At 39.0% G+C, this 144,179-nt stretch overlaps 3 protein-coding genes across 6 annotated transcripts in view; 1 reads left to right on the top strand and 2 right to left on the bottom strand.

Moving 5' to 3' along the window:
- Positions 1 to 27,679: 27,679 nt before the first annotated feature.
- On the bottom strand, positions 27,680 to 72,399 carry mfge8.L (milk fat globule-EGF factor 8 protein L homeolog). 2 transcript variants are annotated; one of them, NM_001096520.1, is given in 10 exon segments: positions 27,680 to 29,329; positions 31,134 to 31,289; positions 39,388 to 39,572; positions 40,167 to 40,311; positions 45,953 to 46,102; positions 46,372 to 46,553; positions 48,550 to 48,663; positions 58,886 to 59,017; positions 61,292 to 61,414; positions 72,003 to 72,147. In NM_001096520.1, coding segments are annotated over 10 exon segments (1,410 nt in total). In that variant the 5' UTR covers positions 72,082 to 72,147; the 3' UTR covers positions 27,680 to 29,185.
- A 17,522-nt stretch (positions 72,400 to 89,921) lies between these two features.
- abhd2.L (abhydrolase domain containing 2 L homeolog) lies at positions 89,922 to 126,628 on the top strand. 3 transcript variants are annotated; one of them, XM_041586847.1, is made up of 11 exons: positions 89,922 to 90,059; positions 102,930 to 103,004; positions 105,137 to 105,337; positions 106,116 to 106,291; positions 106,671 to 106,838; positions 113,754 to 113,937; positions 114,337 to 114,429; positions 117,349 to 117,459; positions 118,189 to 118,258; positions 119,268 to 119,352; positions 121,260 to 126,628. In XM_041586847.1, the coding sequence occupies exons 3-11, from the start codon at positions 105,144 to 105,146 to the stop codon at positions 121,457 to 121,459; spliced, it is 1,281 nt and encodes a 426-aa protein (XP_041442781.1). In that variant the 5' UTR covers positions 89,922 to 90,059; positions 102,930 to 103,004; positions 105,137 to 105,143; the 3' UTR covers positions 121,460 to 126,628. The 3 variants fall into 3 exon arrangements, with proteins under 3 accessions (XP_041442781.1, XP_041442780.1, XP_041442782.1); XM_041586846.1 differs by lacking the exon at positions 89,922 to 90,059 and adding an exon at positions 92,095 to 92,246; XM_041586848.1 differs by lacking the exon at positions 89,922 to 90,059 and adding an exon at positions 97,464 to 97,508.
- A 9,544-nt stretch (positions 126,629 to 136,172) lies between these two features.
- The window catches only part of rlbp1.L (retinaldehyde binding protein 1 L homeolog), a 15,080-nt gene continuing 7,073 nt past the window's right edge, over positions 136,173 to 144,179 (bottom strand). The window contains 4 exon segments of the mRNA NM_001086917.2: positions 136,173 to 136,493; positions 138,927 to 139,037; positions 141,800 to 141,958; positions 142,214 to 142,392. Coding sequence (NP_001080386.1) covers positions 136,335 to 136,493; positions 138,927 to 139,037; positions 141,800 to 141,958; positions 142,214 to 142,392 — 608 coding nt within the window. The 3' untranslated portion in view covers positions 136,173 to 136,334.

Here is a 144,179-nt window from a genome sequence, read left to right as displayed (position 1 = left end):
TTTGACCAGTAATCCTATTTGCCTATCATACCCAATTGGTCCTGCCAATTTTGATGAATTTATATGGAATGCTCTGCCAGATTATGCCTAGTTCTCTCTTAATGTACACCAAAATATTGGATGAAATTATATAGAAGCACTGGAAAGATTAATTTCTATGACCATCTGGCAACGACACTTCTACACTCCTAAACGATTCTCAACTAATGCCAAACCTGCAGTCACTCTGTCTGTGCAAGAAGCACATGCAATAAACTACAAATTGTAATAAGCTCCCAGCATCCTGTCTCCAGGGTGTCTTAGTTCACAGGTCAGACAACCAATCTATTGTCAGTAGCTGCCTGTAACCTTGTGCCTTGGGTGACTTTTAGGAATTTTAGCCATAAATAATAGCCAAGGTGTATCCTTAAAATCAGTTGCAGAATTACCATATTAAATTATAACACAATAACTCATGCAAATAGCATGTGATTTAATGCACAGATACATCTACACACATCATTCCATATTAAAACAATAAATTTGCTCGGCAGATTGTGATGGCTGCCTGGCAGGGGTCATAGCAGGACTTTTTAAGGTGAATTTACTGGTACCCACCTAATGTACCCCAGTTTTTGCCTGTAATCAACCTATAGCAAACTCTATGATTCATACAACTTTTCTCCCAAATTTTACATACTTGCATTTGACATTAGCATAATTTTTTGTGGCCCCATCTACTTTCCATATAAATGGAAATTTCAAGTTTCATCCTGGAAGCTAGGATAATAATAATATAAATCAGGGTTGGTCACCAATGGCTTTCATGTTGTTCAGTAGGATGCTGAAAGTTGTAGATCAACAACTGTTGGTAGTCCACAAGTTGCAATGAAACAAAGCGAAAGAGGAATCGGCACACAGGAACATATGCAATATGGGGTAAACCCCTATGTGTTTATTGCGTCAAATGATGCACAACGTTTCGGGGGCACGCCCCTTCGTCAGGTGACGAAATCGAGTGAGGAAGGCTAGTGTGTGTGCTCACACTGTTTCTACGAATAGTCCACAAGTTGTACATTCCTGATATATATATATACTGAAAATATCTAACAAATATTGCACACTTGTACATTTATCTATATTCCTCCCCAAAGGGTCCTCTCTGCTACTGGCCTTCCATGAAACCAGGCATGATTTCCTTACATGGTAGTGATGTGCAGGTTGACCCAAAACCCATGGTGACCTGGTAGTGTACTGCCGATTGGACGGGTTTGGGTTGAAATTTGGTCAACCATTGCGTGTTAGGGTTTGGTGCAAGTCAGACTGGGAAAGTACCGTCCTCTGCTCCTAAACAATCCCTGTGTTTTAACCAGAGGCACACACAGAAGATGTGGGAATGGGATGGGTGTGGGTCCCACAATGGCAACATTTTGCAAGTTAAGGTTGGGTGCATTTTCCTGAAAAGTACATCACTATTCATGGCACTTGTCAAGGAGCGCCCACTGCACTATTTTCCCCAGGCCAATACTAAATTTAGGGCTAATGGCACACAGCTTCAAATGACTGCACGGTTTTAGATTGAGAAATGCCTGTACAAATGGTTTAGGTGTCTTCTATTAAAGTAAATGGGAAGCAGCAGTCCAGCAGAGATGGATTTTGGTGTCATACACTGGCTGAATTACCCAGCCAAATGTGCCCAAAAGCTGTCTCTGTTTTCCACTGATGCAACTTGCTTTTTGATCCCATTTCTGATTTCTGATTGCATATGTGCGTGTCTAATTGTGTGTCTTTGCGTGTGATTGAATCACTGTTTTGCACTGATGTCATCGGTACCCAATGCATGAAAGTGGATTCTTTTATCAGATTAAAAAAAGCCGTAGAATAAAGAGCAGCAGTAAACACTTGGCTGACAAGACGGTAGTTCTATAAATCTTATGTTAAAAAACACATTCTTTGATATGCTGTTTATATGTATGTATGTATAACTTTATTTGTAAAGTGATGTTAAGGAGCCTCAGATCTGTTCAGTGCATAAAAGTAAAATATATATAAAAGTACACAAGGGAAGACAAATCACACAATAAATATACACAGAAATCTTATCAAGACAAACAGCTTAAGTGCTATGTGGTAAGAGACGTAGTGGGAAGGAGGTCCCTGCCCCATAGAGCTTACAGTCTAAGTGGATGGGAGGCTAATATACAGGCACAATTGGAGATGAAAAAGTGCACAAGGTAAGGCATAGTCAGTAGGCAACGGACTAGGCTAATGTTCTAGTGATCCAAAAGGTAGACTCTTTGTTTTTTCTTGAAGAGATTGAGAGAGGGTTCCTTACGAAGGAATTCAGGGATGGAATTCCAGAGGTAAGGAGCAGCAAGATAGAAGGGTTTGAGACAAGAGGTGGCAGTGGATGTGGATGGTGTGAAGAGAAGGTGGCTCTGAGAGGAGCAGAGAAGATGACCAGGAACGTTTGGGCAATAATGTGCACATTGATAGTCAGTTTTGCCCAGTCCACCTAAAGGTGCCCTGGAACATGATCCACATGCTGTGCTTACACAGCTCTTATTCTTCTTCCTCTCTCTGCTTTCCGTGGATGTGAATTCACTTCATATCTGTCTGGGCTCTGCCAGCAGGTTTTTTAATTTACTGCTGCCAAGAACAACACACATAAAGCTCGAATCTTTGTTTTTAGCAAATAATAACAAATAATATTTCAGGAAATCCTTTGAAAATAAAAATCCTGTGTTGCCATATGGTATTGGATCTTTGTGCAAGCTGGAAAGTTCCTCCTGCCATAGGTTATTCAATCTGTTGCTGCCTCATGTTTGTTTTGGAAGGATTAACATACACATAGATGTGTGTTTAGTTTGGGTAGGATACGAAGAATGTAAGGTACAGCCACAAGGGCATTGAAACCACTTCCGCTGTAGAATAGCAACGAAAAAAAGGAATTCTAATGAGGATCATTAGGATCGGATTTTGTTCCCTTTGGGTTTATAAACGAAGTTCATTTTGTGCTGTCAATTATTCCAGACTATAAATTTGATCTAGAGGATGGTCTAGAGCAGCACTAACTGGAAATTCCAAGGTTGAGATTGGCTGGAATGTAATGGATTGCTGAAGGCGAAGGCATTAACATACCAAAGACATTAAAACAAAGCAGTACAAAGTGAATGTGAAATTGGAAGATTATGCTTCAGAGCTTCCTTGTGTAATTGTCATTAGCTAAACCATGGTGGATGCTGCAACCGTAGAAAAGTAGAAGATTATGGAAATTTTAGTCACCTTAATTTCAATTAACGTGTTGCACCTGAAACATGTATAGTGCACTCTTTGACATTAGCGTGAAGGAGTCTGGGTATAATACATATCATACCGGAAGGTTTAGCAGCTCATTGGACTGCTTATTATATTCCTTATAGAAAAGGAACACTCAGCATTATTATTTGACCTGTTTCTGTGTATGTGGCCTTTGAAAGCACAAAGGTTTTTGAAACAAAATAGGAAGTAAAAAAAAAAAAACAAGAATTAGGCATCTCTTATTTTAAGTTAATCGCCCAGCAGCTCCAGGTAAAAAGAGTCTTTTTTTTTTTTCTAGGATATATAGTACAATATAATACTACAAGGTACTTTTTTTAATGGTTAAATTAAAGGCTTGCAGATTTTCCTCTTGTCTCTTTCTGCTGCTTCTATCTTTTTCTGTGTATTTTATCCCCATCATATGAACCAGGGCTGCCCCACTGCAGTCCAGATGTGGCCCTTCAAGAGATGGTTTTGGCCAACAACCTGCTCAATGGTTCCAAAACCTTGTTATATGATAGAAATGTATTATATTGAAGCCTTCTAATATGATGATTATAGATTCATAGGCACCATAAACAGCCCCTTGTCACTTACTAGAGTACAATAGCAAATTTGATGATTATTTATTGTACTCTAAGACTATGGGATTTGTGCTCCCACACTGGTGGCACACTTTGAACACATTGGATTTTTTGCAAACTTCTCCTGTGCCTTAATGAAATTTGCTGCCTGTTATCAATATATTAAGGACATTAAGACATTTTAATGGCAAACTATGTCAAAGGCCAGTAGAGTAGAGGCACTATTTTCTTGCATTCTACGACTATAACTTTTTACTTTTGCAGAACAAGCTTTATATTGATATAAAACATACAATAATGCAGATACATAAAGCCCTTTTTTAACAAAATAACCTTTCCTAGAATTATCTTTAACCTTTCTTCCCATTAGGGAAACTCTTTAACTGCCTACCAAGTAGAATCCATTCTGCTGGCAGTTGCCAGAGTTCCAAGAAGGAAGATTCTACTTTTCTGCATTCCATTTAAATGTGGTGCTAGGCGACAAATGGGGTCAGGAGACCACAGCAGCTGGCATTTACACTGAGTGCGTTTGCTCTTTAACATAAGAGAAATGGAGTAAAATTCTGAAATCATAGCACCAGCCCCCAATGCACTCTCTTACTCTTCCCTTCCCTGAAGATTTCTTGGAATCTGTTGTAATTGATGTACACTATGCAAGAATAACTTTTTGAAGAAAGAGGTTCGGTCTTATCATCTCCTTCTTGGTTAGAAGTTTACTGACTGCAATGAAGGGATCACTGATGAGTAGGACAATATGATTCCATGTGATGACCCTATATATCATTAGCATGTGTCTGAGAAGTGATGTTGAAGTTTGTTTGCTATAGTATAAAACAAAAACAAGCATTCACAATATACACAGCAGACTTCAGAATTCTCCCACTGAAGGAAACTGGAGGATTAACAAAGTTGGCGGGACAGAAACAAAACAAGATTAGATGACAAAATAAACAGATAAATATCAATTCAGCGGCGTCTCAAGGCTTATCAGTGACATATCTCTCATTGTAGCAGACATGTTGTCAGGCTTCTTCTAAAAACACCGCTCAGTTTTGCATTGCAACATCTGAAATGCTCTGTGACATTTCATTAGATACGCAGTGATAAAACTGTCAAAGAGCTTCTCTGTATCAGCCGAACAAATCATGGCAGGAAATGCACTTTCACATGGCAGACAAGTCTAGCGCCACTTTCTCATGTTGACTTTGGCCAGTGGCACAAGCTTTTCCAGTGTTATCTTGCTCGGCTCTATGGGAAAAAGGGACAAACATGATTTGGAAATGGCGCTTAAGCAAATAATTCAGAGGATCTAGGAAAATCCAGTTGTGGTGTGTTTGTTTTGCATGCTTAAGTGGCCCTAACACCATTCATTCATGAGATTTCACTCATAACAATGACAAGAGAATAAAAGTACATATTTTATCATTCTTTGTATGGGGAAAAGTGGAGACTGTCTTGAGCACTAAACGCAAAAGTGTGTGAAATGCAAGGTTACTGGTGGTAACAGTTAAAAGGACAGATTTACTATCAAAGAATGTTATGCAGTGCCAAAATGCATCTGCTGTGCTGTGTGTGGTGCATGTTGGAAAATACAGGGAGCACAGATGCAAGGGTGCCTTGAGGAGGTGTTATTTCCAAGGTCTTTTTTTATGTGTTACACTTACACAAACAACTGACTTGCACCTAATAATACCAGTAATGTGTCTGAACTGACACACTTTACTCTCGCATGGACACACCATCAAAACTCAGCCACAACTTGATCATGGTTTACAATGCCACCCAAGTTGGACCACACACTAATGATGTGCTGGTCAGGAAAAACTCAACCCGCACCCGCAAAACCTAAAACCGCACCCGACCCTAACCTGCAAAATGTTGCCATTGTAGGACCTGCTCCCAAACCGTACCCACATTTTCTAACGCTCTATGCTACTTCTGTACACGCCTCTGATTCCAAGACAAGGAATCTTCTGAGACAGTGGTGGAGTGTACTTCTCCAGTCTGACTTGCATCCAATCGTAACCACAATGGTTGGCCAAATTTCAACCCAAACTCACCCAACCGGTGGTTAACTGTGGGTTTCGGCCCAACCCGCACATCACTACCACATGCTACATGGCTGGCACCTGCAATTACCTTACAACTTGTGGCAACTAATGCTGCACTGTTGGTAAAAAAAAAAAACATGGTGGCATTTGTGCCTATTTTCTACCTTGAACACTGCAATGCTTTATAAATAATCCCTATAATAGTGTAATGCTAGTGACAGCCATATGGGATCCTGGAGAGAATCCCAATACCCTTCTGGAGCTACTTGGAGACAGCTTCATTGCTTAGTAAAGGGTCAAACTTGCAAGGTAATGGCAAAACTAGAAATAAATTGACTCAAGACAAAACGTTTTAGGACCCCTGTTCCTAAAACCTTCAGGGAAAACATTTGTTTTGTGCTATTGCAATAAGCCTTTTTTCCGTCTGAACTGTCATAGATGTTACTAGGTGAAAATTTGTTTTTGTCACTGCAACATTAGGCTGCATTGTAAGCAAACTGAGGCCGGATGATACCACGGTGCCAAGAATTTCTTATATAGTGTTGTGTTAAATGATGACCTATATAATATAAAAATAACCACCAATCTTAGATGCATGCCTCTGTTTTCCTGGCTGAGTTTCACTCTACATTTGACATTATGCTCTGGCAATATGTTTGGGAAGTACTTTTTATTTTTAACCATCCATTTTTTATATTTAAACAGATGTGTCATCCCATTGTTTCTCTATATAGGAAAAAGCTGCAGAATGCCCCCTGGTTTAAAAAATGTGACATTTCCCTTTTGGCCCGAGAACCTGAAATCTAATTACTGCTGATGGTTAAGTATTTGCTCTGTGTAGGTTTTTCATTCTTGTCATCACTTGTTACATCTCCTTTGTTCAGAGATCATTTTTAAAGAACGTGGTCAGCACGGCATGACAATAATGAATGGGTTTGAGTCTAGACGCTCGGTGGGAACATCTGACTGTCATGATCATATCATAGAACATAAAACAAAAACAATAACTCAGAGGTGAAGCTGTTTCCTGCTAAGGTTCCAGATATGTTTCCTGCATTTATCGTACAAACAGCAAAAGAAAAACAGATTTCACTTTCCAGGTGCCACATACATGGGATAGATGGAAGATTTGTGCAGAGGAAGTTTATGTGATAATTGGAAGGTCCAGGAAAGAGTCTTTGCTGCATGCGAGTGCTTTACACAGGCCATCTACTCAAACAAAACCTGTGTAGGATTCAAATGTCATAGTCAGAAACAACTGGACAGCAGAGCTCTTATTTACTGTTGTGGTTTATTATCCCAGTGAGTCAACCAGCGGTCTGTCCAGTTCACTCACACACCCTGCACCCCAATGTTTACACCACTGGTTGCCTTTATATTACCACCACCATTATTATCATCCCACATGACCCCGAGTGTATAATTGTGGATTGCACAGTTTCATTGTATATTTTCTTAAACCAATAATGGGAAAGAATGAGCTATCATTATTGTCTGTTATTTATATAGTACTGATGCATTTATGCAGCACTGTTATACATTATTTCTATCAGGCTCTGCCCCTGTGAATATTACAGTTATGGTCTATGTAACATTCACACAGAATGGTCAATTTTTACCAGGAGCCTGTAGGAATTTGGAATCCAACTCAGGATCCCAGCACTGCAAGGCAGAAGTGCTACCCACAAAGCTACAATGTTGCCCAATCTTTAAGCCCACTGCCCCCCTGAGGTTCCTAGGTCTCAGAGCAGTGGCAACCCCTGCACCCCCATGCAGCAAAGTTTGCTTGTTAGAATTGCTATTGACAGGGGGATGTTGGGAGGTAAAATACTAGCTACACTACTGCCACATAAATGGTACCAGCTCACCAAGGATTCATTTCCTCCAGGTTCTAATGAAATTACTGAGCATGTTGCCTGTGGTAGGTGTTCAGGCTTTAGTACTTTCCCCTTCATTTTCCTAAGGCAGATGTTGGTAAGCATGGACCTTCTAAATGTAGCTGAACTACAGCTCTCAGGATCTCACCAACTAACAAAGACAGCATTGGACTCCACTATCTGTAGCTATGTTGCAGCCAGATGGATGTCAAACTTAGGGGAATATTTATTTTAATTAAAGACAAACCTCACTGGCCCATAGCAACTTATCAGATCTTTTCTTTTGTTTTCAAACTTATTGGTGACGGTTCAAATCTAATTGGTGATTGGTTGCTAATAAATATGCCCCTTAGTGACAACCCCATGTCATAAGAGGGATAATGATCCAGTCCTGGATTATTTTTGTAACCTAACTCTTCTTCACACTAAATGGTAACATGAAATAAAGTCTAAAAATGCCCAGAGTGAAAATTATCATCCTCATTACATGGGTTTAGTTGATGTAGCTAGTACTGAATTGGCACAAACTACACTAAACAGTGCCGTGCCGGGCTACATCTTGTTACCAGTTGGGCCCTAGCCTAACTCCTACCTTCAAGAACATTGACAAACATGAGTAATTCTGCATGTCAGCTGGCAAAGAATTAAAAAGGGTGGAAAAAACACTAATGGTCAGGTTTATCAAAGCTTTAATTTGTTTTCCACACAAAACATTTTTTCTTCCTAAACAAGAAACTATATGTTCATATATGTAATATAATGCAGAAGAAACAGAGTTGCCTTTTGTGAAACCAGAGACCCTCCAAACCTGACCTCTCATCATTACACAGGTCATACGTTGTGGCCATTGGCAGACTTTTGAAATTCCTTATTTCGTGTCTGACATTCCAAGCTCTGTCCCCTGGTATGTCCCATTTATTGTACATTTCGAGGATGCATGGCAAGGTTCTGCAGTGGTGGTTGCACCCTAAGGAGGTGCATAAACAGCTGTTAGTAAGAAGCCCTGAACTAGAAAAGTACAGGTTTAAACATGATTTGCTTATAGGGGTTACATGACTGCATACACATATATCTTTTTTTAGTTTTTTTAGGTTAATGTTCTTTTTGGACACTTGAGAATGATTTGGCATGCTCAAATATTGTACATATTGACCAATTCATAGCTAGTGTGCAAGATTTATATCGCCATTTCTCAGGGCATATTGTCCCCCTTCATTTATCTCCTTGTACAGTACTAGTAAATAAAATTGAAGAGCTTGTCTCATAAACAGTATTTATCTAAAGGGAATTTGTGCTGCGTCAGCTATTGTCTTCAACTCCCACAACTACAGTAGATCAGACACAAAACTCTCCAGCTGTGTATTACATACTAAGGAGCCTTTAACATAAAAGGTATTGATTCTATAATATGTATTTTAAGACTATGGCTGATGGCACACAGTTGGTTTAACAGTGCCTAAAATCAGTGTCGGACTGGGAGGGCCCGGGCCCATCAGGGCTTCCATAATAGTGGCCACACACACCTCCCGGGGCCCCAACGCCCCCTTCACCAACTCCATGGGCCCAATTGCATCAGCTGCAACTGTTGAAAACCCCACCTCCCCCCACTCATATCATTCAGGACTGGGGGGAGGTCAGGGAGTGCAGGCGATTTCAGGAAGGCGGGAAGCAGGACTGGGTCGGCGGGGGCCCACGAGGGTCAGGGCCCTCTGGCCCAGTCTGACCCTGTCTAAAATCATCTCTTGCAGCTCCCGCTGAGTTGTTTAGAAATGGACGGTGCTAGTGCTTTCCACTTTTATTGAGCATTTTTAGCTTAAAAACAAGTACAGGTATGGGACCTGTTATTCAGAATTCTCTGGAGCTGGGGCTTTCCAGATAATGGATCTTCTATAATTTCGATCTTCATACATTAATGGGGTTATGTAATTAAAGGCACTAAGTTTGCCCAGGGGCAGTAACCTATAGCAACCAATCAGCAGGTAGAATTTCCTGGTCACGTGTTTAAACGCAAACATCTTATTGGTTGCTACTGGTTACTGCTCCTGGGCAAACTTAGTGCCTTTTTTTACATGTGGGGGTAGGTCTACTAGAAAATCATGCAAACATTAAATAAACCTAATAAGCTGCTTTTGCTTCCAATAAGGATTAATTCTATTTTAGTGTGGATCAAGTATAATGTACTGTTTTATTATAACAGGGAAGATGGCAAACACTTTTTAAATTTGGATTATTTGGGTAAAATGGAGTCTATGGGAAATGGGCTTTTTGTGTAATTCTGAGCTTTTCAGATAACAGGTTAATGTACTGGCTCTTTTAGTGGTTTCCCATTCACGTCAGTGTTTTGGGGCAATTTGTAGCTAGCCAAAAAGCAGCACATGTGCCATAACACTTATCTACTCCTAAGTTTTTCTCTGTAAAGAAAGCAGAAGGCAGTTCTATTCTTACACTCTAGCTCACTATCATTATGATGATAGCCTATTACTATTCTGCCATATTTCTGTCTATCAATCTATCTCTCTACAGAAATGGATATGGAACAACAACACACACTGATCATGTGAGTCCTGCTAATAACAAGGAGAGGGACAGACAAGATCACAAGGATAAAAAGACTAATCCTTGGTCAGTGTTAATTATCCTTTTGGCCACACAAAACATTTTCTCCACTAGTATAGATATGCCATCCTAGAAACAACTGATTTGCCCTGTCTACAATGGGTTGGTTTTGGCATGAAAATGCATTGTTTTGTTTTTTGCAACAAAATCTGACCTGTGTGTGTGTGCTGACTGTCCAATGCCTTGTCTGTCAGTGTGCACACAAGAAGGGACAGACATGAGCAGATCTGCCTTTTCTCTAAATTCCTAAAGCTTCCTCTTTAAACTTTCTTAGTAAGTTAGATAGTTGTCTGATGGTTTAATCATTTATATTCCCAACAGGAAATGTATAAAAGTACCTCTCAGTGCCAGGCCAAGATGTAGTAGTGCTCAAGACAACCCTGCCAGCATCCCAAACCCACCCATCCACCCAGGTCTTTGCTCCGGACTGCTCCAGTTTGCCCATTTCTGAATTCATTGTACATGTAAGTTAAGAGAGTACACAGAATTTTTTTTTAGACTTGTGCCCCCCCCAGCTGTGTCCTAGGCAGCTGTCAACTGAGCCTACCCCTAGTTCCAGGTCTTGCTTTTTTTTAAAAAAATGAATATATGAGTGTTGGTTTAAATATGCTATTGGATCCTATGCAGACAACCAGCCAGTCTGTCCCCTTATGCTTCTAATATTTCCTGATATATATATATATATATATATATATATATATATATATATATATATATATATATATATATATAATCTAAATGGCCACAGGGTAACACATTTTTAGAGCTACTACAGTCAAGTCCAAAAAAAGCTTCCTGTAACTAAACTCTGTCCTTTTCTGAAGATGTTATTAATTCAGGACACCCAATACAGTGGCAATGAAACCAGAAGCTTGATTGGGCCCTCTGAATCTTGGTGGGGATGGAAATACTGCATTCTAATGATAGCTAACCTGTGTCCCTCCAGTGATTGCATATCTAGAACTCCTAATGATCTCAAACAGCCAATGGCAGCTAGAGAATGAGACAGAGAGTCTTTTAAATGCACGACTTGTAATTAGCCAGGCGGTACCACCAACAACTTTAGGAAACCCTTCAAACTAAAGATAAAGAGGTCCAAATTAGACCCTCCAGAGCTGTGTCTGTTGTATAGTCGACCCGACTGCCCATACTCTTCTCATTGTGATACGATCATTGGGCCTTAGCATCCACGATCAGATCAGCCTGATAACGCCCACCTCTAGATGGGGATATCTGGAAGAGATCCACTTGTTTGGTGACATTACATAACGAGCGGATCTCCCTATGAATCGCCATCTTAACATTGTACTCTATTGTCAAGCAACTTTTATTTTAAATATAAATTGGTTTGTCAATGGCTTGCTGCATTAGCACATTGGGAGATTATGAGCTGGCTTGAAAGTGTACCCAGACTTTTTGTATGGTTCAAATGACACACAATGCAGTAATTTGGCCCACAGACCAATCAATCAGGTTGCATGAGAATATTTGGTGTTCTTGAGGTCAACTATGGGTAAACATCAGGTAACCCTCCACTGAACATTCTATTTTATAAAGAAATTTCCCTCTTTCTCTCTTTCTGGCAGGGAGCATAGCCTTGCACAAATAATCCATTTTAACCAGCTGCTAAAAAACAACTCTTGAGATCTCAGCTATTATAAAATCAGTAATTTTCACAATGTTTGCATATGTACAATGAAAAGCACACTGAATGTGGGAGCACCATGTATATACTACTTTACAGAATAAAATAGCAGCGATTAGAAGCAATACAGAATGCGAAAGTGAGAGCTTTTTTAAGGGACTTTTTCCCAATGTACCCAACTGGCAGAACTGTAGGCATTTGTTTTTGCCCCACATCTGTCACATTTGACATGAACTTAACAAGGGTCGGCTCTGGGCCACTCTCCATTTTCATTGCAATTAGTTTTACTGACAGGCTGCTTTCTATTAACACAGTGGACCCTGCAGTGAGAGTCAGCCCCACATATCCCAGGTCATATTGCACAGCCATTATGAATACAAGTCTATCGATGTGTCTCTTAGAAGTAAGAGATATGTTCTGTATCAGGCCATTGCCAAAGTCTAAGGGAAACCATTCTTAAAAAAATTAGTCTTGACTAAACAATTTGGAATATTGTTGTTTAACAAAAAAAAATCTGATATAATTATATTTGGACAAGTTTGACTTAATTAATATGAAAATGGCTACTTTTAGAGATTTTCTGTCAACCAATATAATCCCCATATATTTTATGTACTTTGTCTTTGCATATTGAAACAATAGTGTACCATGTCACTACTTTTGGCCTAATCCTCCCTTGTCTGTGACTCTTATTGCCCAGTTTTTTGGTCTCTCTTGGGAATGCTTTTTCTGATCAACTTCTAGACTTCCCAGACAGTTAGCCCAAAGGAAAAACAAAAAATGCCATGTTTTCCCAGCTGGCAGTGCCCAATAACTAGAGAGTAAAAAGTAAGGAATTTGGCAGTTACAGGCACAGAACCATGGAAAGCTGAACCAACAGGCATCTTGTTATAGAATGCAGACATAATTACAATACAATTTTATCATATACTACATGGGATTTATTATCCAGAATGCTTAGGATCTGTTTCTTTTTTAATTTGGCTCACCATACCTTTAATTTACCAAAAGACATTGAAACATTAAATAAATAAAAATAAACCAAATAGCAGTTTACTTAGGATCGAGTATAAGGTACTGTTTTATTAAAGAAAAAAATTAAATATCTTAAGAAAAATAGAATTCTTTGTTTTAAATGGTCTCTGTGGGATATGTCCTTCCTGCAATTCTTTCTGCATACTGGCTTTCTAAATTGAGAGATATCATGCCTGTACAATTCTTTACAATTTTCAGGCACAAAAATTCAAATTAATACATAGCAGCTATAGGCATACTATGAATAAGATTTGTCCAATAATTCAGACATTTTGGATAAATATGGCAGCAGCAGATACAGTTGATAAACTACTGTAGGTGTTTCAAATGCTAAAAGATCTAGAATTACTTTCTATCATATCATCAAGTAGTTTTCAGCTTCACAAATGTTCCAGCCTTCATAAACATTTTTATTGGTCTGTTTCTGTGTGGACCCTTAGGTTGTGTTACCCATATATTTTTCCTTTCTAATGATACCAACTTGAAACACAACTCATGTGACAGCTGCAGTTGTCATCTTGAGGTTTATGGCACACATAAAGGTTTTCGGAATTTGGTCTTTTTTTCCATAGTCGAAATGCAGAGGCAAATCTCCCTGTCAATGCTCCCCATTCATAAAAAGAGGGATTGTGTTAACCGAACATCTTCTGGAAAAAAATTCCCCATGCAGACATATTCATGTGATTACATTTGAGATCAGTTGGGGGCAAGCTGTGGTATGTTCTACAAAGTAAGTATAGGAAAAATATGGCAGCCAAAATCGTATGTGTCACCTTAGCTCTAAAGCATTTCCATAAGATGATAGCACTGGGCATTGCAGTAGGATATATGATCTATAGATGATATATGATAGTGCCAGTTTCTAGGGGGGCAGGTTTAGGGCTTTGTCCATAGGTGCTTATATGGAAAAATAGTTGCATATAATCCAAAAATAGAGGATAACTAAAACTCCATTAAAAACAACCTGTGCAATTGGTAGAACAAAATGTATGAATGACAGTGTAGGCTACATAGCGGTACATAAATCTGCATATATTTGATTAATACGACACAAATGACATCACTGAGCACCAATTAGAAATGATGACCAACCTGTATAAGGTTATTTATTCCACTGAAAAATTTGTCATATTTTACTCTCCTTTATTATACACCAAAAATATATTCAGCAGTCCATAATATATTCACCTACTTCCCATAGGTTCCTGCCCCAGCTGAAGGCAGGCAAACAAGGATTGGTTTTAACAGGATCCAGACTACCTACCTGACTTTTCATGGAGTGTAGGAGAACCCCACCCAAGAGTCAAGAGTGAGTTTATTGTCATTTCATCCATATACGTTTGTACAGTACACAGTGAAACGAAACAAAGTTATTCTAGGAGCATGGTGCTACACACAACATAGACGTACCGGACAACAGACAAAAAGTGCAAGTGCAAAAATATGCAACTCCTGCAAGACAGGACAGCATAGTGCAGGGACAGGACAAGACAGTGCACACTCAGCAGATGTAATATGTTAAGTAAATAATGCTAAATCTCAGACATGATGGGTGTATCATTGTGATATGATAGTAGTAAGAACATGATAAAGAACATGATAAAGTGCAGATGTTCTCATAGAGAACAATTGTATCCAGTGGCTATTTATTTATACAATGGCATACAGTGGCTGTGTAATGTTGTGGTATATAGTAAGGTCAGATGGATTGTGTATGTGTGTGTGTATGTGAGAGATCTGTCCGGTCCCTGAGTATTCAGGAGCCTTATGGCTTGGGGGAAGAAACAGTCTGGCAAAAGAATGAAAAATACAAGCTACACAGAGAATGTGCCATGGCCAGATAAGAGCCCACAAGACGGCTACTAAAAACAATATAGAGAAATGACAATAATAAGTTAATGTTAATACTTATGAGCCTAAATACCGTACAGTATATATGGAGCTGTGAGACTGTAGATGAGCATTGTTATGTAATGCATTTAAGGCTAAAAAGATTCTGGTGGAAGGCAGATTTGGAAAACCCAGGTCCCTTGTGTTCTGCCTTGTACTGCATGGTGCTTAACAATGAGCCTTTAGTAAAAGCAGAGGGTAAATAAGGCATTATATAGTCTATGTAGAGAGATATTCAGCAGATAGTCAGTGCACTACAGGACACAACAAGCTTGCTTCTGGGTATTTCCTGGCACAGCACGAAGGGACGGATACCACTCACTGAACCCTCTGCACAATCCCCACAAACACTATCAGCAGAAGCCGAGTGCTGACAGGACTGATTAGCATGGGGCCCCTGACAGTGACCAGTTGTGTTCTTTGACCCTCTAGGTGCCAGGTCTCTCAGACGCATTTCCTAATCCACTGTAAAACAAGACATTGTTATACAGGCTCCCTCTGCTTTTCATTAATGTATGCCTTTAAAGTAAACATAATGATTTGCTCTATCTGCTTTATCTGTGAAGCCACATGGTGCCCAGTCGTGTCTCCTAAAGCTCTTCCTCTAGAAGAGAACGGAAATAGAAAGGAGCAAACCAAATGAATGAAAAAAAAAATGGGATAATTTACCCTTGGGTGGAATAAATGCTTTCCAAGAACTTTATACATTCTAATTATGGATTTAAAAAACAACCCGTGCACTTGATGGTGTTCCTTCCTGAGTAAAACATGTGTTATCCTATGTATGCTCAACCAGTTCAGCAGAAAACAACTATAGGCGCTTTAAATAGTCTATGGGTAAGGTTACATTTCCAGGGCAAATTAGTATCATAAATATGGTGAAACATGAAGCTTCCAGAGCTGAATAATCTCTGCCCAGGTAAGTAGGTGTGTGTTTATCGGCCTATTATTTATTACATAGTCATGCCATTTTTCAGAAGATAAATGCAAAGGACAGAAGAGTTCGTATTTTGGAAGCTGAGGGACAGCACATCCTTTAAAAGTCCATTGTTTCCTATATTTTTAGTAGGGAGTATGCAGCAGGGATACAGAGGGAGTAAATTGCTTGCAGAAACAAGCAACATAACATAGCAACATAACATACCAAAACAGAGATAAATGAGAGCATAGAAGAGAGCACAGAGCTGGGGGCAGAGTACAATCCCTTGCTGTATCAGTGAAAAGGTCAGTGTAGAGAATGAGTGTTACAAGCCAAGCTATAATAATATACTGTATATTGACATATGTTCAGCATAAACACAGACTTATCCTGTGCTAAAAGCATTACTTACTGTTTTCATAATTTAACAGCTATTTTTGTTGATATTCTGTAAGGCACTTTCACTGAGATCTGAGCAACATTTGTATTTTATTTTCATCTATTTCTGTATTCTATTTTTATCTCTTTGTAAACACTTCTGAGCTAGCCACAACTGCAACCAATCTGCACCCAATCTCAGCATGATAATGGGACATATTTATCAATGGGTGAAACAGAGTTTACCATTTGCTAAATTTGCCTCTTTAAAAAAAAACACAAAGTGAAAAGAGAGCTAATGAGTTTCTCGTCAAATGATGCCAACTTTTTATTCACCCCTTGATAAATATGTCCCATAAGTCCACACTTAAAATGTCAGAGCCACCTGTTTGTATAATAGGCTCAACAGCAAAGTATGTGAAAGCCATTCTGTAACTGACTGATTATTGTACTACAAAGTCCCAGGGGGAAAATAATATCCTAAACAAAGAATCAGCAGGATGTGGCACTTAACTTATGATCTATCTATCTATCTATCTATCTATCTATCTATCTATCTATCTATATACACACACACACACACACACACATTAGGAGGGGGTGCAATGAGGCTGTGACCAAAAAATTGATACAGACAAAGGCAAGTGGCCCTCTGCACTCACCCATAATCAATTATCAGATTAAAGTTAATATTAGACTAACAAAACCAGGGATGACTTTGAAGCAGTTGACCATCATATTGTAATATATGGACAAACAATCCCTGTTTTGTTTTGTAGGGAGACCTCTTGATACTCCAAAAAACTACCTTGGGCTCCCATCATCCCCCAGGCACAGCTTTGAATCATATAGTTCCAGACAAGAGCAGGGCAGCTTGGGGTGATGGCTGGAGGGTTTCCAAAGGATGAGTGTGACGTACCTCTGACCCCATCACATATACATCTTTCAACCAAAAATAAATGGAATGTTGTACCAAACAATAAGCTAAGCAATTTGGACCCTAACAACCAGATTGCTGAAATTGAAAACTGGAATGCTGCTGAATAAAAAACAAAATAACTTGAAAACTGCAAATAATAAAACGTGAAAACCAATTGCAAATTTTCTCAGAAAATGAATTTCTAGATCATCCAAAAAGTTAACTTAAAGGTGGACAACCCCTTTAAAAACAGTAATGACTTTCTTGAGCTTACATTGCCCATTCTAATAATAAAAAATAGTATGCACACGTGAAATGTTTATTTGAAACAATCATAAATGTATCCAAAAATTTTTAAAAAAATCAACTATACCAAATAAACAGAGGTACCTCAGTGATCCATGGTTCCTGAGCTCCAACCTCCTAAAGCATTTAGCATAATTGGATGCATGTTTCACCTCCTCTGAATCCAATGATGGAGGGAGGAACTCAAGGACCATAGAGCACCTCCAACCTTTTGGTATGGTTGATTTTTTTGAATTTTAGATAAATCTATGATTTATAAAATGCCCTAATGAATTTAAAGTTTCATGTGTGATAATGCCTACTACTTGTATTACTAAGTACTTGTTATAACTGCTCATTTTACCCTAACACTCCATCTGTACAACAAGGTTACAATATGTATGTAGAGCAACTCCCAGAATGAGTACTCTCCTACAAATATACTTATTACAGAATGAAGAAAACACTTCATTGATTTATAACTATACTCATAAATAACGGTTTAACAGCTCAGTTCCTTCCCATGCTTATTTTGTACAGTGATTCCAAAATGGCCCCATTAATAAAAGTAAATACTGTATAACAGTAGTGCAGTTAATGAAAATGGGTAATCTGAATTACATGGGAATGCTACATTTGTGCAGTCCAGGAAGGCAAATTATTAGCGGCCAAAGTCACTAAAATTCTCACAATAAGATAAAGTATAATGTCTGTAAAAGAACTGAGAAACATTATATGCATGCAGTAAAACTTAGCAGAGCATGTAATTATGGCATATTTAATTACACAGTTAAACTACATTGCTAAAGAAGGATACATTGTGCGGCCAAACCACCAATCTGTCTTGTAGGTTTGTTTTAAAGTTACAGCTTTGATTAAAACAAATTGATATTATGTTAACTGTAGCCTCAGCATGAATGAAATACACCAAAATATATAACTGTGCCCATAAATAAATCAATCAATGTTTAACAGGCAACATTGTGCATCTTAATTACATGCTGAATCAGTTGTTCAGTGTGATTTATTATGTACCAGAGCTGTAATTTATCAATTGCAGTAAAGGGTGCAAGTAAAGACACTATCCTCCATGTTTTCTGCACTTTGCACCCTGCACCGCAATTGATAAATTTGCTGCTGGTCTCTGCACTCCAACATGTGGTCAGCAGTAATGTATTTATGATTGGCAGACAGAAGTAGGTAACTCTTATACCCACCCCTTTAGTTGAGTATCATTCAGATGTGCAAGTTAGGCAGCGCTAGTGCAAGGTGTGGAGAACAACTAGACCCTGGATGCAAGAGTTCTTTCAAAGCGATTTAGTATCAATTAGTTTAAATCTATTGTGAGAAGGCCCTATCTGAGTAATATGATAAGGATCCTTTCCTTATAAAAGTATTCTCATTATATTTGTATATTTTCTATTATTCTTGTTTTGGGCCATGTCCAAGCTGTGTTGTTGGCACTTTACAAGTACTCTGCACTCACATTCACCAAATCAGGTCCACGTGCAAAACAGCTCATTAAGTAAAATACAGAGTTAGTTTCCCCTTTTTGTTCTTAAATGTTCACATCATAATAACGCTTTGCTGAGCAAAAGCACAACCACATCAAGGTAAAAGTTAAGTTATGGTTTGCAAGGGCAAATTGCTACGTTGTACTTCTATTCTGAGGGCTGGGAAAGTGGCATCAAGTGCCCAGCAAACATATTACATTTTAAAGGGCTAGTCCACCTTTATGTATATGAATATGAGAGGGCCTGCATAGAGCATTGCTCTAGGCCCAAGATTGGATCCCCCTGCTATCTTCCATCTCCCCCTGACCACCCTCACCCCTTCCAGCCCTTGCTGCTCTTGCTTCTACATGATCACCTCCAGTGAGGACTCAACAGGTGGAAGATTCAAACAACCCATTTGAATCAATTTAAATCATCAAAATCTCCCATCCAGTCCCCAATGGAGATGCAGCCAGAAGGTGGCAACACCCCCCTAATCTATCTGTATGTTTTTTGAGTGTGTGAAACAACTGTAGGGGGGCTTATGAAAAGCCACACAGATAATATATAATCTATGTGTGATTAGTCACTAGTCAGAGTCAAACCCAAGCATTTGGCTTTAGAAGACTACTCACACAGTACGTTCATTTAAAAAATAAAAGGATATTGGTGTGTACAGTGCAGTGTTCTGCTTTGAACTGCTCAGACTTCTTGTACTTTAAGGTAACTTTTAGCATGTTATAGAATGCCCTATTCCAAGCAGCTGAAATTGGTTTTCGTCATTTCATAATAATTATTTCCTTCCTTTTCTGCAGGCCCGAATTTATGGGCAGGCCACTAAGGCCCAGAGGGGCAAAAACCTAGGCGCAACACTGATAAACCTGTGGTGTGATTGTTGTAAGAAACTTTTACTTTTTTACACACCCATGCAAGTTCTGCATTGGAGAGAAAGTTGAACTCCAAGATTCAAAAACAGTTCCTATGTAGCTGTTTGTTTGTTCCAACTTTATGGGCTCTCTCTGCAAACACAATATATAGGGGGTAAAGTCAGCATTGTATTCCGGTCGTCATGGTGTTGTCTGCATAACCATCATTACAGACCGTCAGTCAGAAGGTGGATTTATGTGATTTCAGGAGACACTTGTAACCTCTGCACCAACTGACAAATATCCTTCTCACTTTCTTTTTAACAGATAGTAGAAGATATTTCTCTCATCAATCAGAATTTGTTTTGGAAAAAAAAAAAAATAGGAACGTGCTGTTATTTTTAAGTTAATATTTTTTCTGCTTGCATGGGGCAATGTATCTACTGGAAGTCACGTGATGTTTATTTTTTGTGAAAAAAAAAAAAACCTGTAGACCCAATATGTGTTACAACTGGAATTCTAGACATCAGAGCATAAAGATGGCTGTACAGCTTTACATAAATACACTTATTTACTAAGGACAACAAAGGGGCTGATCTCTACTCTCGGTCGCCAAATCGGCTCACATAATTGACTAATGCAGAGCACCCGAGAAGAATTAGCCAGCATATTCCTTTTCCAAACTGATATTGGGCTCCTGATTGGATATCAACTGAGGAAGCCATTCTTTTGCCAACATACACGGATCAATAATCTGCCAACCTGGCAGACAATCTTGGCTAGTGTTTGACCAGCTTTACATGGTTAGGTCTCATGAAGTTATAAGCAGTGCACACATGTACCAATAACATTGTACAATATAAAGTTTCCCACAATCATTGATACAAGTATGACAATCCTGACCAATATATGTACTACCGATATTGGTTGGTATGGTTGTTTGCCAATGCATGATGAATGGGCAGATGAGGAAGTGAAGAGTAGCTGTCACTCTTCCTGCTGATCCTACGTTAGATATAAATAATCCTTATTGGTGGCAAAACAATCCTATTGGGGTCAATTATTGTTTAGCTGATTTTTTAGTAGACATAAAGCATGGGGATCCCAATTATAAAACATCCCTGGTCTGTGAAAACCCCAGCATTCTGGATAAAAGGTCCCATACCTGTAGAGTGTGTGCTGTTATGCAATAACAAGGATAGTTGGGCAGGGGATTAAGATGAAAGTACACACAAAATACACACGAAATCTTAAGGCATAATATCATCCTTTTTATCTTAAAGAATAGTTACTGTGGTTCTAGAACATCCAAAGAATATTCTGTGAAGCAAAAATGTCACAGGTATATTAACTCCTCTAGTCATCTGAATCAAATCATATTTAAACTACTCACATAACTCTGACTCCCAATGTAACTTTCAAAATATTCATTCACATTTAGAAGGTACTTCAAAAATAACCCAATTCTCCATGAAAAAAAATCATAATTTTATGATGAGAAAGTTGCAAATTTAATGTATACAATCAAACCTCGGATGTTTAGACAGATGGGGCAGAAATGGAAATCACTGTTCATCATTCAGGTGCGGAAAGGCTTCTATTGTGATATCCTTGAGAATAAGCCGGAACCCGTTTTAAATTTAAAGGACCCTTATAGTGATCACTTCTGAACTTTGAAAACAAAACATGTAACTCAGTGCTATCCAAGATTTTCCTTGAAGTAAGATTAGTTGATAAAGGAAGTCTATGGAGCTTTTGAACAGGCAGGCAGGCTCAGACTGGCAATCTGTGGGTTCTGGCAAATGCCAGAGGGGCTGCTCTAAGATGCCATAGAAAGTCAGTATTTAGTGGGCTGGTGGGGGCTGTTTGGGCCTCTGTGTGGGCTGATTGGGCCTCTGTGTACCTGAAATGCCAGGGCCTATTTTAATTTTCAGTCCAGCCCTGCAGGCAGGGGATATACTTATCCTTCAGAGGGCCACATTCAGCGTCTGAGCCTGGGCAGTCCTGATCTTATAAATACATATGCCTATGTCTGGTCATTAGCAGTTTTCAGTAAAGCCAAAGCTGGCCATACATCAGATATGACCACCTAAATGCTGTATCAAAATGGGCTGAAATAATTTTTTATCAGATCATACTCCAGGCCTACAGAGAACCTTCAGACTAGGATTGCATCAACACACTAATGGGATCCTTGTCTAACAGGATTTTCATGAGTGATTCATATGCCATTCCGCCGGTAATTCATAAGGCATTTGGGGAGATTAGTCGTCCACAGTAGAGAAGATTTTCCACTGGGCGACTAGTCTTCCCGTCTGTCACCACCCTAAAGCTGGTGTAACTCATTCTTTCCTATGCGAAAGAATGGATAAATGGATAAAGCATTGCTTTGGCTAGGGTTGGCTAGTGCTAAATGCTTTGGTACTGCATGGCCAGAAAGGAAGATCTCCCCAGAAACAGTGACCCTGCAGTCTCTACTGGTGCAATAAATAGAGTCAGTACCCCTGAGCACTGCATGTGTAGCTCAGTCTCTTGTATTCTTTGCTGGTTGAGTTCCCTCTATCTCAAATGACCTGCCACATGAGGTGAGTTGAGAAACAAGCTTTTTGCCTCCCCTGCCGAATTTCTAGCATCTCGGGAGCTGCTTCGGTTGGCAAGAGGCATCCACCCCTGGTCGCATCAACAATGATGCAGAAAATGAACATGAATAATTCCTAATGAATTTAATCTGCAACATCCTATCCCACCCCAGCAATAATGCAGTAATGGAATACATGTGCAGAGCGGTCATGATTTCAGCCATTTAATACTTTTTTGAAGAAAGAGAGCCAGGATTTCTACTGAAGGTGGTGGCTTGCAAAGGCCGAGTTCAGAACAGAGGGGTCCAAAGCACTGCTGGAAGGCAGTGGTTGGTGGGAAAAAATATAAATAAACAAAAGCACAACAATGTAAATCAGTCATCTGGCGGGTGGACTACAGATCCAGCAGTTGCAAGATCACAGGCTGAATATCCCTAATGTATAATGTAACAAATATTATACAAAGGTACATTATGACACTTTAGCAAATGCCATTTCCTGGCATAACTCTTGTCAATAAGGGCCCAGGGCATATACTCCCTGCCCAGCCCTTGGCTAAATTCACTGGCACACATGGCAGATGCAAGCAGGGCATCATTGTGCACCGGGCTTCTATTAATTTGAAGGCCAGGGTGTGCGGGTTTGGATACAATTTGTGAGCCCTTGGCTGATGCAGAGTTGGAAAGGCACAATGCAGATCAAAGCAATGACCGGCAATGGGCTGACATAGGCAGACAATTACAGAGTTAAACACAGATTCGTGTTTAAGGCAAGTCAAGGGATTATTTTTTGAGGCTAGAGAGCTAATTATCATGGTGCCCCCCTCCCATCTATAACCTACACATGTCAAAGCATTTTATAAACTAAACATAATCACTCAAATGTGACATTCCCCCTGGCAATAGCTCCACATTCACTAGGGTTAATTTGGGTTGAGACCTGCGTTCTGTGCTATGAAAGTGAACATATGAAAACGTGAGCCCCGATGATCTCTAAGGGATACTGTCGTTAAAATTTTTTTAGTGTTTTCCCATTATCCTCGTTAGCTTTTTAACACATTTATAAATGGCACTATTTAGGCGGTAATTAAGACTTGGAGTTTGCATAAAATGTATGTTTAAGAGCCAGGACACGCGGTGTTTTGTAGCTGTGTTTCTTCTCAGAAATAAAACGTGGCACAAACACAATATCAGCAATTGGCTTAAAATCCTTCCCATTACAGTAAATGGGAACCGACAGACATGGCACACATGAGCAATAATTGCATGAAATTCAGAGGTCCGTCCCATTTTTGTTTGCCAGAGGCACCACAATCCTAGTATCTATTAAGGCAACCAGTGTACTGGTATTCTGTAGGGCTCATTTATTTATGCCATGGACGCATCTGGGGCACACCTCATTGCAAGGTGCAGAGTGTAGTAGTGTTGGTCACAAGGCAACCCTGTATGTATTGGCAGCATAAGTGGACAGTAAGTACAGGGGACTGCCAGGGACATTTCTATATCCCTTGTTGCCCCAAGGCAGCCGTGCCTTTGGCTTTTTCCTGTTCCTTCTTACTTGCGAGGTTCTGCTGCCTGAGGCAAGTTTCTCAAGTCACCTCATGGCAGCAGCACCCCGGGGGACAGCTGTATCTTGCACCCACCAGCACTCCCTAACCATAAGTTACAGGGTGTATTTGGGACCCCCAGCCTGCCCTCTTCATTACTGCTCTGCCAAACTCTGCAAAAGAAAGTCAAGTTGTGCCCTAAAACTGCAATGGTTTTGTTTGCCTATGTATCTTTTATGCCAACCAAAGGCCCAGTGGCATTTAATCATGTTGTTAGCATTAAAGCACTGGGGTGCAGTGTCCAAAATTAGATTCAATATCATACAAATAAGGTCCGGACTCTCAGGTCTTAGGAAAAAATAAAAAAAAATGTATTCACATGGAAGACCTTGTAATATCTTTGCATTTTTATTTATAGTAAGGCATTGTATAAGAGTCCAAAGTTTCGGTCCTCATTACCTTGACCTTTCTCAAAGATGTGTGTGTGTGTGTATGTATATATATATATATATATATATATATATATATATATATATATATATATATATATATATATATATATATATATATATATATATATATATATATACACACACACACAAATACAAAAGTCCTCTGCACTCAACCCATTATCAATATATAAATATATTGCAATATATGGACAAACAATCCCTGTTTTGTTTAAAGGGTAAGGCATTTTTCAGTAGCAGTATGCACAAAATGTCTCTGTCTTAAATATATTGATAATGGGTTGAGTGCAGAGGACCTCTTGTATTTGTCTATATGTATTTTGTGGTCACAGCCTCATTGCACCCCCGCCTAATGGTTTTAAAAATTAGTGGTGAGCACAACTTTCCCTTGTTTGTTATAGTTATACAGGAGCAGTGACCAGCTCCATGTTGTAGCTCCCACCCTTCCCAGCTATAGTCAGGTGATCCCACTGGTGTCTAATAAAAGGGCAGCCAAGTTTGGGAGTTTTACTTTGAAAGCAGCTTGTAAGTTGCAGGTAAAACTTAGTCCCTTTGTAAAATGTATAATGAAGCAATAGAATTCTTAATGAATCAAATGAAAATTAAGCGTAGGACTGGCCAGATATGGGATGACTTTGACGTAGTTGGCCAGCTTAAATATATTGCAATATATGGACAAACAATCCCTGTTTTGTTTAAAGGGTAAGGCATTTTTCAGTAGCAGTATGCACAAAATGTCGCTGTCTTAAATATATTGATAATGGGTTGAGTGCAGAGGACTCTTGTATTTGACTATATGTATTTTGTGGTCACAGCCTCATTGCACCCCCGCCTAATGGTTTTAAAAATTAGTGGTGAGCACAACTTTCCCTTGTATGCAAATATATATATATATATATATATATATATATATATATATTTTTTTTTTTTTTTTTTGGATGGCACTCATCTGGAATCTACTAAACTCTTCCTTTTTTTATAATCAGGAAATGGTTTCAGATTGGTTTTGTAAAGCCAGGAAATGTTCCTGTTTTCAAACAAGCAATATCGCTTAAAGGGGAAAAAGAAAAAAAAGATAAGAAAACAAAATCTGATCCCTGTTTATCCTATCAGTGTCAATTTGTCCCATGCCTCATGTGGAGCTCTCTGGGGAGCAATGGCATCTGCTTATCTCATCATTATGCATTCCACTGATACTGACTGCAATTCCCACTGGGATGTGGGTTAATTACATTTAGGGCTCTTATTTTATTATTGGTTTCCCACCTTGATGTCCAAGTGTGTTCTCTTAGTTTCTTTATACACTTGCCAGGCCTAAATCATTCATATCGTGTTCACTGAATGATTCCCACATGTACTCCCCACCCATATAGATAACATTGTAAAATTGCTTGCAGGACATGTTATAGTTCCCCAGGATAGATATCTGGATACACTCACATATATTTACATTCAGATGGCTGTGGCCTTCATTAGATCTATTCCTTTATGTCATACTGAATGTCTGGAGCATGACACATTTACTTTTTCTCACACTGTGGCCAGTTACTGTACATTCTCATGTGAATTTTCTAAATTGAGTTTCCCCACTTAATGCAAAACAAGGGCTGATACGACCCAGTGGGGCACAAACTACATCAGATTCTCTGCACAAAGCAGTGGGCAATATTAGAGATCGCCTCCTACCTATCTGGTTCGGAATGTATTAAATCATTTATAGTAAAACTGAAGGTAACAGAAATAAACCAATATCTTTTTACCCAGATCTGATCCTCTGTAATTTGGATACTCAATGTATAAACCTTTCTATGGCAGGAGATTCTGGCATTTAATAAATACGTGCTATTAATAATACAGGTATGGGATCCATACTCTGAATTATGGGAAGGCCATCTCCCATAGGCTCCACTCTAATCAAATAATTCATTTTTTTTAATGATCTCCTTTTTCTCTATAATAATAAAACAGTAGCTTGTACTTGATCCAAACTAAGATATAATTAATCCTTATCTCCTATTTGGTTTATTTAATGTTTACATTTTTTTAGACGACTTAAGGTAAGAAAAATCCCTTATCCAGAAAACCCCAGGTCCCAAGCATTTTAGATAATAGATCCCATACATTAAAGCACTGCGTATCTTGACAGCGCTATATAAATAAATGATGACGATACCTGTGCTAATAATCTTTTGTGAGCAGGGCCCTCTTATCCTGTTTTTATTCTGCAGCCCTTGTTTGTTAAATTATTGTTAAGAGCCCGTTTGTTATAAATGAATGTAATGTGCTGCGTAACTTGCGGTCGCTATATAAATAAATGATGGTGATCATAACAATAATAAACACTCACTATTTTCTATGATGCCATTAAACTTGTTTATTTTGAAAGTTGTCTTGGGAAGTCTTTGACTTCCTTTTTCCTTCTCAGATCACATTAATATGCCTGTCAGAATTCTCTCTTCACAAGCAGCTACTACAACACGCTCTCATTCTAACTAGGCAATTGCAACCAGTTAATAACCAGCCTGCCAGACTCCTATCTCTGCTCTTTAGGTCTATTTTATTCTGCACTCTTAAGCTGGCCATAGACGTTGAGATTTTTAAAAGATCAGATCCTGATCGTGAGACCACGATCTTCTCAGAACGATCGTACGATCGTAGGAATTTACCATCAACTCAAAAGACCAATTTACCAGGAAAACAAAGGGGAGCTGCCTACTTGGCCCTGCAAACATAGATAGATTGCACTGGGACTGACAAAGATTTTTTGACCTGGCCGATCAATTTCCCGACAGATGTCGCCCGAAAAATCGCAAGATGTACGATCGTTCAAATACCACTAACCGCACGATAATTTCGAAGGATTGGTCGGGCTTCCCTAAAATCGGTCGTTCGGCAAGAAGAATCAATAAGCAAAACTTCTCTCGTTTAAACCCATTCATCCCTTGACAACTCATTATATCTCTTAATTTATTCCTCTATATGTTGCTAGGCGTCTACTCTGTTTCTCATAGACTTATTACACCAACCACCACCACCACCTCTCTTGCTTTTCCTTATCTATGGAATTCCATCTACAAATTCTGTAAGGTGCATTTCCAGGACCTGTTTGAAACTAAATGTAAATCCTATCTCTTGGTTCATGAACATAAACTTTAACTGCATCAAGTGAAGGTCACCATAGGTGATGAAAAGAAAATGGTAGGAGCGGCGCATTACCATCACAAATTATAAATAGATATATCTTTTGTTATATTGGGATATTTGGTTTATTACCTCTGAACGCACCCAACAAAAGGCATTTGATAGCCCCTGGTTGTCAACCTGCTGTAAAATATAACCTTCAGCATTCTTCCTCAGGCACACACACTGGTAGTCTAGTTCAACAGGAGCTGGAGTTTCACAGGTTGGTCATAATTTTATATTTTTAGCACAAAGAACATCATAAGCTAAAACAATTGTGCAAGTTCACAAAAATAACATTAAACCTGATTAAAAAAATACAAACAAAATTAGGAAAGCTTTATACCCAATGGTTACAATATTAATTGTCAATATTTCAAATACTGAATTGGTAAGCGAAAAAAACAAAACACAAATGTGCATAAAGGGATAGCATGGATCACACAGTACATGTGATTAAGGGCAATGACATAGAAGGTGCAAAGCTTGCTACAGATCTAGTTACTATCATCACATCCAAAATGATAATAGATAGACGGGAGCCTTTAACAACCACGGGTAGTGTTTGAATAAAAAAAAAAAGTCATGGTTTAGTTAAAGAGCTCTAGGATGATACCTGTTTATGTTTTTAAAGATACTTGGCAATAAAGACTTTTTTTATTCAAACACTACCCGTGATTGTTAAAGGATCCCGTCTATCTATTATCATTTTGGATGTTGTGATTTTGTCTGGAGCGGAGTCCAGTCGTCGGGAAGCCACCACGAGGGTAGCTGCAAACCAACCCACATGTAAGTAATCCAAATTCTTTGACTAGTTACCATCATCAACCTATCAGCAGGTAGCATTTACTGGTTACTATGGGTAACTAGACCAGAGCAAACTGTGCTCCATTTATTACATTACCCTCTTAGAATGGCCAGTAAGGTTGTTACATAGTTCTGATCAGCGGAGATTGGTAGTATAGGAAGTAGGGCAAGAGAAAAATGGGCCCTGAGCAGTAATTCAAGGTCGGGGGCCCCAACTTACACAAGAAAATTCCCAGAACAGTATGGAATTGGCTTCTGGATGGCCAGCAAATAAGAAAAAAATTGCAGTATTTCAGTGATGTGCAATATATGGCCCACCAGCTGTTGTTAAACTACAACCGGCACTGTTCGAAGGAAAGTGCTGTGGTAAATGCTAGATGTTGTAGTTCAAAAAACTGGTGGGTCATAAAATGACACTCCTGATGTAAACACACAAACAAATATATTATTTTGGTTACAGGGCACCTCTATAGCAAAGGGCCTGTGCCCTCATTGCTCTGATGGGAAGTGCCATTGACTCTGGTTTGGCATGCCTTTTCAGTTGAGACACTCCGTGTTATACCGAGGGCTGAATGACGACTCCACTATAGCTTATTTTTCTGGAGTGTCAACAGGACACAAAAGGGACACCCCACCCCTAAACCCAGATGATTTAGGTGACAATTAAGTGGCATTTTAGTAGTCAGCAGGTGTTTCAAATACAGGAGACAGTGATAAGAGAATTTGGATTCTGGGACACTGCAGTCGGCAACCTCTCGGCCTATTTTTAATCATCACAGCCCAGGAGTTCCATTCGTAGTGTGATTCGCTCGTGCCAAGACTGCGGGAGCACACGCACAAAACGTGCGGAGAATGGCATGTCAAAGAGGTTCTTTTTGTGAGAGTAGTTGTCAGTGTTTCCGAGGAAGATCTGCAAAAGAATAAGGCACATTATGTCATGTCCTTACAGTCCTCTGCACACATCTGCTCCTATATAGAGGTTAAACAGCTGGTATGAAGTGCATGACTCATACTACTTGGAGCTTGAATTAGTATGTCAAAATACAATTATTTTTTTAGGTTTGTATTCCTGTAATACAATGGAATAAAAGGGGCAGCAATGCTTAGATGTTACTGGGAGCACATTAGAGGGACAGGAATACATAGACATTACTGGAAGCAAATAAAGTAACAGCAACACCAAAAATTGTAAGTGTTTTACAGGAATGACAATATAATGTACTGTTGTCCTATACTGGTAAAACTGGTGTGTTTGGTTCAGAAACGCTACTATATTTTATATAAACAAGTTGCTATGTAGCCATTGGGAAAGCCATTCAAGCACAGGATACACAGTAGATAACCGATAACTTCTACGGAATCCCATTGTATACTACAGAGCTTTGAATGGCTGCCCCATGGCAACACAGCAGCTTGTTTATATAAACTATTGTAGAGTTTTTGAACAAACACACTAGTTGTATCAAGGCAGCATATTATATAGTCATTATTTTATAACACTTTCATTTTTTGGTGTTAATATTCCTTTAAAGGTGATCTCTGCCCTTTTTGAGATATAAATAGTTTTTTAGTATGCTCCCTCAACCTAACACTTCTTCCAGCTGCAAACAACTGCGCAATGCTGTTTGCCAGTAGTGCATTGCCAATTTCTAACTCATGCTGGAATAAGTCAGTTAGTTCAGGTGAAATCTGTCACTGAAATGTGACTCATAGCATGACTGCGCTGGTTGCAGCTGGAAAGAAAATATTTGCTTTGGGACCTCACATATTTTTCATTAACAACTGTGAATAAATCAATTTTTAATTGTGAACTATCCACTACAGCTCTCGTTTTATCAGCTGGCTTTTGCTATATTGTTTCAGGAATCAGAACCAGCAGTGTAGAGACTATAAAGCTCTGCACAGATATTCCTTTATTATTTACAAATAACTGTAAAACCACTAAACATTTCTAATCAATTTATATAGGAAAGTCGCTTAGAATTACATTTTAATTATGAAAATAAAAAATATTTTTGGTGGAATATATAATGCTTTGAAAGTAACAGGTTATTACTTCTCACTTTAAACTGTTTACAAGGGCCACATCAAAAATGGCAGCATTTTTAAAATAAAGAGATATGGTTACATCCATAACTGTTTTTTGCTCAGCCAGATCTGCTCTGGACATCAGAAGCAAGTACATCAGAAAGTACATTGTTTCCAATGGGACAAGTCAGTATACATATGCGTGCAAAGTCATCTGCTACTTGATTGTGTTTATGGAGCATGGCAGCAAGTGAAACGCAAGACTGCATGTTTAAATGGATAGAAAAGATTTATGCGGTCAACTGCAAAAGTCATTTATTGCCCCCAGCAGCCTTTTTAGAGGGAATAGAGATTGTGATCCCAGGAACTGGCTTTCTGGCAGCAGTTAAAGCTATGAAATTCACAAAGTAGAAGACCATTTTAGGTGATGAAAACTATTTTTGGCCAATGGGCTACATGAGCAGAACATGTGTCCCAGGTTATCTCCCTATACATACACAAAAAGGGAGCCAACAGCAGGCCAGATTTTCTGGTCACTTAGATTTACGGAGTTCCAATGGTACTGCGGCACAGTCTGATGAAACTGCCCCATTAGGGGCCAAAACATGCAAAGAGACTGAAATAGGTGAAACTGCCCCACTTTATCATTGCTTGTTTGTTCAAAACAGTATTAGTCACAATAATACCTTATCTGCTTTTGTCCTGCTGTCTTTGTAAATCTTCCAGGTGTTGCCATCATCACCGTAAGCCACTTTGAAGGACTCCACATACTGAATATTCCCAAAGTCCTTTGCTCCCTGTGTAATAATTCCGGAGATCTTCTTAGGAATGCGGAGGTCGATCTACAAAGGAAACGCACAGACACATTAATAAGGACTATCGAAGTGTGTTTCTCTAGTTTTCCAGAATGTTATACATTAATCCAGATGGCAAAAGAATTTTAGCTATGTTTTGTAAAGGTTTCATATATTTAAACATGGTGATAATTACACAGATTGGGCCGGGTTGCTTGGACATCCTTGGTCGTACTTGCACAACCATTTATACATGTGTGGCCACTCTAGAGTGTCATTTTGGCCAAACTTGCATGGGATTATAAGTATTATAATAAAAGATTAATATTGTATAACAATAACAGTTTAAGGGTCAGGGCACAAGCTCAGATTCTAGTAGATTAGTCGCTTGGCGACAAATCTCCTCTTCTTCGGGGTGACTAATCTCCCTGAACTGCCTCCCGCTGGCTAGAATGTAAATCGCTGGTGGGATGGCACTCGGATCGCTTTGTTTTCTGAAGTCGCCCGAAGTTTCATCAGTCGCCGGGAGACTAATCTCCCCAAATCCGAGTGTGTGCCCTGACCCTAAAGCAGCTTTAAACATTAGGTATGAGTGTAAAGCAAATGTGCCTGCAAAAGATAATATCTGCAATCTGAAGACCTCCCAGGGGCAGGAATTAAAGAAAGCAATAGAGACAACCTGGCAAAAGTAGCCATGGCAGACAAGAGCACTTTAGGTTATAACTCCAAGGAAAGAATAGTGGAACGCTAAAATAATGCAAAGGAGTCAGTAGAAAAATGGGCACAGTCTGGAATGGAATAACTCAACTGCCACATTGAAAACATCTGTTTTTAAGCTGAAACAGCATTCTGGACATCACAGGCTTCCCTTACTGACAAAGTGTTTGTTTTGGGAGAAAGAAAAGAATTTAAATGCAAAATAAACCATATTTCTAAGTAGAACTGTATGTAGATATAGGGTACAACATTTTGAAACATACTGTTCTGAATATGTACTGTATCAAATCTGAATGGGGGGGGGGGGTTACAAAGCTGTACTTCCTCACCCCAACCAGTTAAACCTCATCCAATATAGACTCCAATAAAACACTGACCTAAAGACCTCTGTATTAGACATATATGTCAATTACTGAGGAAGAAATTAAAATAAATAACTTCTATTTTCTAATGTGAAGGCTCTGGAGCCAGTTACATTGACATAAGTGAAGTGGTTCCTCGGGATCGGTGGTTCCCAACCTTTATTTACCCATGAGTCACATTTAAATATTAAAAGAGTGCATGAAAAAAAGTTCCTGGGGGTGCCAAATATGGGCTCTGCTTGGCTATCCCCTATTTGGATTGGCAGTCTACAGGAGGCTCTGTTTGGCAGTACAACTGTTTTTTATGCAACCATGACTTTCCTAAAGCCAGGAACAAAAATAAGCACCTGCTTTGAGGCCACTGAGAGCAAAATCCAATGGGTTGATGAGCAACATGTTGTTCGCAAGCCACTGGTTGAGGAACACTGCTCTAGATAAATTTCCCCCTCAACTGGATGTCCTATAAATAGCCAGGGGAGCAGCTCTTGGGCTGACACCCACTGTTATTCAGCAGGGTTTAGGTATGGAAGCACTTTATATTTACATGTACTAGAAACTACATAATATTATGACTGTTTTCCCATAACTCATCAGTATGGCATCTTATTTAAAGTTGGAAAAAAGTCAATGTACAAGGATTAGTTAACGAAAGATAATTGATATTGATGAATTGCTCCGTTAAATAAGCGCTGATTGAGCGCTGCTGAGGTGGTCCAGACCAAATGTGGAATTTATTCAGTCCGTTTTCAATGCTATAGAGAAGCAGTCAGGAGAGGATACAAGCTGTCAGGAAGCTGCAGGACTGTATGAGCAAGTATCAGGGAATGTAGGCACGGTCCAACAAAAATACACCGACTGCCAAAGAGACCAAAAACCCTGACACCATGATAATATGACTGTGAGACACGGAGTAGTTATGCACCATCAACTGCCAAAGAGACAGCTAGCAACCACACGCCATCAGCTGAGAAATGAGAAGTCAGCAGCCATCGTGCAACAGTAGCAGCAACCTACAAATTAGCTCAACCAGTCAGTCCTCAACCAATCCACAGCCTTTGGCTAAGTTTTCTTTAAGTTATTTTGGTATTTAAGCTTGAGATATTTCCCTTTAATACATGCACAGACTCTTCCTGTTTTCTGCAGATTCCCATTATATAGGAGTGAAAGGAGGCGTTGCTTTCCTTCAGTATGTGAAATCTTTAGTTGTCCATCTTACGGAGGGTTCCATGGTTGCTTGCCATCATAAATTTAATTTGATCCACCCCCCCAAAAGTGGTTAATTCTGGTTAATTTTGTGCCAAAATGTCCATGTGGTCATTTTGACTAAGGTTGACAATATGGCTGCCCAAATTCGTATATATATATATAAAATATATATTATATATAAACAAGATTTAGAATTTTATACAAGATATATATAGAAGTAGAAACAGTAGATAACCCCCAAAATGTCTATTTTAAGCAATATTTACTAATAAAACTCAATTTTCTATATTTTGGTGTTCTAAAGTTGTATTGGCACTGTTCCTACTCCCCAATTCTTCTACATACAGCTGTCTTTTTTCCTTAAGAGTTTAATTAATTTCACTAAAATTCACCTCAGAGGAACGCGTCAGTTCTGTATTTACTTGTATGGTATTTTAAGGGGGATATTTTGAAGAAAACTATTTTTGTACATTTTTCTAAATATGCTCTTAAGTAATTTAAACCAGTGACCAGGTAGCTGTGAAAAGCCACATCAATAAGCCCCTTAAGATGGCCATAGACACAAATATAAAGTCATACTAAATGAAGGTTCGTATGATTTTTGGACCATGTATCGTTTGTCCCAACACTTTTCATACCATGGCGATCGGTCGTTTAGTCGATCAGACAGGAGAGAAGATTTCTGTCAGTTAACGATAAGATCTCTGCATGTATTGCCTGACGATATCAGTGGGTAACTAGACAGGGTCACTACTATTTGTCAGACATAACTTTCGTATGATTGCTGTCTGTGAATTAAAGGCCAGAACATCGTCTGATTTGTTCATCTGAATGGTTAGTTGTAGGTTGGGAGACTGCAACACACATAAGAAATAAGGATATACCTGCACGTCTATGGCCAGCTTAAGTCTAAGGGGGGAATGTAATATAAGTCGCTAACTGAAAAACTATTCACAATGCAAAAAGTTATGCCTTTGCGCGAAAAAATGTATAGTTTTTCCGAATGCGGAAACTGTTTAGCGACCACTTCCGACAGTGGAAGGCCGTTTGCGAATTTTATAGTTTGCGACAATGCGCAGTCAATGTAATAAAACTTCTTACTGAAAAAGTCGCTATGTTTGCTCCAAAAGATTACGACACCTTCAAGCACTTCTTAAGAGTGTGCAATTAAAATTCACAATGCAATAACCGTTTAAGGAACAATATTACATTGCGAGATGTGGCTTTTGTCTTATCGGCAGAAATTTTTTGCGCTTTGCAACTTTACATTCCCCCATTAACAGTCTAAACAGCACAGAGCATCACTTATCTACCTGTTCTCTATAAATATTCTCCTTACGCCTGTATTTGCTTCTATAGAGCACTGGCATTTGCTTGTCACGGGCAGATTTTACCACTTGAGTGGAAGCTGCCCATGTGCACAGTGACAGGCAGATGCCAGTTGAGAGAGTGGCACAAGTTACAGGAGGTACTGGAGAAAACACCATGTTCGACATTAGCTCTGAGTATGTGATAGAGACATGATCCTCAACCAAGAACTCCCAAATCCCACCATACTCATATCTTTTATCAATTCAGCTAAAGGTAATAAAATATTCACAGGATTTGAAGAAGCAGCAGGGCTTATCGGATCCACAGGACCAGTGAAAATATATCTTTTATTTATACAAAGTTATCCCTGTATATTTGCATCTCCATCCGCTCTACGCATTTCACCCCCACCAAGGGTGCTTAATCATGGGCTCTCAGAGAGAGCCCATGATCTCGGAATCAGAGAGCCCATGATTAAGCACCCTAGGTGGGTGGGAAACGTGTAGGGCGGATGGAGATGCAAATATACATTTTTAACTTTGAGTACATAAAAGATATTTTTTAACTAATTTTCACTGGTCCTGTGGATCCGTTTGAGTGCCGGTCAGCCCTGGTTCTTCTTCAAATCCTGTGCCTTATCACTCCCAAAAGCTGGGGGTCTGGTGCACCCGGACCACATTTACTATTTGGTCCCAAACTACTGCAATACAATATTCACCCTATTTCGGATGCCTGATCTCCTACTGCTGACATGCAGCAATGCAAGGGGGGGGGACGACTGTAAATAAAGCATAGGAGCAGTGATATTTGGGGTTGTTATTCATTAAGGTTCGAGTTGTGTTTTCCAAAAAAATTCGAGTTTTCGAGTTGATTTTTTTGGTCAAAACTCACATTTTCAGGTTAAAAAAAACAACTCACTTTTATTTATACCCGACCCTGAATATAGCTCGAATCCATATAGGAGTCAATTGTAGAGATCCCTTCAACGATTTGAAGATGTTAATCGGTGTTTTACGCAAGGTTTTTTTTTTTTCCTTCGATTGATTCAAGTTTTTTCACTGCAGAAAACTCAATTAATTCGGGTTTTGCTATTCAGACTCGCAGATTCAAGTTTTTTCGCTGCAGAAAACTCAATTAATTCAGGTTTTGCAATTCAAACTCGCAGAATTCGAGTTGTGTTTTTTCGCCGCGGAAAACTCAATTAATTCGGGTTTTGCAATTCAAACTCGCAGAATCCGAGTTGTGTTTTTTCGCCGCGGAAAACTCAATTAATTCGGGTTTTGCAATTCAAACTCGCAGAATTTCGAGTTGTGAGTTCATTTGAGTTAATTTGAGGGTACAAAAAACTCTAACACTCGACCTTTGATAAATAATATATAATATTTTTTTGTGTGACTCATTGCGGTCAAAACAGCCCTGCCAATAATCCACCTAGGCGTATGACAGATTGCAATAATTTCCCTGCACAAACTGACACAAATGGTCTGTCTCCCCTTGGGCTGGCAGTATACACTGATATCACTGATATCATTTGGCAGGATGCTTTGGAATGTTGACCATAGATATAGTACACCTAAAAACCCTAAAAAAAAACCAAAATAACCATGCGCCATCATGTATGTACGAAAGGAAAAACACAACAACTGTCATTTAACAGCAGCACAACATATAACTGTAGTTACAACATTTTTCAAAATGACATAAAATACACCCAAACATTTAAATCTACGGTATTCATCCACGATTAGTAATGGCAGCACTTGTTGCTCTCAAAAGTCTTCTTTAGTCTAATAAAACAGTGCCCTCTACTGGCCATGTTAGGAAATCAGCCCAAGCATCTGTTCATAAATATACATCCATCCATAGATAGCCAGCATAATATACCTTTATATCAGACAACAAAGAAATTGTTCACATCATCATGTACTAAGAACTCCAACATAAATCACATAAAAACCCCACCGTAATCCATAGCAGAGAAACAGTCCATGGCACAGCGATCTACGCTTTTTTTTTTGTGGTCGGAGCATCTCTTTCCAATAAACACAGGCAAAATGATGAAGACAAGTGATTTCTTCCTGTGGGATTATTGGACTGGAACGAAGGAACAGTCTGCATCTATTACTTGTGGAACATATTGCCATAGACAAGCTTTTCTTTCACTGATGTAGCAACAATTATAAAAGAGGGTGGAAAGAATGAACTTGCCTTTATAGCATCCTGATTGGAGGCTGAATTCATTAAAGCAGGGCTGTCCAACTGGCGGCCCGCGGGCCATTTTATTGCTCCCAATCTTTACCTGTGTCAGCAGCAGCCAAAAATAAATCTGATCACATCATATTGCCCCCAAGTATTTATGTATCTGTGCCAGAGCCCAGCAGCAACAGCAAACATATGGCCCCGGCTCAGATCTGTACCTGGCTGTGCCAGCAGGAAGCTTCACACTCACAGTACTAGAAAGAATGTCTTGAGTTCAGTGCAACTGTGCAAGGCTGAGAGCAGCAAGCGTGAGCCACACTAAGCAGACCGCCAGCTCTCTGCCTCTCTTTGTCACCCAAACGCATCAGTGACGTTATTGACGCATATATGTACATCACGCCGCACTGCCACACTGCACAGAAGGAGCTATTACTTGCTGGCAAGAGGGAGAAGGTTAAGGAGGGGGATTCCAACTGACTGAGTGACCATGATTACTGAAACAAATTATTAAATAAACGCTTGAAAAAAATTGAAGTTATGAAAAAGAAACCCCATTAAAAGTGCGCCCCTCAATGATGGTGTCCTAGACAGCCGCCTACTCCTCCTACCCCTAGTTCCGGCCCTGATCCCTGCAGTGAACACCTACCATCTGGTTTTTTGGTGAGCTATTAATATGGACATGGTCTTGCGGTAACATGGGTGTGATTTAAAGTGGGTGTGGTCTAAAAACAGGGAGTGGCTAACACTGGCTTCCATTATCGGCCCTCCACCATGTAGATTAGAAAAATGCAGGCCCTATGTACCATATAAATTGAACAGCACTGTCAATTAAAGGAACAGTAACACCAAAAAAATTAAAGTGTTTTAAAGTAACAAAAATATCATGTCCTGTTGCCCTGCACTAGTGAAACTGATCTGTTTGCTTCAGAAACACTACTATGCCTCATATCAACAAGCTGCTGTGTAGCAATGGTGGAAATTTAAAGAAGTCTATATGCCACAGGTTAAATAGTGGATAACCAATAACACCATTAGGTTCTACACTGCTTATCTGCTATCTGCTGTGTAACCTTAGCCTTTTCTCCTTTGAATGGCTGCCCCCATTGATACACAGCAGCTTATTTATATAAACAATAGTAGTGGTTCTAAAACAAACACAGCAGTTTTACCAATTCAGGGTGACACCGCATTTTATTTTTTATTACTTTAAAACACTTTTATTTTTTGATGTTACTGTTCCTTTATTAAAGGGGGGCATCAGCAGACAGTATACATAGAATGGAGACCAGATTTGGAAGATGCCGAAGAAGAGGGAAAATAAATAGCCCTATTCTCTTGATTATAGCAGAGCAGAGACAACACTTATCCCAACCCGTTCAACATCATACGCATGTTTTACTGACATGTCTGAAGCAGAGTCCCGATACACACTAATGGATCATGTCAGTGTTTATAAAAAATGGCACCCATGTGGAGATCATCATGAGAAATCCACTGCAGGTAAAGTTCCTCTAATATTTGTTGGGGGGGGGTTGAACAGCAAGCAAATAACAGTATAAAATAGTATTCTGAAGCAGGACTGCAGAGAAACAAGATATAATTTACTGTAGAGTTTAAAATAATACTAATATCTTTAAAGGCAACACTGGGGTACCACCACAAAAAAGACTAGACTTTGGAGTGTGAAGTAACAAGGCCCAAGTTTGCCCTGGTCTAGTAAATGATAGCAAACAAAACAGATGTTTGCAACATTATTCACGAAAGATTTGGCCGAATACCGAACCCTAATTTGCATATGAAAATTAGGGGTGGGAAGGGGAAAACATTTTTAACTTCCTTGTTTTGTGACAAAAAGTCACGCAATTAGGATTCGGATTTGGTTCGGCCGGGCAGAGGGATTCGGCCGAATCCTGGATTCGGTGCATCACTAATTATTAAAATGATGTAGATTGGTTACTGGACCAGGCAAACAGACATGATTCTTGTGTCTGTACCTCTTAAAAGATTATTAAGGCATAACACTTTGAGTCTAATGGATATTGGCAAATGGTTCACGGTACTTTAATCTGGGGAATCAGGAATGTCTATGCAAAACCAAAATACATTTATATTTATTGTTTAAAAATATAGATATTATTAAAGCAATTGTAACTGAATGAGTCATGAAAAAAAGGAATATTTTCCCTTTAAGTGCATACACACAAGTTAAATTATGAGCAGCTATTTCCCATGCTAATAAAGTGCAAAAGCTATGCAAATGAAAAATGTAAATCTGTTTTTTGCTCAGTGGTAAAGAAGTATAACAAAAAGCACAAGGTAAATGAGTAAATAAACAATAAATATCCCCTTACCTGCAACCATTGTTCTTGGTTATTCTCAAGTGCAGTCCAAGCATTGGTCTTGCCGATCTTGTCCAAACGGGCATAGTGTGGGTACCATGTAAAGGCATCTACGCCCCAGGTCTTGAAAACACTGGATGCTTTTATTTGCTTATCGGAAATCATGTGTGTTTTCATTCCGAGCGGGTCAGAGCAACCTACCGTGTTGAAATACACTGTAACACAGCAGTTCATAGAAAGGTGGGAGAAAGGACAGAGCTCAGCATCACAAGGCCACAGCAAGCATGACATATGTAAAGCAATATCGAACACAAACAGTTAAGGGGACTATCAAACAAGCAGACTTTATCTGTATTTAAGATACTCTTTGTGGCAAATTAACAAGCCCCACTAATTGTAACAAATATAAAAGTCGCAACACCTAGGTCTTTTTTTCGTTGCCAGTGATTCCTTTACGACTTAAATGGCGGAACATTTGGACCAAAAAAAGTTTCCCAGACAGTATAACTGGGCTGTATATCACCAGCAGTTCTCTATAGCATCCTAACCATGTTTTTTTTTATCACAGGCATATCTGTGCATTACAGCATATGCTGCTCCGAAGAAAATTTGCAATTTTATTGTGCGCCATTAGATGGAGACACTGGGCAAAGCAATATAGAACAATGCTTTGAAATAAGCTTAAATTCATGGAGTAAATTAGCAAAGCCATACCAGGTGCAAAGCATTAGACTAGCAATGATAAAATGAAAAGCATGATTGCTCTGGAAAAAAAAAAAAGAACTTATTACCACTTGCTTCACAGCCATAGAGCTCAAAGCGAAGAGTACAGGCAACGCGGCATGTCACGGGATATATACGGACGAACTGCGCAGTGATTGGTGGGCTGAACAGGTTTGCCTTCCTTCCATCATTGTCTATGTTTCCAGGAAACAGCTAGAACAAAACCAAAAAATACAGACTATTAAAGGGGATATAAAGACTCTAGATCATTAAAGCAATTTAATTCTATACAAATAAAATAATATTTTTGTAATACAATCTTATTAGTACTTTCATAAATTTTCTTAATGATTGACAGTGAAAAGATTGACAGTGCAACCAACCAATCAGCAGATGGTGGGAGGATACTGCTGCTCCCCATGAGTCTGCAGCCCACTGCGTTCTTGGCAGCCCCTTGCACGGATAACTCCATTCTTGACATTTTATACCTTCAGCAAAGATTTACTATCACATCCCTAGCTTGCTGCTAGGAATAGGGTTGGGGTCTAATGGAGGGGGGAGGCAGGCTTTGGGGTATGATTTAAAGGGCAATAAAATAAAAAAGACATCCAAATTAAATAACATTTTAAAAATTCCCTTGTGACTGTAGTTTGCTCTAATCACATTCTGTGCTATACCTCTTGGTCCCTTAGTCCCAGAGGTGCCTGCATAAGAAATATTTTTTTTTCCATTTATGTACAACATATTATTCAAACATCCACAAATTGGTACAGCAGCTGTCATGACAAACCCCATTGCCAGCTGTGAAAGAGTTAAACTGTATAAACTTTCTTTAGATTGCATTCCCGATTTCTGGTTTGCACGCTTCGATTGCAAAGCTATACTGATGAGCATTCAGCTTGTACTCATGTTTACTTCTCAAGCCTCAAGGTCTCAACATAGATTTTGCCCACTACCAAATATCTGTGATAAGAAAACTAAAAGGGAATTCTTCTCTCTAACTACTAAGTGCCTGCTTCCTCATGGGTTGTTGAACAACTACAATTGGGCCATTGTATGCATTATCACTATTTAAATAAAGAATAGATACTTTGTTACAAACACATTAGAATATTTCCTGTGGTCGCAGGAGCCAAATAAAACTATTTTTAGGACAGAAATGAACAATAACACAAAGGGTAGCTATGGGAAAGGATATAGATGGTTGTGGATAGCTGGCCTGTCAGACAATGGCATTTTATGCAGTGCTGCACATTGTGTTTCGGTGCTTCAGCTGACCCTTATTTCTTTGTTATAATATATTATGACAAAACACAAGAACTGGAGAGGTTAGAGTGAGGTAGAAGGATCACCGGCACACAGGAGTTTAGTTAAGCAGGGCAAGCCCTTGCAATTTTATTAAATGCAGTGCACTGCATTTAATAAATTTGCAAGGGCTTGCCCTGCTTAACTAAACTCCTGTGTGCCGGTGATCCTTCTACGTACCTTGGCTGGTTGCCGATTCCCCCACCACTGAGCACCAGGAAACTCTGCTGGGGTTTGTGAGGTGTGCGGTTTCTCCAAATTGGCTTGAGGTTAGAGTGAGGGCCTGAAAAGTCCACAGCTGTATTTAAAATTTAGGGAAAGTGCCTTCTTTAACAGTATTCACATTCCTCATGCTGCACACATTGAGCTGTTTTAAAACCAATTATAAAATATTTTAACATTATGGGTGGAGACCAATGATGTGCGGGTCAGGAAAAACTCAACCAGCACCCGACCCTAACCTGAAAAATGTAGGACACGTACCCAACCCGTAACAGGGTCATATTGCTCTCTAAGCTACTTCTGTACACAACTCTGATTCTAAGACAGGGAATTTTCAAAAGCAGAGAAGGAATGTACTTCCCCAGGCTGACCCCCACCCAAACCTAAAGCTCTCTATACACGAGTAGATATAGGCTACAGACAGATTAAGTCGGCAGTTTATTGGTCATTGTATGGGGCCCTTCAACAGGCTTCCCCGATCGATATCTGGCCAAAAGTTGTCGATCGGTTTGTTGAAGAGGTCCTGAATCCTACCTCCCGTATGCTGAGCTGACCGCTGGGCTCTAGGGCCCATGATCGCATCAGCCCCATATTGCCCACCTCAAGGTGGTCATATCGGAGACAGATCCGCTCGTTTGGCAAGGTCACTACACGAGCGGATCTCTACATATACGGCTACCTCAACCTGCAGTAGTTGGCCAAATTTCAACTTGCACTCACCCAGCTGGTCGTCAACCACGGGACACATCGAGTTTCGGGTGAATCCACACATCACTAGAGGAGACATGAAAATTACACCTTTTTGCCCTCTATATGTGCTATTTTTTGTGGATGGAGAGTTGCCCTCATAGATGTAAATAAGTCATTTGCATTTCAGCACATAAATTATTTAAGGACAAGGAAAGCAAATTCATTGGGTACCATTATATTAGGCTCTCCTCAGTGAATTAAATTGCTAAGTTTATTCCTCAAGCTGTTGCTCCTGCGCCACCCAGTTATTTTTGGATGAACTTACATGCACAGTAGAGTGACATTTTTAAGATCATACTACACTGTGAATACACAAGTCTTAATCTGGCAATGGATACGAGAGAGAAAAAAAAAAGATGGCAACACCATGCTTCTTTTTCCCCCAGAAAAGTTTTAACTAAGAGAAGAACATAATAGGAAAAAAGTAGCGATTGCTAGGGGGGTCCTAACATTGGCACCTGCCAGTGATTTTGGCCTTTAGAGTTAAACGCAACAGAGCTATGTGTGTAGCATGTGTCGGTCAGCAATTATTGCAGTGTTGGCTGTGTAAGGTGGTTTTATCCCTGATTCTACTCTCCTGTGTACCTTGTCCAACAGAGCTTTATCCATGCACTGGATTACCCGGTATCTAGGAGGCAACGGAACAGAACAAACAGGCGAATACACAGAGGTGCTTTGTTTGTTATGTAAATCACACTTCTTAACTTCTTTACAAATTAATCCAGTGAATCTGTTTCCCAGCAATACTAGCTTAATGCAGGGATTTGTAGGTCTGGACATTAATCAAAACAAAATAACTAGACACAAATCAAGTTCACAAGTACCAGTCCCTTAAAATCATAAACATACAAGATACAATGTTATACAGTGTTAAGGAATACATCTACCCCAGAGATCCGAACCTTTTGAACCCGTGAGCAACATTCATAAGTAAAAGGGGTTGGGGAGCAACATGAAAAATGTTCTTGGGCTGCCAAATAAATGCTGTGATTGGCCATTTTGTAGGCCCTACGTGTACATCAACCTACATTGAGGCTCTGTTTGGCAGTACACCTGGTTTTATACAACCAAAACTTGCCTCCAAGCCTGGAATTCAAAAATAAGCTCCTGCTTTGAGGCCACTGGGAGCAACATCCAAGGGGTTGGAGAGCAACATGTTGCTCACAAGCTACTGGTTGGGGATCACTGATCTAGACAGAATATATAGAGACAACCTCAGCCATGTCCATAGCAGTGGCATCCCAGCAAACAAAGAGGAACCTAAAAGGCACATTGCACATGTTACTTAATGCTTTAATGAGCGATATGTTCTGCATGGACTTTTTGGCAGGGGAATGACTAGTTATTGGACCCCACTGCAGATCATTTGGCCCCTAAACTCTGGAAACAAGACAGGACATTTTCCATGAACATATATTGCAGCTGCCAGTCCCACTGGGCACTCTCTAGCTCAGGAGTGTCCATACTTTACTAATGCGGGGTCTACTTTAAGTGGTGTTGTCCCACCATGATCTACATCCATAAAAGCATTGTTAGCATTCTGTTCCATGGAAAATATTACTTAAATATTAATTTATAAGGAAATATATATTGCTGTATTTAATAAACTACTATTTTTGATGTAACCCTAACATAATAAATATCTGAATGAAAAGCATGAAACAGGACAAGCTGTTTGCTAAAGGTCTACAGGTAGATCCCAATCTACCTTTTGTGCACCCCTGCTCTAGCTCCTGGGCCACCAACAGTTGCAGGTTCTGCTTACTCTATAGTTACTCCCTGCTTTTCCTTTAAATGATTGGAGAGTTTGTATTACACCCCTAATATGTGCAAAATAGTCTCATCAGTGCAACTGATCAAATTAGAGGGTTTCACAATGCACAGATGATCTCAGTGTTGGGTTAAATTGCCTAATATTATGGAGAATGTGTGTGGCAAACTTAACACTCATTTTTGTCTTTAAGCTTTGCTGCTTGCTGCTAAATGCTCTCATTTTTGGGAGCTATTAGTAAGGTCCCAACTTAACACATATGAAGTCATTGTAGAAGTGATTCAAGAGAAACTTTTTTTAAAGGTATTTGTGCATACTAAAGCCAATTTTTCTTAAACAATGGACAGTTTTTCCCCAAGGCAGCATGAGAACAATCCCAGCATTGTTTGGAATATGTGTTTGGAATAAATATTGAATGAGGAATCTCCCAGAAGTGTTTTATTTATGATTTAAAATGGCTCACCCCCAATTTTTTTCCCTAAAAATGTAATGCAGACTATAACTCGTTTCACAGAATGAAAACAAAAACGGAGAGCGATATAAAAGTACAAGTATAGGCTACTACAGTGATGTGATCTGTTATTTGGGAAACTCTGGTATTGGAGCTTTCTGGAAAAGTGGCCCCTGGGTAACTTCCGGTATAAGTGGGCATTGTATGGCAATATTACTGCAGAAGATGCAGTTTTATCTCATTGACCAGCACTTCCTAAATTTCAAATTGCACATTGTCTATACAGGATGGGATTTGAACATTAGGGAGTTATTATACCTTGAAGATCTGGCCAGTCATTGGTAAGACCAGTCAGGACAAAAGGGAATAATTCACAACTTGCGGGTACTATATAAATAAATTATGATGTAATTCAAAGACTTGTGACAAACTGTACCCTGTAATAGTTACACCAGAAGAGGGCTATTGGGTGAGCTATAAGTAGCTAACAGAAGGGAGCTTTGCTGCCGAGTTAGTCTGCCAGGTTATGCCTCCTTTCAAAAGAGAATCTCATGGACAAGGATTTGTGACTGCAACACTTTAAAAGTAGAAAGAAGATGAGGACCTTTTACAGTACAAGAATGATCATGACATTTTACAATTTGAGGCGAATGGATTAATTATTACTATGATTATTTTTGTTCTACTGTAGAGCTGCTATTTATACACAGTGATGTATAGATGGAATTTTAAAGTTAGCACTTATCTTACAAAGCTTACAATCTATGTTCAGTGTCTGATGTACAAGGAGCAGTACAAAGCAGTCAAAATGTGCTCTTGTACTTATGGATGTGGTAAATAAGCCTTACAGTTCCCATTTAGGCACAATTTAGCAAGAACAACTTTGGTTGTACTGCCTTTCTCTGAATCACACATACTAAACAGAACAGAAGGCTGAACCTGTTTGGAAAACGTATATTAAAGGAACCATAACACCAAAAAATTAAAGTGTTTTAAAGTAATGAAAACATAATGAACTGTTGTCCTGCACTGGTACAACTAGTGTGTTTGCTTCAGAAACTCTACCATAGTTTATATAAACAAGCTGCTGTGTAGCCATGAGCCATTGAAAGCTGAAAAAGGCGAAAAAACACAGGATACACAGCAGATAGGGGATTAGCTCTGTAGTCTGTAGTATACAATAGGAGTTTAAGAATTTATCTGTTATCTACTGTGTATCCTGTAGTTGAATGGATGCACCAGTACATTATATTTTCATTACTTTAAAGCACTTTAATTTTTCTCTGTTACTGGTCCTTTAAAACTATGAAACTGCGTGTTCAGAAATAATACAGACGTATGCATAAGAAGTTTACCTTGTCCTTCCCTTCACTTTTATAGAAGGTGAAGACGTGCCCATCAACACTGTATGCCATCTTAAACTCTTTGACATATTCAGCAGTGCCCATTCTGCTGGCTCCTTGGGTGATGATACCCGACACTTTCATTTCTCTTAGCAGATTGACCTGTTAAAAAAAAAAACCATGTATATAACTACCCTAAGAATAAACTCAGAAGTAAGTGAAAGTTGGCCCTATAAAGGAAGAGGAAAGCCCTCTATAACTATCTCTGTGGCAGACTGTCTATTATTCTTTACACATCAATTTAGATCTCTGAACTTTGTACCTTTTCATTCAAGGGGTCTATATTTTAGCTAAATAATCGAACTTTTGCTTCTAATTTCAGTGCATGAAGAAATAAATATTGTTTGGCTAAGAAGACAAAACAACAGTACCTGAATCCATGGATGCTGGTCAAGGCCGTTTGCTGTCCAGGCATTTACCATGGCCTTATTGTTGAGTCTGGCCAGGTTCGGCCCCCAGCGCTGTAAACCAAGGAAGCCGTGGTACAGAGAGGAAGATATTATCTGGGCATCTACAATTGCCCTGCCTTCCATGCCCAATGCATTGGCACAACCTATAAATAATCCATAAATTAAATAAGGCTATAACTATCAAAACTTTCTTTCATGCAAGATAAATCCTGTAGAGCTACACATTAACAGATTGTGACTTCGCCTTGACAAAGCTCAACTGCGAAACGTGCGTCAGCGGAGATTTTTCTCTCCTCTATTTCACTATTTTTTAATTGCCTTATGCGGAAATAGATGGAATTTTACTAACTTTTAGATAACATTTAAGTTTGAAACCTTAAAGGGATACTGTCATGGGAAAGAGAAAGAGAAGTTCAATGTGAAGGAAGCAGTTACCTCCCCAACGCTACCCCACCCTTAAAAAGGGATCCTGTCATCAGAAAACATGTTTTTTTCAAAACGCATCAGTTAATAGTGCTACTCCAGCAGAATTCTGCACTGAAATCCATTTCTCAAAAGAGCAAACAGGTTTTTTTATATTCAATTTTGAAATCTGACATGGGGCTAGACATATTGTCAATTTCCCAGCTGCCCCAAGTGATGTGACTTGTGCTCTGATAAACTTCAATCACTCTTTACTGCTGTACTGCAAGTTGGAGTGATATCACCCCCTCGCTTTCCCCCCCAGCAGTCAAACAAAAGAACAATGGGAAGGTAACCAGATAGCAGCTCCTTAACACAAGATAACAGCTGCATGGTAGATCTAAGAACAACACTCAATAGTAAAAACCCATGTCCCACTGAGACACATTTAGTTACATTGAGAATGAAAAACAGCAGCCTGCCAGAAAGCATTCGTCTCCTAAAGTGCAGGCACAAGTCACATGACCAGGGGCAGTTGGGATATTGACAAAATGTCTAGCCCCATGTCAGATTTCAAAATTGAATATAAAAAAACCTGTTTGCTCTTTTGAGAAATGGATTTCAGTGCAGAATTCTGCTGGAGTAGCACTATTAACTGATGCGTTTTGAAAAAAACATGTTTTCTGATGACAGGATCCCTTTTTAAGGGTGGGGTAGCATTGGGGAGGTAACTGCTTCCTTCACATTGAACTTCTCTTTTCTTGCTACATTTCTAAGTGGCCGAAGATTTGTGTTTTTTAGGTTTAGCCAGCTTTCTTACAGAGTATAGGGCAGGTAAAAAACGAGACCACAGTCCCGGTTACCCTGTCATCTCCAAGCTTTGTGGTGTCCCAGGAAAAGAAATAAATTAGGTAATAGCTATTGAGACAACTCCACCTCTCTTTACTTCATTTTCTCATCTATTATTCATACAATGTGAGCAGTTGGTGGATACAATTGATTGTTAAAATGACTTACCGGCTTCAATATCAATTCTCATTTCCTTTTTAATAATTAAACTATCAACTGTGAATCTAATTAAGTGATTATTTATTGCACTGCACTTTAGATTAATACATGTTATCCAATTTTATTCATTTTATCACTTGTCACCAAGACAAACGAATTAATTGAATATTGGGGTTCATTGGAAGGGTGGGAATTTATGTCCTTCTCTTTATTAATTTATTTGCAATTGCACGGCACTTTAATTTCCATGATCAAATACGTCATTGAATTAGTAGTTAATTAATTGATAATTTTTAATTTATTGCGCTGCACTTTAATCACTATGAATGAATAAGCATTATGGACCATTGGTGAATAAATTAAATTTTTAATTAAGGATTCATGTTGCACAGTAAATTGAGATAATTTGAGAAATACGTATTTAACAAGTAACCGGTGATAATTGGTAATTTGATATAAGTGGGGTTCTTTCTTCTTAACAAAAGCCTCTTCAGATTGTGATTATGATCATTGTTATGAATAACAAAACATAGAAATTACATAATATGTTATAGCAGGTTGAATAATAATAGGAGCTTCAGCCTGGGTTACTACTGTATGAATTATGAAAGTTCAGTGGTTTGTTCTGAGTCACCATTATAGCTAGGTACCTGTGACAAAGAGCACTGTAGGGAACAGCACACAAGTTAGCAATCACTCAAATGCTATGCTATCTTAACATATACTTACGGATGTTGCATACTTTCCCTATGAATGGTGAAGCGCATTTGCATGAAAAGTCATTACCAAGGTGTTTGCAGATACCCCCATTTTTGCAGGGGTTTGTGTAGCACTGGTTCTTATCTGGAACAAATGAGGAGAATACCATGAGAAAGGAACAATATAATACAGGTCACATCATTTATCATGGTTCACTGTGGTATCAACTCAATGCTGTATTCCTCTGGAATGAGAAAGATTTTAAAATGCTTCAGTTTCCATTTGGATGAATGAATATGGCTTTAGAATAGCACTTGAACTTATTCTGTAGCTGTTCCTACTGGAAGTAAAAGCGAATATTAGATTTGTGCCTTTTTTAATGTCTTGATTGGCTACAGTTTAGGATACACAAGCAACCCAAATATTTTTTTTTTTTTTTACAGATTATAACCAATGGAATTTTTGAGTCATGTGTTCTGTACAATCGGCTTGTCCCACAGTGGCCTCCAGCACGTACCATAATCACTTCACATAATTAATCGGCTAGAAGGTCTAGAAATCTTGGGCTTATGTTTGAATTGATTTTTTTTTAATGAACCTATGTTAAACAACCCAAGACATCATAAAATTATTTATATGCATTAAAGCAAAACAAATCAAAAAACACTTTAAGGACACAATTTATAATTCCTGGGTAATAGGTAGTAAACAGACAGGATTTTAAATTATAATCAGCATTTGTTCAACGTTTTGCCTCTCTTCGACACTAACGTTAACAAAGGGTTGGTAGCAGAGTTGTAACAATATATATATATATATATATATATATATATATATATATATATATATATATATATATATATATATATATATATATATATATATATATATATATATATATATATATATATATATATATATATATATATATATATATATATATATAAAGCAAGAGAAGGATCCGCACTCTCAGGTCTTAAATACTGTCAAAAAAGTTTTATTAAAACATGCGAGTCTGACGTTTCGGCCTCCTCCGAGGCCTTTCTCAAAGTATCAAATTGTTTATGAGAATGCCTTAAATACAAGAATTGGCGGGAATCTAGACAAATAGAAACAGACGTATTGATTACATCACCAGAACATCACTGCCAATTTAAATATCACTACTAACATCTCAATAAATATATTAAAAAGTGCATAGCACAAATATAAATAGCATTATTGTTAATAATCTCTATATAAGAAAATATTACTTACTAACTGTTAAAATCATCATGTAATGTAACATTGTTTCAATATACTACTTTTACTCTCACTTGTCACTATATTTGTCACAGTGTTGAACAATGTTGCAAAAAGTTTACACAGAAAATAATGAGCACAGTTGACAGGCCTGCTCTGGAGCTCAGTCCATCCTATATGTTCAGTATAAAAGCTACCACTCGTTGTACCCCTAGGGAATAATAAAAAAATATAAAATAATAGAGACTTACTAATGTATAGAAAATCACGCTTGTATGCTTCCCTGCTATGTGACTTAGGACCTATTATCCGGTATGGAAGCATCCATAGTGGATCTCACACCCTTTCAGCTATCTAGAGACCCCCATTTAAGTCTATTCCTACTTATCATGAGATTAACGGGCCAAAAACGTGTAGCGTGCGTAAAGACAATTTGTGTGTAATAATTAACCCTACATGCCCAGTGATCAGTCCTCCATATTCACCTAAAAAGTTCCCAATGTCAATGTGTCATGACTACATCTGTGTAGGAGGAAATCCCAAATCACCAATTCACTTGTTTTAACCCTTGGTGCTTGTCTATGACATAACATATTAGCGTGATTCCAATATTGACATATTAGCGTAATACGGATATTCATCCAGTGTTCCTTAAGACCACCCTGTTGTCTAAATAAACCCAAAAAACAAACAAAAAAACAAAAAGTACATCGAAATTATGTATGCAAAAAAAGTCTATATATATGCAGGTGAAAATATTATTAAAGTTGTATAAAATATTATGAAAGTTATATAGAATATGACCAAGTCCCAGTGTCCTGCACAGTGCACAGTTCCAATCCGCATCTCAAGAAATTGTAATAGATTCTCTGTTTACATCAATAGTCAGTGTTACTGGGGGATGTTTAAAGGTATAAAGCCACCCATATCTATGCGTTAACTGTGCGGCCAGGGGTACAACGAGTGGTAGCTTTTATACTGAACATATAGGATGGACTGAGCTCCAGAGCAGGCCTGTCAACTGTGCTCATTATTTTCTGTGTAAACTTTTTGCAACATTGTTCAACACTGTGACAAATATAGTGACAAGTGAGAGTAAAAGTAGTATATTGAAACAATGTTACATTACATGATGATTTTAACAGTTAGTAAGTAATATTTTCTTATATAGAGATTATTAACAATAATGCTATTTATATTTGTGCTATGCACTTTTTAATATATTTATTGAGATGTTAGTAGTGATATTTAAATTGGCAGTGATGTTCTGGTGATGTAATCAATACGTCTGTTTCTATTTGTCTAGATTCCCGCCAATTCTTGTATTTAAGGCATTCTCATAAACAATTTGATACTTTGAGAAAGGCCTCGGAGGAGGCCGAAACGTCAGACTCGCATGTTTTAATAAAACTTTTTTGACAGTATTTAAGACCTGAGAGTGCGGATCCTTCTCTTGCTTGGTATATATCTATATTTTGATACTGCACCCAGGCGACACAAACCTTTTATCGAGAGTGCTGGCTACCTCGTGGACTGTTCATTAACAAATTTCTTAGCCGTGCACCCGTGTTTTTTGATATAACAAATTATGTAATTACAGAATGTTCGTTTCAAGATTGGCGCTGAAAACAGGTTGCAAGCTGACGTGTCGATACATCCCCCAGAGGCCTGTAATGGTCTGGAGTGGAGACTACCAATCCATCAGAATGATCACCGATGTGTGCGGATTTGGATTGGTGTCCATCTTTACGCTGCCCTCATGGAATAAGGAGAGATGGATGGAGTGACCCCAACATTTTTCACGAAGGTATATTTGATTCAAAACGACTAAAACATAAATGTATGGATGCCCGCTATGTCCCTAAACCGGTGCAGCAATCTCTCGACGATCTACTAAGAGGAAACTAATCTGTATTAACCGATGCAGCAATTTTTGAAGGCTTTTACTTACGATATACCTGTTGGTATTAGTTCAGTTTGCATACTCGCTATATGATTGCTTTGAAGACCTGGACGGCTTGTGAAGGGCGGACCCACTCGTTAACATCACCTGGGTCTGGATGCGCTGTGTGCTATACAACTTTGGCTGCTGTTTGATTCATATGGGCGCACATTCATCTGTATACCATTGCCTCGCTTATCTGGATGGTCTGGGTAAGATCAATGCACCTCCTTGTTACATCTGACTGTGTTTGGCATAAGTGGACATTGTTCCACGTTGGAGGCTGCCGGGTCGATGCAGGGTTTATCTGTATGCTACACATACTCATCGCTGGTGGGCCGCTACCTGATGGTTTCGCTGCCCGGCTCATACAAATCGTGGGGATATGAGCATGTTATTTTCCACTACCCCGCGGACTGGCCGCACAGTTAACGCATAGATATGGGTGGCTTTATACCTTTAAACATCCCCCAGTAACACTGACTATTGATGTAAACAGAGAATCTATTACAATTTCTTGAGATGCGGATTGGAACTGTGCACTGTGCAGGACACTGGGACTTGGTCATATTCTATATAACTTTCATAATATTTTATACAACTTTAATAATATTTTCACCTGCATATATATAGACTTTTTTTGCATACATAATTTCGATGTACTTTTTGTTTTTTTGTTTGTTTTTTGGGTTTATTTAGACAACAGGGTGGTCTTAAGGAACACTGGATGAATATCCGTATTACGCTAATATGTCAATATTGGAATCACGCTAATATGTTATGTCATAGACAAGCACCAAGGGTTAAAACAAGTGAATTGGTGATTTGGGATTTCCTCCTACACAGATGTAGTCATGACACATTGACATTGGGAACTTTTTAGGTGAATATGGAGGACTGATCACTGGGCATGTAGGGTTAATTATTACACACAAATTGTCTTTACGCACGCTACACGTTTTTGGCCCGTTAATCTCATGATAAGTAGGAATAGACTTAAATGGGGGTCTCTAGATAGCTGAAAGGGTGTGAGATCCACTATGGATGCTTCCATACCGGATAATAGGTCCTAAGTCACATAGCAGGGAAGCATACAAGCGTGATTTTCTATACATTAGTAAGTCTCTATTATTTTATATTTTTTTATTATTCCCTAGGGGTACAACGAGTGGTAGCTTTTATACTGAACATATAGGATGGACTGAGCTCCAGAGCAGGCCTGTCAACTGTGCTCATTATTTTCTGTGTAAACTTTTTGCAACATTGTTCAACACTGTGACAAATATAGTGACAAGTGAGAGTAAAAGTAGTATATTGAAACAATGTTACATTACATGATGATTTTAACAGTTAGTAAGTAATATTTTCTTATATAGAGATTATTAACAATAATGCTATTTATATTTGTGCTATGCACTTTTTAATATATTTATTGAGATGTTAGTAGTGATATTTAAATTGGCAGTGATGTTCTGGTGATGTAATCAATACGTCTGTTTCTATTTGTCTAGATTCCCGCCAATTCTTGTATTTAAGGCATTCTCATAAACAATTTGATACTTTGAGAAAGGCCTCGGAGGAGGCCGAAACGTCAGACTCGCATGTTTTAATAAAACTTTTTTGACAGTATTTAAGACCTGAGAGTGCGGATCCTTCTCTTGCTTGGTATATATCTATATTTTGATACTGCACCCAGGCGACACAAACCTTTTATCGAGAGTGCTGGCTACCTCGTGGACTGTTCATTAACAAATTTCTTAGCCGTGCACCCGTGTTTTTTGATATAACAAATTATGTAATTACAGAATGTTCGTTTCAAGATTGGCGCTGAAAACAGGTTGCAAGCTGACGTGTCGATACATCCCCCAGAGGCCTGTAATGGTCTGGAGTGGAGACTACCAATCCATCAGAATGATCACCGATGTGTGCGGATTTGGATTGGTGTCCATCTTTACGCTGCCCTCATGGAATAAGGAGAGATGGATGGAGTGACCCCAACATTTTTCACGAAGGTATATTTGATTCAAAACGACTAAAACATAAATGTATGGATGCCCGCTATGTCCCTAAACCGGTGCAGCAATCTCTCGACGATCTACTAAGAGGAAACTAATCTGTATTAACCGATGCAGCAATTTTTGAAGGCTTTTACTTACGATATACCTGTTGGTATTAGTTCAGTTTGCATACTCGCTATATGATTGCTTTGAAGACCTGGACGGCTTGTGAAGGGCGGACCCACTCGTTAACATCACCTGGGTCTGGATGCGCTGTGTGCTATACAACTTTGGCTGCTGTTTGATTCATATGGGCGCACATTCATCTGTATACCATTGCCTCGCTTATCTGGATGGTCTGGGTAAGATCAATGCACCTCCTTGTTACATCTGACTGTGTTTGGCATAAGTGGACATTGTTCCACGTTGGAGGCTGCCGGGTCGATGCAGGGTTTATCTGTATGCTACACATACTCATCGCTGGTGGGCCGCTACCTGATGGTTTCGCTGCCCGGCTCATACAAATCGTGGGGATATGAGCATGTTATTTTCCACTACCCCGCGGACTGGCCGCACAGTTAACGCATAGATATGGGTGGCTTTATACCTTTAAACATCCCCCAGTAACACTGACTATTGATGTAAACAGAGAATCTATTACAATTTCTTGAGATGCGGATTGGAACTGTGCACTGTGCAGGACACTGGGACTTGGTCATATTCTATATAACTTTCATAATATTTTATACAACTTTAATAATATTTTCACCTGCATATATATAGACTTTTTTTGCATACATAATTTCGATGTACTTTTTGTTTTTTTGTTTGTTTTTTGGGTTTATTTAGACAACAGGGTGGTCTTAAGGAACACTGGATGAATATCCGTATTACGCTAATATGTCAATATTGGAATCACGCTAATATGTTATGTCATAGACAAGCACCAAGGGTTAAAACAAGTGAATTGGTGATTTGGGATTTCCTCCTACACAGATGTAGTCATGACACATTGACATTGGGAACTTTTTAGGTGAATATGGAGGACTGATCACTGGGCATGTAGGGTTAATTATTACACACAAATTGTCTTTACGCACGCTACACGTTTTTGGCCCGTTAATCTCATGATAAGTAGGAATAGACTTAAATGGGGGTCTCTAGATAGCTGAAAGGGTGTGAGATCCACTATGGATGCTTCCATACCGGATAATAGGTCCTAAGTCACATAGCAGGGAAGCATACAAGCGTGATTTTCTATACATTAGTAAGTCTCTATTATTTTATATTTTTTTATTATTCCCTAGGGGTACAACGAGTGGTAGCTTTTATACTGAACATATAGGATGGACTGAGCTCCAGAGCAGGCCTGTCAACTGTGCTCATTATTTTCTGTGTAAACTTTTTGCAACATTGTTCAACACTGTGACAAATATAGTGACAAGTGAGAGTAAAAGTAGTATATTGAAACAATGTTACATTACATGATGATTTTAACAGTTAGTAAGTAATATTTTCTTATATAGAGATTATTAACAATAATGCTATTTATATTTGTGCTATGCACTTTTTAATATATTTATTGAGATGTTAGTAGTGATATTTAAATTGGCAGTGATGTTCTGGTGATGTAATCAATACGTCTGTTTCTATTTGTCTAGATTCCCGCCAATTCTTGTATTTAAGGCATTCTCATAAACAATTTGATACTTTGAGAAAGGCCTCGGAGGAGGCCGAAACGTCAGACTCGCATGTTTTAATAAAACTTTTTTGACAGTATTTAAGACCTGAGAGTGCGGATCCTTCTCTTGCTTGGTATATATCTATATTTTGATACTGCACCCAGGCGACACAAACCTTTTATCGAGAGTGCTGGCTACCTCGTGGACTGTTTATATATATATATATATATATAGAAGAATAATAATAGATGTATTTATAGTCTCACTTGACAGGAATTGAAAAATAAGATTTATTGATTACTGAAAAAACAGTTCCAAGGTTTTTTTTTGGTCATTAAGTGACCTTCACCCAGACAAGGTAACACTTGATGCACTGTTTGGAACATTGAAGATAGATAGATAGATAGATAGATAGATAGATAGATAGATAGATAAATGCTACATACAGTAACTATATAGTGACTATGGCAAAATGTATTTGTTTAGTTAGAACACACACAAGGACAGACAAACTACACTGATGACACAGAATTCTATTATGGTGCCTGGGCCACACATGGTTATTGCATTAGAGCAGTCAAACCACTCAATATAGTTTTCTATGCCTCTACAGGGAAAAAAGGCCTGCTTATTGCTGGCTTTTTTTAAATTCACAGGAACACAAATAGCCATAAGGGTACATTTGATTAGATTTTCTAGGTTCATTTCTTTTTTTATGTAAAGAGTTATTCCTTAGCATTTTCTGTGCAGCAGCACAGGTCTGGATGGAAACAGCCTACTACTGGTTTTGGCAGATTCGTTTGGCCAAATGAAAATTAAGGTACAAAGCTTTTATACTGCTGTTGCCTTTCCTAGTTACAGAAGTACCTATTGCAGCTGATTGTTGTGTCAAAAGCAGCAGCTTTCTTTATGGAGGCAGCAATACAGTGTTCAGGGGTCAGGGAGAATTTCTACAACCAATTGATAAATATTACTACAGGTGCCAGGGAGGGCTGCTCCCTGCTTTCATGGCCCCTTGTTGCTACTGACATTTCAGGCTGATCCTCAGCGCTATGAGAGGCAAAGATGATTAGAAATTTAAGGTGACACTGATACCTGCAGAATTTCCTAGTTTCTATCTTTGGTTACAATGCATCATTTATCTGCAAATTGACAAAAGCAATCGGGTCCCTCGTTAGGTTTTGGCTACTTTTCTACTGAGTGAATGACATTCATCTGTCTGGTCCCTGCCGTAGGATTACAGTTTAATTTAACTGAAAGGTCACTAATTCTGTAACTTCTGATCGGATGCATTAGTTGATACATTTCTCGTTTTTGGCCCTGCGTAGCATAATCCTTGCGTTTTATTAAAGGCAGCTGTTATACTTGATATTATAGTTGCTAGTATTACACAGTTGCTGCTGAGAAATGTATCAACTAATGTAGAAAATCTTAACAGTTCAGAATCTGTGTCTGGATTAATGAGCTGCCAGACTGAAGAGAGAGGAGGAATATTTAAAGGGGTGGTTCACAATTAAGTTAACCTTTAGTATATTATAGAACGGCTCATTCCAAACAACTTTTCAATTGGTTTTCATTTTCTCTTTATTGTTTTTTGAATAATTTGCCTTCTTCTTCTCACTCTTTCCAGCTTTCACTGACCCCATCTAGAAAAAATGCTCCATAACTCTACAAGTCTTTTATTCATACCAGTAAATGGTTGCTAGATTAATATGAGCCCTAGTTGCCATGTTGCTGAAATTGCAAACTAAAAATAAATAAATAGATTAAAAAATTGAAAAAAATTAAAATAAATAAATAAATAATTAAAGTCATTTGCAAATTGTCATTCTCTACATCATACTAAAAGTTAATTTTAAGGCGAACAACCCCTTTAAGTTTAAACTTCAATTTTAGAAAAACGATCAAAATAAAAAATCTAAAGCACTGAAACAGCCGTGCTTGGAAGGTGAACAACCTCTTTGAATTTGAAGTAGGAAAGCAACAGAACTGAAAGGCAAATAATAAAAAAATATAAGTAAAAAAAAAAAGGCCAATAAAAACATTTCTTTAACATTCTAAAAGTTGAAAGCATTTTCTTCTTTTTTAAAGTTTATAATTTTTTTCCATTTTCAATTAAACTACACACTATCCACGCACATTCAAATGTGATATTTTGATGACAGTATCACTTTAAATAAAGAAAATCTGCTCAGATAGCCAAAGAATGACACATTAGCACATAAGCATCCAATAACTCAGGAAATACTTCCAGATGAGGGTGTAACCCACAGAAAATGCCACAACACACTCACTTTATCAGCTACAAAATATATCCGGAAATTTCATTGTAGGAGTCATGCAGCTGAAACCAAGCTCCTCAGTTTATTGATGTCTGAAATCCAAATAACTAACATCTAGGACAATTTGTATTGAAATTGATTAAAAAATTCTGTTTATCTTTCACAGAAAAGCGAGAGAATTTTAAGATGCATGAACTGATTAAAGGGGATATATAGAGAAAGGGAAAGTTACATTAAGAAGATTGTGAATAGTATTAGAATATTTGGCAGTAATCATCAGCAGCTGGGTATCATTGTTATATATCTAACTATTTGATGTTTGTTAAATATGGCTCATTCACCATATTTTCACTTCTCAAAAACACACCTCAAGCCCTTGGTACCTGTAACTACAAGAATAAAGATCCTTCAATCATGAGGCTGGGTGAGAGTTCCCCCTCAAGTGGCACTTGAGGTAAACAGCCTCTTGTAGGACATTTTTACGGTTGATAGGTTTAACTCATTCTACCGTAGGGAACCCACCACTCAACCCCTCTATCAGAATCTGTAAGGGAAATGAGGGAGTCCTCAGAAAGGGAAAGGCTGAAGGATTGTGACGGAGTGAATGAAGGCACATGGACAGGCTGAGTATAACGGAGCGGGCGAAAGCAGGACAGGCTGGAGTGCGACTAAGTGGGCGGTGGCCAGAGGCAAAAGGACAGGCTGGAGTGCGTGAAGGCACAACCTAAATATGGATAGGATCAAGATGGTAAAGGCCAGATGAAAGATAGCAAGCAAGCCTGCTAGCTGCTCACCTGGCCCAGTGGAAAGGACCTAGAACCAAAATCCCAATGGTTCCTCACTCATTTCACGGCAGAACCATACACCCTCCCCAGAGCAGGTATAGCAGGCCGAGGGATGGAAAGGGTTCCAGAAAGCTCCTGAAAATTAATTTGAATCTTTAACTGATAGTGACATATTGCTAATTGTGACTATATTTACTAAAATAATGCATACACTTTTGAACATTTTCTATACTCTTCATCTTCGCCTCACAGCCTTACCTACCCCATAAGACTGGTGTCCAGTGTTCATTGGCTTGGCATTTGGCAAGATTGGATCTTGTTAGAGTGTCCAACCCCCACTGTCATTCTAGCAAACTGACTTGGCAAGACTGGGTCTTATTATATGTTGAACCACGCCAACAAACAGCTGCTTATTTATTTACTGAATGACACTTACTGATTTCACAGTTCTGTCCTTCATATCCAGGCAGGCACTTGCAGAAATACTGTACGAAGGTGTCTCCTCTCCCAGAATCAGACAGTACTTGGCATTCCCCATTGCTCTGGCAGGGATTAGGATCGCAAGGGCCTAACAAGTGAAAAGAACACTGGTAAGCTTTCTACTAATTGCAAATTGCTAAATATTATAAGTATCTAAATAAAAATTTTAATAAAAGCATAAATATATTTTGTTTATAAACCCCCACCGCTCAACTCCACATCAACTCTAATACTATACAGACGATCAGCAACATTTATGTTTTTTCCCATACATATATTGAACAGAAGCTTTTTATGCGTAGATTTTAAAAAATAATAATATTTCCTGGAAAGAGTAATTGCTGGGTAATAACAGTCACATACAAATACAGTATAAAGTACATGTAGTGAATGAAGATTTGGAATTGCAACTTCAGCGATTTTTATTTTTTATATTGCTGCACAGTCGATGATGTTTTTGAACTTGCACCCATCTATATAATCATCAGGTTATCAGACAGGGCTTAGGATTGCCAAAAGACAAATGACTGTGGGGTTCATTTGCAAAGTGCCGAGCAGAATGCACCCTCCTCTGCATTTTGAACAGTGGTCACAGATCTATATTTAAATTGTAGCACAAAGGCCTGCACCTCACTGTGAATCACTTCCACCCTTTGGAAGCAATTCATTTATGAGTAGTTGGTTGAGGGAAATACATTGCCATTCCTGCTCCCTACATGCCCTTTAACTCTATGGTATTCAGACATAAAGCACCAGCAGTCACAGAGGGGTAAGGAGCCCTCTCCTTTGGTTTTAAGGACATGGCTGCTTGGCACTTGCACCTCACATTACCCCACAGTACTGCTAACAGGTAATAAGCTGGTTGTAGCCAGACATCCTTAAAGGGATTGTTCACCTTCAAACAACTAGTTGTTTTCAGATAGATCACCAGAAATAACAACTTTTTCCAATGACTTTCTATTTTCTATGTGTCACGGTTTTTCTAATATTGAAGTATAAAGTGTAATTTCTCTCCTTCTGAAGCAGCTCTGGGAGGGGGCTCGCCGATCCTGTAAACTGTTCTAAATGGATACATTTAGTTGATACATTTCTTATCTTTGTCCCTGCTGAGCAGAATCTCTGGGTTTCATTACTGGCAGCTGTTAGAATTGATACAATTGTTGCTAATACTCCAGAGATGTTGCTGAGAAATGTATCAACTAAATGTTGCAAAATTGTAACAGTTTAGAGTCTGCACCTGAATTACTGAGCTGCCAGACTCAAACACCAGAGACAGGAACATTCAACTTTAAACTTAGACTTTGGAAAAAACGTAAAAAATAAATAATGGAAAGTAATTGGAAAAAGTCATTATTTCCAGGAAACAATCTAAAAACAACTAAATTTAAAAAAGGGTTTGGAAGGTGAACAACCCCTTTAATAGGAGCTTTAGCAGCAATAAAATTGCAAGCAGAGACACACTGACAACTTCTGCAAACAAAATATGATGCAAATATTTCCATATTCACCTTTAAATAATTTCATAATACAAACACTAGTAACCCCTAGCAATTTAAGTAGGTTTGATAGATAGCCCATAAATCTGTCTTCCAACTGACAGTCCACCTCCTGCAGGAGAACCTGCTTGCACCTACCTGCATCAAGGGATTTCTCCAATTAGGTTTTATTGATATAACATTTATGGTATCTACAATCAATGCAATTTCAATGCAAAAAAGGAGATACACTAAGTAGTGCAGTACTCACAAGAGATATATATCTAATGTAACAGAAATTTAAAACACTGCATGAATGCAATGGCAATGCATGGCATGGTCTATATATTTTAATAAACCATTTATAAACAATAAAAGAACCTACGGTACATAACATTTCTTGGTTGTATGGTAATACAGTCTCTGAGCAATTATTCTCTGTATTTATGTGTAGGCTAGTAATAGAGGGAGTGTCTGTTGAAGTACAAGGGGTAGATTTTGGGCCAGAAGCTTTTTAGTTTGACTTCTAATCCATTCCAAGCGAAGCCTCTAAAAATTGGTGAAGTTCCATTCAAGGAAAATGTATTTTAGAGAATGAGAAAGAGTGCACACAGGTTTTTGTACCAAAAGATTTCTAAAGCACAATGTAATAAAAATATAAAATGCTGCGGCTGTGACCGTGGGGTAACCCAAAACAAACACCAATTAACAGAATCATGTAGCCAGTGAATTCTGCCAGATGATCGGTTGCTATAAGCTATTTGTAACTACATTACCTACTTAGTATGTCATTTTGGGGCAAACAAGTTACCCTGTGATGCCTAAAGAGAGAAAAGAACAATCCCCCTACCCCCCACAGTGTCCTGTGCCTGTTTTATTGAACTTACCCTTTTCAGTTATGTTGCAATCTATTCCAGTAAAACCAACTGGGCAAAGGCAGAAAGGATTGTCCGGTGCATCTTTTAGACAGGTTCCTCCATTAAGGCATGGGGTTTTTCCACAAAGTTCCCCTTAATAAAAATAAAATAAAAAAATGTCACCAAGAATAAAGCAACAAAAAATATTCATAGGAATTCATCCTTCATTTACAGTCCTGCTTGAAAGTTTGTCAACCCTTTAAAATATATATAATTTCTATATTTTTATATGAACAAAACATCGTCTTATTTTCAAACGTCCTAAAATAGATGAAGAAAACCTAGTTAAACAAATAAAACAAAAATTGTTATATTTAGTCATTTATTTATTAAAAAAAAATCCAATAATATATCTGCGTGTGGCGAAAGTAATGAGTGAATCATGCTCTCAGACCCCCTTGTGCAGCAATAACTGCAACTAAACTTTTGCGGTAACTGTTGATCAGCCCTGGACATCGAATTTCAGTCCATTCCTCCATACAGAACAGCTTCAGCTCTTGGATGTTGGTGGGTTTCCTCACATGAACCACTCGCTTTAGGTCTTTCCACAACATTTCAATTGGATTATTTTGACTTGGCCATTCCAGAACATTCACTTTATTCTTCATCTTTATCCATTCTGTGGTAAATCGACTTGTGTGTTCAGGATTGCTGCCTCATCCACTGCCTCGAGATTCAGCTCACGGATAGATGTCTGGACATTTTCCTTTAGAATTCTCTGGTATAGTTCAGAATTCATTGTTCCATCAATGATGGCAAGTCATCCAGGCCCAGATACAGCAAAACAGGCCTAAACCAGAACACTCTCACTACCATGTTTCACAGCTGAGTTTTTTATGCTGGGATGCAGTGTTTTACTTTGTAACACAACTCATTTAAGGTACAAAGTTCTATTTTGGCATCTTCTGTCCCCAAAACATTCTTCCAGTATCCTTCTGGTTTGTTCACATGATATTTACAAAATATAGACGGTCAGCAATATTCTTTGGGAAGAGCAGTAGAGATGTGCGAGCCAGCCCGATACCCGGGGGACCCACAGGTTTAACCTTGGGATGTACGGGTTTGGGACGACCTCGGCACACCATTTGCGGGTCGAGGGCAGGTTCAAGTTGAGCTCTTCTGCCTTCTCTCACCGCCCGCAACCTTACACTGCCAGCTTCCTGCTTCCTTATATAGGCGCGTGCATGCCCTGGCCCTTTTGTGATGTCATTGATGGGGCAGCTCAAATCTATAAATGGAGGGGAGAAGGCCGGCGCAGACAGGTTCGGGTTGGTTGTGGGCGGGTGAGGATTGAGTTTTTCTTGACCAGCACATCACTAGAGAGCAGTGAAGAATCCTGCAGTGGGTCTGATACCCGTGGAATAAGCACAAATCCGTTGAGGCTCGGTCAGGATATCCTTTTGGTCTCAACTTCGTGGGTGACCCGCGGGCACCCGTTAAATACAGGTGGGTAGATTATATGCAGCCATCTGGGGGCAAAGAAAGTAAAACAATTCTTTGCTCTCATAGAAAACAGACTGTAGTGTGACATGACTTCCTGTTTCTTCCTGACTGGCACTGCTCTCTAGAGATAGTCTTGTAACCTTTTCCATCTTTATGGGCATCAACAATTCTTTTTCTGAGGTCCTCAGACACCCGCTTTGTTCGAGCCATGATCCACATCCACAAATGTGTTATATATGTGATCAAGCTTTGCTGGATCTCAGTTCTTTAAATAAAGCAGGGTCTCTCTTTCACACCTGATATCCATCCAATTGGCTGAAAACACCAGAATGATTTCCCCTTCAAATTATATGATAATTCTAATCCTAAGGATTCACTTTCTTTTGCCACAATCAGATATGTTATGTTATTGTTGGATCATTTTTTCCCCAATAAATACATGACCAAATATAAAACATTTTTGTTTCATTTCTTATACTAGGTTTTCTTCATCTTTTTTTATGATGTGTCTGAAAATGCGATGATCTTGTAGGTCACATGCTTATAAAAATATTACAGGGTTTACAAATAACTGTATATTGTGCCAACATGTTAACTGAAACTAATCAGAACAGTCTCCCATCGTGAGAGAACATATATTGTGAAAATTCACCAACACTGGGTTTAGTATACATCTACTAACAAGGTAAGGTTTAGAGCAGGTCCCTGATAACCACAGACAAGCTACAATAGCCAGGTAAGCACTGGGTCTTTAGCATCTGAGACAATGAGACAAACTGCCAGGAAAAATATTTCCACAGTTGATTCTAACCAAAAAGAATTATAGAATTATCTAGGGAGGATAACAGAGAACCACTCTAAACAGCATGGTGAACCATTTATTTCGAGCAAGACTTACACAATAAGAATCCCTGAACTATTTGATTTGCAGCTCCCTGGTCCCACAGAGCATTAAAGGGGTTGTTCACCTATAAACTAACTTTAAGTATGACATAGACATTGATAATTTGAGACAATTTGCATTTGTTATTTATTTTTAATTTTCTGTGGTTTTTCAATTATTTAGCTTTTTATTCAGAAGCTCTTCAGTTTGGAATTTCAGGAGCAATCTGGGTCTTGTTTACCATAGCAACCAAAAAGTGGTTTAAATGAAAGACTGGAATATGAGTAGGACAGAGACTAAACCGAAAGATAAGGCTAAAAATGAACAATGATAATACAATTGTAACCTCAGAGAGTAATTGTTTTTTGGCAGCTGGGCTCCCTGTTCCAAACCTGGAAAGATGTAGAAGGAAATTAAATTAAAAGTCTATAAAAAAGAGAAGACCAATTGCAAAGTGGCTAGGAATAGGACATTCTATAGCACAGAGGTCCCCAACCTTTTTCACCCATTAGCAACATTCAAATTTGGTAGCCCCTGTGTGAACTGGCAGTATACAAGAGGCTCTGTTTGGCAGTACATCTGTTTTTTATGCAACCAAAACTTGCCTCCAAGCCAGGAATAGAAAAATAAGCACCTGCTTTGAGGCCACTGGGAGCAGCATCCAAGATGTTGGTGAGCATCATGTTGCTCACGAGCTACTAGTTGGGGATCACTGCTATAGCATATTAAAAGTTTACTTGAAGGTGAACCACCCCTTTAAATTTCTCACATTTATTATTTCTAGCATCATTTTTTTTTCTTCTCAAATTATGCTTATGCTTCTACTGAATGGATTTACTAACCCAGCTTGACAATGCTTGATAAGTATCCACCAATAGAATACCTGCCGGTGTGTTCCATTGGAAATAATGATTTTTGGCACCTCTGACTGCTGAGTTGCTTAGGTGAGAACACTGATTAAAATGTTTAAATTCTCAATATGATGGCTGGCGGGATGGCACTTGGAATCCTTCATTTTCCAAAGTCGCTTGAAGTTGCCTCACGAGGAAACTTCAGGCGACTTCAGAAAGCCGAGCCAGTGATTTACATTCAAGCCGATGGGAAGGCAGTTCTGGGAGATTAGTCGCCCAAAGAAGAAGCGATTTGTCACTAGGTGACTAATCTCCCGAAATAGCAGCGTGTGTCCCTGCCCTAAGTGTAATGTATTTTTTTCCACAGGCAATTTACTTTATTGGCAATGGGAAAGAATTTTCAGTAGATGTATCTCCTGCAGTAGCACAGATTTAACTGCATGTGACAAATCTCCCCTGCCATCTGGGTCTGCCATCACCCTAAACTTTCTCCAAAATGTTAAAATGTTGCAGTTTATTCCACAGATTTTTTGACATTTGTAACTGCAAATAATTTGCAAGTGTAAAGAAGCCTTTGTTCTGAAACACAATAGTGTAATTAAAGTATATATAAGAACTGAGCTGTTTGGTGTGTAGGGATTTATGGGGGGTCCTAAATGTTTAAGGCTGCACAAAGTAAAGCGATTGTGACATTGCAGCCAAGTTAAGTGTCTTGATTGTTTTATCCCAGAGATTATTCTAGTCTAGATCTGATAATATCTAGTCACCATCTGTTTCAGAAGGTCTCAACAACCCTGCACCTTCAATGAATTATATGTAGCAAAAGATTTACACACAAAAGCAGCTTTGATCATAAAATGCTTAGAAATGCTAAATAATACCATACAATTAGTCCAAATGGAAATAACACTGCCACCAAAGAAGGATTTGCAAATAAGATAACTAAGCTCTACATTAAACCTTAGATATAAATCATGTAAAGAGTAACCATAATAGTCCACAAGTATGAGATAATAGCTGCCCTACACTAAGGCTAAGGGCACACTAGGCGATAGTGCCGCGATTTGACTCGCGGCGACTTTTCGCCGCGACTTTTAATCCGCAATCGCTGTGGAAACTTTTGCGCTGGCGTCTATGGGGATTTGCGAGCGTAAAAACACACGCGGCGATCTTTTTTCTATTGTCGCTCGAAATCGCCTCGCTAGGCGATTTCGAGCGACAATAGAAAAAAGATCGCCGCGTGTGTTTTACGCTGGCGATTTGTCGCGATTCCCCATAGACGCCAGTGCCAAAGTTTCCCCAGCAATTGTGGATTAAAAGTCGCGGCGAAAAGTCGCCGCGAGTCAAATCGCGGCGCTATCGCCTAGTGTGCCCTTAGCCTAAAGGTGGCCATACACAGGGAGATCCACTCTGCGATATCTCCCCTATATGCCCACATTGAGGTGGGCGATATCCCTAGAGCCCACCGATTGTTTCAGAATGGAGGCTATATGGCGGTCGGATCGGGGGACCACATCAACGAACAGATGCGGCTACGATCTGAAGGGATTTTTTACCCTATCCGATCAACATCTGGCCGACTTTCGGCCAGACATAGATCGGGAAAGGCCCTACACACGGCTGATTAGCTGCTGACTCGGTCTGTTGGCAGCTTTTATCAGCCTGTGTATGGGGGCCTCAAGGGTGGTGGCTCACGTGAGGCAACTTCTTACGACTTCGGAAAAAATAAGCAATCCAAATGCCATCCCGCCAGCAATTTATATTCTAGCCAGCAGGAAGGCATTTAAGGGAGTTTAGTAGCCTGAAGAAGAGGTTATTTGTCGCTGAGCGACTAATCTCCCCAAGTAGCCACGTGTGCCACCACCCTAAAGTTGGCACATTTTAAGATCCACTCGTCTGGAGAGGTCACAAAATAAGCAGATCATTTCCAGATATGCCCACCTTGAGGTGCCCTGAGGGATCACAACAATGCAATGCAGGTCATTGGGGTAAACACTGCATTGTTTTCGGGCAGGTAGTCTGTAGGAAGGCCCCAATAAATTGCCAACTGTCTGGAAGGACTGTATCGGCAGCTTAAAAAAGCCATGCATGGCCACCTTAACCTAGCTTGGTGCATTCTGGTATCTTTGCATCCTAATTCAAACAATTACTTATTGCTTTCATCCTCAAAATTCCAGCCTCAACACCACCACTCTTTCTCTACTTTTGCTTTCAAAATGCTGTAAAGCTTGTGTACAGCTGTTTCATGCACATAATTTTAGAGCAAATCATCAACTCACACTGATATATATACACTCTGTTGGTATCCGTGACAATATTCCCTCCTAGTATAAATCTTATCTTTTCTTTTTAGGCTTGTTTCTTTTAGCTAAATAATCCATCTTCCCATATGCTGCCTCTCTGTTGATGCTCATCAAATGTTCCTATGTTTTCCTATGTTCTCTTTTACTCTGTTGTACACTTATAAAAAAAATAATTTTGGACTAGTTTCCTTTAGCTACCTAATCCACACAAAGCGTGCAACTTTATCCCTGCTTAGCAAAAATAATTGTTCTATTTCCTATGAAGCAAACCACAATGGTTACAAACACTAATACAGGATGTCCACATAGGAAATGCTAAAAGCTATTTTTACCCACCCACTAGCAACAATGGATGGACTTGGAGGTTACTACAATTTTTGATCACATCAATTTGAACTTTTAACTTTTTCTATGGATTTCCCCGCATTTTTTACATTTTCTATACCCAAAAAGTTATTGGTGATCCTGTTCAGAGCCAGTTGTAACAATTCACAATTTAAGAGTTAAATGTGATGCACAGATTGATTGATTAATTAAAGGAACAGTAACACCAAAAACTGAAAGTGTTTTAACGTAATGAAAATATCATGTAGTGTTGCCTTGCACTGGTAAAACTGATCTGTTTGCTTCAGAAACACTACTATAATTCATATAAACAAGCTGCTGTGGCGCAATGGCGGAAATTGAAAAACGGCTATATGGCACAGTATAACTAATGGATAACAGATAACACTATTATGTTCTACAGAGCTTAACTGCTATCTGCTATGTAACATGAGCCTTTTCTCCTTTGAATGGCTGCCCCCATGGCTACACAGCAGCTTATTTATATAAACAATAGTGGTGTTTCTGAAACAAACACAGCATTTTTTCTAGTGCAGGGCAACACTGCATTATATTTTTATAACTTCAAAACAATTAAATTTTTTGATGTTACTGGTCCTTTAAGAGGTGAGACTTCCTGTGTGGATCTTTAAAGCAACTTTTCACTGTGATCTGTACACACTTGAAAAAGCACCCTTGCTGCCCTTGTATGTGGACGCACAATAAAGCACTGATTAGCAGGTATTCTGCTGTTTGATCTTGATTTCCATATCCTATGATTGAATCAATTCCAGTGGTGGCTTGACGGAACACCAGAGGGAATCAAGGCTTTCCAATAACACTTGGCTTTTTATGTGTTACCTTGAGAGTGCCACTAGCAACAGTTACAAGCCACCCTTAATGTCCATGCGCAAATTTTCAATTTACTGCCTCAGTGTTCCTTCAACTTTTTTTGGCAACCCTAAAATTAATTTAGAACCAGTAATGCACCTTAATTAAATTGCTATTTTCTGTTGTAAGAAAGAATTTCCCATTATTAAAAGAGACAGAAAGCCAAATTAACACATGTTCAGGGTAATATTTGCACACAATCATCTAGAGATGTATCAGTCATCTGGGGGCAATTGCACAAATGTGATTCAAGGTACTTTGCTCATTGAGCAAATAATATAGACCAGGATGCCAACCCTAACATTAGAGCTTAAGCTCCTTCATAAAGTGCTACTCTGTAAAATCTACTAATTTGATAAATTTCTTATCTTTGTCCCTGCTGAGCATAATCAACGAGTTTCATTAAAGGCAGCTGTTGTAATTGATATAATAATTGCTAATATTCCACAAATGCTGCTGTGAAATGTATCAACTAATGTAGCAAATGTAACACTTCAGAATTTGTACCTGGATCAAGTTGCCAGACTGAAACACCACAGTGACAAACTATAAACTCCAATTTCAATATATATTAGTTGAGCACCACCCATAAGGGAGAGTTCACTTAAGATCATGCAGAGACTCGGGCGTGATATATGAGTTACCATAGATTCAAAAGATCACAAAACATAACACATTATAGCTCACCCATTTTAGCTTTGTGTTGTGTGACTGTTCTTTACTTTTGTTTGGTGCACAGGGCCTTAAACACAATTTTATTTTTCAAATGGAATTCAACTACAATGGGGCAAGCAGGCACTGTTATGTTCTTCAGTAAATAATAATAATAATAAATAAGAGAAGGAACAAGTAAGAAAGAAGTTTGCATTTAAACTACAAATATACTACATATAACAATTTAAAACAGATACTCAAAGGGACATTGTCAGAATATGAAGTTTAATATACAATTATGTAACCAGTATATGCTAAGTTTACATGCGTTATTTGAGCTTACATTATGAGCTTTACAAATCTGACTCCGGCTTCACTACTTCATGGTTCCAGGCTTGTGCCAGCCTCTTTTGAAGTTTCCTGGTATGAGGTTTATTATGTGATTTAAAAGTGCCAATGCAAACATAGGCTGTTGGGATCAAATTTAAAAAATGTACCAATACCAAAAAATCCTTTTTGGAACCTAATAAGTATCAGGAATTGAAACATTAGGGACTGCTACAGGACGCTTCTCAAAAAGGAATCTGTAAATGTAGCAGTAGGCGTCACTAAAAAGGCACATTCTGATCAAAAAGCTATGTGTGCCATAGTTCCAAAGTTGGATTCTGGCAATTCCAGGGTGAAAAGCATAAAGACCTCTTACTTTAAAAATGCCAGCATTATTGCTTGTTTTGTTTATCCTGATAAGCAGATCCTTACACATAACAAGAGAAAGTGACTTAACTGGAAATGAAGGCAGGAAAGTCTGGTTATATTCCTGGCTACACTAATTGTGGATTTAAATAACCTCCTGTCTGTGCATAAGGCCGGGCCCAGAAAGTGTCTCTTTAAATGTGTTCTACAATGTAGGGAAGGGTCCCCAATAGCTGTAGCATTGCTACATTCACACAATCTTAAGTTAGTTAGGACACAGTAATTAATGCTAAAGCCAAGTTCCAGCAATTTCACTTGATGCAGGCATACGTTTGAGGTAAACTGCTTTTCAGGGCTAAACTCCACAAGCGCTTTTGGTGGATGTGTCGGAAAGGCAAAACGCATCCGAAAAGTTGAATATAGATGAATGGGTCAAAATATAATGGGACAGATACAAGAATCTGATGGGTAAAATCAGAGCCGCCACCAGGGGGGCAAAGGGATTACTCCTGTACCGGGCCTAAAGGGGGGCCCGGCTATTCTGCACTTTTCGAAAGAGCAGGGCCCCCCCTTGACAGCGCCAAAGCCGTGCCGCCTCTTCCCAAGTCCTGAACCTCTGAAGTCCCGTAGAGCCGAAGTCCCGAAAAGACCCAAAGCCACGAAAGGAGCCGAAGTCACAAAAAGAGCCAAACTTAAAGTTCTGAAGCCACTAAAAGACCCGAAGTCACAAAAGGAGTTGAACTTGAAATGGCTGAAACCACAAGTTCAGTTTTATTGAACACCAATGTGTGTTTTTTTATTTTTTTTAAACCCATAGCCACCAATGTATTATTTTAATACTCTATAGGCCCCTGCCATCAATGTTTTTTTTTTTTTTTAAAATATTCTCTGGGGCCCCAATGGGTTTTTTTCAACTTGTAAGGGGGACTCTGGTGCAAACTTTTTTTAACCACCAATGATTTTTTAAAAAAACTTTTATGGGGGGCCCTGGTGCCACAGTTTATTTTTAACTTATAGGGGGCCCTGACCATCACTAGCTTTCTATAAATTGTGTGTGTGGGGGGGGTTTACTGCTTTTAGCTCTGATGTCTGTGTGGTCTTTTAACTGTGGTGTGGGTGGAATCTGGGGTGGGCCCAGATCCCGAAAATGATGTTTTACGGGGCCCCGTCATTTCTAATGGTGGCCCTGGGTAAAATACATGGAAAATTTTCCATCCAATGTGACGCGACTTTGTTGGATGCGAATGGTGCATACAGTGCCTTCATTGGACGAGTTAAAATTTGATGGTGTCTGACAAAGTTATTTTTCCATTGAAATACATTGATGTAGATGCAGGAACAAACAACACCATCCAACTTTATATTCTAGCTATAGGGGGGTCAGATATCGTAGCATCCTACAAATCTTGTGCTGCTGCATGGCTTTGCATGGTGTTGCGTGGTGTTGGATGGCAAGATCAGATAAAAGCTGACCCACAAAATCTGATTGTAGTTTTATCCATGGCAGTCCACACAGTCAATAAGCAATTTCATCAGCATCTGCCATAGAAGTGAATGGGGGGGGGGGGTGATTTTGCATCTATCCCCTGGAGACAATACCCTCAGATTCACCCCTGTGGACCACTGCCATAAAGTCGCGCGTAGCAGTGCAGGAACAGGAGTGCCATCCCCATCACAATGAATATTTTAGCCAGAAAATTCACACTTGAGAGATTTTCAGCAGATTGGTGGTTGTTTTTTTCCCCGGTGCAGAAAACGCCTAAAACAACATGTAAGCCAATTTGTAATAGAAGAAAACAAACATCACAGCTGTCTAGACAGCAGCCAAAAACAGAAAAGCTGCGTGGGGTACGCCAAGCTGATTAATTATACAAACTGTTTCTGTGACACTTAACACTGACCAAAGCTATTCCAAACACATTTTATCAGCAGTTTTACCAAAAGAACAGAACAGAACATGAAGTCTCAGCTTGCTTCCTGCTGCTAAAGGCTGGCTTGTCTCCAGCAGCATCTCACCCTAGCACTGCTCCCATTAGATGTCACAGAAGCTTGCATTCCCTGAGCAAAACCATCCAGACACTAATAAATACTGCTTGTAACCCTACCCCTCCAGCCATTGTCATCTAAGAATTTCCTTTATGTTCAGAGGGCAGAAACTCCATTAGGATTGCCCAGCATGTAACCCTTTAGCTATTGTTTTACTACCATTTCTAGCAAATCAAATAAGTGATCTGGCTGCCAGTGGATGCTGGGAATTGTAGTCCACTGTTTGCTGGAGGGGCCTAAGGCATATAGTGCAGAACAGGGCACAGCTGGGGCACTTACAAGCAAAACATTGATGATAATATTAATAAAGATACAGTAAGAAGAGCTTGACTATAAAATGGTTTGGAGGGTGCAGCACTGCTTTGATTAATGACTAATCCTAGTGACATGTTTAATCACACAAAGTGAGTCTTTAGTAAGTCAATAGGTGTATGATTCACTGCTTCTGAAACAAGGCGTTGTGTGACATGTATAATGAGATGAATCAGCAGCAGCAGGAGCTGCCATACAGCACAACTGCCATGCGACACCCTTTAATGGACCGCCCCGTGTGACCCCTCTTTCTAAAAATAAGTGACCAGGTCTGCCCTTACCTGGTACAGCCAGCACCAGCCCGGAAGTCAGCAGAGTAAAACGAAGAAGTGTGTGAAGAGCTCGCACGGAGCCATCCATTGTCAGCATTCAGATGGGGCCACTGCCTGGAATTGGTAGTCCAACTAGCGCAGATTTATCGGGAATGATTTGATTGATCCCCTACTGCCCTTTGGAGTTCGGCGGTCCCAGGAAGATTTGTGAGCGCTGAGCCTGTGAATGCAGATTACCCAAGCATGTGACTCCACGGCTCCGCCAATGGGAAGAGGCGAGGAGGCAAAATCAGCTGTGCTCTGGATACAGACAAGGGAGGGATTTGTTGTGTCTACAAACTGGCAGTGTTTATGTAGAAACCTTCTCAGCATTGGCTTTATTCGTTTGGGGGAACTGGGAAGCGATGCTAATTTTTCTATTCATCTCCCGCCTTCCCTTTATTTCACAATATTCATCGCGCACAACTGAAGTTTTCCATTCAGCGTGGTGACACGGAGCTGTGCTCTGATAGGCTGCCCAGTGTAATAACACGCTCTGATAGGCAGTCCAGTGTAAGGGCACGGTGATAGGCTAGGATATTTCCTTCCCAGTGGGTTTTTGAACTGACTTTATGCCCGGGAGCATTTCAGTTTATTAGGGGAAAGGGGAGCATACCTCCCAACATTTTGGAAGTAAAAAGAGGGACAAAAATTTTTTTCCACACATAGCGCAGCAATTTTTTGACCACACCCCTTTCTGTGACCACACCCCCTAATTACCATGTTTGTTTTACAAAATTTGGCAGGTTATGAAAGTTTGAAAATATTTCTCCTTATCTAAACTGTGTTTTTGTGTCTCAAAATTGTTACAAAGTATCTTATTTGCACCTGTTACCTGTTCTGGGCTCTCTGCTAAAAGCCAATTAAGTGAGAAACTTTGTTTCTTTTTCTGGCTGTTCAGTGCAGAAAAATGAGGGACTTTCCAGTACAAATGAGGGACTGCGGGTTGAGCTGTCAAAAGAGGGACTGTCCCTCCGAAAAAGGGACAGTTGGGAGGTATGGGGGAGTAGTTTATGTCTTACAAGAGACTATACACATTAGGAACTGAATTGGAACATGCTCCTGATTGAGATACATTACAGGGATAATACGTCCACGTCCCAATTAGAAGCCGTGGATGTCCGCCGAGGTACGTGAACTGCAGAGGTCTCACCTTAGGTGATAAGGCAGCCCTAAGAACAGCAAGGGCAGAACTGTCCCAGGCTATCAAGGCAGCCAAACGTGCATACAGTCAAAGAATACAGTGGGGACACTAGACGCATGTGGCAAGGCGTTCAGGCTATCACCAACTACAGGATGACAACATCAGCCTGTGATGATGATGCCTCTCTTCCAGACATGCTAAATACATTTTACAGCCGGTTTGATGAAATGAACAACATGAAGGTGTTAAAGGGGAAGGAAACCTAGTCGGTGCAAACCCCCCACCCCCCCTCCCATTTGTTGCCCCCCTCCCTCCTCCCCCTGGCCTACCCGTCCCGCTGGGCACATGCCCCTAACTTGTTACTTACCCTTCTGCGCAGGTCCAGTCCAGGGAGTTCACAGACGACATCTTCTTCCACGCGATCTTCTTCCTGCTGTGAACGGCGCATGCGCAGTAGGATCAGTTCGCCGGTACGATCTACTGCGCATGCGCGTGACTTTTGGCGCATGCGCAGTAGATCCGTACCGGCAAAATGCTCCTACTGCGCATGCGCCAAAACGCCGTTCACAGCAGGAAGAAGATCGCGTGGAAGAAGATGTCGTCGGTGAACTCCCTGGACTGGACCTGCACAGAAGGGTAAGTAACAAGTTAGGGGCATTTGCCCAGCGGGACGGGTAGGCCAGGGGGGAGGAGGGAGGGGGGGCAACAAACGGGAGGGGGGGTGGGGGGTTTGCGCCGACTAGGTTTCCTTCCCCTTTAAAGACCATCCCTCCACACAAAGACCAGTTGCTACGTCTGACCAAGACCGATGTAAGGACTACTCTTCACAGAGTCAATCCTTGTAAGGCTGCAGGACCAGACAATATCCCTGAAAGAGTGCTCAGAGAATGTGCAGACCAGCTAGCGGATGTTCTCACCAACATTTTCAACATCTCCCTGAGCACTGCTGTTGTCCCGAAGTGCTTCAAGGAGTCCATCATTATTCCTTTGCCAAAGAAGCTCCATGTGTCCTGCCTCAATGACTATTGTCCTATCGCTCTAACATCCACCATAATGAAGTGCTGCAAGAGGCTGGTCATGAGACACATCAAAGGCTCTCACCATCTCTAGACCCACTGCAGTTCACCTACCGTTCCAATCGCTCAACCATTGCAATTACCCTGCACTTGGCACTTACTCACCTAGTCAATAAAGACACGTATGTACGAATGCTGTTGATAGACTTCAGCTCAGCATTCAATACAATCATACCTCAGCACCAGAGTGTCAAGCTGAGCATGTTGGCCTGAACACCTCTATCTGTAACTGGATCCTGGACTTCCTGACCAAGAGACCATCACACTGAGCACAGTGGCCTCTCAAGGCTGTGTGCTCAGTCCACTGCTGTTCACACTGCTGACCCACGACTGCGTGGCAAAGCATGGGTCAAATCACATCATCAAGTTCGCTGATGATACAACCGTGGTGGGTCTCATCAGCAAGAACAACGAGTCAGCATACAGACAAGAGGTGAAATGTCTAATGGACTGGTGCAAAGTCAACTATTTGTCTATGAACACGAACAAAACAAAGGAAATAGTTGTCGACTTCAGGAGAACACATGGTGATCATCCTCCTCTATATATAAAGAATCTCTGGTGGAAATCGTAAAGAGTACCAAATTCCTTGGGGTACATCTGGCAGAGAACCTCTCCTGGACCCTTAAAACCAGCTCTACAGTGAAGAAGGCACAGCAGCGTCTCTACTTTCTGCGGAAGCTGGAAAAAGCCTACCTCCCACCATCTATCCTCACTATCTTCTATAGAGGATCCATCGAAAGCATTTTATTCTGCTGTATCACTACCTGGTATGAAAACTGTTCTGCATCAGATTGCAAGATCTTGCAGCAGGTGGTGAGGACAGCGGAAAAGATCATTGGGTTCTCACTTCCCGCCATTATGAGTACATACCACACTCGCTGTCTCCAGAAGGCTACCAGCATTGTCAGGGATATTACCCACCCTGCACATGATCTCTTTACCCTCCTGCCATCCGGTAAAAAATACTGCAGCATTCGGGCGCTGACTTCCAGAATGTGCAACAGCTTTTTCCACAAGCCATCAGGCATCTCAACTCCAAAGGACTGAACTGAATATATTCATAAGGAACTGTATAGACCTCTGAAATACACTACATAAATCTATGTCTACCTTGCCCGCTAAACCATATACCTTCACTTCAAAAACTCTCTTTTTGAATGCACCTAGTATAGTCTTATAGTCTTATGTATAGCACCATGAGTTCTGGAGGAAAGTTATTTCGTTTCTACTATGTACTGTATTACTGTATATGGCTGAAATGACAATAAAATCCACTTGACTTGACTTGACTTATGAAAAATAGAATGAGGGACTAAAAGTTCTGCTGCAGGCAGGCATGTTGACCATTGTATAGCCATGCCCCCTAGATACCATGTCCATTTTAAAAAATTTGGCACATTTCTGGGAGTTTTAGGGTCATGTTTTATGTGTTATTATAGTTTTGCTAATTAAGGTGAAATTGACCTTTAAGCTGTTAGTCTCCCAAGAGACCTGCTCATCTTATGTGTTACAATTGTATCTAAGTGCAGGTGCTGAGTGTTCTGGGCTCTCTGCCAATTTAATTAAGTTTCAGAAACGTATGTTTTTCTGCCATCAGTGCAGGAGATCAAAGAGAAACTAGGGACATTTCAGTAACAAACTGGGACTGCGGCCTGAGCTGTCAAAATCAGGACTTTCCTGCAGAAAATGAGACTTTTGGGAGGTTTGAAATATGGTGATGTGGCTCTTAGATACAACTACAATTTTGACAGGTTGTACTGCCCCTTTAACAGGAGACAAGGCCTAATGGATATAATTAATGTGGTGCTGCATTCATCAACTGAGAGATGACTCAAAATGTATGTGATAAAGCGTGTGCTCTACTATTTTTGCCTTTACAAGTGTCAGGCAATCTCTTGTCTGACAGGCATAAATATTATTGTAAGGCACAGGTACAGCCAAGAGTCACCTGATGACAGACTGACATTGTGTTCAAGCATCTGAGACAGCAGAGCTGTTACAAGCAAATGGAAGCTGAATACTTATCCCTTTCCCTATTTGTGTAAGGGCTATGGGCATATTTATCAAGGCAGTATAAAAAGCGGTGCAGCACTGCCCAGCAGAGGCTAGAAACTAAGTTCCATGTCACATTTAGCACATGCTAGGATGAGCTAACTTACCGGTATGTTTTTGGAGTGTGGAGAGAAATTTGCTCAAACACAAGCTGAGCACATACTGTATGTTCTTTGCTGAGAATCAAGCTCAGCCTCAGGACCCCAATGCTAACCACAAACCGTGTCGTTAGCAGGGGCGCCTCTGCCGAATTAAGTAGAGAAATTTGAGGTGACAGCACCCACGGGTGTCCAGGGGAGGCAAAAAGATTTTCTTGGTGACTTTACGGAGGTGGTTCAGCTTTAAGTTAACTTTAAGTATATTATATAGAATATTCTATTCCTAGCAAGTTTGGTCTTTATTATGTTTTGTACATTTTATTAGTGATGGGCAAATTTTCGCCGATTTGCTTTGCGAAATGGCGCCGGCGTCTCGTTTTTGACACCGGCGTCTGTTTTTTGATGCTGGCAAATTTTCACGCCCATTTCGCGAATCGCGCAAATTCCCCGCAAATTCGTGCCTGGCGAATAAATTCGCCCATCACTACTTTTTTTTTTATATGGTGCTACTTATGTACACAGCACTGCACAGCATAACTTAGAATAAAAAGTATTTATAGAATTAATAGAATAAACAGGTGCTTATAATCATAAATACAAAGAACAGTTGCATTAAAGATTAAAGGACAAGGAAAGTTAAACTAAAGAAATAGGCTAAAAATGTTGTACATGATGTTTTGGGCTTCTGTACCAGCCCAAGGCAACCACAGCCATTTAGCAATAAATATCTGTGTCTCCAAAGATGCCCCAGTAGCTCCCCATGTTCTTTTCTGCTAATTCACTGCACATGCTCTGTGCTGCTGTCACTTACTGAGCTTAGGGACCCACTCACAATATACTGCACACATAGAACAGAAATGTTGCAATATAAGGCTGTTTAGTAATTAATACAGATAATTACTACATGGCAGTACAGAAACCATTGCAATTAGCATCAGCATTTAATAATCAGCCCTGTAGCTTGATAATTTGCGATGACCCCTAAGCTTAGCTTCACAACAGCTGCTCAGAGCCCACTGAGCAAATGAGTGTCGCAGACACTTTCCAAGATAGTGCCTATTGCATGTATGTTCAGATAATGTCTCCACTGACACACACGTTTATATAACCCCTTGGGTACAAATAGTGACCATCTCCTGTGATAATATGAATGATGCAAATTAAGGCATTGTGCTTGTTTTGTTTAGTAGGACCTTAGTGATTTGTTAATATTAGAATCTAGACTGATTTGGGTCTAGTTTATCTTTGTTTATTTTCATTTATATAGTTTATTTGTTGTGAGAAATGGAATCATTGGTATTTAAAGGAGAACAAAACCCTAAAACTGAAATGGCTAGAAATGCCATATTTTATAAGCTGAACTTATACACAATTAAACGGTGAAGAGAACGGGGGAATGTGTGGAGAGCAGTGATATCTAGGAAGTGCTAAATGGAAAGTGAAAGTAATTGTCTGCCCCGCCTCTCTGCCTAAGGCATAGAGGAGGGGCAGACAATATTTGATTGACAGCTGAGATCTTTAAATGAGTTTACAACAACTATGAACGCTTTAATAAAAAATAGAAATTGGATTTCATGTTTAATTTGAAAATGACTTTTATTATACAGATTTTTGTGTCTGGGTGACAGTACCGCTTTAAGTAGTATTGTTATGACTGTGTCTTAATGTATACTGCTTGGATCCATCTAGTAGTGTTTCTATAAACTCACTATGTTTTGAATCAGCAATATTCAAAGATATTTCCAAAGGATCTCTGAAAGCATATGTTTGCCTTTAAAGAACCTCCTTTATAATTTATGGCTTCTTGAAACCATACATTTTTTATATAATTTAAAATTAAGTTTTAAAGATTTATTGGATAACCATTTTTCTCATGGAAGCTATAAGTAGATGTGAAAAACCTTTTCATGCACACTGACTTTTCATAACTATGTAGACAAAATGTTCTGACAATTTTTATTGAATTTTCACTGTAAAAAACTCAACTTTTTTGGATTATCGGACGAGAACCCCAGCTGTTTTGTATTATCCAGCGCAGGTCACAATGTCAAGAAACAAATTCAGGGGTATCTGATATTGACTTCTACATGACCTCAACAAGTTTAAGATGGCATATTTGGTGATTTTTAGTATCTTTGGGGGTTCAAGGGTTTTTTAAAAAAAAACAAAAAAACCTCAACCGTAAAAAAACGTGGTTTAATAAATGTGTCCCTAATTGTAGTAGTTTTGTGTGGTTTTACGTTTAGTTTGAGTATCAGGTATTTTTAGATTATAGCCAGAAAATGTTCCACATTCCTCTGAAACACCAAAAACATCTTTGAGTGAATTTTATGGTTTTTCAAGATGATCATCAGCAAATGCAGAAAATGTAAGCAGTGTGTTATTAAACGTAATCCCTTGGAATTATTCTTTAGACTTTAGAGCACAAATCAGTGGCTCAATACTGACGTTAAACAGTAAAGGTGACATGGAGCAGCCTTGACAAAATCCTTTACGAATTTCTATGGATGTTAAAACTTGTGCTATAGATGTATTATACATAGTACAAATATTTAACAAAGATGTTAAATGGGCCTACTACAAAAAAATCTACAGACAATAAACAAGTTATTTTCCTTGCTACATATATCCATATATTAAGATATAGATCTTAATTAAAGATCTAACCCAATGCAAACAAGTTTTACTTTTAAGGGTAAGGACACACTGGACGATTTGTCGCCAACGTTTTTAAAAAGCAAATCGCGGCGACATATCGCTCGTTTTGTCTCTGAACAAAACCAAATGAAAGACGCCAGCTCCTGTGCCCACAGCGCGTTTGTGAATCGCCTGTAGCTCCAAAACGCACTGAGACCCTTTTCCGAGCGATTTATCAGAAATAGCATGTACTTAGAAAAGCACTGAAATCTCCTAGACACGCACACACATACAGATAAGTAGCAGCAATTGTATTCAAATTACAATGCGAACGCAATGACGCAAGAACGCAAGAACGTAAAGACGCCAGGTTACAGCGGGAAGCACAAACCGTTTCCGGTTTGGGTGGAGCGCGTACCGCACAGAGTAATGGGATACAAATCGCTCTGTGCCAATAGTCGCTGTGAATCGTCTGTTCAAAAAAGACGATTGTCTTGTCGCCGCGATTTACTTTTTTAAAACATTGGCGACAAATCGTCCAGTGTGTCCCTACCCTAAACAAGTTTAACCATTTTAAATGTATTCTGATTACTAGGTTACTTGTATTTGACAGTGAAATATTCTACACTACAAATTCAGATGTTTTCTTTCATTGCTCTATCCACAAAATAATCCAGGTGATTGGTTGTAGTGGGTAACAGAACCATGGCAATACTGTAACTGTCTGTTTGTGCATCACCCTTATAAAATCATATCTTAGTCATGGCATGTAGCTGCCTGTGCTAGTCATTCTTAAATTATTCATGACTATTAATTCAGACTGCCCCGCTTCTCTGCACCCACGGTTTCTTTAAAAAGCAGACAAAATTAAATTTTTGTAAGCATAGCCAAAGAGAAAATTGAGGGAACTTTGCATACAATAATAAATGCCTTCCATTTCTGTGGTTGACAACATGAAAAAGTATCTTGACGCCAGTTCCATTATAAAGATGATAAAACAATATCCAGGGAAGGTTTCACTGGTGCCTCACAGAGAGAATTATTCTGGAAAATGGGAACAAGTGGCACCACTGCTAAATCTGCCCCTGGGGATTGCCGTACATTATGGTAGATTATGAATGCCTGAGGTTAACCATGGATGAACTTGGCATATTCTGTTTATGTTCTTCTCTTTCAAGTTAGAAACTGTGATTCATTGCTCAGTCAGTGTTCACACCATGGAAAATGATGATCATTTTTTTGCATTGCTTGGACTGAAGACTGCTGAATTTGGGTAAATAAGTGAGTTAATTAAAAATCAAACAAATCAGAGGAAAATCATCCTCAGTGACATTGGAATGACCAGTAAAATCAAAAATGGAAAATATTTTTAAATACATTGATGGGCAGATTTATTAAGGATCAAGTTGTGTTTTCCACAAAAATTTTAGTTTTCGAGGTTATTTTTTTGGTAAAATCTATTTTTCGGGGTTTCAGGTCTTTTTTTAAAAAAATTAGAATTTTTCAAGATTTATTATACCCCCACCCTGGAAATAGCTGGAATCCAAAAATACACCATCTACAACCTGTCGAGGTCATGTAGAATCTGTGGCAGAGGCCCCTTGAACCATTTGAAGATATTAATAGCCTTCATGATGTTCGAGTGTTTTTCAGAGTGTTTTGCCCAAAAACTCAAACAATTAGAGCAAATCAAGTTTTATCCTCCTGAAAACTCTATCAATTTGAGTTTTCAGGTTGTTAACCCTGAAGTTGCTGGACTTTTTTCCATTCAAGGTTTTTCTTAAATAAGAAACCATTCGAGTTGTGAGTTCATTTGAGTTCATTCAAGGTATAAAAACTCTAAAATTCAACCTTTGATAAATAACCCCCTAAGTGTTATAGATAGTCAGGGCAATTTAGCTGAGCAGCACAGACTCCACTGAGGAGTGTGAGTGGGACTAGGATCCCATTTGCTAATTGCCCAGAACTTTGTTTTTCTTAAAACAAAGTCAACGTAACTCCTTTCCACAAATAATAATTTATGAATAATTTTTCTTGAAAAAAACGGAGAGACAAAACGTCACAACAAAATCAAGTGTCAATTTGCATTGTACTATTGTCACTCTGATTTTATTGAATTTTCGCTGCAAAACCCCAACATTTTCAGATTATCCAGCGCAGATCACAATGTCATAAAACAACTTCAAGGACATCTGCCATTGACTTCTACTTGAGCCCAGTTGCTGTAATAATGGCTGATTTCCCAGTGAGACCTCCCTGCTGGGCCTGTATGGAGCTGTTACAACTACTGAGGGCAATCTTTGCCAGATAGCTGAGCTCACCAGACACTTGGGGGCATATTTATCATTGGTCGAACTTCGATATTCCAATTCAAAAAGACCAACCGAACTTAAGTCAAAGTTTTTTTTTGGTCAAATAGGTAAGTTTTCAATCGAATAGGTCCGTATTTGGCTAAATTCGAATAGTACGAAACGAAGGAATAGCTCATTCGGTCGAATTTGATTCGAAGTCTTTCCCCAAAAAAAACTTAGATTTTTTAAAGTCCACCAATTGACTCCAAATAAGTTCTAGGAGTTCCCCCATAGGCTAAAACAGCAATTCGGCAGGTTTTAGATGGCGAATGGTCAAAGTCAAATTTTTAAAGAGACAGTACAGCAAAAAATATGAGTTTCCCCCTAAAAAGCACGACCAGAAAAAATCACAGTTTAATGGACCCAAAGTGTCAAAGATAGGGTCTAGAAGAGAGACACCCTTGGGGCTCAACTTAGGGTAAGGGCTGAACGCTGGGAGTGCCTCTGTCTACTCTGTGTATTCTCTCTCTCTTATTCTGCAAGGATTTACACTGATCATTGTTGCTGTGAGCATATGTCTATCCATTAAAGTCAGAATTGTTGGAATAAACAGCTTCAAAGCAGTATTTTTAAACTGCATGTGTTTTTATTAGCAGTGCAACACACTACATGTTTCGGGTAAAACCCTTTTTCAAGTGTAATGTCTATCCATTAATGTTCCTTGTTCATGTATTGTCTCATTGATCTCCTTTGTGGATAGTTCTTAATAAATAAGTTCTATAGTTAAGTTATAAGAACCACTGGCGCTCATTCTTATGGAAATCATTCTTATGGGGATCCTTTCGCATCCCGTGCACAATAGCCGTGGTGTTTGCTAGTGCCGTGTTGGACATAACGCCAGTCCAGAACATAACGCCAGACATCCCGATCACCTGGTATAGAAAGATGCTTTGCATTATTTAGCGGCTATTGTGCATGGGATGTGAAGGCAAGGCGCCTACAGGCTGCCAGGATAGCGGGCCCCGGTGCAAGCTGAGAGGGCTCCCTGGCTAATTTGGATGCTGATTTCAGCCTGACAGAGTCGCATTGGCCCGCTGTCACTGGAGATTGCTTTGCAACAGGAGGGATGACTGCCAGAAGTCGCCACTCATTGCTCAGTGTTCTGCCGGGGCTGGTTCTGGGCATTCTGCTCGCCTCCAGGTGTATCCTGCCCAGAGCAGCGGAACAGCAGAGAGCCAGCTGGAGGAGAGTGGGTGCGAAGAGGGGGTGTGTCAGGTGGGCAGGCTGTGAGCTGCGGGTGACAAGCTGCATTAAGGAGTGATTACAACGGGGTAATAGGTTGGCAGCAGCAGCTTCACAATGACACGTTGTTTGATAGCACTGACACATTCCTGCCACTGCCAAAGTCGCATCGCTTCCGGTTTTGGCAGAAGGGTTAGGGGGGAAGATGTGGAGCGCAGATCTACAGAGTGAGTCGCCCTATTGCCATTTTCAGTAGACAGAAAGCAGGGTTTTCAAACAGTATTTTTTAATAAAGCATTAATATCAATAAACTTTATTCAGGGTAGTTCTATTATTAGTGTGGGTAGAATTTATTTTGTAATAAATGTTTTTTTAGTGTTACTGGTCCTTTAAGGTTACAATTGTTCTCCACCCTGCCTCCACACCATTGAAAGGGGTCACACCTGAGTCTCTTAAGTCTCTCTTAAGCCGCTCCATTTTACTATAGCCTTATAACTGTAATATTGTGCCTTTATTTTATTTTTTTTGAGCGTGAAGGGTTGCCTGGGCTGAAATGCTCCATGTTTATATTACATTTGCTAGGTGTTAAACCATTTTTATAAGGTATGTTTTGCAGAAGACATTTAGTCAAATACAAGAGTCCTCTGCACTCAACCCATTATCAATATATTTAAGACAGCGACATTTTGTGCATACTGCTACTGAAAAATGCCTTACCCTTTAAACAAAACAGGGATTGTTTGTCCATATATTGCAATATATTTAAGCTGGCCAACTACGTCAAAGTCATCCCATATCTGGCCAGTCCTATGCTTAGCGTGGGCAACTAAACTCCTCTGAAGGGTTTCCCACCAGCACTTATCTAAATCGCTGGTGGGAAAACACACGAGTTGCTTCGGCTTTCTGAAGTCACCCGAACTTTCTTGTTTAAAGGGTAAGGCATTTTTCAGTAGCAGTATGCACAAAATGTCGCTGTCTTAAATATATTGATAATGGGTTGAGTGCAGAGGACTCTTGTATTTGACTATATGTATTTTGTGGTCACAGCCTCATTGCACCCCCGCCTAATGGTTTTAAAAAATAGTGGTGAGCACAACTTTCCCTTGTTTGTTGCAGAAGACATTGCCACTTATACAGCTACCCAAACCTGCCAAGTAGGTGGCACTACTGCTTTAAATTTGGCTCTGACAGGTGAGATCAGTTATTTCTAACCTGGCAAATCCACAACTCAACAACATTTAGTCATATAGATTATAACAATTTGATTATTAGTCTATAAATAAACTTGTAGAACAGGACAGAGTTCAGATCACAAAACAACTGTCAGTACAAAGATTATGAAACAGTGTTTAAAAGAACAATTACTAGAGTTGCCTTTCTTTTTCATGATTAAGCCTTTTAGTGCTGGTCGCTGAAGAATCTATGGCATCAGGATAATGATACAACATATACTTTGTGGTTTGGGTTCCCCTGCATGCTGTAAGGTAAGCTGACACTAATATATACCATAGACATAACATATTCCTTATATAAATTAAAATAGTCACAGAGGCTAAAAACTGAATCATGTAACACTAGTGACATCACCAAAATAATAAATATAATTTATGTCTTCACAAAGCAGTGTTTCTATAGTAAATAATGTCCCCCTACTGCATATTATGTCATCTATGATCTCCTTGACTATAATATATATATATATATATATATATATATATATATATATATATAGGGCCAAAGGACGAGTGCCTTTATACAAGTCGTGGAACTCTGAGGTGACTTCTAATATCCTCATATATTTTACAACAGGGGGTACATTATTTATTATAATACACAAGTTTCAGTGAGTCATGTGACAGAAATTACAATACTGAGAACCAAAAATGACTGATGACATGGCTCAATGAAACATGAATATACCCCCTGTTGTAAACTATATAGAAGTTCACTTGGCCTTTGGCCTCATGGTCATTGGTTGTCCTTTGTGATCTACCTGTATAATATCCTTATACTTTAAACAGTTTAATATAACATTAGTTAATTGGACTTATTTTATTGTTATATTATTAAGAAGCATAATATGGTGCAAAAACTATTACAATTAATATAGGCATAAATTACTGTATGCCATGAAAGGAGGAACCATTTTCCAGCAGGATACCCCTACCAAGCTACATATCTGAAGAATGCCATAGATTACATAATGTACTACTTGGTTGAGCTACCCCTGGTGCTTCCTCCACCTGTGCAACCTATTTTGGCATGTTTATATGCAGGCCCGGACAGGGTCGGACTGGGCCCCGCCGGCCCAGATCCGCACCCTGCATTTCTAAAGTTGTCTCACAGTGTGCGTGCGCACCTAAAGGTCTTCATGCCACGCTCAGCTTTCATAGTGCGTGTACACACCTAAAATTGTTCCTGGCGCGTCTGGCTCTCACAGTGCGCGTGTGCCCCCAGTCCAAACCTGGGCCCAGATTTGTGGAGAGGCCACCAAGGCCTGGGCATAGGGTGGCAAGATTTTAGGGGGCGGCATGCTGCCCAACACACCCACATTGGTTTAGAAACACTGGGGAGGAGAGGAGATACATAGTTTTTAAAATTTCCTGTACGCCAATCCCCATTGCTCTGGTCCCGAAGATGAAAATGTGATTCAATAAAAGTGAGGGGATGGGAAGATGAATGGCAGCAGGCCTAGGGGCGCCTGCTATGCAAATCCGGCCCTGTTTATATGCTGGTGGTTACTAGTTTATTTAGTCATTCAGTCACCACTCCTGCTGTGGGCATCCTTCTGCACTTGCCATTTCCCCACACCAGGGAGAACCCAACTCTTCATTAACCAGTGCTACTTTGTAATTTCAGCATGTCTGTGTGTGACAGGAGCAGCACTGACCAGATTACTGTAAATTAACTTATCAACACAAGCACCATTAGCAGCATCATAATACTCCAGTCCCTCAAAGAAAGAAATGAAAGAAAATGTATGACTATATAAAAATAAACAATTCTTTCTGGCATCAAATACAGGGTTGCTACACTTTTGACCAAGCCTTTGTTACATAAAGCCCCTTTCAGCATTATATCACTCAGTCCTGATTCACTATCACATCTTTTACCGCTGCTCTGAAAAGCAAAGAACCCACCATACATTATAGGACATGTTTTTAGGACCTGTACCTACCAGTGATGAATAAAGTAGGAACTACAGTATTTTGAGAGATGTTAGAACAGCAGAGAGGCATAATTAAGAGGCATAATTAATACAGCTAAATAAACGAATTTGTAATTTTGGCTTATTTATCACATTTGCTTATTTCTTATAGCGGAAGAAAATGTGGCAAAAACACAACATAAATCTGGCACAATATCTGTTGTTACATTTGTATGCCTATTGTCCAAGTTTAAGACATAAGGCTAGATTTATGAATATTAACAAGCATATCCAATGCAAAAATCATTTTCATAATATATACTTGAGTCTCCGCCTGGGTGCCCCATAGTATCGGTCATCTGGTTGCTTTCTGCAAATATGTTTATTTTTCATGACCTCTAGTGATACAATTAATACTTGTTTGTGGGACATCATGGATACTCTGAAGGCCACTGATATATGAGGAGATTAGTCACCTTGCAATTAATCTCCTGCAGTGTGTGGGTGACTAATCTCAACATATGAGTCACTTTGGCTTTCCGAAGTTACCCAAAGTTGCCTTGCGAAGAAAGTTCGGGTGACTTCAGAAAGCCGAAGCAACTCGTGTGTTTTCCCACCAGCGATTTAGATAAGTGCTGGTGGGAAACCCTTCAGAGGAGTTTAGTTGCCCACGCTAGAGGAGATTAATTGCGGGAGCTGACTTATTTATTAACTGATTTATTGACTTTCAAGACTGCATTTTGCTGCAATATGTGGAAATCAGGTGGAAAAACAAAATTATGTTTTGCATTTGACTGCCCATACACAAATCATTCATCATTGTATTAATTTTAAGTATACTGTGAATTGACCTATTATAAACAACTTTTCAATTGTTTACTTTGTATGTTTTTTATATTATTAGAACTATTATACTGTTTTTTTCCAGGCTTTGAAAAAAACTCAAAACCCGACAACATTTTTGAACAAGTGAGGTATTTATTCTGCAATGATTTAGCTATTAGATATATTACATACAACATATGGAGGTGGTTTAATTTTAAAAGTGATTGCTAAATATTCATAATATTTGTATTATGCAATATTTACTCAACCTACACTTTTACACATAACGCCCTCAGTATACAGGTACTATGTTTAATTACTACACCACACATGAAATTATATCTGGCAGTAGCACAAAATACCTAAAGGCAAGTCTTAGGGGCTGATTTACTAAAATTCGAGTTTCCTTTTTTTCACAAATCATATTTTTCTATAAAAAATGTAATTCTATTCAATCCTATTCGTTCAAATTCCTATAGGATTTTTAGAACCGTATTTATCAAATGGTTATAACTTTCATCCATTAATAAATACAATTCTAAAACTCCCATAGGAGTGAATAGAATGTGGGTGGGTTTTTATTTATTAAGCTGTAAGTAAAAGCAACTGAGGTCCCATAGAAGTCAATGGGAACTGCACTGATCCTATTGGACTTTTTTTTGCCAGCAATATGGCCCTGGCCATAGGCAGTAATTTCCTGGCTAGGTTGGTAAAATACTATCCAGACAGCAGTCCTGTGATTAGTATAGGAAATGTTACATTTGTGGAATACATACAAATCAATGTATAGTATAAAATTAATCTTTTGATGTTCAGAGGAGATGGACTAACTGCCTCTTTTCTGCCCTCACACTGTATCTGCTTATGAATGAAAACATTTTTTTTACCTTCATATTCATCATACCATCATTTCCATTTGTTCACCTCAGCCACAGAGGGGACTTTGAGACCTGAGGGGACTTTGAGAATTGTAATCATTTAAGTGCCTGTGATGGCCTTTCAGGCACATAAACGAGAACTCAGCAACAGCCCTTTTGAGATCATAGGATCTTTTGAAAGAGACTATAATTTATGGCTGAATCTCTCATGTGACCTTCATCTAGCATCTCACAAACTGTAACATCAATGCTATTTTAAATGCTGTCATTATTTATCGTCTTCAGTGTTAGCAAGTAATTGGGGAAAAGTCGTTATTTCTGGTGATCTATCTGAAAACAACTAGTTTTTTGAAGGTGAACAACCCCTTTAAACAGACTGAGCCAGTGCTGGGCCTAAAGCTGATTGCTTTGTGTGGTTTGGGAGGTTGCTTGTCATCTTTCAGCATAGAATACCTCTGCATCAGGGGCATTGGTGAGCAGGGTATTTGGTTGGCCAGAATCAGAAAAGGGCCAGATCTATGGGAATAAAGGTAGATGAGGTACATGCCCAGTACCCTATCACCATTGTGCTCTAGGCTCATGCCTCTTCTGCCTACTCCTAGTTCTGGCCCTTAACACTGTGCTGGTTACAACACAGATTGTATTATTATCATGCTAATTTGATAGCACCAGCACATGCACGAGTGACTTACATACATCTTTCACATCAGCAGTGTTGGACTGGGACACCAGGGGCCCACCCAAAAACCTTTGACCAGGGGCCCATCAGTTAATCTTAGACCAGGGGCACACTCTCACTGCTATTATTCTTCCTCTTCCCACAACCTCTATTCTCCTAGTCTCTTTTCTTTACATACTATAATCTATTATTCCATATATTTAGCCACTGTGTTCTCATTGAAATAGGGAATGGCCATGAAATAGGCCAAATGTCTAGCAGGATGAGGGCCCACTGATACCTGGGCCCACCGGGACTTTCCCTGGTTTCCCGATGGGTCAGTCAGACACTGCACATAAGTCCCTACCTGTGGAGCATACAATCTAAGGTCCCTATCATATTCTCACACACAGTGGCATAACTACTTATCGTCGGGCCCCCCTCCCCACAAAAATATCTTTGGAGGGGCCCAGCGCACATCACAATCCTTCTTGCTCAGTCACTATCTCATATGCGCCAGCTCTTACCCACCCACTCACTTGCTAGTGTGCTTTCACTCCCAGTCTGCTTGCTCTTAGAAAGAAAAGGGGAAGGCTGGGTAGGGGGATCTATACAGTTACAGAGCTACAGAGGAAGCAGACCCTGTGGTGTGGGCCCCCTGTGACCACAGGGTTTGCTTCCTCTATAGTTATGTTAATGCACACACATTTCTTGTGGGGCAGAAACAGACCTGGACTGGCAATCAGAGGGGCTGCTATAAGGTCCCATAGAAAGTCAGTATTTAGTGGGCTGGTGGGGGCTGTTTGGGCCTCTGTGTGGGCTGATTGAGCCTCTGTGTACCTGAAATGCCAAAGCCTATTTTAATTCTCAGTCTGGACCTGGGCAGAAATGCTACCAATGAAGTGAGCAGAGCCAGGCCAAGTATTATGTGCAGCTGAGGCAATACTCATTGGCCCAGCTAACTCCCCTCTGTCGGAAGCAGCATATCACTCTTTCCAAGCATTTTTTAGCCTGTACTTCTGGTGAGGGAAACACTTTTCCACTGATAGGTGCCCTTTAATGCGTAGACCTTGCTCTTCTATTAAAGATGGCCATAGATGTAAAGATTTTTAAAAGATCCAATTATCGTGAGACCACGATTATCTCGAAACGATCGTTTAAATGTACGACGTGTCCGTCAACTAAAAAGACCATTTCAGGTGATATTTCCAGCAAAACTGAAGGATAGCTGCCTGCTTGGCCCTGCAAACATAGATTGCACTGGGACCGATAAAGATTTTTAAACCTGGCTGATCAATTTTCTGGCAGATGTCGGTCGAAAGATCGTAAGATGTAAGATCGTTCGAATCCCACTAACCGCACGATAATTTGACGGAATGGTCGGACTGCACTGAAATCGGTCGTTCACCAAAGAAGAATTGTCGCGTCTATGGGGACCTTTATTTACACTGTGAAAAATCTTCCAGAGAAGCTGACCCCGTCACTTTGTTTGCCTAAATGGATGTGCCTTTTTCTTTTCTATCACATAATTACGCAGATAATCAGCCTTTAAGCCATCTATACCATATATTTACTTCTTCCAGGCAGAATAATCTATTTAAACCACTGCACTAGCAACATTTACTCTTTTGTCCCCCTGTCAGAGAACAGTGTGCACACTCACTTGCATTTGGTTAACAGTCTGAGTGATGGGAAGTGTAACCAATCACCAAGCTTCTCAGCTTCCAATAAATGCATGCCTGTGAGATGTCATTTTTGGTATATTCAGTGCTGCACTGCTCCAAACCAATCATAAATTGGGAAACATGATTGACAAAGCTCTTCTCCAATTAGAAGCAGAAGACTCACACAGCCCAGTTGTCAGGGAAGCAGCTGTAGACAAGGGACTGGGAAATGGGAAGTCTGAGGGCGGAGGTAGTGGCTGCACTGTTTGTATGAGGGGAGAGCAAGAGGAAAGGAAGAGACCGTATGAAAGGTGAGAGAATTGATGTTTCTTTCTGCAGTGTATATTTTTGAGAGGGAGTAAATTCCGTTTTATGGGACATATTGTATGTGTCCTATTGTGCAACACTACACTAAATGGGTTTTGTTGTAATGATACAGTCTATCAGCACCAGACTGGGATACAGAGGGCCCACCAGAGAAGCTAATATCAAGGCCCACTAATCAGGAGCCAGCTTCATTTTTCTTCTTGCTGTGTTTCTTGCTGTGTTTGCCCAAGTTTCAGAGATTCCTAGTTGTCAGAAACAGGGGGGTTGTGTCCTCCCCAGAATTTGGTTCTGAGTTTTTAGATGGGCAGGACACAGGAAGCAGACTGTGTGCACTAAATTGGATGAACCTCTCTATCCCTGTACTGTTTACAGCCTGGATTATATGGCTGTCTGTCCTGGTGTATCTCTTAGTTCTGCCTAGTTCTTTCTCTCCCATGAAAGGGATAGTTCACCTTCCAAACACATTTTCAATTCATTTGTTTTCAGGTTGAAATAAAGACTTTTTTTTCAATGACTTTCCATTTCTTATTTTTTTTACCGTTTCTTTCAAAATCTAAGTTTAAAGTTGAATGTCCCTGTCTCCGGTGTTTGCGTCTGTCAGCACAGTAAATTCAGGTGCAGATGCTAAACTGTTTTGCAACATTTAGTTGATACATTTCTCAGCAGCATCTCTGGAGTATTAGCAACTATTGTATCAATTCATTAAACAGCTGCCTTTAATGAAACTCTGCTCAACGTATCGATATAGAACAGTTTACAGGGTCAACGACCCCGCCCCTTCCCAGAGCTACTTTAGTAGGTGAAAAATGACACTTTATACTTCAATATTAGAAAACTGTCTCACATAGAAAATAGAAAGTAATTGGAAAAAGTCTTTATTTCTGATGAACTATCTGAAAACTAGGTGTTTGAAGGTGAACAACCCCATGGCACAAAACATGCTTTTACTGTGTCATGTCTGCAGTAACAGGTGTTACAACAGACATGGCACAGTATAGACCTGTTTGTATTTTATGCCAACTAGTATGGCAGCTACTACAATGACAAATTCAGGATTAATGAATCTGATGCAGAGTTCTACAAGACCCTGTCAGTCCTGTATAAAGCTGGCCATATATGCAAAGATCCGATAGTTCGAATCCTCGAACGATCGGACTTCTCCATCTCCCGACCTGCCACTAACCATTCCCATCAAATAAAGTAGTAAAAGAACAGATCAGCCGATGTTCTGCCCCTGACAGCAATCGTACGACATTTATGTCTGACAAAGCTAGTGACAGTCTCCCTCTGAAAATCGTACGATCGGCAATACATGCAGAGAAATTATCGGCAGCCGACAGAAATCTTTTAACCTGTCCGATCGACCATGGGACGAAAAAATTCAGGACTCTCCACACACGTTCCGAAAATCGTACGAATTGAGGTTTCGCGCGAACAGATCTTTGCGTCTATGGCCAACTTTACTCACAGCCTCCCTGGATCTCCCTACTTATCTAATTGGCATCTATTTGGATCTTTATATCAACAGGTTAAAGCTCTCAATGAGAATTTCATACTTTTCTATGTGTGGAAAAATTAGGAAAGCTGCTGGGAGTAAATAAAAACACAGACAGAGCCTTGAAATGGTACTAAAGAGTTAACGTTGTGTCCTCCAGAAAGGAGTGAGGGGGCCACTGGAGAAACTCCCAGCACACTCACTGGCTGTCCATTGTTTTCTTTCCCAGCACACAATTCCCCATGTATTCAGAGCAACTCTATCTATACCGTACAATTATTTCTTCTGCAGTTACAAGTATCTATTTAAGTAAACCATTGCAACATTTCCTCTGACAGTGTCAGAGAACAGTATTATCAGCCACCAGCGCTTAGATCACCATTTGAGTGACAAGCAGAGTAACCAATTCCTAAGCTTCTCGCTTCCCGGTAATTGCATGGATGTGAGATATTGTTTTGGCCTATCAGGCGCCGCACTGCTGCACACCAATCGCAAACTAGTAAATATGATTGACAAGGCATTTCTCCAATGAGAAATAGAAGGCTCACACGGCCCAGTTATCAGGGAAGCAGCTGTAGATAAGGGAGTAGGAAATGTAAAGTCTGAGGGCGGAGGTAGTGGCTGCACTGTGTGTATGAGAGGAGAGCAAGAGGAAAGCAAGAGACCGGGATAAAAGGTGAGAGAATTAATGTTGCTTTCTGTACAGTTTATATGATTTTTGGTAGGGAGTGAATTGCTTGTTATGAAATAGATATTCTACGTGTTAACACTACATTTCCTGTTATGCAATGCTACACTGAGTGTCTGCTGATGAGAGGGCCCATACAGTGCAAAATAAAGACAACTGACCTGCCATAATTGTTAGAGAATGTATCTATATTTACCCCTCCCTCACATTATCAACATTTTAGATATTTGATTTGATCTCTAGAGTGCTGTCCTCCAGATCTTTTACTAAAAGGTTAAGTTTTGCTCTCAATAGACACCAAGATGCAGCTCTTTTACTTGCTACAGCCTTGCCATATAACTACTTTACAATGTTCCACTTATATTTAATGTTCTATCATTTTTGCTCATGTAGCTGAATCTAAAATAGAATGTAGAGTTTCAAAACAACCGTGGCAAACCTTATTGATGTTTGCGAAAGTATCTCTAATCAAAAAACTCTCAAACAATTGTGGGGCCAGGGGCGTAACTACAGAGGAAGCAGACCCTGCGGCTGCAGGGGGGCCCAGGGGTATAGGGGGGGCCCAATGAGGCCCTAATTAATGAGCAATTTCTATATATAAATATACAGGACAACCTCTGGATATGTTGGGGGCCCTAAAATCAATTTGCTGTGGGGCCCAGTAACACCTAGTTACACCACTGTGTGGGGCGTTCCTTTTAAAGCAGGGGTAGATCGGGATCTACCAGTAGACTTTTAGCTGGTGATCTGTAGATCTCAAGACACTGTCGGCAAACAGCTTGTCTAAATCACCCTCCTGTTTCATGCTTTATTTCAGATATTTATTCTGTTACGGATAATTAAGAAATAGTAGTTTATTAAATATAGCAATATATATTTCCTTTAGAAATCAATATATAAAGGGGTTGTTCACCTTTGATGTAGAGAGTGATATTCTGAGATAATTTGCAATTTGTTTTCATTTTTGAGTTATTTAGCTTTTTATTCAGCAGCTCTTCCATTTGCATTTTAAGCAATCTGGTAACTAGGGCCCAAATTACCCCAAGCAACCATGCATTGAGTTTAATTAGAGACTGTAATAAGAGAGAGTCTGAATAGAAGGATCAGAAATAGAAATTAGCAATAACAAACATTTGTAGCCTTAGAGAGCATTTGTTTTTTTAGAAGGTAGTCGTCGACGCCCATTTGAAAGCTGCAACGAATCAGAAGAAAAAGACAAATAACTATAAAACTATAACAAATAAATAATGAAAACTATTTAAAAAGTGACTTAGAATTGGTAGTTCTATAACATAATAAAAGTTACCTTAAAGGTGAACCACCCCTTTTAAGTAATATTTTCCATGGAACAGAATGCTAACAGTGCTTTTATGGATGTAGATCATGGTGGGACAACATCACTTAAAGTAGACCTCGCATTAGTTAAAGGAACAGTAACGTCAAAAAATAAAAGTGGTTTAAAGTAATGAAAATATCATGTACTGTTGCCCTGCACTGGTAAAGCTGATCTGTTTGCTTCAGAAACACTACTATAGTTCATATAAACAAGCTGCTGTGTAGCAATGGCGGATATTGACAAACGGCTATATGGCACAGGTTAACTAATGGATAATAGATAACACCATTAGACAGAGTTTATCTGCTATCTGCTGTGTAATCTGATCCCTTTCTCCTTTGAACGGCTGCCCCCATTGCTACACAACGGCTCATTTATATAAACAATAGTAGTGTTTCTGAGGCAAACAGCAGTTTTACCAGTGCAGGGCAACACTGCATTATATTTTCATTACTTTAAAACACTTGTATTTTTTGACATTACTGTTCCTTTAAGTATGGGCACTCCTGCTTTAAAGTGTCAGTACATAAAGGAAAAAACCTCTGTACTTCTAGAAGGGTTTGAGTCAACCATTACTTCCTCTAGTGCAGGGGTTCCCATACTTTTTTTGTAACATTTAGATATTAAAAGAGTTGGAGAGCAACACAAGCATGAAATAAGTCCATGGGGATGCCAAATAAGGGCTGTGACTTGCTATGTGGTATCCCTATGTGTACTGTCAGCCTAAAAGAGGCTACATTTGGCAGTACACATAGGTTTTATGAGACCAAAACTTCTCTCCAGGCCAGGAATTCATAAATAAACACCTGCTTTGAGGCTATTGAGAGCAACATCCAAGGGTTTGGTGAGCATGTTGCTCGCAAGGCACTGGTTGGGTATCACTGCTCTAGAGTATAGTCAATTACTGTCAGCGTTGAACTGGACCTCCTAGGACCCATTAGAGGACCCGATGTCTGGGGCTTTTTTTCGTTAAGGGTTTGTGGATGGGAGGATCTACATCAGGGCTGTTGTAAGCTGAGGTCCTTTTGCTGGATGTGGTCTTCCAAGGGATATTTTATGGGACCTCAGTTCTTCTCAAGCTCTCTACAACATTTACACAGTACACATTTACTATGAGAAATAATCTTTCCACTGCGAGTAAACAGCTCCAGTAAAGCATCTCCAAATTTTAAAATATTCATTTGTAAGCTATTACGCCATAGTACTTTATTAAACAAGCATTTAAATCTTTTCATTAGGGATAGTTTCACGTTTACTAAGATCCCTCAGCAGGGCAGTCCCGGCCTGAACAAAATATATGTTTTAAATCTGGGTTATTTTAATAGATGACTCACTTTAAAGTCATTGTACTTATTTGCTGGATGAGACACATGGCACTGCTATTGTAAGTTTGCAAGCTTTCTTTCTACAATCCTCTTCCACTTGTCCATGATGAATAAAAAGGCAGCTGTAAGAATATCAGATAACCCAATGTAATTATAACCTGATCTGCCTTATTTATCCTGTCTGATAATGGAAAATGGCACCACACACTGTATTCAAACAACTGACACTGGCCAAGTATAGGTTGAATGATATAATGTGGCAGAAATATGAAGACATAGATTGAAATGTTTTCACCATGAGCAGCACATACCATACAGACAGCAGACACAATATACTTTAAAAGGGTTGTTCACCTTTAGATCAACTTCTACTATGACATAGACATTGATATTCTGCAACAGTTTACAATTAGTTGTACATGTATGGGACCTCTTATCCAGAATACTCCGGACCTGAGGTTTGCTGGATAAAGGTTCTTTTCGTAATTTAGATCTTCATACCTTAAGTCTACTAGAAAATCATGTAAACATTAAATAAACCCAATAGGCTGGTTTTGCTTCCAATAAGGATTAATTATATCTTAGTTGGGAACAAGTATAAGGTACTGTTTTATTATTACAGAGAAAAAGGAAATATTTTTTAAAAATAAATATTATTTGGATACAATGCAGTCAATGGGAGACAGCCTTTCTGTAAATTGGAGCTTTCTGGATAACAGGTTTACGGATATCGGATCCCCTAACTATACTTTTTTTTTTTTTGTGTGGTTTTTCAGTTATTTAACTTTTGTTCAGCAGCTCTCCAGCTTGGAATTTTAACATATGGTTGCTAGGGTCTTGTTTACCTTAGCAACTAGACAGCGTTTGGAATGTGAATAGGAAAGGGACTTAATAGAAATAAAAGTAATAAAAAGTAACAATAATAATGATAAAATTATAAGCTTACTTAACAATAATCTTTTGGCTGTCGATGTAGAATAGGAAGCTGGAAAGATGTTGAATAAGAAGGCAAATAATCCAAAATCTATGACAAAAAAAAACAATAAAGACCAATTACAAAGTTTCAATGAACAGGACATTATTTAACTTACTAAAAGTTAAATTAAAGGCAAACACTTTAACTATTCGTGACAAGCAGCAAACTTTTGCTTTGAATACACAGCATACTTTAACTATTCGTGACAAGCAACCCAAGCTACTCCCGGTTGTTGTGGTGCTACAATTGGCAGCTTTTTTGTGTGATATTTAGGTTTTGGACTGGCAGTTTACAAGATGCTCTACTTGGCACTATACTTAGATTTTATTCAATTAAAACTTTCTTTCAAGCTTGGGATTCAAAAATAAGCACCTGGTTTGAGGACTCTGAGAGCAACATCCAAGGGGTTAGAGAGCAACATGTTGCTCATGAGCTACTGGTTGGGGATCACTGATATAGACCCTGGAGCAATATTGTGAGATTTAAAAGCAAAAAGGGAATTAGGGAAAGCTTCAGCTCGTTATTATAACAGCTTAACGTCTCTACAAGGTTATCCCACCTTTCTGCTTAGTAACGTGAATAATTTACTCCACAGTATTTTGTTATCAGATTTGTATGTGCTGAAAAAAATGTGACTAGCTAAAATGTACAAAGCTTGGTATACGGATAATGTATGGCTGTTTTCCTTGCAAGCTTCTCTGCACTGTGTCATACTTTTGTGCTTGCACCCCTACCTACAGTATATTAATATATCTGTGAATGATCAAGTAATCTGCTTGGACATGTAGTTATATGCAAGTTTGCTACAGTTTAGTCATAGAGCTTCATGTGTCATGCATTATCTTATCGGTGCTACCTTGCCTGCTTTGTAAATAAGGAACTGCTTGTATCATCATTTCAAGAAAGCAGTGGATGCTGTGATCAAACACGCCATGTCTCACCTTACAAGCAAAGATAGGGCAGTTCTGCATTACAGACAGAGGATCTTGTGTTACACCATTGAGATGGATGGGCATGAGAAGTTCTGGTTAGAATCTTTCATTAGGAGACCTGCAATAAAATGCTAGTCCTGAGATCATTGTTGTGTCTGAAGTAGAACATCAGATAATTTAGCTTTAATTTGTTTGTTTCAAATAAAATCATAGTGCCATACCTCCCAACATTTTGGAAATAGAAAGAGGGACAAAAAGATTTGCTGTGCAGAGCGCACCAAGTTTTGTTGATGACGCTCATTTTGTGGCCACACTCCCTAATTACCATGTTCATTTTACAAAATTTGGCAGGTTATGAGTTTAGACACATTTCTGTGGTTATTAGAGTTTTACTAATGAAGTTGAATTGCCCTTTAAGCTGCAAGTGACAGTTTCCCGAAGAGATGTGCTTATCTTAAACTGTACAAAAGTTTCTAAAGTGCACCTGCCACGTATTCTGGGTTGTCTGCCAAAAGCCAATTAAGTTCTGGAAATCTTTTTTTTTTTTTTTTTTTATATTATTTTCTGGCTGTTCATTGCAGGAGATCAAAGAGAAAGTCAAGACATTTCAGTTACAATCCAGGACTGCTGGTTGAGCTGTCAAAATCTGGACTGTCCCACGAAAAATGGGACAGTTGGGAGGTATGTAGTGCTGTCATTAGTGTAATAAATATAGGCAAATAGATAAATTGCAGCAGTTAGGATGCATTAGCTTAATGGCCCATGCAATTATATGGGGATTTGTACTTATCTATTTTGCAACTTATCTTTGAGGCTAAAGGTGACAATACACTGGCAGCTTATCTGCCCATGTGTGGGCTCTCCGTAAGGCTACCCAACCGATATCTGTCCAAAATTAGCCAGATGTTGATTGGGCAGGTTTGATTTTCAACCCTATTCCAGTTGTTGAAATCTGATCGGTTGGTCCTAGGGCCAAACTATTGGATTAGCTTGATAGCACCCACCTTTGGTGGGCATATAAGGGGTAGGATCTCCTAATTTGTGGCCCCCTTAAAGGAGAACTAAAGTCTAGCTAAAGAAGTAGGCTAGAAATGTAAGTTTTGGGCTTCTGTACCAGTCCAAGGCAACCACAGCCCTTTAGCAGTAAAGATACATGCCACCAAAAATTCCCCAAGTAGCCCCCCATCTTCTTTTCTGCTGATTCACTGCACATGCTCAGTGCTGCTGACACTTACAGAGCTTAGGGACCACTCAAAATATACAGTACATATAGAATACAAATGTTGTAATATAATTAGTAATTAATACAGATAATTACAACATGGCAACACAAAAACCAGTGCAACTAGGATCAGCCATGTAGTATCAGCTTATATTACAGGCCAACCTCATTTTCTGCTTGATAATTTGCAATGACCCCCTAAACTTAGTTTCTCAACAGCTGCTCAGAGCCCACTGAGCATGTGAGTGTCGCAGACACTTTCCAAGATGGTGACCCCCTGTGACAAGTTTGAAATCCTGGATCTTTGCTGCTATTGAGATGCTGAAACTTTATGCTGATGCAATAAGGTCATTAAATAAAATATGGCACTTTAAGCCATATTTTTTTATAGAGTTTATTTCTCCTTTAAAGCTAATGTCTCACAGGTTGTTTTCTCCACTGGTGTAAATGCGCTAGCAGAAAAAAGTTGATCCATTGCCATCCATCTTCTCCATCTGTGTGCACTGACAGGTATGCATGTTCTGCAGGGTGACAATCTTCCCGAACTGGCTTCCTCGTGCCTGCTATAATGACAAAACGCCAGCGCCGATGAACTCACGGCGCTTCGATTTCCGAAGTTGCCTCATGAGGAAACTTCAGGTGACTTCAGAAATTGAATTGTCGCTGGCGTTTTGTCGTTATAGCAGGTGGAAGGCTGTTTGGGGAGATTGTCATCTCGCAGAAGAGGCGATTAGTCACCAGGTGACTAAATGTCCCCGAATCTTCCCGTATGCTTGAGGCCTTGTAAGATTTGTCCACCATACACTGGGCTCAGTCAACGTGACCTGATTGTTTGATGCTAGAGCCAACAATACAGACCTAGACTTGGAATCTGTGGGTTCTGGCAAATGCCAGAGGGGCTGCTATAAGTTGCCATAGACAGTCACTATTGGGCTGTACATACTTATCTCCAGCTGAAATACACAGGGGTCCCCAACCTTTTTCACCCGTGAGCAACATTCAGATATAAAAAGATTTGGGGAGCAACACAATCATGAAAAAGGTCCTGAGTGGTGCCAATAAGGGTTGTGATTGGCTATTGGTAGCCCCTATGTGGACTGACAGCCTACAGGAGGCTCTGTTTGGCAGTATATCCGGTTTTTATGTAACCAAAATTTGCCTCCCAGCCTGGAATTAAAAAATTAGCACCTGCTTTGAGGCCATGGAGAGCAACATCCAAGAGGTTGGGGAGCAACTTGTTGCTCACAAGCTACTGGTTGGGGATCACTGCACTAGGGCATATAGGTAAAAGTCTGCAGGTCCACATTCATACTTTCAAGGATCCAGTAATTTCAATATGTTTTGCCTTTAAGCACTTTTTGTCTTCAGAATTAATGAACCTAAATATATACAAACCATCTGCTGTATTATTTAATGTTTGCTGACTCTCAACAGTTGTGCAGTGAATCATATGTGCAATTACAGACTGTACAGGGCACATGTTTATGAGTTCACATCTTCAATCTTCATAGAACCAATATTTCCAGTTCAAATTCTCCTGAGACATTTGTCTGTGTTTAGATATCTAGAGTGTAATTTCTGCCCTGTGCTGTGTATGTTTAACTTAAATAATATTTTGTTCCCAGTGGGAGAGTTCCCCATGTCATTTACTGGAAAGCAAGCTATTTAAATACACTTCTTAAAAAAAAAAAAAAAGTTTTTATTTTCAGCTCGATACATCCATAATAAACAACAACCAATTCAAATACATAGCGGTCTGTCTTATCCATACATAATTATCACATGAGAATTGACGACCTAAGTTAGGACATCGATGGATAAGTCAAGCGTTTTTGTAACCTTTTTATTTGAGAGGGGTTAACAGGGAATGGGTAATTTAAATACACTATATACATTAGTTTGACCCTGTACTGGATAACTTCACTCTTTGTTCATTAAGAACACCCTTACCAAATGCAAATTGCATAACTGCACACACATATATATATATATATATATATATATATATATATATATATATATATATATATATATATATATATATATATAATATACTGTATCTGTATATCAGGATTGCCCATACTTTACTAAAGCGAGGTTTACTTTTAGTGATGTTGTCCCATTATGATCTACATCCATAAAGCATTTTTAGCATTTTGTTCCATGGAAAATATTACTTAAATATATATATATATATATATATATATATATATATATATATATATATATATATATATTGATTTATGAGAAAATGTGAATGAAAAGCATGAAATAGGAGGGTGATTTAGACAAGCTGTTTGTTGACAGTGTCTTGAGATCTACTGATCACCAGCTAAGGGCTTTAGCACATGGGCAGATTAGGGGAGATTTAGTCGCCTGGCGACTAATCGCCTCTTCTTCGGGGTGACAATCTCCCTAACTGCCTTCTCCCTGCCTTCCGCCTGCTAAAATGAAAAATCCCTGTGGCAATACACTCTCGGTGCTTCGATTTTCGCCCGAAGTTTCCTCGTGAGGCAACTTTGGGTGACTTCGGAAATCACAGCGCCCCGAGTGCATTGGTCCAAATTCCCCTGGCAACCATGCATTGATTTGAATAAGAGACTGGAATATGAATAGGAGAGGCCTGATTAGAAAGATGAGTAATAAAAAATTAGCAATAACAATACATTTGTAAGCTTACAGAGCATTTGCTTTATAGAAGGGGTCAGCGACGCCCATTTGAAAGCTGCAAACAGTCAAAAGAAAAAGGCAAATAACTATAAAACTATAAAAAAAATATATAATGAAAACTGACTGAAAATTTGCTTAGAAGTTTCTATTCTATAACATACTAAAAGTTACCTTAAAGGTGAACCACCCCTTTAAGAAAAAACTCAAATGGGAAAAACCCAATTCTGCGAATTTGAGTCCCGAAATCCAAAAACTCAAATTGATTGTTTTCCTCTGGAAAAAAACTTGAATCATTCAAGTTTTCAGACAAAACCCTCGAACATCAAGCAGGCTGTTACCATCTTCAAATGGTTTAAGGGATGTCTGTCATTGATTTCTACATGACCTCGACAGGTTTTAGGTGGTGTATTTTCATATTCAATTATTTCCAGGGCCGGTGTATAAACAATCTTGGAAAATTTTAGTTTTTTTTTTTTTAACCCAAAAATGTGAATTGTGACCAAAAAATCCTCTAAAATTCTAACCGTAATAAATCTGCTTCTTAATGTGTTGGATTCCAGTATACACTGCTTTTATATTGGCATTATTACCCTATCTTATACTGTGTCTATAAAAACTTAGTCAAAAAATGTTCCTTTTATGTAATCGTGTAAAGATCTTTCATTGGCGTCACACCCAGGAGCTGTCAAGTATAACTAATCCTTTGATAAATATGCCCATACGATTTTTGTAAAAGGATTGTTTTTTTGAAAACATAATTCAAAAGCTAACACAAGTGAATGTAGCTTAAAATATGTTTATAGGGAATTTTCTGAGAAATTATTTCTTAAAAACCTGTTACGGTTGATTGACTTATGGGCTGAACAGACAGATGTCATTAAAGGAACAGCTCAGAGTAAAAATAAAAACTGGGGTGAATAGATAGCCTGTACAAAATAAAAAATGTTTCTAATATAGTTAGTTAGCCAAAAATGTAATGTATAAAGGCTGGAGTGACTGGATGTCTGATATAACAGAACACTACTTCCTGCTTTTCAGCTCTCTAACTCTGAGTTAGTCAGCAATTTTAAGGGGGGCCACATGGGACATAACTGTGCAGTGAGTTTGCAATTGATCCTTAGCATGCAGCTCAGATTCAAAAACAACAGTAATGACCACCTGCCCAAGTCACTGATTTGTTAGTGCCTGGTAATCCATCAGTGGAAACCAAGAGAGCTGCAAAGCTGGTAGTAGTGTTCTGGCTATTATGTCAGACATCCAGTCACACCAGCATTTATAGATTACATTCTTGGCTAACTAACTATATTGAAATATTTTTTATTTTGAACATCCTATCTATTTACCTAGTTTTTATTTTTATACTGAACAATTCCTTTAATCGCCATTATCATTGTCCATGGTGCATCTTTAATCCAACACAATCTGTTGTAATAGAATTGTCACCAATGGTCAATCTGCTTTACCAAATCTGGACACATAGTGTGTGTGTGTGTGTGTGGTAGTGACTTCACCATTTTATGAAACATTTTAATTTTCCATTTTATCTGACATTTTTGTCTGCTTCTTTTCTTGTTTCCTTTTCATTATTTCTCCTATTATTTGTTCTTTCTATGTATTTTCTTTGTATTTTTGTACATTTAAACTTTTTCTTAATACCCCAGTTCTCCACTACTAAAAATTCTTATATGAGGAAGGCAAATGAGGATCTACAGCTCCCAATCCAATAACTTATATTATAGGGGTAGTTTTTTTACATTCTGAGCAAAAAAAAAAAAACTTCTGCAGGGCCAGTACCAGTAATGTGCACATACACATGTACTTCACAAGACCTTGTTAAATATTAACATCTTTAAGTACCCTCAGGGAGGGCTTTTAAGAGAAGAGGTTCCATATCTGTGTCCAAAAGAAAAGGGTCTGAGTAAAGATGAAAGAGAATTAAGGTATTTTCAGGTCACTGGTAGAAGAACCTACAACCCATTTCAATATGTTGCTGTTAATAAATATTAAGTACTTCAGCACGCAATGCATTTGATAAAATCTACAGATCACATTTGACCACAATGGGAAATGCAGCAAGTAATGTGGGCCCCATAATAATGTGCAATTTCTGATGAGAAAAGTTTATATTATTTTATTATTTGCTTAAAATTGAGTCTTCAAATATCCAGCTGAATATTCCATATGATTGAGATGTTTTTGTTTTTCAACAGACTAAGCTGACCTTGTCACTGTGAACTTTGATTCTACGTGTTCGACCAGGTTTTGGTGGAGATTCTCTTAAATCGGTAAGATACATTTTCTGTATACCAAATTCCAAACGTTTGTTGAGCATAAAATCCTTCAGTGTTGTGCTATATAGTTCAGTGTAAGAATAAAAACTGGGTAAATAGATAGGCTGTGCAAAATAAAAAAAATATTCTAATATAGTTAGTTAGCCAAAAATGTAATGTATAAAGGCTGGAGTGAGCAGATGTCTAACATAATAGCCAGAACACTACTTCCTGCTTTTCAGCTCTCAAACCCTTGAGTTAGTCAGCAAGGGGGAGGGGCACGTGGGATATAACTGTTCAGTTAGTTTGTTTTTTAACATACAGGTCAGATTCAAAAGCACTGACTGGTAACCAATAAGAAAGCTGCAAAGCAGAAAGTAGTGTTCTGGCTATTATGTTAGTCACCCAGACACTTCAGCCTTTATACATTATGTTTTTGGCTAACTAACAATATTAAAAAAAAATTTTTATTTTGCACAGCCTATTTACCCATTTTTTATGTTTACACTGAACAATTCCTTAAAAAGATGGGGGGAAAATTTGTTTATTTTATTAAAATGTTGTAATCAGGCTGTGCACCTTTCACTGATTCTGGAGTTTATGGCACAATTTTCCCTCTACCAGCGGTTTTAGGCGGATTTTTATCATTCAATGCTAGGCAGTACAGCCAGGTTTGGAGAAGATAAAATTACAGCCACTTGTGTGTTCAGCCTAAGTTCTTATTGATTTTGCATATAAAATGTACTTTGCCCCTGCATAGATAATAGATAATAGAAATGTTAGCATGACCAGCCAAGACATTGCAAATTTCACTTTGATAACTAGGTCAAGATATTGAAAGCAGAAAAAAAGTTTTTATTTTCCAACATCTGAAAGGAGTTATTTTTATGAAAAAACATATTAGGGGTCATTGACTTTGCACCCTGAACAGAATGTGGTACAAGGACTTGTGTCTCCTTGAGTACAATGCTGACTGAGTTTGGGTTTGGCTACAGTGTGTTTATGGGGGTTTGCCAGGGTGGCACTTAGGTGTACACTATAATCTCACCCCCTGCTTGTCCCTTCACTTGCACATCTGATTGACAAGCAAAGTGCCCAGGCAACATCCCAACTAGAAAGGGAGTTTGATTGGGGACATTTATGTGCCCTTCCAGTATACCCCTCCATGAACACAGGCCTGCACAGAAAGCTATGCTGTGCCTTGCACTTTACACTGGATTCGGGTCAGTTTGCACTTAAATCCCTAGCTACAAGTGCTCTATAAATGAGCATTACATGGTCCCTGTTTTCACTCCTATGGGCAATGATAAATATAGTGCTTTAACACCAATGGGAGACATAGGGGTATATTTATCAAAAAGTGAAGTTAGAGATCGCCACAGTCCTCTAGAATGAAATTCAACCACTCTGTATTCATTTCTATGGGAATTTGAAAGGCGTATTTATCAAAGGATGAACTTTCACCCATTGATAGATACTCTTAAAAATCCCATAAAAAAGAATGGCTTAGAGGATTGTGACGATCTCTAACTTCAATTTTTGATAAATATAGCCCAATGTGTCTGAAAATACCTTTTTATCTAGAAAAATGGAGATTGCCACATAGAAAAGTGTGCCCCATTCTGCTGGATTTAAAGGTGTTCTCAGTCTAATGGTTTGTTGTGCAAGGGAGAGATGATGTCCCACAGGTGACAAAGTGTGACATTGCCCTTCGTAAAATTACCCTTAATGTTCTAGCATTTGCACAAGAGGATTTCATAAAGGATCGTTCTCTACACTTCTTTGTTAGGTTCATTGTTGATATAATATATTGAAACATAGGCTAATGTCTTTGCATGTATTTTCTGTGCTACTCCATGTCTTTGCACGGAGCAGTGACACGGCAGAGAGCATCAGCTTATCTCCTCCTATAGAGAAAACATAGGTAGAGAGAAGATCAGGCTGTGCTTTGTGTGACATTTCTCTTAGGCCAGTAGCAGTGTATTGACTGTTGTGGATCTCCAGTACTTTAATATGACATCCAAAATACTCAGTGGGCTGCAGGCTTTAATATTTTTTAAGGAAATGTTTGGTTATTTTGCACTTCTACCTCAACACACACACACTTTACATAAACAAAGTTAATTGAATTAATTTATTTTATATAGAGTCAAGATGGATGCGATAGTGGAAACCCCTGAGATGCCTGCCGTCTTTGATGGAATGAAGTTGGCAGCAGTAGCCGCTGTTCTATACATTATTGTACGTTCATTAAACCTGAAGAATCCAACTGCCCCACCTGATCTTCTGTATCAGGACACTGCTTTGACTCGATATCTAATAAAATCTTGCCCCTTGTTGACCAAAGAGTAAGTACTGAAACCTGAAAATAAAAGGCTTACATTGAACATGTCAGAGGGTCGAATTTTTACTGATTTTACATGTCTTATGTATCATATGCCTCAAAAAATGTCATATAAGCAAGTGACCAGCTGGCTGTAACTGTAAAGTCATCAGTGTACAGCACACTGAAAATGGAAAAACACATTACTGTTGATGCTTCTACCCAGACCAGTTGCTATTCAAGTCAGTTGTTGGTGATCTTTATAGCTCACTAGGAGACACTAACTATGAATTTGGAAGAGAAAGATAAGGCTATAGATTCTACAGAGTTAACAAGAAGTAATCAGTGATACACATTGGGAAATAAGGTGAATAAATTGACGCAAGAAAGACAAAGAGTTAAGATATGACTTTAGGAGACATTTTTGGGTTGACATGCAAAGTAGAATGTATAAACTGAATGTATGTGATCTTGAGAAAGGAGAGACATGGACAATTGATTGTGACATTAAAGAAGAGAAGGTGAATGAGGAACAAGTGGTGGGGGCAAGAAAGAAGGGGTATCATCACTGAAGGAAGAAGGAAAGAGCATCACGCAGAAGAGCTTTACAAAATCTGATGGGAAATAATTAAATGACACAAAATAAGGGACTCTTTAAAGCCTACCACATCTGCTTGTTACTGTTACAGGTCCTGGTAGTGATATCTTAGCAAATGTTTATACTGCTCCAGAACAATGCTATATTTTCTTTAAGAAATAACTGCAAATTTTTTATAAACTTCATAGATTTTTTTTTATTTTAGGTACATTCCACCTCTTATCTGGGGAAAAAGTGGACATATCCAGACAGCCCTGTATGGGAAGATGGGCCGAGTTAGTTCTCCAAATCCATATGGACTAAGAAAGTACCTTACAATGCCAGATGGTGCTACAGCAACCTTTGACCTGTTTGAACCATTAGCTGAACACTGCACAGGAGGTTGGTAATTAGGCCCTTTTTGGGTCAGTTGGACATTAGATCTGAAGGAAGCCACAACTGCTGGCCTTATACAAGGGAAATCATGGTTTGTGACAGAGATCAATATTTGGTAATAGCAGCATAGAAATACTCTTCTTCATTTCTGTCTAAACCATGGATACCTGCTTTAGTTGGTTCCCATCAGCTATTACATAGCTGACCATTCAAAGTCTTTTATGTTGCTTCTAGAGACATGTAGGCATGTGATTTCTAAATGTATATGTTTTTATCTGTGCACACATGCATTGGGATGTACTAAGATTTCCAGTCTAACATTTATAAGTTAACATGTCTCTTGCTTGCCTCTGTTTCTCAGCCTGTTGACTTGTTTTCTATGCAGAGAATGTCACCATGGTAATCTGTCCTGGAATAGCCAATCATAGTGAGAAGCAGTATATTCGAACGTTTGTCGACTATGCTCAGAAAAATGGCTATAGATGTGCTGTGCTGAATCATCTTGGAGCGTTGACAAATATTGAATTGACTTCTCCACGCATGTTCACTTATGGTATGAGCTTAAACTGCTTTTAATGTTGCCTAGAAATCCTTTTATGTCTTAACTTCATGGAGTGTTCCTACAGTGGAAGAGACACAACAGGAAAGTTGTCCATTTTCTCCAATCCTAAAGCTGGCCATAGACGCTAAGATATTTCCTCAATATCGGACGAACGACCGTACGTCCTCATCTCCCGACCTGCCACTAACCATTCAGACCAAATAAAGCAGTAAAAGAACAGATCAGGCAACGTTCTCGCCCTACAGCAATCATACGAAAGTTTATGTCCGACCAAGCTGGTCTCCCACTGAGAATCGTACGATCGGTAATACATATGATATGATCGGCAGTCGACAGAAATTTTCTAACCTGTCCGATTGACTGAACGACCGATCGGCATGGCAAGATAAATGTCAGGACACTTCACACACAATCAAATATGTGCGTCTATGGCCAGTTTAAAGCATATGTCAGAGCTATTGAGCTTTTCTCCAGATAAAAGATGCTTTCCAAAAATATATAGAACTATAGGGAATTTTGTGATACATACCAGCCACTGTAGGAACATCTATGCATGCATTTGTCTTCATTTTGGCATGACAGTAGGTCCACGAGCAAATAGATTAATGGGCAAAAATCTAATCTGACCATTAAGATCAGTTCCTGTATTAGCTAATTTCCCTATCAGTTTGTGTATCTGAATCGGTAAATGATCTGTCCATTTGGCTCTTGGGTCAGACAAGCATACAGTATCTGCTGTATGCATTCAGCTTTAAACTCCACTAAAACCTTAAAGGAAAACTTTACCCCCAAAATGAATATTTAAGCAACAGATTATACCTAATTAAGAATCTTACAAAACTGGTCTATATATTTAAGTAAATATTGCCGTTTTACATCTCTTATAAACATAAAAGAAGGGGTGCACTCCCATCGTGTAAAATTGTATCAGCGCCTTTAATCAAAGAAAGATATATTGCACTTACAATTTAAGCAGAAAATGATTGTTCATCAATAAAGTCTGTTTAATCTGTTTCCCTGCCTTGAACCACCATTTCATGATGGTCTGTGTGCTGCCTCAGAGATCACCTGACCAGAAATACTGCAGATTTAACTGTAACAGGAAGAAATGTGGAAGCAGAAGACAGAACTCGGCCTGTTAATTGGCTTGTGACTTAACATGTTTGGTTTGTTTGTGTATGTTAGCAAATAAGAGTATACTGTAGCTCACCCTTGTAGGTGGATTCTCCTGCAGGGGTGTCCTGTGTGCACAACCCAAAATGACATAATGGTAAGAAGCAGGACAAATCCGAAGCAGTAACTGTGACTGCAAAGTGCCTGTATTGGGGAAGATTGCACCACAACATGTTTCGGGCTAGGCCCTTTATAAAGTGTCTACACTTGATAAAGGGCCTAGCCCGAAACATGTTGTGGTGCAATCTTCCCCAATGTAAGCAATTTGCAGTCATAGTTACTGCTTCTTACCATTATACATGTTTGTGTGTGTGCACAGTGAATCCTACGATCCCAAGGGCGGCCCTTATTTTTTAAAATGGCAATTTTCTATTTATGATTTCTCAATGGCACATACTACCAAAAAAGTATATTATTATGAAAATAGTTTATTTACATGAAGCAGGGTTTTACAAATGAGATGTTTTATGCAATATATTTTTATAGAGACCTACATCGTTCGGGGGTATAGTTTTCCTTTAAACGAGAAGGAAAGGCAAAAATCATGCACTACCTCCCTCTAAAGTACTTACATTGATGACCTTAATCATTTTCTGCTCAGCAATCCGAATACAAAAGCATAAAATCATTTTTGATGTTCTGCTCTGCTTCAGAACAACACGGTGGCCATCTTACTTATGGATTAGAGGCTTCCTTCACCTCTCTGCGCATGTGCGGGAAAAAAAGAATTCCTCTCTCCCCAGGAGCACGTCACACATGACTTGGTGCTCAGTTCCAGGCAGAAAGGCAGCGAGTGCGCACAATATAATAGGCGTGCTGCCTACTGTAAATGCTGATTTAAAAAATGTCCCCTCGCTGCGCACAGCAAGTGCTCAAAGTTGCCATGTAGCTGTTACCTTTAATAATAAAAAAAAATGATCATGCGTCTCCATAGATACGGGGCACTGTCCAGGGGTCAATGATGACACGCGCATAGCTGATTTGCATGCGTGTCATTTTACATCGGAGGAAAGCTCAGCATCTGAAGCATGCGCAACAGAATAGAATTTGGCCCAACGCGACTCAAGGCTGCCTCGGGCAGCAGGGAGGAAGCTGCCTGCAAATACTGTGACGTCACTGGAGCCCTACGCTACGTTCTAATCAGAGCGCAGTTCCTGCTATTAGATACCAGGGAGAGAGCATTTACTATGTTCTGTAAGTAATTAGTTCCTGCTATTAGACACCAGGGAGACAGCATTTACTATGTTCTGTAAGTAATTAGTATACCAGCCTTGTGATAGAACTTTACTTAGGATTTAGCTTTCCTTCTCCTTAAGTTCTGAGGCTAAAGATGAGCAACAAATGAGTAGTTTTTGCTTAAAATAAAACATAGAAATAATTAGTAGACTGCTCAAAGCAATGCATGATAAAAATTTAAACTCAGGACCACTGATAGAGAGCAGATAATGGTAAATGAAGTTGAGCAAACCTAGAAAAATCATTAAAGGAGACCTGTTGTGTAAAAATGTGAATGTGCCAGCGCATTATACGCCTTTTAAATATAGGATTGTGCTTTAATTATATTTATTGAAAATGTTCCCCAAAACCCTACTAACCTTCCCACTGAATTCTATGGCTGTGCAGGGGCGCTGGTGGCACTCAGCACACTGCACTGTAGGATAGGAGCCAGTCAGCAGCTTGTTGGACCTGAAAGCAAACTGAAACCTGTCTTTGATAGTGTAACTTGCAGGGCTGTGATTGGCCTACTGTGCATCTGGCAGGGACCTTTAAGACATCTTTTGGAGTGGAAGGATATGCTGCCCACTTATTTACTTGCACTGAATATAAACTTTAAAAATGGGAGGCAGAAGTGCCTGCATTTCTGTTGTATAAAAGAAGCCCTAGTTGTAGAGTGTAGTGGCATGGTTCTGGGCTCAGCAGCAAAATAGCAACTGTATTGAAAAGCACTTATGAATTTGCCTCCTGTATACTTCATCTAATATATACAGTAACTGTCAGTGACTTTTCTGAACCTACAGGGGACAACTGCTCATAAACACAACCTTGGCTGTTCAGCTATTGAAAAAGCTTTTAACACACATGTATTAGATATGTGAATATGTGTAAAATGGAGGTACAGCTATTATGGCACCATAAGTAAATAATTTTTGGAGTCAAAACTAAAGTTGAGAGGGGCAGATGTTGCTTTGCCTGCTTGTAATGTGGGAGGTGCTGAGGGACCTCTGCTTAAAAACAAACAAGAAGCTTTGTTGTAAAATCTCCTATCGCCTAATATTCACTAGGCCCACTACTAAGGGCAGAGACACGTGTTCAGATTTGGGAAGATTAGTCACCCCGCGACAAACCTCTTCTTCGGCTAGAATGTAAATCGCCAGCGGGATGGCACTCGGAGCTTCATTTTCCGAAGTCGCCAGAAGTTGCCTCACAAGGAAACTTCGGGCAACTTCGAAAAAGTGCTCCAAGTGCAATCCCGCCGACGATTTACATTCTAGCCGGCTGGAAGGCAGTTCGGGGAGATTAGTTGCTGGGAGATTTGTTTCTGGGCGACTAATCTCCCCAAATATGAGCTTGTGTCTCTGCCCCAAGGGACTGAAACAATTTAGAACTTATTTTGTGGGTTTGATGCATCTTTAATTGAAATAATCAACTAATCCCACTTGATAGGACGGTGCGAGAGAACTGGAGACATGCCAGTGTTCTTTTAACACTGTTAATAATAAATAGCAGCAGAGAAAAGTCTGATATGTGCTTATCAGTGAGACAGATAAAATAGAATATCCGTTTGCTGTTTTTGTTAGTGATAGATTAAATGAGAGCTGTGGTTTTATTTTCCTGAGAGTAGAGCTTTTTGTACTTTCTAATCTACACATAAAGGTAGCCATACACGGGCTGATTTAAGCTGCCGGTTCAAGTTACGGCCCCCATAGATGCAAAGATTTTCTTTAATAAACGATCTTGTACCTAAAAATTTTTTGGCCGACATCGGTCAGAAAATTGATCGGCCAGGTTAGAAAAATTTTATCGGTCACAGTGAAATCTATCTATTGTCCAATTGTTTGCAGGGCCTCAGTTTTCCTGGCTTCAACTAAACAACATTGCTTGAAATGGTCTTTGTAGTTGATGGACAAATCGTACATTTAAACAATCGTTGCAAGATAAGCTTGGTCTAACAATAACGAAGAGATCTTTTAAAAATCTATGGCCAGCTTTAGAGTGAATTGGCAGCTTATCTGCTATGTAGAGGGCCGTACAACAAGGCTACCGACCGATATCTGGCCCAAAATCATCCAGATGTCAACTAGACAGGTTTAATATTCATGTTGGATCAAGGTTGATCTGGTGCTTGCCCCGACGGCCCCCTGAGCATTGCCTAGATAATAAAGTTTGCAGAAGCTACATATCTTTCACATTCCAACTATCTTTGGTTCTTGCGAACAACTGTGAGAGAGGAGTAGGTAATTTAAATTAGCAGTCCAGTGAGACTCCCTCTGTATAATGAATTACTCCTGATCTGACAAATGCTGCAGCTGAGTTTATTTATACAGAATTTGTCTCAATGTATGCGTTCTGGTTCGATCATTGTCCTCTGATTTGGATGCCTTAATCATGTTTGCCCATCTTCCCAGCACAGAAACTGCTCACAAAATAGAAATTTGCATCAGAAAAATTTTCTGAATGCGAAAATGCAATTAAAATTACGATTATTTACGGTTAAGGATAAGACTTCTGTAATGCCATTTTTTTATGTTTTGTTCAAGAATGCGGGGATGTACTGTGGCCTCATTAATAATTGATAGAACATTTCATACCTATTACCTTGCTGCTGCTTGTTTAATTAAATAAGCTAAGTAGGTACGGTTCATTTCTACTTAGAATGAGTGATAAGTAAATATTTAATCAGCTTTTAAGGTTCCAATAAGAAAAGGTTGCTAGGAGACAACTCGACTGGTATTTATAATAAAGAGCCTTTTTTGTTTTTCTTATGACTTGTATGTTTTTGCAGCGTTGTGTTTAATGGACCTATAGTGGGGTTATGCCGATATCAGGTGCATAATAAGTAGAAATATGTGTTTTGCGGTCTGACTGCCTATCACCTCTGCATTTGTAGCTGACAGAATATTTTGGAACATTTGCTTAAGCTGAAGACTCAGGGCAGAGCAACTGGTCCTCCTCTTATGATGATGAGCCTCTGAATAATATTTTTTAGTGCTATTAGAATATTTTGGAAGACATGACCGGACATGACATGAATGGGGGTGGGTTTTTTCAGTCATAAAATCTTTCAATAAATTTGACCTCATCCGAAGGTTTGCTGCCTGTCCGCTAATTTCTGGGGCATGCTTCATATTGTCCAACCTTTACAGAGCTGTGGAGTCTGAAGCAATTTTGGGTATCTTCAGTCGGAATCGACAAAAATGTACAGACCCCGACATATACTGTTCAAGCACTGAAAATAATCAAATGAGATTTAAGAGCTTCTATGAAGGAAGATATGGCAGGAGCAATTCTGTTTCTAAGAACAAGACTTCAGTTAATTTTGGATTGTATTTAACAGCTATTTGACAGATATATGCCAGGTTCAATTTATATGTACGTGGGGTTTTTCAATTGTTTTTGGTTTATGTAGTTTAACTTTGATTTTGGTTTAGAATTACCAAAGGATGTGGTTTTATATTTTTGAGCTTTGGCAGTGATAAAATGCCTTTTAATGTTGTGTAACTTCTTTCAGTCAACCGGGAAAATACATTAGTATATTGAAGGAACAGTAATACCAAAAAATTAAAAGCATTTTAAAGTAATTAACATATAATAAATATACTGTTAGCATGCACTGGCAAAAGTTGTGTGCTTCAGAAAGACTACTATAATTTATAAATAAGCTGCTGTGTAGTCATGTGGACAGCCATTCAAGCTGGAAAGAAGGAGAAAAGGCACAGGTTACATAGCACAGAGCAGGTAAGCCCTGTTCAATCCAATGGTGTTTTATCTGTTATCTGCTATGTAACCTGATCCTTTTTTCCAGCTTGAAGAGAATTCCCCATGACTACACAGTATCTTGTGTAGATATAAACTATAGTAGTCTTTTTGAATCAAACACACAACATTTACCAATGCAGAGCGACAGTACATTATATTTTAATTACTTTGATACACTTTGTTTTTGGTGTTATGTTCCTTTAAAAACAGAGGAGTTGGATGTACCATAAACTGAGGAGTCGGAGACCTGAACCTTTACCGTTAAATAATTCTTTCTTTTATACCTCAATAAACATCTCTGAAGGGAATATTCCCTGTAGTAAATCAGATCCAACTGATCCTCATTTCCTTATGCCTTAAATGGGAGATGGCTTTGTTTTTTCACCTTCCAGTCTAGATCAACCACACACTGAGCAGAAGTTTGAACCTGATGGATAGGTGTCTTCTTTCCATCCTTATTTGCTATTTAGCTATGTAATATAACTAGCGAATTAGGGAAAGTCAAAGCACCAACAAGTTGTTTTGAGCTATATTTCAATGATGAAGATGCACTGCTTAACTGTCGGAGAATAAGTTTGTTACTCACCCGGGAACATGGTAGACACAGTTTACTAGGCAAGAATCATTTGTTGGCTGGGAGAACACTGCATTTTCAATCTTCTTCATCTTATAATATGTAACATTACCATGTATTGAAAACATTTTTAAAATGTTGGACAGTACTAATTGCACTAATTTTATTTTATTTCCCCTTAGGATGCACATGGGAGTTTGGAGCTATGGTAAACTACATCAAGAAGGCTTTTCCTCAAACTCAGTTAATTGTTGTCGGCTTCAGTCTTGGAGGAAACATTGTTTGCAAATATCTCGGAGAGACTGCATCCAACCAAGAGAGAGTTCTGTGTTGTGTCAGTGTTTGCCAGGGGTACAGTGCATCTCAGTAAGTATTGCTAAATAGGATGTCTTTCCTTAAAAAATCAACATTTAATTCAGTACATAAAGTACTACATAGTAGATGAGGTTGAAAAAAACTTGTCTATCTAGCTCAACCTACTGTATTTGCCTAAGTTATACTTGCCTATCTGCTAGTTGATAAAGTGTTGTATATCATTTGAACTTTAGTGCCAGAATTTAGCACTGAAAACTAGCAGAATATCACATTAATTTTGTTACTAAAATCTACGTATAATCAAAATATTGTCATTGCAACTCTAATTGGAATGTGGCATGTCATCATAAATTTCTACATTCATAATGGGGCACCACCTAAAGAGTTTTCATTTCCCTAATACAAACTATATTTTTCTGTGGGATAATTAGTATAATGTGTGTTTTGCAGTGCACAGGATACCTTTCTACAATGGGATCAATTAAGACGGTTTTACAATTTTCTAATGGCTGACAACATGAAGAAAATCATCTTGTCTCACAGGTACCATCAGAAGGGTTTTTCTCCTGGTGACATTTTCTTAGGAAAGCTCAGATCAATTGGGTAAAACAAGAGCATATTTTTGGTTTGTATATTTGTGTGGGGTAACTGTCTGGTCTCATTGCTGTTTTGCTGAGGCTGAACAAGTGAGAAGCATGCTATGCAGTTCCATCACATTTTACATGAACTAGAATACAGGTATGGCAAGTCACATGTTGATTCTATAAAGATGATTGTAGATGGGTATTATAGGACCCCACTGATTAACTAGGACAGATCTTCGGTTATGGCAAATATAACATTTGTCAAATGGCATTTTGGCATCATCACTATGACCAGCACAAAAATATTTGCTCAATCTGTGCCAAATCAACAACTTATAAGAATGCATATTGGAAAAGGAGCTAGCATCTTGGATTCCAATGGAATTGCTCCCAAAACCCCCTACCAATTGCTAATGGCAAGGAAGAAATTAAAATATTAAGCAAGTATCTTGCTCATGTTCGCTATGAGGACAGAGGAGGAGGAAGTCACTCCATTCATTATCTATTTTAAATAGCAGATAAATATTCCAGTGGGCTGATCCTCAATCAGAACATTCAGCACTTTTTATTCCAGATGTAACATTACCTGTGCTGCAGTCATGATGATTTATATGAGGTGTGTTGGTATACAAAGTTCACTGAGGTGGAAATTCAGATTTCATACTTTATTTGTGCATACAGTGTAGTTGGCAAATAAGGAAAGAGAGTGACTAAATCCACTGCAAAGTCATTAGTGTCAAAGTGGGGTTTAGGTGCTGTGTCTCAGGAGGTTAATCCACACAAATAAAAAGATAATAGCATGCATTTAAAGAACCCACAGACAGAAGTTGTTAAACAAAAGGCTGATTATAAGTGTTCTACAGTGGTGTGAAAAACTATTTGCCCCCTTCCTGATTTCTTATTCTTTTGCATTTTTGTCACACAAAATGTTTCTGATCATCAAACACATTTAACTATTAGTCAAAGATAACACAAGTAAACACAAAATGCAGTTTTTAAATGAGGGTTTTTATTATTTAGGGAGAAAAGAAATCCAAACCTGTGTGAAAAAGTAATTGCCCCCTGAACCTAATAACTGGTTGGGCCACCCTTAGCAGCAATAACTGCAATCAAGCGTTTGCGATAACTTGCAACGAGTCTTTTTTACAGCGCTCTGGAGGAATTCTGGCCCACTCATCTTTGCAGAATTGTTGTAATTCAGCTTTATTTGAGGGTTTTCTATCATGAACCGCCTTTTTAAGGTCATGCCACAACATCTCAATAGGATTCAGGTCAGGACTTTGACTAGGCCACTCCAAAGTCTTCATTTTGTTTTTCTTCAGCCATTCAGAGGTGGATTTGCTGGTGTGTTTTGGGTCATTGTCCTGCTGCAGCAACCAAAGATCGCTTCAGCTTGAGTTGACGAACAGATGGCCGGACATTCTCCTTCAGGATTTTTTGGTAGACAGTAGAATTCATGGTTCCATCTATCACAGCAAGTCTTCCAGGTCCTGAAGCAGCAAAACAACCCCAGACCATCACACTACCACCACCATATTTTACTGTTGGTATGATGTTCTTTTTCTGAAATGCTGTGTTACTTTTACGCCAGATGTAACGGGACGCGCACCTTCCAAAAAGTTCAACTTTTGTCTCGTCGATCCACAAGGTATTTTCCCAAAAGTCTTGGTAATCATTGAGATGTTTTTTAGCAAAATTGAGACGAGCCTTAATGTTCTTTTTGCTTAAAAGTGGTTTGCGCCTTGGAAATCTGCCATGCAGGCCGTTTTTGCCCAGTCTCTTTCTTATGGTGGAGTCGTGAACACTGACCTTAATTGAGGCAAGTGAGGCCTGCAGTTCTTTAGATGTTGTCCTGGGGTCTTTTGTGGCCTCTCGGATGAGTTGTCTCTGCGCTCTTGGGGTAATTTTGGTCGGCCGGCCACTCCTGGGAAGGTTCACCACTGTTCCATGTTTTTGCCATTTGTGGATAATGGCTCTCACTGTGGTTCGCTGGAGTCCCAAAGCTTTAGAAATGGCTTTATAACCTTTGAAATTGAACTCAGGTGTGATAAACCACAGTTAAGTTATTTTTTAACAAGGGGGGCAATCACTTTTTCACACAGGCCCATGTAGATTTGGAGTTTTTTTTCTCCCTTAATAACGTAAACCTTCATTTAAAAACTGCATTTTGTGTTCAATTATGTTAACTTTGACTAATAGTTAACGGTTTTTGATGAGCAGAAACATTTAAGTGTGACAAACATGCAAAAGAATAAGAAATCAGGAAGGGGGCAAATAGTTTTTCACACCACTGTACATTTATTAAATCTACTAATCTATCTTTCTCCTTTTTGTGTACAAATAAGGGCTTTTATCATTTCTAGCAGCTGGTCATTTCCAGAATGTGGGTTAGACCATGCGCTGGCACACAAGGGTGCTTCCCACTGGTGATTTCTTTCTGTGTTTCGTGTAAAAATTGTAGCCAAATATAGCTTCTAGCTGCCATTCAGCCTATAGAACAAGGAATTATTTACAGGCGTTGGTTAATTTAAAAGCACCCTGCTTTCTCACTAGAGTTAAGGGCAAGGGCAACATGGACTTATTACTCAGTCACACTGTTTGCTGGTGGATATGATTTTAAATCCACTACAGACTTTGAATGCTATCGGTGGGTTGACATGGCACGTGAGCTTTGTACTAACACCTCATTTTTTGTAATAATTATTTTTAAAGGCAAACCATGCTCTAACAAGCTTTCTCTTTTTTTTCATACTGTATGTGACTGCTGTTATCTTTTATACATACAGTTTAGGTAGCAGAAACTTGGAAGAATATTTTTTCCCACTGAAAAAACATATGCTTTTTATAATGCTTTTATTTCATTATTATATTTCAACAGACAAATACTCTTCGGTGATAGCAGTAAAACAAACCGAGTTTTAGAAGACACAGATTTAAGCCGACTCTATACAGCAACTTCTCTAATGCAGATAGATGATGTTATAATGAGGTAAGCTCAGCTGCATGAGAATGTCATCCATACTATGGAATTTATGGGGGTGTGTAATAAAAGATGCAACGTTTACATATTGCTGCCCCTAAGGGGCTCGCATATATATATATATATATATATATATATATATATATATATATATATATATATATATATATATATATATATATATATATATATATATATATATATATATATATATATATATATATATATATATATTTAAGACAGCGACATTTTGTGCATACTGCTACTAAAAAATGCCTTACCCTTTAAACAAAACAGGGATTGTTTGTCCATATATTGCAATATATTTAAGCTGGCCAACTATGTCAAAGTCATCCCATATCTGGCCAGTCCTATGCTCAATTTTATCTGATTCATTAAGAATTCTGTTGCTTCATTATACATTTTACAAAGGGACTAGGTATTACCTGCAACTTAACTTGCTGCTTTCAAAGTAAACCTCCATACTTGGCTGCCCTTTTATATACGTGTATATGTATATTTTTACACCACTACTCATGTACACAACACTATATAGCAGAACAATAAATTAATAGAACATAAATTACAATTGATACAAATACATACACAGTACAAAAATAAATAATGGTAATTCTAAAAAAACATGGATTTTGTAAATAAGAAATGTAATGTGCAGAAGGGAACTCACATGTGATGATACTTTTAAAATGTTTTCTAACCTTTACTTTCACCTTCTAGGAAATTCCATGGTTACGAGACTCTTAAGGAATATTATGAAGCTGAAAGCTGTATTCGTTATTTGCACAATGTAAGTTAAAATTATATATATATATATATATATATATATATATATATATATATATATATATATATATATATATATATATATATATATATATATATATATATATATATATATATATATATATATATCTATATCTATATATATATATATATATATATATATATATATATATATATATCAGAATATTTGTCACACCAGGAATGGGAACACTATGATCATCTGATGACAGGACGGTAGTTTCACATTTAGGGCAATGGCACATGGGGAGATTTGTTGCCCATGGTTAAATCTTAGCTGCCATGGGCAACAAATGATTAATACTTTCTATAGTATAACATTAAGGTTGCTGCTAGTGAAACCTTACTCATGGTAATCTGGCTTCATCGAGGAAAATTGCCTCCCTTTGTATTTTGATAACAAGACAAATGATAATACTAATTAATCTGGTACGGATGACTAATTTTCTGATTCTTCTGTAATCATTTGCTCATATAAAAACATTTTCTGGCTTTATCTGGCAAATTTAAGTAGATGTTGTCTTTATAAACATGACAAAATATAAATGTTTTCAGGAAATAACAATTTTTCCTTACTTGCTTAGAAGACCACAATGAGGCCTATTTATTAAGCTCTTACATTTTTCTGGTTGGGTTTTTAAGGGGAAAAAATACCTCAAATTTTTTGAATTTATTATGCTCCAAAACTGCTAAAAATCAGAATCCGAAAATACTCCAGCTAAAACCTGTTGAAGTCATGTAGTCAACGGAGATTTTCCTTTTATAATTGGAAGATGTTTCTTGCCTTCATGATCTTCGTGGGCTTCGGACATTTTGACTGGTTTTTGTTAGAAAATCCCCAAAATTTGTGGTCACACAATTCGAATTGTTGCACGATTTTGTCGAGACTTTTTTTTTATTTTTTTTTTACAATTTTCATTCAGATTTGTTTTAGTTAATGTGTGAATTTAGAATTAAGAATCTCTTGTCCTAATTGTTTTCTTTTTTTCATCCAGATTCACGTACCCCTCATTCTGGTCAATTCAGTGGATGATCCATTGGTACATGACAGCTTGTTAACAATTCCAAAGACTCTTGCTGGTCAGTATATCATGTTGAATAGAGATATTAAAGCTTAAGTTCAGGGTAAAGCCTTCTCCTTCTGACTCTTTTTAGCTTTCAAATGGGGGTCACTGACCTCCATCAAAAACAAATGCTCTGTAAAGCTACAAATTTATTAGTGGTGCTTGCGAAGCAAAGCATCACTACTGTTATCTTGCAAACTTATTTTTTATTCTTCTTCCGTATGAAAGTTTGGCGCGTAACTAGTCCCGCACCGTTTGTCCTAGACCCATGAATGAGGTGTCAAATCGTGCAGCTTAATCGGGAATGGGGTGGTATGACTTTTCTAAGGGGTGGGTGGTTAATTGCCCCTTGCGGGGGCAATTAACCACCCCGAAAAGTCCCATAGATTAACATTGAGGCCAACTTTTGACGGATTCTAGCGCAGAGAGGGAATCTTGTAGAAACGTTAAATTTACCACATTTGAAGAGGTTTGCGACCTGTGTCAGATGATACCCCACACGAGGGTATAAGTTTTACCCCCGGGGCAGGAGAGGTCCCCAAATTTGCCCCATTGACTTATAATGGGGAATTTATCGAATAATTAGTTTGTCGCAGACCCATGAATGAGGTGTCAAACCGTTCAGCTTATTGGGGAATGGGGTGTTGTGACTTTTCTGTCCTATTTTGGGGACCCAAAAAAGTGAGCGGAGCCGCAAACAACCAATCAGATTTTCCCTATTGACTTCAATGAGAAAATGTAAACAGCTGTAATTCTCACAGTAATAAAGCCAGAGCTCCCAAACTTGGCACCGTGGGTCACTGGGTGACTGCAGCCAAAATTTACAAAAAGTGGGCGGAGTCTATAACAGCCAATCAAATTTCAGCCATTCAATTAAATAGGAAAATTTTAAACTGCTGCCGCTCTTAGACGGTTAATGGCAGCCTCCTCAAAGTTGGCACAGTTGGTCACTGGGGGACTGGGATTAAAATTAAGAAAAGTGGGTGGAGCCAAAACCAACCAATCAGATTTCTTTGATTGGTTTTAATGGGAAAAATTAAGAAGGCTGCCATTCTCTCAGTATTGATGTCAGGGACCTTGAATATCACAAATGTGGTCGCTGGGGGTTTCCACTTCAAGTTTAGAAAAAGTGGGCGGAGCCACCAACAACCAATCAAATTTCATTCATTGATTTTCAATAGAAAAAAATAGAAATGCTGCCATTTTTACACATTAAATGACAGCATTCCCAAACTTTTGTATGTTAGTCACTGAGTGACTGTGGTTCACAATTAGGAAAAAAAGGGGCGGGGCAACAACAGCCAATCAGATTTGGGCCTGAGCTTTGCCACGGCAAGCACCACTCACATTTTCTTCAGGAAATGTACCTCTCTAGTTGTTATTGCTACTTTTTATTACTCATCTTTCTCTTCACTCTTTCAAATCAGTGGGTAATTTGGACTCTAGCAACCAGATTGCTGAAATTACAACCTGGAGGGCTGCTGAATAAAAAGCTAAATAACTAAAAATTACTGATAATAAAAAATGAAAACCAATTGTAAATTGTCTCAGAATATCACTCTCTAAATCATACTTAAAGTTGAAATAAAGGTGAACAACCCCTTTAAAGTGGTATTGATAGAGCATCAGAAGTCGGCTTGGTGTTCATTATTGAAGCAACAAAATTTTAAATGCTCCATGAAGAGGCAGGGCTGTATCTTTAGGCTACTGTAGCTCTGAACATAAAGGGTATTTTAACAAAGCAATGTGCCATCCCTAGGACATTGGTTCCTGGCCACAGCACTTCTGTATTAGATAGAAATTTCATATTGCTTAGTCAGCATCGTTATTATTTCATACAGCCAGGACATCATGGATTGTTATATGGTAAAAACTGGTTGTAGAAAGTAACCTTAGTTTTGTCTCTCTCTCTCTATTTTATAGAAAAGAAAGAAAATGTCATGGTGGTATTACCTCTACATGGAGGGCACCTTGGTTTCTTTGAGGGTGCTGTTCTATTTCCAGAACCACTAACATGGATGGACAAACTTATAGTACAGTACTCCAATGCCATTTGCCAGTGGGAGAGAAATAAATCCCAGTGCTCTGATGTGGTGCAGGCTGCTGAGTCGGACCATAAATAAAATTGGCTCTTCAATTATTTTCCCAAAGAGACTAGATTTACCTACAGAGACCATCATTTTTAGGGGAATCTTTATACTTTATTTTTTTCTCTAATACTATTTAGGGGTCTGTAACTCAACTTGGAAAGAGGCCATGCTCCCACTGTGAGTCTCTCCAGTTCACACAGTTCTCTTTGGTTCGATATCTGCAGTGCTTTAATTAGTAGCTATTTTTTTCTTGCTGTATTTCCCATTGGCCGGTTCACTCCATTTCCATGTACAGGTATAGTTGCCCCATTGTAAGTCAATATTATATTGAACTCCTGTACGATTTGTTTAGAACTGAATTCGAGCAAAATGTTAAGAATTCTGTGTGCAAGTTATTTTTTTCTTATCGGCCTGTAAAAGTACATGTGTTACATAATGGACTGAATGAATATAAATAAATATATATATATATATATATATATATATATATATATATATATATATATATATATATATATATATATATATATATATATATCATTCAAGCTAGTACCAGATAATTGCTTGTTCCAGTAGCAGACCTGCACATGTGCTTTGGCTGGTGCCTAGTCATTTTTAGATGCCAGAGGGGGCAATCCTTGGTGTACAAATATCAAGGTAAAGTTTGCACCTATCTACTGGAGAGTGAATGTAAAATAAGTATATTGTTAGAATTATAAAATATTGTGTTTTCTTTATTTTGGTGACTCAAAGGGAACAGCTGTTAAAGAAGAGGTTACATTTTGGAACTACTCTTTATGCACTGGTACCTGTACAAGCACTTTTTTTTTTGTTCTGCATCTACCAAAGCTATTTCAATATTTAAGTTGCATAGATCTGTTCTCTAGGTTTGAGTATTTAATTTCTAGATGGAATATGCTTTTTGGCAGTGATTGATCACCCTTCGGCTCCTAGCATTTCACCCCACAAACCCATAAATGTTCTCTCCAAGCCAAAATAGGGTTAATGTATACACCTACTATCAGGGAGAGTTGCTCCCAAACCTATGATACGATGGTGGGAGTCTGATAACATTCAACATCTTCGTTGTATAAGAACGTGTTGCTGGGTTGACAACCTCCATGAGATAAGAAATGGCAGCTTTGTCTCCTGGGAGGGAGAGCAAGAATTTTCTGACCATAATGTTCTAAAGAATAAATTAATATGATTATTTTCACCCCCAGAACGAATGGCACAGAGTTTTGTAGATTTAAGGAAAATAGCCTTGGCAAATGTTGATTGTTGAATGAGATCCACTTCACTGAGTCCTGAGACTGTAGGTGTTGGTTGCCTTCATTTAGGATGCCTAGTACAGCCCATAACCAGACATAGTCTTCCTCCTTTATATAGAATCTATAATCTCTTTGTGGTGATGATTATACCTTATTACTCACATATTGTTTTTGTCTTGCTTAGACACTGCAGTAACTTAATTTAGTCAGGGAAAGTGGTTGTTTTTGTTTTTTATTTGGTACTGATTTTTCATTTTTAACTCCCTTAAATAGCCTGTAATTTGTGCACCTGCTTGCTGATAATTATATACCTATGTGTACAGCTAACATAATGTTTGCCTTTGCTCAGAATTCTGCATCACCGTCGGTTTTTGACCCATAAATGAAAAATTGGAGTCCTTCTCTGCACAACTGCAATTATACACCAATTATAATTCACGTATAATTACATATACGCAAAGAATGCTTGTTCTGTGCGCACAACAAGACAATGTGCCTTTATAATTACCTGTATATTTAAGGGAATATTAATGTAATTATTATTATAATTTGAAATGTGGTGTTGTTTTCCTCTAAAGACTCCACCCTGTAGAAGGCTTGTGTTCTCATTCGCACTTTTTTGTTTGCTGAAGACACCTCCATTTTTAAGTGTAGCTCTAGTTTGAGATTGGGCTGTATTCTGTGACCTAAAAGGCTGTTACAGTTCCATTTGTTTGTTTTGCCTGCACTACTGAAATCAATAAGTTGCACAGTTTTGTATATTGGCTTGTTCTTTGTGGTATACATAATATTGTTTACCGGTAAGTTCCTCCTCATCTGTAAACCTGAAGCTGCGTTTGTTCTGCCGGATCCATTAAAGATAAATGTGCTGAGCTGTAAGTGAAATGGGAGAGGCAGAAGGCAACGTGACACATCACACCATGATCTGGAGCTCACACAATCTGTCTTCACTCTTAACCTGTAAAATGAGAGCAGACGTGATAGGATTACCTGGAAAGGCATTTATTTTTTAGACGTTGCCATTGGGAATACGCACATAGAAACAAAATAAATCTGTGCTTGCGTTTAGCAGACCTTTCCGCTCATTACTTAGTCCTCCTGTGACACACGGAGACACCTGCTCACTCACTGCTATACTGGATTTTTTGCTAGGTTGCCTTATTGGTGCACTGAGATAATTCAGCAGAGGGCATTGTGGGTTATGCCAGCATTGTATTCTATATATCCCTTTATTTTTCACTGGCTACAGTATATGTGGGACCTGTCCATTGCTCAGAGTAGTGTTCAGTGATTGCAAGGCTTCTGGTTACTAACCTGATGGTGTAACCTCCTAGAATGACTTGAACTTTTATTAGGTTTAATAGTGTGTGCTCTTTATTGTGTTTAGTTTTGTTTGCAGCAGTATTTGTTTTATTTTTGCTTTCTATTTACCGCATTAACCTGGGGGTGTCCAGATGTTGTCGGCCTATCATGCTTCAATATGTAACCAAAGGTTAAAGCATGCCGGGTGCCCAATAAATGGAGCCGTAAGGCATTCTTTATCAAATCTGCCATTTAACACTCAGGGATAGAGCTGCTGCCACACACCAAAGTGTTAATGGTTGACCTGGGTTGAGGGTACTTAATGGAAGTGAGGACGGTATAAAAACCTCTCCAAATGTACTGCTTAAATTCTGCAGTGGAGATTGCACTATGGTGATTGTTAATAAAAAAAACAAGTTTGATTGATAATGAATTTGAGCATTTCAATTCTCCAGTTTTGCATCCATTGCTAAGCCTTCAGAAAGAGGTACAGTCCAATGTTCCCACTATAGGGGTGCACTTGCGCGGCAAAACAAATTTTTTTTTTTTTTGAGCAATGCAATCAGCTGCTGGATCAAATAGCTGTGATAGAATTTAGTACTTCCCTAGCTCCACTCATGTCTTTGTATAGACTTATTTAAAATTGTGCCCAAAAAGGACAAAGGAAATTAGAGGGAACATTGGTGCAAGCACTTACGACAAGGACCATCATAATTCCCATGCTTTTATGTTTTATATCCCCATGTTATCCAAAGGGAACATGAAGTCTCCAAGTTTCCCAGGATATTGTGATACCTTTAGGTTTAACATTCTCCTAAAAGCCTTCATTGGGGCGAAGGTAATTTATCCAGCCAGGAAGTGATCATACGTTTGTAACCGTTCTGTAACAGATGGGATGGGAAAGATCTTTTGATTAAATATTTTAGTTCAATATGTATCTAAGATGAGCAACCTGTGGTCCTATTGTTGTACTTCATGTCAGCAGGAAGGCAGAGCTATAGGTCCATATAGGAAGCAGGTTGCTGAATGCTGGCCTGTTTTATAAAGTATATTATATTGGGGGGAGTGGTGATTTGTTTAGCAACATATTTCACCTTCCTATGTATTTGTCCGGCTCCTGTTCAGAAGCCTGGGCCTCACACATACAGGGTAACCAAATGCAGCTTGACTTGATCTTATAAACTGACTGGGCTGAATACCGTTGTGAAGGATTTTTTCCAAACACAATTCTGATCCCTTCTGTTTAACATTCAGCCATCCTGTATTCGGAAGGTGGCGGCAACATACAAGACTTGTGTATCCCACTCTTGTATGAAATAGCTACTAGGATAAAATTGTACATATTTCACTAAAAACCTTTCATGGAAACATTTTATTTTTCTGTATGTGAATCTATATTAGGCAAGGAACCAGTTTCCAGATACAATTCATTAATGCAACAAAGGTGCAATTTATGAAATGAACCAATGATATTGAAGATCATTAGGAAACGCACTAGGCTGTAGGAATATGTTGTTTTGTCAGTTTAATAAAGCCGATGAATCTTTGTGTGTAGCTGCTGTTCTATGACTACCTGGTGAAATAAACAACATTGTGCGCACATTTCTACTGTATTTGTGTCGGAGCAACAAGGGCCCCTAATAGGGTTGCCACCTCTTAATAAAATGCTCACCAGCTGGTGGTGGGGACGGGCCATGATGTAAAAGGGGCTGGTTGTGACGTAGAAAGGGGAGTGTTGTGACATAAAGGGGCAGAGCCAGAATGCACGATTGGCCAGAAGGCAGCAAAAAAGGTAAATTTTGAGCGGGTCGGGGGCAGGCCAAGGGCTTTTGTTAGGAGTATTACAAATTTTCCGGCAGCTATTGCCGGTAAATTTGTAATACTGGCCCCGGCCTTGGCAGGTGTTTTACCGGCTAGGCGGTAAAATACTGGCCGGGTGGCAACCCTAGCCTCTGTTTGTGGCATGTTTGCCTTTGACTGACGTATTTGGTGGTTTCACTATGCATTCTTGTCTGATTAAGGGTCGGGGAACACGGGCAGATTCGGGGAGATTAGTCGCCACGCAACAAATCTCTTCTTTGGGACGAGTGCCTGCCCCCAGGCGATATTCATTTAAGCCGGCGGAAGGCAGATCGATCTGGGGAGATTAGTCACCCCGAAGAAGAGGAGATTTGTCACCTGGCGACTAATCTCCCCGAATCTGCCCATGTGCCCCGTCCCTTATAGGTACACACAAACCTGGATGATCAGTTTCAGTTAAGCCTCTTCTGAGACATTGTCAGACTGGATTGAATTATTTTCTGAAGCAGTTTGTTTCATAAACAGTTTTTCTTTCCATAACGTTCAATCACATGCGTTTATTTTCACTGAATACAATCAAAAGCTAATTTTCTGACCAATGATCCAGCTGCCCCTATTTTTGTTTGTGTTTGTGATACGATTGTGGTCCTGTCGTATTTCTGTAAAACATTATCTCCATGCAGTTTTGTTTACATAGCTGTTTTTTTGTTTTAGCTTAGTTGGCAAAACCAAGGCACCAAATTTCTTCTTCTGGGCAATTCGCTTCTTCTTTGTCACTTCTGATTTGATGCTACAGAAGGATAAGATAGCACAACATAATGCTCAAAACGCAGGGCTGTCCAAATGTGTACTGGGCTTCTATATATTCCTTTTCTGAACCATTGATATTAGCCAAAGAATTAGATGAGGCCCTTGAATAAGCTGGGGGCTAGTAAGGGAAATCCTTGAAAGGCTGTATCAAGCCCTAGTGCAAAGGAAGGCAGGTTGTCTAGTATGAGCAACTATCCTACTAGTAGCAGCTACTAACATCACTGCATATCATTAGCCCTAGCAGCTGTTCAAAACTAAATGCATGTTCATTCTCTGAACAACCGATGCATATTCGCTCTACAATATTTTTATTTTGCAGCCAATCATAAAGTTTTTAATAGGGCAGCATTTATGGCAGCTCAATAGAAGCCTTTGCATGTGCACATGCATAAAACACCGGCAGATTTGCTAAAGGCGTCTCAGCCGCTACGCTGTTGCAAGCTTGTTCTATTTTTATGGGAAATACTTATTACTTTCAAGGAATAAGCAAAAACCCTTTTTGGAGCAAGCCATATCTGTAGTTTTTGTTGAGGTGTTGTCTTTCCGACCTGCCACAATCCTTATAAACGACACTTCTTTATCTTACATTCCCCTCCTCGCAGAATATATTACATCAATAGATATATTATTGCTACTGAACTTTATACAAGTATCGCCTTATAAATAAAGTGATATATAAACACAACATAATGTTTTATTAATCTTCCTCTTTATTTTACTCCAACACGACTGCCTTACTAAGCACTAAACAATCAACACGGGTGCAGGAACGTGCAAACGGATGTGATTCATTAACTAAGTTGGCTTGCTCCTGGACATGGAGGAAAACCACAAATGATTTTTTTATTCTATTTTGAACTTAAATGCTGCCCTAGATAGCTTTTAGTGCAGGCCTAGGACTTTGTTACGGCCAGTCACTTGTAGAGATTGAGAATTGCAACTAACAATGCAATATATATTATATAAGTTAAAAAAAAACAAAAAAAACATTTACTTTGAAAATGTTTATTTTCTTTGATTTACTATTCATTTTTGTTACTTTGATTTTGTGATCCTGAAAATGTTCACTGCAATAAGAAAATGTCATTTTGTTAACTCTGACCTTACTGAAATAAGTATATTAAAAAAATAAAATAAAAAATTTCATGTATTTCTGTCTACAGACTTATTTTTAATAACCGAATACACAGGTATAGGAAAATCTTTCAGAAATCTTTGAATTACAGGAAAGCTACCTCCCATAGACTCCATTTTAATCAAATCATTAAAAAAAATCGTTTTTCTCTGTAATGATAAAACAGAACCTTGTATTTGATCTTTACTAAGATATAATGAATCCTGCTTGGAGGCAAAACAATCCTTTTTTTTTTTAATTTTAGATTTGTGATTTTTTTAGTAGACTTCTGGTATGGAGATCCAAATTAACCCCAGGTCCCAAGTATTCTGAATAACGGGTCCCATACAGTACATGGGCCAATAAGCTGCAGACATTGTGCCCATGTATGACCAGCTTTAGACTTCATTATAAATGGCAAGTATTTGATGTAGTAACAGTGGTAAATTGGCTATATCAATCATACAGTTGTATACTATGTAGACCAGGGGTTGGGAACCTATTGCTTTTCACAGGGCTGCCAATATAAATCACGGGCCCCAAACAACAACATTTTCTGGGCCCCACCCAGATCCAAACAACAACATTTTCTGGGCCCCCCCACCACAAGCCCCACCCCATCCCCAGATCGACACCACAGTTAAGAGACCACACAGATAGCGGTAAAAACGGTAAACCCCCACACAAGATGTAAAAAAAAAAAGGGACCCCTTATAAGTTAAAAAAAACTGTGGCGCCAGGGCCAATATAAATCATGGGCCCCGAACCACAAAATTTTCTGGGCCCCACCCACCACAAGCCCCACCCCCAAGCCCCAACCCAGATCCCACCCACACCACAGTTAAAAGACCACACAGATATCCGCTCTAAAAACAGTAAACCCCCACACAAGGTATAAAAAAAGGTCCCCTTATAAATTAAAAAAAAAATAATTGGTGACCAGGGCCCCCCTATAAGTTAAAAAAACCATTGGGGGCAGGGCCCACCATAAAAGTTTTTTTTAAAAAAAATTATTGGTGGTCAGGGCCCCCCATAATACTTAAAGTAACTGTGGTTTCCTACAAGTTGAGTGTAACGAGAGACACCTCTGGGGTTTTCCTGGTATTTAAATCAGTTTGTATAGTAAACAAAAATGTTTGTATAGTAAATCCTTCCTCCCTATGTGTAATTAAGCAAGACAGAGTGACGTTGGGAAAATGAATGTCTGTTGCTTTAACTGGAGTTCAGGCAAAGAGATGATGGTTCTATGAATATGTTCTGTCTTCCAGTAAAAGAAGCAGGCACACTTGGGACATCCCACAGCTCTGCAAAGGAAGGGAGCAAAGTCAAAAAAACAGCTTGGGGAATTATCTGGCTAAAACTGAAGTTTTTACCATCAATTTACAGATTAGTAAGAAAATATTTGTATAGGACTACATTGCAATTCTGCATCGCTTTCCATATAAATGTTCCCAGAAGGCAGCAAATGTCATATGGACTGTGCTCACATTTCCACGGTTATTTTAAATCTCTTTTCCCAAGGAAAAAGTCAAATATAATTGTTTTTCCTTCTTTGTTTCGGTCTGGTACCTCCATGCGTATGGGGTGCGGTTTGTCCCAAACACATTCTTTATACAAGAATATCCCTAGTACACAGAATGAATGTCTTTCAGGGTACAGACCCTATACGCATACAAAATATACGAAAGACTTATTTCTATTAGAAAATGAGAATAAAATCTGGTTTGTGCACAAAAGAATATCATTATATTAAAAATCTCCATTCTGTAAATTTTAACAAGCAATTTCTTGTTTTAAAACACAGGATCCATTCTATCAACAAAATGAAAACTCAGTTTCACAAAACTGATAAAATAGCTCAGCATCAGACTGGAGGGGCCCAGGGCAAACCGAGCCCCCCCCCAGCCAGCAAAATCACCTCTGCGCCCCCATCCCACGTTTCCTACAGACGCAACAGAGGTCAGGGAGATAAGTGCAAGTACAAGGAGCAGGACTGGGTTTTTTCCCGGTGTCCCGCCAACCCAGTCCAACCCTGAAATATCTATTCTGTGAAGCAATACTGTCACATTACTGAACCAATAAAAATAAAGCTTATTGCCCTATGAAAACAAAAAGGCTGCATCATCCCTAATGCATAGGATACTATCTGGCCTGCTATAGAGGGCGCCCTCTAATGTCCCCTGTGCTGCATAGCAATAAACACAGACAAAGAACAAACATTTCCTGAAAGGACTGCTGTGAAACAGTAAAGGTTCTTAATTAGAAGTTCTTACAAATGGCTAAGAAATACAATGCTATACTGATGTTGTGGCTCAAAACTTGATAATTATTGTAGAGAAAGAAAAGTATGCAAAACATAAATATGAGACTTTTAGGTGATATGGCTATTCTTATTGTAGAGGATATATTAAGAGAGTCGCACAGACACCATATTTGTTGCATCAACGTTTCGGGGGATTGACCCTCCCTTCGTCAGGATACAAACATACATGGGATACATGGAGTCCCACCCAATTACCCACACTCCCCAGGGGTTCAGTGCATTCCAAAGTGAGGCTTGATACACATAGTCCATGTATTGGTATACAAAAGTCCAAAGTCCAGTTTCATGTTTTCATATTGTGCCTAAACAACTTGGTTAATTCATATTTCATACAAACATGGTTGGCAATTAATGTAAAAAATAAATCAATTCTACTACTTACAACCAGCAGGATGTTAATCATTATCTCTATCTCTTTCATTATTCCCACTGGCAAAGATTATCTGTAGTAACCCGGCTTGTGTGGGCATTTTGGTTAAGGGCATTCCTGCTGCTGTTTTGTCCTTTGTCTTATAATTCATATTCCTGTTCCTGTTTCCCTCTTCCTGTCTAAGCTGAGAGGAAGCATGAAGCAGGCCACACCTACCTCCCATGTTGTAATAAATGTACCAGACGTTACTGTGCTTGTCTGGCTGCTTTACTTGAACTAACACAGCAGAATCATTTAGTCCACCATTAGCCAAGCAGTTAATCACACTTATTATCTTGCAACCTAACCCATCATTATAATAGGCCAAATATCCTATCCTAAAGTCAGTAATAAGCTTTGTATATGATTGTTAGGCTCCAGTGTCTCCTCCTAGCTGTAATCTTGCACCTGTTAGCTTTTAGTACTCTCTTAATAATGTGCTTAGCTGTAGTTCAACAACTACATAATAGGTTTAGCCAGAGATATGGGGCTGATCATGTGCACACACATTTTGTATAGCATGATGTATAGGTCTTAGAGGTCTCTAGTTATATATGTAGTTCAACTATTACATAATTGGTGTAGCAATATAAATCAGCCACAGTACTGTGTGCAAACAAAAGGGGTCATTTATGAAGTGGCAATTTTAGGGGGCTTATAATTTATTTATATAGCACTAGCAAGCTACCCAGTGCTTTACATGAATTCATAGCTAACAGGGGTCTTATGATTCCTTCCACTTACCTGCCCCGTGCTTACACCTTTCTCATCACCAGAATGGGTTGAGGGGGGCACAGTACTAGTGCAGAGCGCACAACTGCACACATTAGGGATTATGATTTCAGCCTGGCAAATAGAGGCTAGTAAGTTTGACATCTGTGGTGGGAAAATAATTTGAAGGCTTGTTAAGGGATCACATTGTGTAGAAGTTAACTGCAGCTATGTGACTAAGAAACTGCTTATAAGGCCTACACATGGTACTATACAGATTGTGTATGAGTCTCCAGTCTTTAGAGTGGCTGACTAAAGGTGGCCATACACCGGACCTATATGTGAAAATCAGCCAGATGTCAATTGGACAGCTTTGAGGACAGCTTTGGTTTGTTGATACAGTCCTCGCACCAATCATCTGCATTTCTGGCATAGTTAGGGCCCGAGCTCACATGATTGGATCAGCCCGACATCGCCCACTTGAAGGGGAACTTTTGCTAAAATGATAATGTAATATAAACTTCAGTATACTGAAATAAGAAGCAATCAATTAACTATTCTGCATTGTTTCTGAAATAATCAACTTCATGTTCACTATTCCTCTCTTAGCATCTGTTTTTCATTCTGTCTTCTTGCAGCAGTTGGGTGTCAGATGAATGATCCAATATATCTTATAGGGAGGCAATTAGAACTCACTGAAATAACTGATTCCAGTACAAACAAAATCTAACAAAATAACTGCCTTTTGCACAAATCCTGCATGTAGAGAGACATGATGAGATGATGAGACATGATGAGATGAGAAATCACATCCACGTGCACATCAGCAATTCACTAACAGGCGCAGATGACAATTTGCTAGCGAAAGAGACCGTCGCTAGCGTTCGTTCACACTCTATCGCAAGACAACTTTTTTCTTATGCGAATGGTCATTGCTCAGCAAATTCACTAAAGTGTGCATTTCACTGAACGTTACCTCTTTCATCAGAGTTGACTTTGCCACCTCAGACCAGGCGAACTGCTAAAATGAAGCAGCTAGATCTTTCTCAATCTTATGTCACTACATCATGTCCTGTCTGCCGGAAATGCATTAAAGTTGAAAAAACGCTGGCGACTTTTCCTTTTTTTAAGCAGGATTGCCTGCAAAAGTCCTGACTTGAACTTTTTTTGGGTTAACATTTTTCCCCAGACATTTGAGAGCCATGGAACATTTATTTTACAGTGGGCTCATGTCTAGGGCATTATCTCATCTCTTTTGTCTTTATTAAGGTTCCTTGGACATTAAAAAGTGGGCACTTCAAGCATTTAGACCAACATCTCTAATAAAGACGTCCATACAACTTTGAAGTACCCGGCCTATTCAAATTTACCTAAGCATAAGATCACTACCGACTTTTCACGAGGCATAAACGAACAATACCGAATTGTCTACATGAAATGCTCGCAATGAAGAAGTGCGAAAATTCAGCCTTTAGTAAATCTGCCCCTATGACTGGTTGCAGTAGACAAAATGATGCTGCAATTCTGGGGGAAATGTACTATGATTATTAAAAAAAACTATGGGATATTTCACTAATTTGTTGCACTTTGCACTTATTTAAAGGGGTGGTTAAGCTTCAAGTTTACTTTTAGTATGTTATAGAATAATTTTATCTATAGTTTTTTAATTATTTGCCTTCTTCTGACTCTTTCCATTTTTCAAATGGGTAGTCGCTGTCCCCATTTAAAAACAAATTCTCTGTAAGACACATTTATTGTTATTGCTACTTTTTATTACTCATCTTTCTATTCAGGCCCTCTCCTACTCATATTCCAGTCTCTCATTCAAAACAATGCACTGAGGGCTGCTGAATAAAAAGCTAAATAACTTATACTAACAGCTAACTCAAAGGTGAACAACCCCTCTAATACATGAAAACCCTAAGCTGTTGTGATGCACTCTGTATTGTTGTTACTTGGGGTGTTATGAATATCATCATTAGTGTTGTTACTAACTTCATGTGAATCACCACCTAATAATTTTTAGTCCAACCGGCCACTGTACTGCTGATATGTCCCAAATACTACACACCTCCCCTAGTAAATCTGTTACAAAAAAGAAGTAAATAATCTGATGAATAATTAAGGGTAATAACTGTGAGGGAATGATATGGTTTTATCTGGAGGTGGTGAATAATTACTTACCTTGCTTTGTAAAGTCATGAAAAAGGAAGAAGAGAACACAAGAACTGTAGTGTTTTACAAAGCTGCCTGTGGAACTCAATATCTTACAAATGCCTTTACTGAACATGTACAGTGCTGCTCATTCACCAACAGACTCCCTTCTCTGTGAGTAACCTCATTTTACACATCCTGTTTGATTTGAATCAAAGCCATATAAAAAGATGAATGCCTGGTTTGTGGTTGTGATGGGTCATGTCAATAGCTGAGCTACTATTCCCTTTTCTTCTGATACACAACATATTCCCAGTAGCGCTGTGATAAACAGAACTATTGCCTGAAGAAAAATAAGAAGAAAGGCTGAATAGCAAACCAATCTGAGTGTTAAAGTGCTGGAATTGTATAGGTATTTGTTATTTTTAATCAGCACATGGAAACCAGTTTGATGAGTAAAGCTAAGCTTTTAGCCTTTTTATTATTCTTTGACTATTGATTCTGTTGTGGTATCGCCAGCAGTTATATCATTTCCTAATATTTCCAGAGGATTGACTGGACCCAGACAAAAAAATAAATACTTCTCCTTTAATCTGTTCAGGCATCCCTTCCAGAATGAGCCATTGTCCCTATAGATTTATATGTGTTTTGCCAAATGAAGAGTTTTTAAAATGATATAAGAAGACTATTCATGGCAAATGTAAATCACCGGATATATTATAACTTGTGGGAATATCTTTGTTTTTGTGCCAACCAAGGTTCAAAGAGACAATGAAAGAGACAGTAATTTATGCAAACCATGGGCCCACTCTTACTCTTGTAGGAAAATAATTGCTCACTGAATAGTAACAGATACTTAAAGGGTTCCTTAGTGTCTGCATACTAATGGTATTGCTTGTGATGTTTCCTAATCTGCGTCTTCTGTGTTTGAATTGTATTTGACTTATGGTTTGGTTTTTCCAGAATGCAGTTCCCTTCCAACTGCTGTAACTCACATTATGGGATATGGATTCTTACCTCTGTGGTCTGTCTCTGGAATGCAAAGGGAGACTGTAACCAGAGTTGAGGCTTTATTACTCTTTGTCACTACTCGAGATGGTTTCAGGGACTGGAAATTTAAAGGGGCATTCAGTGTACACCCACTTTTCTTGAGCAGCACAAGTAACATCAGGACACAACTTCCTGTGTCCTCTCCCCCGTCTCTTTGTGTCTTGTGGGACATTTGCTGGATCTAGGGACTTCGGTCATTTGCTAGAGAAGGAGATAGACTGTAGCGCTACTTTGCACTCTAAAGCGAATGGACGTAACTGCGCAAATTCATTAAGATTCGGATTTTAATAAACGTTACCCCTTGCTCCAGACTTTCCTTCGCCACCTCAGAAAAAAAAATTAAAATTTGAAGTCCCAAAAACGATAGAGACTTTGCAGTTTTTCAGTGTGATAGGCTGCAAAAGAGCGTCATTTTTTTAGGGTAACCAGCTTCCCCCCTACATTTCCTAACATATGGCACATAAACTATGCACTGGCCTCATGTGTAGGGCAATATAACAACTTAATTTTATTTTATTAAGCTTCCCTGGGCTTGTGTAGTGTAATGTATTTGCTGCAACATATACATCCATTGAAATGTAACTTCCCGCCGTATGCAAATTAGCCAATGCTAGTGCAACTTTGTTTGCTTGCCGAATTAACGCTAGTGAAACATCGACATCGTTTGGCGCCCTGGACGCAACTTCGCATTTTAGTGAATTAGCATTGTCCTGGCGAATTTTGCCTGTCGAAGTGTGGCGCTGTGAACGAAGCCGTTGCTGGTGAATTTCCGCAGGTTAGTGAATTTCCCACTAGGGTTACAAGATCACTTTAAATTTCAGGACACTAGGTCTGGACTGGATTTCAAAAATAGGCCCCTGAATTTGTTTTTTTATCACAAAATATGGTTTAGCATAAACACAGAATGACAAGGTGCAGATTGAATATACTTTAATTCCATTCCATGACTAAACGCACAGATGTGCTTGCGATCCTACGGGATTTTTTAACTTGCCTGATCGAGATCTGGCCGACATTCAGGGAACCCCGTTGCATGGCCCCACACATGGTCTGTCTGCAGCTTTTATCGCCCCGTATATGGGGGACTTTACACTTCAGTCAGAGACCCTACTGGGGAACTGTTGGGTCTATTTAAGTACATATTTGATTGCTGCACTTAGGAGTGTAATATTATTTACACTGGAAAAAAAGTGAAAGAAATCATTTTCTTTTATACCACCCTATCGCCATGTTTAGAGGCATTATTATAAGCCATTATTTTATGGTGTAACCCGTTCAAGTCAATGAGAATTTTTTTTTGAGTTGCTGCTGTTTTTGAAGGCAGAATTCTAAGCAGAAATAAATCAACAGCTTCACATATGCCGTTCAGTGAGTGGTGTATTTACTCGCCCTTTTTTAACATCGTTTGATGAATATACCCCTTAATGTTTACTACTAATCATACCTGCCAGCTGCCCCACATTTCCTTTTCAGTCCCTTATTCCTTGAAAACCAGATACAAGACTTGGGGGTGGAACAAGGTTAAATGTGGGAAAGTTTGAGTGGGCATAGGGTTTGCAATCTCATTAGGATGACAGATATAAGTATCCCCTAAGGGTAAGGCCACACGAGGAGATTCGGGGAGATTTTGTCGTCTGGCGACTAATCACCTCGTCTTTTGAGTGACAATCTCCCCGAACTGCCTCAACGTTGTTCCCCATAGGCTACAATGAAAAGACGCCTGCATTAATGCACACGCGGCGATGCGTTTTCAATAGTCACCCAAAGTTGCTTCACTATAAGATGAATACAGAATACCATTTGTCTATAATAATGTATTATTATAGTGGTGCTCTTTGACTGTGCGGAAGGATGCATTCTTACAAAAAATACATACTGTATATACATCTAAGAGGGAATAGTAATGACTTAACATGAACAGAGCTAGAACTAAGCAACTTTGGGAATAAAACATATATTTCACTTTAAAGAGCAGTGTCTTCTGATTCGTTTCTTGGCCCAAAAAGTTTCTCAGCGATAATTTTCCCGTCATATTTTGGCAGATTCCCCCCAAAGTCAGCTGGCAGGATGTCAGCATCTATTTCCTTGAAGAAGCCTTCCAGGCCGTCTCCATGTACAAACACCTAGGCAGGATGTAAAGACAAGCATAACATTTTATGTGTTTACACAAAGCTGGAAAGTTTCAAAGAAAAGCTAATTGTTTGGTTTATTCTAAAGAGTCGTTAATCTGTGCTAACCCATGCACATTTATAAAACAACATATTGACTTAATTAAAATGAAAATAATTTCCCAAAACGGAACAACTACACACTTATGTAAATATACAGTCATTCTTCAGCACAAATAAAGGGAGAGTGTTTCATTGGATTATTCATCTATTGACCGTCTCGCATGCACAACATACAGGGGAACTTCTTGTACAGTATTTACTTTTAGGGAAGCACAGAATCCAAGATTTGATTTGGCAGAATCATAGCACATTCTGCAGTGTTCAGAAACAGTTCATCGTGTTGGACCAAACTGATTTCGAGAGATGGGATTTTGCGGCTCTACATAAGTGGAATTTTTGTTCACAATTGATATTGGTAGTTGGTGGAATAATGACTCCTGCATAAAATATTTGACCAAATATTAAACTGAATCTGAACCCTAATTAACATTTCCATCTCTGATATTAAAAATGTGTATAAAGTGTAAACAAAAAATTGTCATTAATTCTCATTAGTCAAGTACCCTATTGTTAGTTCCTACCCACTACCCTATTCTCTCCAAATGTCCTATGATCAGTTATATTTTTCTTGCACTGTTATGCCCGAATGTATTCTTTACTAAATGCCATATTGCTCACAAATACCCTTAAAGAGATACTGACACCAAGAATAAAAACTTTTTTATCTATCATAATATTTTCTTCTCATGCTATCTATAATTTTGCCATAAAAGCATTTATAGATGCTTTTACATTACCCATTTATGAGGGGGCTGCCATATTTGAGCTTCAGTAGTCTGTTAGCATTAGAATCTCTAACTGACAGGCTGAGAAGGGACAGTCAGGTTGGTAAAACAGTCAGATTTAAGAACTTCAAGTAACAATTCCTTACAAAAGCAGTTCTATGAGTAAAAAATGATCAACACGAGCTATAGGTAACTTTTGATGTACATTAATATTTTGAATAATACATTTTTAGTGTCAGTATCACTTTAAGAAGATTATATGTTTTTTTGAAAATATAACAGTATCAGCACATTTGTAGGAGACAGTGTTTGCTACTCTGGACTTGTACTGCACAGCCCCAAAAATTTTATTCTCTTGCTCAGTGGTGTAACTGCAAAAAAACCTTCAGAGGGGCCCGGCGCACTCCATTCTCTAACCTTCCACCTACTTACCACCTGCCCACTCCCCACCCTGACTCCACCCACACTCCACATGATTCCACCCCGAACTCCACCCACATCCTGCCCCGACTTGCGTCCCCTTCCTCACCGTAAGAGAGCGGCTGGGGAGGAGGGGGTTTTCTTATTAGCTATAGAGGAAGCAGACCCCACAGTCCAGGCCCCTCTGTTCCTCTGCCCCCCCTGCGACTGCGGGGTCTGCTTCCTCTATAGTTACGCCACATTCTACATAGGATTCTACATAGGATTAAATAAAACCCAGAGTAATAACATGCAAAATGTTTTTGATGCATTGAATCATAACGTGGCAGTACCCAATTAAATGTGAGTGCAAGTTTTGGACAAACAAGATTTTACCCATTTAGCAGCCAAAAAGGAAACATGGATACAGTCATTGTGCATATTGACACCATTCATTAAAAGTACTTGCGCCTAAACATGTTCCCCTACTTGAGCCTATTGGGATCAAACACTATTGCACCCACGCAATCTTTTTGGTTAAATCACCAGGGCTGTATTTAGGTCCAGTGCCACCCAGGGCACCGGAGTTCAGCCTCCACATTTCAGAAGGCAATTAGTGAATGCGTAGACAAGTCTGCTGTACAATGCATGCAGCAAACATCAAGAACCATGAACCCCTCCTCTCAGTTCTTCTGCTGAATTTAGCTGCAAGTCTACTGAATAGTAGACCACCATATGACCATAGAGATATACCCACTAAAGCTGCCACCAGGCCCAGTAAATTGTACAAAAGTGGTAGCTCCAAGGTTCCCACTGTGGGCTGAGTCAATATACCCTAATGTTTTATTGCTATGTTTTTATGTCCATTTAAGGGCAATTTAGGTTATACGGTCACCCTATTTATGCACATCATTTAGTTGTTTGGTACTCATCCTCAGTACTGGGCCAGGCTGGCCGAGCCCCCCAGGAAACCCGGCCGGCCACTTCGGCCCCCGCAATAGCAGAGCGCAACAGCGGACTCGCATGCACAAAGCACTTTGACTTCAGAGAGCACACCCACTTTTCACTGAGGTAACACTTGCTGGACATGGGGTAGGCTGCATATGCCTGGTGCCCCCAAAGCTTTGCGCCCTTGGCACGTGCCTCTTCTGCCTACCCCTTTCTAAAACACTAAGATATGTGAGCTATGAGCACAACTCACCCTCTCCAGTAGCTTGCTCTTCAGGAACGGTTTCACAACATTGTATGTGGTAGTGAAGTACCAGGGCTGATGAATAAAGTGTACAGCCTTAAATCTGGCTGGGAACGAGTCCTGTTAAAAACAAACATACAAATGGCATCATTGGCTGGAAAAAGCAAAAATCAGCTTTGACCTAGCAACAGCCAGGAATCCACCAATAATAGCAGGGCTCCTAATGTTGTCCTGTTGCTGTGCATCTCAGCATTAATGGCTCAGTATTGGACACTGGTTACATAACCCATTAAAAGCAACTTAACCTTCTCCTACTGTCCCCATGACAGGTTCTTACATTTAAACTAGGTAAAGAACCTCCAGGAATAACTGTGTCTTTAAAGTGAATCAAAAGTGAATAATGAAAGGTCCAGGTGCCCTGCCCTGAGCCTACAGCATAGGGAGGCAGATAAAACAAATATAAATAGTTGGCAGGTCCCTCCAAAGGATCATTCCAATGCAGGCTTGTAAAATCAAATTGACTTCATCAGCTCAGCTTCACACATATCATGCTGCACCCAGCAATTACCCATAGGCCTATAAATAAGTGCTAGGTACAGTGCGAAACGTGAAAGGTTTCTTGCATTCACAAACACTGATTTCATTTTAAGTAGCTTAGAATTCTGTATAGGCTTCAAATATTGCACCACATCTACATTACGCACCATTTATGGGATACACACTGGATATATATATATATATATATATATATATATATACTGTAGTGTGCTAACATTTTAACGGACACGTAAAAAGGCCAGAAAATAATAATAAGTTACAATGTCGAAACCATGTCTTGTTTGTTCTTGCAGATTGCCTTGCTTTTGATTTCTTCTTTCTTTTCTACTTTAATTGTAATTAGACTTCTTTCTTCAGCTGGCAATTTTGATTTTAACCTTAGAGATTTTAACCTGGTTTGCATGACTCATGTCATAGGAACATTATCCATTGATAACAGAGTTTCTTTTAGGACGGTGGACTTTAACAATATTATGTAACTGTTCTGAGTAAAAAGGCTAGAAGGAAATGTAATATATATTTTATTGGCCACCATAATTAGTAATGGAAAATGTGATCAGTCCATAGACTGAATGGCACCTTCTGCTGATAAATCAACTGCAGATGGAGCTACGGAATCCTACAGGCCAATGCAGTAAGAAACAAAGGTTATTAAAAATGAGGGATGTACCGAATCCAGGATTCGGTTTGGGATTCGGCCAGGATTCTGCCTTTTTCAGCAGGATTCGGATTCCCAATCCTTCTGCCAAAAAGGGGGGGTTGTGGTGCACTCCTTAGGCCATATAAAAATATATTTAAGTACAATAATCCCTTGTCTAAATAATTCAATGAATATAAGTGTATGTATTTAAAAAAGAAAAACAGGGTTTTTTGTCACAAAGTTATGATCATAAAGTTGACAAGCCACCATAACACGTCAAGGTAAACCCCATACGGTGGTCATAAATTTGTAACAAAAAAAACAAGTTTTTCTTTTTCTAGGGGATTATTGTATTTAAATATGTTTTTATATGGCCTTAGGAGTGCACCTACAACCCTCCTTTTTTGTACCAATCCTTCTGTCATGCCGAACCGAAGCCGAACCGAAGCCGAATCCTACTTTGCATATGCAAATTAAGGGCGGGAAGGGAAATTGTGTGACTTTTTGTCACAAAACAAGGAAGTAAAAAATGTTTTCCCCTTCCCACCCCTAATTTGCATATCCAAATTAAGATTCGTTCTGTATTCGGCTGAATCTTTCGCAAAGGATTCGGGGGTTTGGCCAAATCCAAAATAGTGGATTCGGTGCATTCCTAATAAAAATAGTGTGATACTTTTTAAAATTGTTGCGAGCTCGCCCAGCTTGAGGGGGGGGGGTTTGTGGCGAGGGAGGGGGTTGCTGGCAGGAGCATTTATGCATGCTGGGCCCCTCCAAAGATAATTTTTGGCAGGGGCCTGGCACATTCTTGTTATGCCACTGAACAACAGATTACCTATTATACTGTTTTTTTAAAAAATATTAAACTGGGTTCTATTAATTTAAGTATAAAAACTGTTGGTCAGGCAGTTATCATGCCTTAGACATATCTCCATTAGCTGCTTGCAGTGCGATTGGAACACATTAGGACTGTTGGAGGTGAAAAAGATGATTGTAGCCAACCAGCCAGAAAGACAGTAGGGGTCATGTACAACCTATAATTGCAGTCACACAACTGTAGGCACAGTTGTTACTCGAATTGTCTCGATTGTTTTTTAAAGACACTTTACAGTCTGACCCTGTGCATAGTTTTGCTTAGAGCTGCTACTTCTCTTGCGAATTGCATACAGTGCATCTTTTAATGCAGTGGAAACCTAAATATGTCAAGGTTCCTACAGGCTTCCCACAGTGGAATAAAGAATTTTGCAGCTGCAATTAAGTTGGAATTTTGAGGGGGTAGAAAACCTTGCATTTCGGGTAAAAATATGGTGACAAGTGCCAGAAACTGCACATTACACACGGCACTTGCAGTGAGGCCTAATGACAGTTTAGACAAGGATAAACTTCATGCTGAGCCAGAAATACTTTCATTGAAATCTGGAGAAGTAAAGTAAAATAAAAATACTTTGCTGAAATTCCAAACTAAAGAACTGCTGAACAAAAAGTATTTCAAAATAATTCAAAAGCCACAGAAAATAAAAGGCGAAGAACAGTTGCAAATTGTCTCGGAATATCAATCTTTACATCTTACTAAAAAGTAAGTTTAAGGTGAGCAGACCCTTTAATATTTCCATTTAACAAATCAATGCAGAATATAAGAATGCTGGGGAATACCTGGGCAGCTCAGCATAGTTATCCTTGTATTTACCTGTAGCATGTCCACCATTTTCTTCAGCTCGGATGGCTTTATGCCTGAAGCTTGCTGCATGGTGAATCCTTTGAAATTCTCAATAATGCAGAAGCCATTAATCTGAGTCTCCTCGTTTTCCAGCAAGTTCTCCAGTATAATGCAGTAAGCTCGGAGGATCTGGAATACAAGGTACATACTGTATTTATCTTGAATCAATGAGGCATGAAATAATAGTAAAGTTGTAGATGCTCTGAACTCATACATAGAAGAAGGCAGAAAGTGCAAGCATATCTTCCTACTGACTCCAGTGAGAAATCATGATTACTGGAATGAGGTCAATGATCGCCATAAAACACCATTTGAGAGAAAATATCCACTGAATTGGAGTCAATGGCAGGGTTTGTTATAACAAAATGTTGCAATTCAACAAACCTCATCAAAGGTGATCTCCTCATAGTCCCAATTTTCAATGTTAAAAAGGAGGATAACTCTGCCGTTCTTATCTCTGCTGGTCAAGATTCCTGGATATCCGGCTTCAATAGTGCTCCGCACCGCCTCGGGTGTCAGGTCCTCAAAGAGTTCTGGGTACTGCTGGCGGAAGTTTACATATCCTAATGGAGAGAAACTCAGGGAATTTATATCCTCAAGATTATGCCGCAGATATTATTTTCTGTGTAACCAACTGATATGAGCAGGGCATGGACCAACCTGATCCAAATCAGAAGTATTCTGGTATATGTAACATTAAGTAGCTATAAAAGCTAATGTTGCAATGTTGTTTATACATACATATGGTACATTTTTCCCCTAAATAATTGTATTGGATTGTTAAGGTTTACATCTCCCTTAATCTCATAACTTTAGTTAGGCTTGCCACCTGCCCAATATTTTACCAACCTGGTAGGTTTAATTGCAGCCAACCCTGGTGCTGGTTTGGCCCTCCTGATTGCCTGCTGCTCCTCTCCATTGTTATCTGTTCTTCACATGCCTTTCTCTTATCCTTCTATATTATTGTTATATTGTTTGTTGTAACCTTCCTGTACACTCCTTTTCTTTTCCCCCCTTCCCCTTGCTTTCTACTTTTTTTGCACCCCTTCATTAACTCTTCCCTTTCTCTCTGCTTCCAGCCCACCTTTTGTTTCTTGCTTCCCCCATTCAAGTTCTCCCTTTCTCTCTTGCTGTTCTGTAATCTTCTTAAAAATCTGCTTCTGATCCGCTGCTGGGTGTAAAACCAGGGCCTTGGGGTCTGTGGCTTACTTGCCTTATCTCTTGGCTACCAAGACAGGCTGTGGGATTGATTCCACTAAATGGTTTCTTCTGTTTGTGTTCAACCTCTGCTTATTGCTTACAATTGCACCACATAAAGTTGTAGGAACTCTATTCCCAATAACTCCCAGCAACACTTTCCTATACAATATCACCAATCTTCTACTCCTCATTTTACAGTTATGTCTTATTCTTTCAGGTCCTGAGCAGGTCTGGACTGAGACAGTCCAGGCCTGGTCCTGAGACTGCTGTTTGGTCTTGGATTCCCGATTCTCTTCCTACCATGCTTCTGCTACCTGTGGCCTAGTTATTAGCCTGGTTCCTAGATTTGCCCATGTTTAATTTGCCTGGCGTTCTGTTCCTATGTTTTCCCTGAGTTCCATTTTGGTCCTATCCCCTTGTCCAGACCCTGTCTCTTATATGTCTCTGTCATTGGCCATCAATATGGCATGTATTATACATATCTCTTATTACTCCCTCCTATCTACTGTACTTTCAAGTCTGTTTGAACTCCAAAAAAAATGTTTGGAGGACCTTTCATGAAGAAACTACTGAACTATTTAAATGAGGTTAAAAAGAACTTAGACCAGATAAATGGGTTGTTAATGTCTAAAAAGTCTTTAAATAACCGTATACATTTAGAACCTAAAAAGCACTGAAACGCTTAACTGAACACTCATTCATAAACAATCTTTGGCTGGATCCAGACATCCGGTTTCCTGCCTAATATATCAAGAGCCTTCTTTATCTTACACTATTTGTACTAAGCAGTGGCCAAATGCCATTCATAAAGAAATCTGCTTCACCCTGTATACAGAGTTGTTTATAGCATGCAGAGCAGAGTGAAGGGTCATAATGTTGAAACTTTAACTGCCCATCCCTGTAATATGGCAGGTCATTCTACTTTTCCCTGAGATGATGTGTGTAATATTTTCTATAACCCTGAGTTCCTGGGATGACATAGACATCAGTTTAGGGGTAATAGTGGAAAAATGAGAGACTAAAGCCAACAAATAGGAAACAGAAATAACACACAGTTTAAACCCTGTGACACAAAGACTAACGGGAGTGTCTATAGTCATTTAAACATTTTGGGTAAAGATTTCATTATTTGCAAAATCTGATGCAGTGC

The sequence above is a fragment of the Xenopus laevis genome, chromosome 3L (genome assembly GCF_017654675.1).
Source record: "Xenopus laevis strain J_2021 chromosome 3L, Xenopus_laevis_v10.1, whole genome shotgun sequence".
In the NCBI taxonomy this organism is placed as follows: domain Eukaryota; kingdom Metazoa; phylum Chordata; class Amphibia; order Anura; family Pipidae; genus Xenopus; species Xenopus laevis.
Note: the sequence above shows the minus strand (reverse complement) of the source record. Positions and strands in the feature narration are given on the sequence as shown.

Excerpts from the sequence above, each read along its gene's own strand:
- mfge8.L (XM_018251269.2), bottom strand. The coding sequence starts at position 72,090 with ATGCTGACAATGGATGGCTCCGTGCGAGCTCTTCACACACTTCTTCGT. Across the intron at positions 46,103-46,371 it reads ACCAGCATCCATGGATTCAG|GTCAATCTGCTAAGAGAAAT; the intron begins GTACTGTTGTTT and ends TTTTTTTAACAG. Across the intron at positions 31,290-39,387 it reads ACCAAGAACAATGGTTGCAG|ATCGACCTCCGCATTCCTAA; the intron begins GTAAGGGGATAT and ends TTTCCTTTGTAG.
- abhd2.L (XM_041586847.1), top strand. The coding sequence starts at position 105,144 with ATGGATGCGATAGTGGAAACCCCTGAGATGCCTGCCGTCTTTGATGGA. Across the intron at positions 106,292-106,670 it reads AGCTGAACACTGCACAGGAG|AGAATGTCACCATGGTAATC; the intron begins GTTGGTAATTAG and ends TTTTCTATGCAG. Across the intron at positions 118,259-119,267 it reads GTATTCGTTATTTGCACAAT|ATTCACGTACCCCTCATTCT; the intron begins GTAAGTTAAAAT and ends TTTTTCATCCAG.